At 40.4% G+C, this 117831-nt stretch overlaps 22 protein-coding genes across 22 annotated transcripts; 8 read left to right on the top strand and 14 right to left on the bottom strand.

Moving 5' to 3' along the window:
- Nucleotides 1–6113: 6113 nt before the first annotated feature.
- MELLADRAFT_87788 (uncharacterized protein) lies at nt 6114–7575 on the top strand (the record flags this gene model as incomplete). Its single annotated transcript, XM_007411149.1, has 7 exons — nt 6114–6183; nt 6248–6391; nt 6483–6596; nt 6664–6804; nt 6871–7188; nt 7246–7350; nt 7415–7575. The coding sequence occupies 7 exons, from the start codon at nt 6114–6116 to the stop codon at nt 7573–7575; spliced, it is 1053 nt and encodes a 350-aa protein (XP_007411211.1).
- Nucleotides 7576–9020: 1445 nt separating this feature from the next.
- Nucleotides 9021–10823, top strand: MELLADRAFT_87787 (uncharacterized protein; the record flags this gene model as incomplete). Its single annotated transcript, XM_007411150.1, has 3 exons — nt 9021–9104; nt 9234–9663; nt 9733–10823. 3 exons carry the CDS (start codon nt 9021–9023, stop codon nt 10821–10823), a joined length of 1605 nt encoding a protein of 534 aa, XP_007411212.1.
- A 1000-nt stretch (nt 10824–11823) lies between these two features.
- On the bottom strand, nt 11824–12976 carry MELLADRAFT_87786 (uncharacterized protein; the record flags this gene model as incomplete). Its single annotated transcript, XM_007410953.1, has 2 exons — nt 11824–12770; nt 12829–12976. 2 exons carry the CDS (start codon nt 12974–12976, stop codon nt 11824–11826), a joined length of 1095 nt encoding a protein of 364 aa, XP_007411015.1.
- Nucleotides 12977–13792: 816 nt separating this feature from the next.
- MELLADRAFT_87785 (uncharacterized protein) lies at nt 13793–15268 on the top strand (the record flags this gene model as incomplete). The annotated part of the gene is made up of 5 exons (XM_007411151.1): nt 13793–13969; nt 14050–14451; nt 14496–14951; nt 15024–15134; nt 15197–15268. The coding sequence occupies 5 exons, from the start codon at nt 13793–13795 to the stop codon at nt 15266–15268; spliced, it is 1218 nt and encodes a 405-aa protein (XP_007411213.1).
- A 1463-nt stretch (nt 15269–16731) lies between these two features.
- On the bottom strand, nt 16732–18496 carry MELLADRAFT_107341 (uncharacterized protein; the record flags this gene model as incomplete). The annotated part of the gene is made up of 7 exons (XM_007410952.1): nt 16732–16914; nt 16976–17383; nt 17470–17539; nt 17708–17956; nt 18049–18092; nt 18137–18187; nt 18425–18496. The coding sequence occupies 7 exons, from the start codon at nt 18494–18496 to the stop codon at nt 16732–16734; spliced, it is 1077 nt and encodes a 358-aa protein (XP_007411014.1).
- A 2432-nt stretch (nt 18497–20928) lies between these two features.
- Nucleotides 20929–21892, bottom strand: MELLADRAFT_87784 (uncharacterized protein; the record flags this gene model as incomplete). The annotated part of the gene is made up of 2 exons (XM_007410951.1): nt 20929–21076; nt 21138–21892. The coding sequence occupies 2 exons, from the start codon at nt 21890–21892 to the stop codon at nt 20929–20931; spliced, it is 903 nt and encodes a 300-aa protein (XP_007411013.1).
- A 749-nt stretch (nt 21893–22641) lies between these two features.
- On the bottom strand, nt 22642–23316 carry MELLADRAFT_63919 (uncharacterized protein; the record flags this gene model as incomplete). Its single annotated transcript, XM_007410950.1, has 1 exon — nt 22642–23316. The coding sequence occupies one exon, from the start codon at nt 23314–23316 to the stop codon at nt 22642–22644; it is 675 nt and encodes a 224-aa protein (XP_007411012.1).
- A 1633-nt stretch (nt 23317–24949) lies between these two features.
- Nucleotides 24950–26226, top strand: MELLADRAFT_87783 (uncharacterized protein; the record flags this gene model as incomplete). Its single annotated transcript, XM_007411152.1, has 2 exons — nt 24950–25418; nt 25490–26226. 2 exons carry the CDS (start codon nt 24950–24952, stop codon nt 26224–26226), a joined length of 1206 nt encoding a protein of 401 aa, XP_007411214.1.
- A 4262-nt stretch (nt 26227–30488) lies between these two features.
- On the top strand, nt 30489–33651 carry MELLADRAFT_87782 (uncharacterized protein; the record flags this gene model as incomplete). The annotated part of the gene is made up of 10 exons (XM_007411153.1): nt 30489–30542; nt 30603–30674; nt 30738–30857; nt 30916–31137; nt 31239–31622; nt 31716–31880; nt 31953–32129; nt 32202–32945; nt 33025–33549; nt 33631–33651. 10 exons carry the CDS (start codon nt 30489–30491, stop codon nt 33649–33651), a joined length of 2484 nt encoding a protein of 827 aa, XP_007411215.1.
- A 3757-nt stretch (nt 33652–37408) lies between these two features.
- On the bottom strand, nt 37409–38172 carry MELLADRAFT_107338 (uncharacterized protein; the record flags this gene model as incomplete). Its single annotated transcript, XM_007410949.1, has 2 exons — nt 37409–37766; nt 38084–38172. The coding sequence occupies 2 exons, from the start codon at nt 38170–38172 to the stop codon at nt 37409–37411; spliced, it is 447 nt and encodes a 148-aa protein (XP_007411011.1).
- A 6965-nt stretch (nt 38173–45137) lies between these two features.
- On the bottom strand, nt 45138–46791 carry MELLADRAFT_87781 (uncharacterized protein; the record flags this gene model as incomplete). Its single annotated transcript, XM_007410948.1, has 2 exons — nt 45138–46267; nt 46359–46791. The coding sequence occupies 2 exons, from the start codon at nt 46789–46791 to the stop codon at nt 45138–45140; spliced, it is 1563 nt and encodes a 520-aa protein (XP_007411010.1).
- A 2737-nt stretch (nt 46792–49528) lies between these two features.
- Nucleotides 49529–52327, bottom strand: MELLADRAFT_107337 (uncharacterized protein; the record flags this gene model as incomplete). The annotated part of the gene is made up of 4 exons (XM_007410947.1): nt 49529–49663; nt 50385–50930; nt 51810–52141; nt 52219–52327. The coding sequence occupies 4 exons, from the start codon at nt 52325–52327 to the stop codon at nt 49529–49531; spliced, it is 1122 nt and encodes a 373-aa protein (XP_007411009.1).
- An 11916-nt stretch (nt 52328–64243) lies between these two features.
- MELLADRAFT_36688 (family 48 glycosyltransferase) lies at nt 64244–64867 on the bottom strand (the record flags this gene model as incomplete). The annotated part of the gene is made up of 3 exons (XM_007410946.1): nt 64244–64413; nt 64483–64588; nt 64652–64867. 3 exons carry the CDS (start codon nt 64865–64867, stop codon nt 64244–64246), a joined length of 492 nt encoding a protein of 163 aa, XP_007411008.1.
- A 567-nt stretch (nt 64868–65434) lies between these two features.
- Nucleotides 65435–67203, bottom strand: MELLADRAFT_87779 (family 48 glycosyltransferase; the record flags this gene model as incomplete). Its single annotated transcript, XM_007410945.1, has 8 exons — nt 65435–65464; nt 65527–65712; nt 65781–65861; nt 65911–65920; nt 66009–66271; nt 66312–66834; nt 66999–67075; nt 67153–67203. The coding sequence occupies 8 exons, from the start codon at nt 67201–67203 to the stop codon at nt 65435–65437; spliced, it is 1221 nt and encodes a 406-aa protein (XP_007411007.1).
- Nucleotides 67204–75942: 8739 nt separating this feature from the next.
- On the bottom strand, nt 75943–80622 carry MELLADRAFT_116742 (uncharacterized protein; the record flags this gene model as incomplete). The annotated part of the gene is made up of 15 exons (XM_007410944.1): nt 75943–76562; nt 76644–76733; nt 76803–76870; nt 76988–77331; nt 77396–77540; nt 77607–77685; nt 77754–77859; nt 77944–78024; nt 78091–78168; nt 78243–78416; nt 78498–78694; nt 78806–79044; nt 79796–79899; nt 79980–80006; nt 80078–80622. 15 exons carry the CDS (start codon nt 80309–80311, stop codon nt 76105–76107), a joined length of 2424 nt encoding a protein of 807 aa, XP_007411006.1.
- A 200-nt stretch (nt 80623–80822) lies between these two features.
- Nucleotides 80823–83320, top strand: MELLADRAFT_87777 (uncharacterized protein; the record flags this gene model as incomplete). The annotated part of the gene is made up of 8 exons (XM_007411154.1): nt 80823–81056; nt 81131–81204; nt 81269–81435; nt 81515–81679; nt 81756–82232; nt 82332–82479; nt 82628–82927; nt 83047–83320. 8 exons carry the CDS (start codon nt 80823–80825, stop codon nt 83318–83320), a joined length of 1839 nt encoding a protein of 612 aa, XP_007411216.1.
- A 1184-nt stretch (nt 83321–84504) lies between these two features.
- Nucleotides 84505–85277, bottom strand: MELLADRAFT_107333 (uncharacterized protein; the record flags this gene model as incomplete). The annotated part of the gene is made up of 3 exons (XM_007410943.1): nt 84505–84726; nt 84819–84926; nt 85065–85277. The coding sequence occupies 3 exons, from the start codon at nt 85275–85277 to the stop codon at nt 84505–84507; spliced, it is 543 nt and encodes a 180-aa protein (XP_007411005.1).
- A 4656-nt stretch (nt 85278–89933) lies between these two features.
- MELLADRAFT_63912 (uncharacterized protein) lies at nt 89934–91640 on the bottom strand (the record flags this gene model as incomplete). The annotated part of the gene is made up of 3 exons (XM_007410942.1): nt 89934–91207; nt 91284–91434; nt 91590–91640. The coding sequence occupies 3 exons, from the start codon at nt 91638–91640 to the stop codon at nt 89934–89936; spliced, it is 1476 nt and encodes a 491-aa protein (XP_007411004.1).
- Nucleotides 91641–93110: 1470 nt separating this feature from the next.
- On the bottom strand, nt 93111–101800 carry MELLADRAFT_48710 (uncharacterized protein; the record flags this gene model as incomplete). The annotated part of the gene is made up of 15 exons (XM_007410941.1): nt 93111–93392; nt 93466–94114; nt 94194–94328; nt 94400–94674; nt 94748–96232; nt 96313–96529; nt 96610–98439; nt 98510–98665; nt 98742–99149; nt 99232–99350; nt 99422–99781; nt 99851–100553; nt 101028–101293; nt 101380–101462; nt 101553–101800. The coding sequence occupies 15 exons, from the start codon at nt 101644–101646 to the stop codon at nt 93366–93368; spliced, it is 6807 nt and encodes a 2268-aa protein (XP_007411003.1).
- A 4355-nt stretch (nt 101801–106155) lies between these two features.
- MELLADRAFT_107330 (uncharacterized protein) lies at nt 106156–106695 on the top strand (the record flags this gene model as incomplete). Its single annotated transcript, XM_007411155.1, has 3 exons — nt 106156–106198; nt 106347–106481; nt 106553–106695. 3 exons carry the CDS (start codon nt 106156–106158, stop codon nt 106693–106695), a joined length of 321 nt encoding a protein of 106 aa, XP_007411217.1.
- Nucleotides 106696–107829: 1134 nt separating this feature from the next.
- MELLADRAFT_48705 (uncharacterized protein) lies at nt 107830–109735 on the bottom strand (the record flags this gene model as incomplete). Its single annotated transcript, XM_007410940.1, has 6 exons — nt 107830–108126; nt 108205–108446; nt 108516–108635; nt 108723–109158; nt 109244–109381; nt 109461–109735. 6 exons carry the CDS (start codon nt 109701–109703, stop codon nt 108094–108096), a joined length of 1212 nt encoding a protein of 403 aa, XP_007411002.1.
- Nucleotides 109736–110930: 1195 nt separating this feature from the next.
- On the top strand, nt 110931–112531 carry MELLADRAFT_107328 (uncharacterized protein; the record flags this gene model as incomplete). Its single annotated transcript, XM_007411156.1, has 5 exons — nt 110931–110967; nt 111033–111577; nt 111639–111695; nt 111988–112041; nt 112241–112531. 5 exons carry the CDS (start codon nt 110931–110933, stop codon nt 112529–112531), a joined length of 984 nt encoding a protein of 327 aa, XP_007411218.1.
- Nucleotides 112532–117831: the final 5300 nt, after the last annotated feature.

The following is a 117831-nucleotide window of genomic DNA, read 5'->3' as shown; positions in this document are numbered from 1 at the left end:
TTTTTTTTTTTAATTTTCCTTCTCTCTATCGAATATTTCAATCTTTCCTCTTGAAAACTCCACAACATGTCCGCGAGAAGCTCCCAACCCCCAAGCAGAGCAAGCTCCACCAGCACACGTGGGTCAGGTAAATCCAAACGATCCGCAGAACCGAGCTCAAGGTCAACACGGAGGTCCACAGTGGAACTATGGGAACCACTACCCGCATCAGGTAAGCCTGATCCATTAATATTAGAAACTTTAGCCAGAGAAAAAGAAACTAACAATAAACGGACGGACTCATTTATTGTAGACTCAACAACAACAGGCCAGGTATTACTACCAACCCAATTACCCCCCTCATCTAGCAGCCCCGGTAGCTCAATACCCGCCAGCGCCAGCTCCAGCCTACAACCACCAACCCCAATACCCTCCACACCCCTCGCCTGTGCACCGACAACACCAACCGACCCCCGGGGCGAGCAACAACCCCAACCAACCTCCACCTCCTCCAGCTCAACCATCGTACCAGCATACCCGAGAGCTAGAGGAAGTCCGCTTGCGTCAAGCCATAGTCGATCTCAAGCGCAACTTGGACGAAGCCAAAGTCGCGAACAACAACTCGAACTACCGACAAGTCCTAGGTGCAGCCAAGGAAGCCCACCAAGAACTCGAGGAGTTCTTCGGCGGCCGTCGTCACCGATCGAGAGTGGAGGAAGTGGCGGGCTACAACCCGTACCACTTGAACCCTCGGACCATGGAACCGTTCGATTCTCCGAGACCAGGACCTTCCAGCCAACGTCGCAAGCGAGCTCACGACGAGGACATCGAGGAGATGGCAGAGAATGCCTCCAACCTTCTGGACATGATTCTGGTAGTCAAAAAGATGAAGAAGGACGACCGCGATCCAGACTCGAAAGGGAAGGGAAAGGAGAGGGAACAGTAAGTATCCTGCCCCCTCCTAGTTCTTCTTTTCATCATCACCCTTCAGTGTTATTTACTGAGACTCCTTTCACTGGACCACCTTTAGATAATGATCCCTCCAACTACTTGTCTCCTTCTATCAATTCATTAAAGATAGAAGAAGATGAACTAGAACAGGTAAACAATCAAGGACTGTTCAACCAGTCGAATTTAGTTTCAAATCCCTCTTCAAAAATCTCTTCTTCCTCTATTGCCCTTTCACATCATGATTTAGATTTAGATGACCTGATACAAAGAAAATCTTATGCAATTTATCAATGTGTTGAACGTTTACAACCCAACTTGACACTATTAAAGAATCAATGTGAGCATAGTGAGCAAATGAGATTGAGAGAATTCCAAGTAAACTGCCAATTACACAAGTCATCCTATGATGATACAATGAATAAATTTACTGAGTTGAGAGAAGAAGTTATAGAAGTCAAAAAGATCCTTGATAAAGTCAACAAACAAGATTATTATCAACAACTCTATAGTGATTTTGTGAGTAAGTTATCAGAAATAAAAGAAGAACTAGTTGAGTCTGGAAAACAAAAAGAAAAAATTCAAATAGAGAGTCAATCTAAAGACAAGGGCAAAGGAAAGGAACAAACACCTTCTAGTAACAATAAAGAAAATAGTGCATCAACATCAAATACAAGTGACAACGCTAAACAAGGAGAAACAGAAATACAAACTGAGAATGTTACACCAATGTATAGTCTAAACAAAACTCAAGCTCTTGTATTACAGATTAGAGGTACATTGAACAAAATAATTGATGAACCAACACTTAAACCTTCTGAACAAAATATGGTGAAACAAATGACAAATTTAGCTAGTCAAATTGCTACACGTATATCAGAAAATGAAAAGAAATTGACATCCAAACTCAACAGTTATGATAAAAATTTCCACGAAACATTAAATAAATTGTCGCAGGAAAGAAATCAGGATAAAGCAAGTATCAGAGAGACAAGTGACACAATAGTAAGTGATTTAGCAGAAATAAGGAGTACATTAAGAAATTTAGAGGTAAAAGTAGACAAACAAATAAAATTACCAATTAAGGATCCGTATAATAAAATTGAAGAGCTACTTGACAAATTTGGAAAGCATGAGCACCATGTGAGCTCTACAATTGGCGAAATAAGAGAAGAAACAAACATAAACAAAATCCGTGAAAATCTAAATCAACAACAACAACAATTTGAAAGTGGAATGATGAGATCATACCATGCCCTGCAAGAAAAAATACAAGATAATCATCAACAATTACAAAAAGAATTATTGCTCCAACAAGAAAACCACTTTAAAACTTTTACAGAACAAATATTTAAAAACCAAGAGATCTCAAACAACAAGTTATTAGACAAGCATAACGAGATACAAAGAAAATTGTCAGAGATGGATGACAATGCAAAAACTGCAAGGGTGTCAATTATACAAGAACTTAAGCCTAGTACAAGTCACAATAATAGTATTCCAATAACAGTACACCACACAAATTCAAATGCCAACAATAGACCTTTTAATTTGAATCTTGAGGAAAATCCAAGAGTTGATCCGTCACTTAGAGGAGAAGCCAGATTTAGACAAAGCACAACAGATCCGCAAGAAAGGACTGTCAGCTACGTGGAACCCTTACCATGGAATAGAGATTCTCAGAGCCCAACAACTCGTGAAAGGACAATTGTAAGAGATGAGACACTTCCACCTCGTGAAAGAACAATGGTGGGAGACGAGACATTTCCACCTCGTGAAAGATCATTTATGAGAGAAGGTACTGCTCAAACAGGTGTAACAGAATTTGCTAGAGAAGATAACTTAACTAAAGCATTGACAAAACTTTGGCCAACAGGGAAAGATTGGAAAAAATTCAGTGGAGACGGAGAATATAATCATAATGATTACATTGATTGGTGTGATGATTTAATCATCACCTTGAAAATGGACCCTTTGGTTGTAGTCAGCCACTTAGCAACAGCATTCACAGGTACAGCAGGTCAATGGTACATGGACAAAAGAAAAACTAAAGGCTCAATGACATGGGATGAATGGAAAGAAGAAATTCATAAAAGATTTGGTAACAATGTTTGGAAAAATAACATGGAAGACTTATTTATAAGAGACAAATTTGATGCACCGCCAAGAAATTCACGTCGGAATGCCCTTTCCGATGTCACATCGGGGACGGTGTTCCGAAGCAGAGTCGGGGCCAAGGCGTCCGATAGAATCGATGTGCGATGTCTAATCAGATCCAGGTTGTTCGATGGGATCCTCAGTCCGACTGAGGAATGGTTTGCCAGATCCGATGAAACTAAGTTCCGATCCCAAACTGCATTGGTGACGAGCGACTGAACCTCAGCCTGATGAGGTCCGATAGCTACTCGTATAGCGCTCATCCGACTCAAACAAATGTGCGATAAAATCATCGCATCGCATCCCCTCTGAGCAACTGAACATCGGGCCTTTTGTCCCGATTCAATCATTCTTGCGAGTTCATGTCGGTGTTTAACTCGTGATTCAATCCCCTAAATGCCCGATTCAATCTCACTTGCGAGGCAACTTCGGTGCCATCTTCGCGACACAATCCAAACGCAGCCGATGCAATTTGCGTAGGACCTATTTGGTCTCGAATCCACCCCAAAAATTGCCGACAAATAATCCATAATCTTGATATTGCAATTCATTTTTTTGTTGTCTAGTTTTTTTTTCTGTCTTGCTTATTTCTTCGACTCAAAAAAACAGCAAGGGTTTTTCTGTACAAGCACCAAGTTTTGAGCTCTTCGAACATCGAATCTCAAGTTCGAATATGAGAGGTCTGGGCTTCGAGCCTCAAACTTTTACATGCTGAGTCTCATTGAGGTTCAAGTCACTGGCAATTGAGCCTAACGCAGTGACATCATTGTACACGACGCATAGTGCTATATGCACAGGTTTCTTTTCGAACGTGTTACAATACTACTGTGTATGCATTGAGTCACTTATATAGATCAACTTTGTTACTTCTTCCCATCCAAGACAACGAAAATTTTCGTCTTCAACGGGGGAAGATAGAATGATGCCCAACCAATAACTAGCACAACATACATCAGTAGAATAGAATGATACATGATCTTTATCTTATATAATCAATAGTAGCTTATTCTCTGTAGGGATGCGCTCGAAGCTCGAAGCTCGAAGCTCGAAGCTCGAAGCTCGAAGCTCGAAGCTCGAAGCTCGAAGCTCGAAGCTCGAAGCTCGAAGCTCGAAGCTCGAAGCTCGAAGCTCAAAGCGGAACTTGATGTTTTAAGTTCTTCTCAAAGCGGCACAAACCGGATCTTACGCTTAAACCTGGATATGGCTGCGTGAACAATACATATTATCGGTATCATTTTCTTCTCGGTGGTAATTCTTTGTCTGTACAGCATAGACTTAAGGTGGTACATCTTCCAGAAAAATCCCTATCCAGCCTCAGATAACCACATGATACAATGGAAAGGGCAACTCCCAGCGTCACCCAGAGATACACAAGGAATAACAGGCATAGATACATACAATCAATTGGAAAGTTTTCATATCTTGACATAAAAAAGGAATAAAAGAATAGGTACGAGTGTTTCAAAATTTCGTGAAGGATAGGTGAGACGGCGTCAAAACCTCGAAGAAAGCATAGGCATGACCACTTTGAACCTTCCACTACATAGTATTGATCTGCACAAGATATGCACAAGGAAAAAAAGAACCGTTTTGAACCTTTACGCATTTCTAAACCAATGAAGCCCAGGGAATTGTAAACATGAGGTATTTGGTTAGCTTTATGGACATTTTGTTTTTACAAGCTGGTCTGAATTACTGACATTGAATATCTTCTGATGCTCCCAAAGACCATGAAATGGGCCGTATTTACGTAGCACTTGTGTTCTGAATACACGGATCAACTTGGCTTTGAGAATATTGCGGGGTACGCGGTGACTCGGTATGAAGTGGTGGATAAGTTCTCGAAGGGCACCCTTTGTCACTGATCGGGCTTGAAGTTTAACGTTCGGTGAGAGGATTTTGATCAATTCCGTCGGTACGCTAAAGATTTTCTTCCAAAATAGAGGGTCTTTGTGAGGCGTGGATGCACGGACTGCTCGGCGATTTGGATGGATATGAGATGGTGCAGGCATTCTACATGCTCGGATAGGAGCTGAGCGTCTACGTATAGGTCTTGAAGGTGAAGTAAGATTCCCTGTGATCGATATGTTTCCAGAAATGATCATGGCTAATAAGATGAAGATACGATAGTTAGATTGAGGATGAATGTGGCTATTTAGAGATATTCTTCAAAGCGATGACTAGGAGTGAATATGGATGAGTTACCTGTTAAAGATAACCGGTATATATTTGAGGTGAGTAAATAATTTGGATAATTTGTTTTGATAAGTGAGATCGACTATTGTGAATGAATGAGTGCCAGCTCCTAAGTTGAGATCATAGCAGTTTATAACCCGTCGTTGTATCACCCATCTGTTTTTTGAATCTCTTTGTTTTGCAAAGTTAGCAAAAGAAGACTGACCATGAGCCCTTTGTCCCATAAGATATTCGTAAGATGCTCTCTGCTTAACGCCGCATGCTAGTATCGCCATTGATAACGTACCGAGCGGGACCAAAACATGCGTAGTATGCCATTCATTCAAGCTACGTGCTCCGGATGGCCTGCTAACACCTCAGAGTAAGCCCCATTGACAACTACACCCCGCTCAGCACTCAGTCACAGAACACAGGAGTCCCAATAAGTATGGATGGAAGCTCATTACGTTCGTGTTCAGGTCAGCTTCCTTTGAATACTCAACAATCACTTCCTAGAAGCCTCGCGTCCTGGGTTTTGAATCAAACGCTTCTGACTGAGGAAGTGATCAGATCGACATTACGATCTCCATACTCGTAAAACAGATATCTATATAACCCTGACCTCTAAGACACTTCCATTTCCACTCCATACGATCTTCGTATTCGTAAAACAGACCCTGACCTTTAGGACACTTTCATTTCCAACCCATCTCTTCACGACTATCTTGGTAAAATATATTCACTTGCATCTGGTATTTCACTTTGTTCCTTTTTCTACGTACCCTCACTTCTGAAGCATAGGCCTTTCTTCTTGGTTTAGACCTTTCTTCTTGGTTTAGAGGAAGCTACACGGTATGCCAAGGCTTGTTCACGGAATCAGAAAGTTTGGTGACAAGTTGTTTCAGAGACTTCGTCGACTTGATTGTAAGTTCATCTACACCTCAAATAGATATGTCTCGATCACTCACGTTTGGGTTTACTCCTCTAGTTATCAAAGATTCCAGTAGAACATCAAGACCAGGTGTTCCAATGGCAAGCGACTTGCCAATCTCAATGGACAATCACAACGATCATGATGGCATCCCTGAAGCAAATTCTGGAAGTAACGAAGAAATCGGAACCCATATCGAGAGTAAGTCAAATGATTCTTCTCTATCACCACTCTCTGAAGGCATGGCTCACACTTATACTTATTCATTGAATTTATACTAACAAACAACTAGATACTCCAGATTTGATCATTACAAAGGGAGCTGGGATTCAAAGGGATTCGTATAGATTCAGCACGGTATTGGAGCTCAAAGATCTACATAGGCTTGTGGGACACATGTTGAATGGTCAGTCATTCATTACTATTGATGATATTGAATGTGATGATTGCTGACTGGAAAATACCTGGCAAAGTGCCTGGAGTCCGTAAAGGTATACCAATGGGGATTAAACGCTTGTGTGTGCGTAATGTGAAGCGACACCGTACGCCAAGACTTGTTCATAGGATCCGAAAAATTGGCAACAAATTGTTCAAGAGACTTCGTCGACCTGATTGTGGGTCCATCTATACCTCAAATAGTTATGTCTTGATCACTCATGCTTTTGGGTTTACTTCTGTAGTTATCAAAGATTCAAGAAGAACATCAGGACCAGGTGTTCCAATGGCAAGCGACTTGCCAATCTTGATGGACAATCAGCCTTTCGTCAACGATCATGATGGCACTCTTCAAGCAAATTCTGAAAGTGACGAAGAACACTTGTTTATGGAGCATAACTTACTTGACAATCATACGTCGACTTCTAGCAATTGTAGCACTTCAAACACAGTTCCCGCTTCACTATCCACTGGGACCCATATCGAGAGAGAGTCAAATGATTCTCCTTTATCACCACTCAGACCACGCAAGCGCTCTCGTGACAGGATGGATGACTCTGAAGGTAAGGCTCACACTTATTCATCGAATTTCTGCTAACAAAAAACTATCAATACTCCAGATTTGACCATTACCAAGCGAGCAAGGATTCACACCGATTCATATAGATTCAAGACGGTCTTGGAGCTCAAAGATCTACATAGGCATGTGAGAGACATGCTGTATGGTTAGTCATTCACTCCTATGACAAATGATATTGAATATGAAAATTGCTGACTGGAAAACACCAGGCAAAGTGCCTGGAATCGATGAAGATATATCAGTGGGGCTCAAACGTTTCCATGTGTGTAATGCGATGCAGAGAACGTTTGAACACATCAATAATATCTTTAGAGAGCTGTTGAAAGACGATGATGTTATCATGGATGATGTACATGATGTTTCATCATAAGTATGAGGTATATATCAATTTGAGGCTTTTTCCACTTTCAATCTTATGTTCCCTGCCTGTGGGTTCAAACGCCTCTTTTGTATATATGAGTAATTATTTCAGAATTGGATATCATGGAAAATTTTATATCGAAGCTCCTGGTTGTAAAATCAAGGCTGAAGTTTGGACAATGAGCTTTCAAAAGTTCACATATTCATCATGCCACGCTGCCATAGGGCTGAACTTGATTTCCCAGTCCGATAATTCAAAGATGGAAGAATTCCAATCAGTGAAGCTCTTCGAATATAGCTAGAACAACGGTGACAAAGACGCTTCCATCTGTGTTTGCAGATGATCGTGGAATGGGGATGAACTACTGTCCATCTTCCTCTTCTTGCTGCATCGACACTAGCAAACGAAATTGGGATTTTGAGGACTTTGGGGTCTACAACCACCGCACCTCCATCAACTTGACTGACTATTGAATGTGTTGACTGCTGTGGATCGTAGAACATCAAGACAGGTGCTATATCTCAGATTGAATGGGTAAACTTTTGGCTAGAGATAACCAAAAGTTTACAAATCAGTCATATTGAGTATAAAAGGGATCGCCGTTTTTTAAGCTCAACGTCTTACGAGCTGTCATGCACGTCAAAGTTGGTCTTTGACTGATTGTGATGTGTACACTTCACTCTTGCTTACCACCCATCACTTACATACATCTGGTCAGCCTTCTGACTACAGTGTTTGAAGCAATATTGATTTGTCGAAGTGATGAGGTTTTGTTTACAGATTGATACTTTTTCGTGGTCTCCATGACTGGCCCGATTGCCACTTCCAATGTTGCGAAAGCTTGTCATCGTCATGTATTGCATGGTTGGGACCTCTTTAATTATTTGTTAAGAACAACGTACACTTCAAATTCGAATCATATACGACAATTCGAAGGCTTGCCATTTGTAGTTCCATGGTCATCCTTTTGATCTTGAACCAATCACGCGTTTGTTAACTCTGACGTGTAGCTTGACGTAGACATCAAATTACCTTGTAGAACGCTGAGCGTGATTACGTACTGAGTGATTTGAAAGCTTACTATTGCATATTTTGCATTACTCAGGGAGGATGCGCAAAGTCGACTTTGGAAAATCGTAGAATACATACCTGAGTTTAAGATTTAAATATCAGCAAGATTCGAACCGCTTGGGTGTTAAAGCTTACTTTCGACACCTTTGCCTGACGAATAAACCAGCCGAGTCCCGGACTTTGTTCCCCTCATCAATCGCTCAATCCAAACTTCATAATCCCCTCTCCCTATCTTCCTTTCAAAATTCCACATACACATCAAACAGTCCTCACATCCTTCGCCTTTCTAAATTCCTTGTTCGAACTTCGAACTCCTAACTTTATCACCCTTTTTTCGTTTCTAAATCCCTAGTCCAATCATCTGTCTCAGTTCATCATTTCAGATGGAACACTCAAAAGGCCTTACTCCAGACGAGGAATCCCGCCTCCCGGGTACTCTCATAGAAAAATCTGGATCCCCTCGACCGGTTCGTTCAAACAGTCTTCACATTTCTTTCCTTTCCAAATTCCTCGTTCGAACTTCGAATTTCGGAATTCATCACACTTTTTATGTTTCTAAACCCCTTGTCCGACCATTTCTCTCACTTTTCACTTAGAAACATTCGCAAGTCCGTACTCCCGATGAGGAATCTCTCATACCGGGTACTATTATAGAAATCAAATTTAAATTCCCTCGATCGATTCGTTGCGAGACCGAGCCGGACGAGGCTTTAATCGGGAAACACAAGTACTCGAAGGTGTACGAGTTTGCCAATCCTTGTTCAAGATGCGCCAATACTGGTCGTACCTGTGTAACTAGTGGCACGAAATCCGTCAAGTGCGAGTGGTGCAGGGTTTCGAAGATACCTTGTGACGTCAATGGAGTGGAAACTGTCCAATTCCACTGGCTGCGAAATGGAGCCCTCTTTCCTGATTCGAGATTCGACACCAAGACCAAAGCATCGAGCACTGATCTCCCTGACGAAATCTCCCTGTTGGATCCAGAAGACGAAGCTAGGGTTGATGATTGGTCATCAAGGACAAAAGGTAGGTGATGCTTGCTCCATTGCGTCTGCTTGGAGATGCGTGTTCGAACTGACAAGTGTTTCTTCATAGATGTCAATCCTCTCGATCCCAGTCCACTGCAAAATTTCGGTGTGGAGATACCTTTGGCTAGGAAATCGGGGTCAAGAATCATACAGGATGATATAAGGGCCGACCGATATCTTCAACGTGTAATGGGATGGCGACGAAGCTCTGAGGCACCACCCTTCCGCCCCTTGGGCTTCAATACGATGCCTGTTGAGGAGAGACCCAGTCGATTGAACAAGAGAACTACCCCGGATCCCGCTAGATCTGAAGAAGAAGAGGATCGACCCAAACGAAAAATCAGAGTCAAGATTCGAAAGCCCCCAGGTTTGGAGGTCGACCACTCTTCCTCCCCTACTGCTCATTCGATGCCTCGAACTTCCCATCCACAGCCCTCTCAACTCTCCTCCTTGGCTCCTGCTCGATCCCTACCCCCACCTTCCATCGGACGTGCTATTTCACCAGTCGCTGCGCCCCCTCTTTCGAACCTGGCAGCTCCTCGCTCTTCACATGCTACTCCTAAACCCCCGAACCTACCATCGAATAAGCCTCCGCACTCCCGTCAAAGCCCTGCGATTCTTGAAAGTTTTCCACCCCCGGTTTTGGAAGACACTTCGAAAGTTCCTTTATTTCGACTTTCTTCACCATTGGAAAGCGAGGAACGAACCAACGAACAAGTCCAATATCCAGATGACGAAGACAGAGCCACTGGAAAACATGGACAAGTGGTAGATGATCATACGAGATTGAACAAGGCAGTAGGAGCTGCTGGAACTGAATTAGAGCACCAGTTTTCTCTTGCACAACATGGTGGAAACCAGCGGTCCGAAAACACTCAGAAAGATCGGGGCGATGATATTGATTCAGATGATAGCTCTGTAGACTGGGGTGTAGTCGAGCCCAACAATTTTGATGGTAACGTGGTGGCGGAGCAGATGAAGAAGGCAGCAAAAGATATGGAGAGATTCATGGCAAGCAAAATGTTGGAAATTGCTGCTTTGATCCCAGCCGGTCATAACTTTAATAATTTCATTGCTATGCGTAAAGCGATACAAGATAAGTGGAAAGGATATAAGGAAAAAGTGAATGAGGCTGTCAAGCCTTTACAAAAATTATAAACTAATGTTGTTATTTCTGTTTACTTGCTTTGATAAAAAAATGGTGGCCCGTATATTTCTATCTTTGTTCCTTTCGAAGTCTCAAAATCAAGTTCCTGAATGTAAAGTGTCCCAATTTTAATGATGGACGTAAGATATAAAAATTTGATAATTTCAACGTGTCTGTACAGTCTGCCCTTCTTTGAGAATTCAAACTTTGAACGCCAACATCGATTTCCAGTTCCAGTTCCAGTTCGACTTCAACGAGCTTTGAGCTTCAAGCTTCAAGTTCAGATGTTTCGACATTCGAAAGTTCGATTTACAAGATCAGTTCGATTTTTTGCTTGTCGGAAGATTGAAACTCAAGTCATTTGGAGAGGATCGAAAATAGCTTTTGAGACTCACACCTCCATCACCGCACCGGGAAAGGAATCTGAATGATACCCTGCGTTTGACCGTAGTTGTACAGCGCTAAATCCAATCTTTTCAAGGATGGGCGTTCGAAGTGACTATGTACCATAAAGCATGAAGGCTCATTTAGAGCCCAAATTAAGTATGCCTATCTCCTCGACTCACAGTCTTCACAATTCCCTCTGATATCCATATCTGAATGACAATGATGAGAAAATCTTGAGATACTTACATAAATGTATAATTATATAATGACTTTCTCAGCATGTAAAATTGATAGCATACATGTATTACCCAATTGAGAGGATGTGTTTAGTGGACCAAGAGAAAAGCTGAGCAAATCAGTTTAGAAAACTATAGGATTAACTTGAGTAGCACTATATCTGAGTTGATCAACTCGTGAATGAACACTGGGAGTGGGAACTTGTGACTAAGATAGGCAGAAATAGACCAAGTGAAACTCGTCTGGTACGAGTGGACCTTTTAATTATCATACAAAAATATACGTGTTCTAGAAGTCTCAGCCGACATCAACATTCAGAAAGGAGTACGAGAGAAATAAAACATAAATGTGAAAATCAATCAAGTTTGTACAAGGAAGACTTATATCTTATATATCCTTTCCAGCAATTGGCTTCCCGTGTATCCTCACCCGATAAATGCACGTATATCCAGAGTGTCCATAGTTTGAGGTGATTTTGAAAAGTACTTTACTGTACACCAAAGGATGTGTTCTTGGTATTTCGAAATTCTGTAAGGGTGAGCTGGGGCTAGAGATACTGTATACTCCTTTGAACAAAAGAGTCCCGTTCGCTGATTGATTGTGATTGTCATCGAGGCCCCAAAGTTCGAATTCTCTAGGTGCCGCGGTGATGTCATTTTGCGCTAATTGCGCTCCAATGTGTTCAATTGACAAGGAGGTGATGTCAATGGTTCGACTGAGGCCTATCCCTAGCTGTCCAACTGGTCCTTCCAAAGGCCAACAGTTTCCGGCTGAACCATCACCTTTCAGTGCAATTTCTGGTAAACTCGCCTGTAAGTTGGATCCACGTAATGCTCTCCACCAAGAGAGACGCCGTCTCCAAGTTGTAGAGGGAACAAAGGAGGGTGAAGTCAAGGATTGAATCACATATCCTCCAGTTTTTAGAAAAGCGAAGTCTCTTTGGCCATCTCGATCCTTGATGCATTGCTTGAAAGCTTCGCGTGCCATGTAGCTCGTTTCCATTTCCAGATCGCCCGACGAAGAGCAATCCTCTGTAATTCTACCCAGCTGATTGTTGTCCCCGGTTCGTAATTTATTTTCCTGTGTGATGGTATGTATTCCTTCACTATCAACGTTCATGCTGATTTCAATGTCATCTATTTCTGTGTACACACGAACATGACCTGTTGCTACTGGCACCGCTCCTCGCACGTCGGGGTTAGGGGTTCGAAGTTCCACCATGGAAGCTGTGTCGCCACTCGAAGTTTGGGAGTTCAGGTGTACTCGCATGTACTGGAGGTCACCTTCGGCTTTTTTCAAACGTCGATCAAGAAGGTGAATCCGACCGCATGTAGCTATATGAGAGGTTGAATCAGCCTTCAAGACATAGACCGAGTTTAAACATGCACGAACTCATCGCAAGGAATATCAATAACCAAATATGCATTGCAGGGGCATGTCGTGAAAGTTCAGTGATAGCTTTCCTAGCTCGTAGTCCAGCGCTACGACCGAAGCTGAGTGGTACCCCCTCGCTTGACTGGCATACCTCAAGACTTGGCATTATGGGTTGGGTAATGTCTTGTATCGAATTTAATTATGGGCTTTGGATAAGGTCAAAGGCTTATAGCTTGCGAAGATTAACCACTGCTTCAATGAGGAGAGAAAATAGATATCAGAATGAATCGAGTGCAAGCCGCGAGTTGAGAGTAATTCATGTAACCATTGAGTTCATAGATATATATACTGACAACTGACATCACAGATGCACTATGTTCATGAGTTCCATGCGCCGGACTGAGCCCGGATGGCTGAGATGAAACGTCTTGGACTAAACGCAAAAACGTGGAATACGCAAGCAAACATAGGCGCCTTTGTGTGCACGTATCCCAGCCGAAAGTACTATTACATACATAGCGCAACTTGGGAGATGAGATTGATTCTCTGAGGAATCTTTTTCCGAAGTTCCTGCGGACCCAAGTACCTGAGCTAAGCTGCGTAGTGGAGTGTTGGACTCCAGAATTCAAGGATGAACATTCACATATCTGAACGGCGTCTGGCTCGTTGTTGAGCAGATGGACTCGATCATAGCTCAAGAAAGGAGGCCTGGGTTAAACTCAATTAAACTTACATAGAGCAAGGAAGTTCAAACTCAAATCTGAACCGAGTCTGAATTGTTGAGTCTGACTTGTTGTTGAGCTGATGGACTCGATACCTCCATAAAGGTGGTGTGGGCTGAACTCAATCAAGCGCACTTAGAGCAACGAAGTTCGAACTATCCCCATCCGTCGTAAGATTAGCCAGCCATCAACCTCGCAGACACTGACACTTGGACTGTTTTGGTTGTTAACAATTTGTACCGCACCCAATTACTTTCGAAATGAGTGTTTCTTCCGGTGGCGGGACATCCTACAATCATGTACTACGAATTGAATCAAGTGAGGCACCAGCTTCATCCCGCCACAAGAGATCATATGGGGGCGTACTAGAAGCCGAATCAAGTGACGCGTCAGCGCAGGATTTTCACTCAATCAAATGCCGCAAAGTGGGGAGTATGGTGGGTTCATCATATACTTGAAATCTGGACTTCCTTGAGATGACTAAGTCTCCTATCTCTTCAACACTTCTACTAACAAGTCTCATCGAACACCGCCTGATTCAAGGTTGGATGATCAACAATTCATCAATCACCTCATGAATAACGCTGCATTTGCCGACTCAACAGGAAGATACACAGACGCTGTAGCAATATATCTGCAACTCCTGGATTTGTATACCGCCAACATGTTAAAATGTGAAAGAAAAAACGGTGTGACCAACAGAGGTCCCCATTCAGGGTGGATTCTGTCTTGTTTCAATCTAACACGGTGTTACTTGAAGCTAAATCATCCGCAAGCGGCCTCCGATATCCTTCAACAAGCCTGGAACCCAGATTCAAGTCTAGCCATACCTGCGACACATCCAAAGTATCTGGAACTATCCCATTTGTACTTCGAGATTGAGGATAGGTTACAAAATTCTTCTAATACTAAGAAATACGTGCGTCAATACCTGCTATGAACAACTCTCACTCACTGAAACAGATGACTGAAAAAAATAATGCTCTTCACCTTCACCAGGAGTTTACACCAGAAAGTTGTCAAGACGAATTCACCATCAATGATATTTTGGATCTGGTATATATGTATGGTCAAGATTTTCTGTCTCGAGAGCAATCACAAGATGCCATCTTGCTTTTGGAGGGGGAGATAAGTCGCATCACAGCAGAAAACAAACTATATGAATCAAAATTGAAAGAAAGGATCGTCAAAATCCACCTACTTCTTGCCGAGGTGTATTTGCATGTTGGCCAACCACTCCAGGGAGAAGAGATTTTGAAGCGAGTATGGGATGCTGAAAGCCGTTTCTATATCAATCATCTTGATAAAAATTATCTTTGGATGGCACAGCTTTATAGGCAAACCAGTAACAAAGAGCAGTGCGACACCACGTCTTGCAGACATCGAGCCCAAAAAGGAAGGGAACCCACACTATACAAAGTGAGTTTGGCCAGCGCGAATATCCTTATATGCCAAAAGAGAGCTAATTAAAATCTCGACTCCCTTAACCAGCGGCTTGCTCTGACCCCAATGGCTATTCCGGCCAAGATCAAGAGTCATTGGAAGTCTTGCATGTTGTATTTTCATCCAGATAAGGGTGGACACACTGGCGTAGCACAACAGGTAAGCTAGAATACAACCTATGTGCATCATATCTTGAATCTCATAATATTCCTTTGTTTCAGATTACGGCGGCTGCTACAGTGTTACTTGATCCAGAGAGTCGTCGCCGATACGATTTAAAGATTAATGCTTGACGAGTCTTCCAATGAGAACAGATGAGGACTGTACCCAGAGTTTCATATGCTTGTGTCGCTGGACTTCTTATTGATTGTGTGTGTTGGTCTATGTGCGTAGAGAGTTGATTGATTGTGGGTTGGTCTATGCGCGTAGAGAGTTGAATGATGTGGGGCACGGGCTAGCGTTTTTCATCTGCTACGTGATAATGTATGATAGGCCAGTCCGGTGTTGATTGTTTTGCTGGATAAAATTTTGAAGGGATCCACTTCTATCTTACTTTTGTATGAATATGAAGAAAACATGGGAGTGGGATGTTCGAGTCTATCGATTTTGATTTTCTAACTGAATCATTGACATCGACGCTGGCACACCTATACTGCCCATAGCATGCACCGTAGCACAGCGGCTCCATGCTACGTGATAGGAGTGGGATATCTGACACTTTTCATCTCAACATGTGGCTACTGCCTTAGCTTAGAATCCGTAGAAGAATAGGGCCCTTTATAACATGGCTTATTGAAAAACATTTGAAAATGAAGAATGAAAAACCTCATACACTACACAAAATGTCATCTTTACCGGGCGGTAAAGAAAACTACTGACATAGAAAAGTCCTGAGGCAACAGGAAGAGAGCTAAAAATCTGAAACAATATGCACCTTGTTCCTAGATGTTGGGGCGTCATGACAAGTATTTTTTTGTATTTTACACACAGATATTGGTTAATGTACTAACAATAAAGGCTGAGAATCATCAAAAACCCACCTGTAACAATACCTGAAATTTGGCCCTTGACTTTGAAGACAGGATTTTTGAATCTTCAAACATCAATAACTTTTGCAGTTCTGAATCAAATCACTCGATTTACAGTGCATTAAGAAGGTGAGCCTTCCCTCTACATTTTTCATTGTGACATCACATATGTAGCTGGTCTAAAAAAGATCCTACAGAGCTATTCATGCAGAACTGTTTGAACATATGTAGAGTGTTTAAATGACTAGATAGCACCTTACTAACATTATGAAGTGTGAAGGAAAATAGTTCAGCTTTTGAATGAACCAAAAATTGAGTTATTTGGAGCAGAATTGCAAAAGTTATTGAAGTTTTTAGACCACAAAATATTGTCTTCATACTCATGACCCATAGTTCAGGTATTGTTACATGTGAGTTTTTGATGATTTTCAGCGTTTATTGTTAGTACATAAACCAATATCTGCCTGTAAAATACAAAAAAATACTCATCATGACGCCCCAACATCTAGGAACAAGGTGCATATTTTTTCAGATTTTTAGCTCTCTTCCTGTTGCCTCAGGACTTTTCTATGTCAGTAGTTTTCTTTACCGCCCGGTAAAGATTACATTTGGTGTAGTGATATATACAAAGAGATGTCAATTTAGACAACAGGTATAAGAGGAAGTTAAATGAGCTGTGAACTGGAATTCGGTGTATTCCGAGAGTGATAAGTTATGGATTTTCTGAACTAAGTAGTAAATCGGTGAACACCTTCAAGGGTTGGGGTAGGCAAAATCAGGCGAGTTGTTTTAGACTTGATAGCAGCTGCCTCGGAAAGCTGGTTGAAGCGAGCAATGACCTGGCTCATTGCGCGAAACTCGTCTTCGATTGCTAGCTCACGACACGCCACGTGATTGCCAATAATTTCAGCCTGAAAATTGAATATCATCAGCAATTTATCTAGCCTTTAGTCAATCTATAGATACACTTACTCGAAAATGTTTCGCATTGCCCTCAAAGGTCACAAGAGTTGCACGGAGGTCTTCGAGCTTCGTCGCAATAGACCTTAATGTCGATGCGCTTGCTGAAGTCATTGCGATATTCCTATTGAGCGATTGACTACCCCAGCTTCCGAAGTTCATTAAACGTTTCCAAATTGGGATGCCAGCCTTGAACTTTCGTAGCTGCATGTTTTCCTCTGCAAATTGAGCACCGACACTCGCAGCGAAATCCGAGCCTCTCCTGGCCAGGGGAATGGCATCATCTATCTGCGCTTGCAGGCCAGAAAAACCTTCCGATATGGTTTGGACCAGATCACCAAATCGGTCATATGCTGATGTAGTCAAGTATTTATCTTCCCCATCGGCGATGGAAGTCAGTACGAGTCGGATCACTTCGAGCTTGGGTTTCACAATTTGAATGTCAGTTCAGGGCTGGACCGCCGTTAAATCGTGATCAATTGTTCAAGAAGAACCGATGCTCTCACCTTCTGAAAAACCTTTCGCAAAAATGAGATACTCGCACTGTTCAACAGATTCACCTTGTCCCTCACATCTCTGGTCGTCTCACCAAGGTTTTGAATACATTCGGCAAGGTGGTCTTTCTTCTCTAGTATGTCTGATGCAGCGATGGCCTGAGAAAGCTCTAGTATTTCATCTTGGTAAAGGCAAACATGATTAGGATTTCCAAGGTCAAGAATCGACTCGAAGATATCACCAGCGGACCGTGCAGTCGACGTGACAGTGTTTGATAGTGAAGCCACCTTTCTCGAGTGACTATGGCCTTTGGGTCCACAGAAATAAGGCCCACCAATATAGGTACAGTACCAGTACGAGGCTGTCGGAACGCGAATACTGAAACTCCCGATGAGGTACTGGTGAAGACTTTTGGGGATAGCTGGAATCGTTACCACTAACAAAGCCAATGCAACCCATCCAAGAAGGTGTCTTGACATGGCTAATGGATTCATTGACCTGAAGGCGTAGAGGGAAATTTGGAGTATACGAGTAATCTGTCAGTCACAAGCTCAATATCAGAACGAGTCTTGGCCTCACAAAACACGTACGCGAATAAGAGATTGTATGTTTCCAAAGGGTTCGAAGGCTTGATCTGAGCCACGAGTCGAAAAGTTGAGATGAAAAGGCTGAACTGACCAAGATTCTGAGTCTTCCTACCTCAGATAGTCGAGTATTACTCCGCGTATCCTTTGTCGATCAAAATTTTTCTACATTAAAGGGGGGTATACGTTGAAGCGAAGCATTAAAGATCAAAGGGGTCTATCATGAAAGTTTGAGAATTTTCGGGAACTCAGGTTTACGTTCGTACCTTGACGTAATCAAGTAGACACAATACGCGTCGAAGCAGTTTAAGTTGACGTCTAAACGAGTGGGTCTGAGTGAGAAGTAAATAGAATGTGAGTTTCGCGACCTCAACAAACCTACACAGCTGAGTTTCAGTTGAGGCTCAGTCATTTCTGGAGTTGCAGCTGGTTGATCCTCTTCGAGATGTGACATCCGCTCATCATGTTTGATTTGTGCAAACGGCTCATGACACAATAGCCACGAGTACGAGGCTCAGTGGCTATTGCTTGAAGACTGCGTATGATGGCGGACTTCCTTGAGCAAAGACATAGCCTGATGATGTAGCCTAACCCACCGTATTTATTAGAGGGCTCCCCCAGCTTCTGCAATTTCAAAGTGTATAGAACTCCTACATAGAAAGATCCATCTACTTCTTCACAAAAACCCTTTGCTTTATTGTAAATTGAACTGCCATGGCTATGATATCTAGTTATGATACATCTTCACCGAATATGAACCCCAACTGGCTGGCATCCAGCATGGAAATATCCCCCGATGGAAAAATGAACGATGCAAAACTGAATGATACCAAACTGAACACGCCCGAATCGAATTCTCTACCGGACCACAAGGCCGAGCGTAATCAGCGTCACAGTTTTCAGATACGGTATATAGCACTATCTTCTATGGTACTGATCCTGGCTTGGTATTTATTTCAGGGGTAAATTGTCCCATACTTATTTTTGTTATCATTGAATCTTGCTCACTCTCACAAATATGATATCTCGTGGTTTCCTAGAAGCTCATCAGCTATAAACGTTGACCAGCTAAAAGAGGCGACAAATCAAATAAAGTCAGGTCGTGCATTGGGAGAACTTCGCAAGATTCAACACACCCCGATCACATTCATCCAATCAATGAAGTCTCTCAGTGATGATGTTACATTGAAACACATCGACGTACTTTCTCTAAGAGAGTTATTGGGTGTCTTGAAGACTTCCATGGACTATTCAGAGTCTTCAGCTGCCGTGAAGCTACTGGTAAAAGTTTCCGATAATATAGATCTAGTATCCGATATGATGCGCCAACTCAATGGGAAAGGTCAAATGGAGCTTGATATCTTCATGCGAGAGGTGAGTAAGGTGACAAACCATTGATACAGCAGACTGCCAATCACTGAAATAACGCTATACAGTTCGTCTTATGGTTCAATCGAGAGGAAGCTGCTCGGGACATGCACACCGCAAAAAGGGTCCTTGACCGTCATCGCGATTTGTTAACGCTCCTTACAAGGTCAATTGCGACTATACTTGATACCATCCAGCTCACAAACAAAGCCAATGAGGACGCAAGATACCAACTTCACATGTTGGAAAGGAGAATGATAGAGAGCTCTAAATTCAGCCATATCACTAAGGTGTTTGGGTCAACCGGCAGTCGGCCCTCAAACGAACTTCTACAATCAATCACGGGAATTCTGAATCACACACATGAGATTTCAACGTTTTTGGATGACAAAAGGCCTGTTTTAAAGCTCTATCAAGACAACATCAATTCGTGGCTTGTGAGTACCCAGTGGTATCATTTTACACTTCCGACACTGATCATAAATCATTGGGGGTAATTACTATCCAGGGTTCGATAGTCGATCGCATGAAAAGCTCCAAAAACTCCCATGAAGTTGACATGCAGTGTCTGATACTGCTGGATGCCATACGCAGTCACGTCACGAGCATCTCACCAGGTTCATCATCTGAGCAGATCTCACTAGGTAGGGTCCTTACTGACCAGTGAGGCGTACATATGGTTCGATTTTGTGGCTGAAAACAAACTGAGAGTACTGTTGTTACCTCTGCTTGAGAATTCTCTTTTTGAGCACTAGATATATGTAGCATATGGCCTGGTTTAACTATCTTGTATCTTTGAGAGATTTTATTTGTCAGAAGGCATCCTTCATTAGATAGCACGAATATACAAGCTGCAGTATTTAACCTGAAATTTTGCCTCCATAGAGCTCCGTCCTCTTAGTTCAAAGTTCATTTGAAGTTCGAAAGTCAAGCTGAGTCGAATATTTGAAGTTCGAACTCACCATCTGAAGCGTGAAAGGTAAGCTGAGCGAGAAATGATTTGAAGTTCGAACTCGCCATGTGAAGTTCGAAAGTCAAGCTGAGTCTAATAGGATGAATCTGAGACTTTTAAAGCTCAAAGTGCTCGTGGCATGAGGCTCTCAGTCATCGTCACACGCCTCACACGCCAAGTCCTGATCCATTCAAATAAGGCAAATGAGAAAATGATAAGAAACGTGACAAAATGATATCAAAGAATATCTCAATAAGTAAGCTCATCCATCACACCCAATCCATCACAAAGGCAAGAACCATAAAAATCTGTTTTTCTGGGTACTCAAGCATTGTAAAGGAATAAGAACTACATGATATGCATTCATTAACGCCTACAGCAGAGAAGAGAAGATTTAGGAAACAATCGAGAGCTGTCAAGCACGTGTAAGACATGGGTGGCCGAATCTATGATGTGCCTACACAGATTTCATAGAAAGGACGGAGTCAGTTTGGTTGAAATGAATATCACGGTCAGATTGGCTTGATATGTAGTCGCAAGACTTACTTTGATCAATTCGAGTCATGTCAAGTATCTCGAGGGATGATTGAATGATGGCCTTTTTCGGTATCTTGCGCTTCAGAATTAGGGGTGGTTGAATGATGGTCTTTTTCGGTGTCTTGCGTTTCAGAATTGCTTGAAGAATCGCTGAGTTGATTTTGGGCGAGCAAGTCCCTAAAAGATGGTAGTCAGAATCAGCATATGTATGGAATTTTATTATCAATGTATAACTTACTTATGATGTTCGGCCAAAGCTGAAATCAATCCGAGATCTTGTAAGCTCGTATTAAATAAGATCCGACGATTTCGCAAGGTAGTGAGATCGATCTGGAGGCAATCATAGAACACTTTGTCTTGGTTTGAGTAGGAGGGCACGCCAAATGTACCGTCGCGCAATTGAAGGTGGAGCCTCTCGACCTTCTTATGAATTTCGGTAAGATAGCTAAGATGATCGTCAAGGCTCTCTTGAGCTTCTTCTTGAGCAGAGTGGACTGAATCGAGCTCATGTTGAGTTAAGAACTTGTAAGTTTTGATAAATTTGTCTAAACCTTTGACTGCCTGACGATATTGGCCGTTCTTGAGGTGAGGAAGACAATAAATATCGAACAGACGTTTCCTCTCGTGGTCGAGGTCGAGGTCAGCTGCCGAGTCCACGCATCTGGGATCTTGGCGAGGCCCAAACTTTTCTCTGATGAGTGGAGCTTCGATGTACTTGGTGTCGGTTTGAGAAGGGAGTTGTAGGTTTCTAAGGCGTGGGGCGACCATTTCGACAAAGATCATACGTAGAAGCTCGTGATCTTCTTGAGCGTTTTGAGTGAATTTGAAATGAGGGAAAAATGCGAGGATGACTTCTAAGAGTTTTTTAGGCGTAGCTTTACTTAAGAAGCTTTCGGGATCAATCCTGGGAGTATTACTATGCCCATCAATAACACTTTCAAGGATATACTCGGGTAAGAAGATACTGGAGTGGACGTAGGATCCGTAAGACATGATGAAGATGGCAAGATATTTCTAGCAAGAAGGAAAAATACGGCGAATGGCTTGTCTTTATACCCATCTGAAGGTCATTCGACCCAAGTTTTTGAAACTTTGGACATCATTTGATCATTTGGTGGGTTGATCATCCTAACCATTCTTTTATCTTCATCTGTCTACTTCGAATTTACTATCCATATATCTGGCGGAGATCTACACTAAAGGGTCTTATAGGTGACTACATAAGAAGGATTGTGCGTTGAACACGTTATAGAGAAAGAGACATAGATTACTTGCCGTCCCTCCCGCTGTACCTCCTCCTACCCACTCGCGTATTGAAGAGTGAAATCAAAGGACTCTTGGAAATACATAAGATAAGTTCGCAAAACTTCACATTAGATATAAGAAACTTCAGAAGCATGAATATGAGATATATCCAGGTAATTGCGGAATAATTAAGAGATCTACAAGTTCTTTCCAATTGAGTCTGATGGCATTACAAGGTGAGACAAGTTAGGTACAGACGAAAAGGTTAGCTTTATCAAATCCCAAAGCGTTGAGAGACCTTTTGACACACCTTTCTAATTTAAAGATCAATGGCGGAGTAGGTCAATGTGCCATCCTGAGAATTGAATGATATGATGTTGCGAAGATAGGGCAAGACCATCAAGTTGAAAGGGCCAACCATATTATTTGCGTCGTTTTGCCAAAAATCGCTCAGTTGTGGGTGGAAGAGCTTGAATATTTGGAGGATTTCCTGATCGCTAGGGCCAGCGAAGACCTTTCGGATTCGCGAATGCTAGGAATCTATGCAGGTTGACCGGAAGTGTAACAACTTGAGTTGGGATAACTTTTGGTTGAATTTGACGAATAACTTCGACTTGGAGATAACGTATATAGCCACTATGTTCGTCCAATTCCTCAAGAGGACGAAAAAATGGGAGCACGATGATTTCAAAGAGGCTGATAAGAGTTTCTCGATCGAAGGACTGAGGAAGTTGAAGATCCGGAAAGAAGAGACTGATGATCCTGAGATATTCTTCGGAGCTGGCTTCAACTATCAAGTCTGGGTCATCATGTATACAGATAAACTTGATGAGGTCTTGAGGGATTACTAGACTTCCAGTAGGATAAGGCTTCTCGTGTTCAGGATGCGCATTCGTCGAAATGTACGAGTATACGCAAGTATCCTCATCAAAACCTTTTGGATGGCGTAAGAATGGAAGGACAGTGACTTGAAAAATTCTAATAATGATATCTTTTGCAAAGCTCAGTGGGAGAGCAAGCTTTGGATGAAAAACTTCAATAATATGATGATATTCTCTAGTAGATGCTTCTGAAAGGGGATGCGCAATGTTATACGCAAGGAAACCATGGTGCCGTTTTGGCAAGACAACAGATTTAACGGGGTATACGTATTGTGGAGTATGTTCGGCCATGATGAGCAAGTTCAGGATGATGTTCACAAAATGAGAAGGCTCTTTTGACCTCTATATTAGATTTTTTTTTGAAAGATATATTCTGACAACAGTAAACTCGTTGGGAAACTGTGAAGACCATATTGTATTCCCGGGTCCCGCAACTCTAGCCCTCCCTTCTTCGTGAATCACAGATCTGGACGATCGCGCGACTGACTTCCAACCAGATTCCCATCAGAAGGCCAAATTTTTTGACTCAGGTTTGAATTATCTACATAATGTAGACCGAGAAAACCTTTGAGGAACACAGGACAATATCGGGTGATTTTTCACTTTAGATATGTTTGTGTATATACATAGAAAACGGTTGTATTTTGACTAGCTAGGAGGCACTTTCACGAACAGAAGTGCCTCCGAGCTATCATTCCACCATTCTAATTTCTTGAAAAATCATAAGCTTTGAAGTTCGAACTCATCATTTGAACTTCAAAAGGTAAAGTTGAATATGATTGGCTTTGAAGTTCGAACTCACCATCTGAAAAACAAGCTGGGTCGAGTAGGATGAACTTGAGACTTATCTTCGAGAATCATAGCTAGCCTTTTGAGGATCCTTGGAGAAGGACATAAATGGAGAAAACTTTTCCTACTTGGCAACTCGCACGAGTAATATGAAGCTCCCTCCAACTCCACTTCAGCTTCACTGTCGACAGTTGCACTACGAATTGCGAGTTCCCACTTCGAAGCTCAACACGTGTCTGGGCTGTAAGCAGGGACACATGTATGTACATACATTACACAAGCTCACTGAGTGCGTAACGCTCAACGCGGTCGTGATGTGACGCTTCAACTTCAACACTTTTTCTCTTGATGGAAGATGCCTTACACACTGAGTGCGTAGAGCTCAACGGAGTCGTGACGCGACGCTTGAACTTCTAAAAGCAGTGACACATGTATGTACATTACACAAGCTCACTGAGTGCGTAAAGCTCAACGCGGTCGTGACGTGACGCTTCAACTTCTAAAACATCGTAACACGCCTCACAGCGCCTTTAAAGTCCTACAAATTCATCACTTACATTACAAGCTCACTCAGTGCGTAAAGCTCAACGCGGTCGTGACGTGACGCTTCACCTTCTAAAACATCGTAACACGCCTCACAGCGCCTTTGCACGCCAATACATACAAATTCATCACTGTATGTCAAATGATGGATACGCAAACACATACATACATATCATGTGCACAGATCTCACAGAGTACATAGTTGAATCATATGTGGTTGGATGTGGGATGGGTTTGATGTGACGGACACGGGCGTATGTATGGCTGTGGCTGACACGTGGGCTCAAAATCACGTACATCATTCCTGATGCTTCTTTATCGCCAATTTTTTTTGGATAACTTACACTTCGTAACTCAATCCCTTGATCACGATTTCAATATTGTTTCTCTTTTTTTCAAGAAAGATTCTTCGCTACCTTGATACGTTCATCTGGATCTCTGTACTCTTGGTGTTGTCTCATCCTAAAACCTCCCTTGTCTGCTTCGGACCCTAAGATCATTGCGACGCAGAACTCAGAAGCTAGAAGGGAGGATTTTAACTTTGTGCATTATCATCAGTCTTATCAGTTAATCGTTTGCAAAGGTTGTGGCCATGCCCAAGCATAAGCACAAATCTCCTGCCACTCTCAAATCCCGCCTTCTCCGTTCAATCAAGAGGCATCTTGAAAGGCCTAAGCCTGCCTTACCAAATGCTCGTGTTGCGAAGAAAGCAGAACTCACGAAACACTATGGACTACCCGAAGACTCGAAATTCCTCTTCTTGAAAAAAGGACGTCATTTTGGGAAGCCTCGTCTGAGTCTATCTTACGGTACGGTGGTCTGTCTTGATGCGGATACCTTGGAGCTTTTACTGGTGGTACGATTCGTGGAGCCAACCGAAATGGAAGATTCTGTTTTCGAATCTTACAATCGTTCCATAAGCACAATCTATCAGCATGCCAAAGCTCGGAATGAAGTGAAAGGGAATGCTGCTACTTATCGAGGGAGGAGAAAAGGTCGAAAGTTTGGCCGAATGTACGCTGCAGGCTTCCGTCCAGGGTATGATCACGAGGTCAAAGGAGGTTCGTGAAATTGTTTTCATCTCTTTGTGACTTCGAGACCCTCGAAATTTACGATATGTTCAATAATATAGGTCAATATACATGGAATGAAGAGACGGCGAGTGATCTGCAGAAAATGGAAGCAGACTTGAAACGACAAGGGAACCTTCCCGCCATCGAATCATTCTTTGCAGAAAGATTCAGCTCCCTATCTTTGTTTGCTTTCGAATCTAATGCGACTCTCGCGGCTCAGTCGAATGCCCCATCTTGGGCGAATGAATCGTTTTATGTATCGCCAAACTCCAAAGTATTCGGATCCAATATCATCGTGACCTGTGATGAATTTGTCAACAAGAAACATAAGGATAGAGACTCTTCGAAATATGCATTTGGTTTGTTTAGCTTAGTTGACCGAGCAACAGGCAAACTTTACCAACGGGGTCTCACAGCACCCAGAGGTGATACTCTTGGAGCCAGATTCATTCTTGATGACTACAACGTCGACGTGAATTTAGATGCATCTGATGGAGTCATTGAAATGCTATGGAATTCTCAAATTCACCATCGAACTAGCGCCTCCAAGACTTACGATGTTGACCATAAGCAAATCTCTGTGGAAACCGCCGAAATTACTCGATTCGGTTGCTCTTGTCAAATTTCTCAGGCCTTGGTGAATCAACTTGATAAAGTCAAAGCCTTGCGATCCACGATGTCTGAAGAAGACTGGGATACTTATCAGGCTTCTGTTTTGACTGGCTATAAAGAACAAGCTCACAAAAAGATGAAAGCACTTGCAATCAAGTACGGGATATGGCAAAATGATTTTTAGCCTCTGGATTCTCTGAAATTTCATTGTTTTTCTCTTTGAGAAGTCATTTCAATTCTGTTTTGCCAATTAGAATTTTCGAATCCTTGTCTTTTCAATAGCGTTCACCTCTGGGGTTATGACCATATTCTCAATTCATTTCTTTGACCTAATGTGAATACACCGCTTGTTTGTCAACTACCCTCTGAACCCAATACTCTCAATGACAGTTTTGCATGAAAGAGGTGAAGATGCTTCGTCAAATCTTTCTGGTCTGAGCTGATTCTTCCAAGTCGATTTCCCTAAGTTGATTTTTTCATTTAGATTTTGTGAATCCTTGTCTTTTCAATAGTGTGCGCCTTTGGGGTTATGACCATATTCTAAATTCATTTCTTTGGCCTCATGTGAATACACCGCTTGTTTCGTATACCTTCTGAACCAAATACTCTCAATTACCAGTTTTGCATGAAAGAGGTGAAGATGCTTCGTCAAATCTTTCTGATCTGAGCTTCTCTGGTGAAACTACGTACTGGTGAAACTATGGTGAAACTACGTATTTTGCCATATACCAAGTCATCAAAATGCTATCCTGATCTAGCTGATGATATATAACAAATCCGCAATCCACTCTCCTTCATGAGGGCCAGCAGAAGCCGGAGAAGTATAACGTAGGGTTTGGATTATGTATCAATACCCCGAAATGAGTCATACAGAACTACAAGTCCAACCAAATTACGATGATCAACAACAAAGGGGGTTGTTGTCTATAGCCCGCACAAAACCAAAAACCTCCAGTCCCCTTTAGGTTTTTTCAAGTAACAAAAGGTAGGTGATGTCGCTCTAACTCGTACAACCACCATCTCAGACAACTGATAATCCTCAACCTCGCAGTTCAATCAATCCAACGATACTTCAATCTTCACCCGACTTACTGGCCTACTACTCTCAAACCATATCAATATCAATTTACGTCTCATGTCAACTCGTAAAGGGGGAAACAACGTGGCTTACGAGTGTCCTCATCTCCCTACGTGTTATGATCCCAGTAGCAAAGGGAAACCATGCCAAGATTGCAATGGTTTGAACCTGACCGGTGTTCGCAACCATACTCTCACCACCAGGCAACATGCGTTTTGTGCCCCTGGGTGCCCGGTCTACAAATGTAAGTTCTTGTAAAAATTCACTTCGCATCATCATCAAGCCTGATGGTTCGGATTGCTTGAAGTGACAGATCTGAGTCAAATTGAATTCAAGAGAAAGAAATGTTCGACACCAAGCGATTTGCCCGGTTCATCCAATGTCATTCGAAATCGAACTTCTAAGAAATGTTCCACACCAATCGATGTGCCCGGTTCATCCAATATCACTCCAATTCATAGTTCTAAAAAATGTTCCACACCCACCAACGATTTGCCCGGTTCATCAAATGTCACTCGAAGTCGTACTTCTTCAACCGAGCGGTCTCCTTCGCCCTCTGTTCGTGCAGGAAACACTTTGCGAATACGACAAAGAGAACGCACATATGAGGGAGCAGTATCTACCAACCAGGGAGGTAGGGATGAGCCAAGTTTTTGACGAAGTGGTGTTCGGAACACCTCTGCATGCAATCCTGTGCAAGATAACTTCTCTGGAATCAGCATCAATCCGGAAAAGTTTACTCTTCTACAATCTCATCATTCCTCTCCGAAAGGCTCTTCCTTCACTCGAGAAACAAATCGAAATTCCAGCAATGTGCCCAGAAATTCTAGATCGAACAACTCAATCGGTGACATGTCAACTGCCTTTGGGGGTCCGCATCATACCCAATTGGAAAGCAGCTCGGCTCCAAACCCAGGTATGGCCAACCAGCTCCACATGTTAATTGATCCTCAAAGCTCGAAAGAGGTAGAACCATTGATGTGTGACTCTCTTATCTTAGATCCTACTGCCCCGGCCACGAATATCTCTTATGAGAAAGCTTTCCGCTTTGATTGGAAGTTTCGGGCACTTTTGGTAGTATCCTTGATACATTTCTTCTGGTTCATCTGGGCATGGTTGGATGAATATGCTCATGCAGATTAAGCCTCATCTAGAGTCCTTATGAAATGTCTTGAATCTCTCGAATTCGATATGCACTCATGTTTACCCTGAAATGCTAATGCTACGTATTCTTTTATGATACATGTAGTTATGGAGGATGTCCCATCTTAGGTCTGATGATCCAAACTCTCGTCGTTTGTATTACCTCTGATCTGTTCCCTCATAAAAAGTATCATGTGATCTGCTCCTCATTTCTTGTTGTGTTTTTCAGAATTCTGATATGAGGTCTTTCAGTCAATTTCGATTTTTGTGTTCATCACCTTGAAACCCTGCACAAATTATCATACTAAAAAGTACAGCCTGGTATCTCGATGAAAACATCAAACAAGTCTTAATTAGGGAGTAACAGATATGTACTTTTTGATTTCAACATGCTGCACATGTCTGAAGATGAACCCCTAATCACGTATCACAGCCCTTTACAGGCGTACTTCCTTGTGACAGTCAACCTTGGAGCTTATAACTGTTTTCATGCTCAAATTTGTAATGTCACACTATGAAGATTATTATACTCTTCTGAAATCTCACTACGTCAATTGGTGTAATCTAAAAGCATCCCAGCCGAACACAAGCAACAACGTAGGAAATCTGAGACATCTGTCCTATATTTATTCAAAGATAACAAAGACTACCATCAGAAACTTATGCAATACCTCCAAACAAAATGACTCGGGTGCCGAAAGCTTGAGCCACGTTGTCAGACTTCCTCGACACGTAAAACACATATTGCTCCATACACTCGGTAGAAAGTCGGGAGCCCAGTCCGTCAAAAAGTCCACAAAGCGTCCAGTCGGATGTCGAGCAGCAAGCCATATTCCTATTATCGCCACGAGGTTTAGATAGGTTAATATGGAGAGAAAAAAGCGCCAGCATAGAATTCCTGATGTCATGGTTTGTACTTGAGTCAGAGGGACATTTTTCATAAGTTAAAGGTAGTCAACTCGTACCCTTCATATTCGCTGATCGCCTTTCAGATATTCTAAGTCTAGGATTCTGGTTGGTATGGGGCTCTTCGACATGTGCTGGTCTCCCTGAGACACCTCCCTTGCTTCTTCTATTCTTTTTGGTAGAGCCATCGCATCCATCGCATTTGAAGTGATGAGAAATTCCATGTTGATCGGTCATTTTTCTATGGTATCAAGCGGTATAAGAGTTCTGCTAATTTGGAGTTGTATAAAATGCCTTCCGGACTAAGTGAAGCGGAATTATCTATGTAGATTGTAGGGAACACGTATGGTCTATTCAGGTGAAGTTCCATTTGACGAGCATCTCAACAGCCTTTAATTACTCATGATTTAGATACTCAGTCCTTCCAAGAGTCGTTCAATTAGGGACTGCATGTTTTAATCAGCTCCACGTCATGAGTTTGACAGAGCTCCTTTTATTGGAACGCTATGGAAGCTGAGTGCTAAACACGAATCAGCGAATCTTCATCAATACTCAACCTGTTGATCAGAACACGCCACCGGGAGCCTAGCATGTCAGTATCTTTTTACGCATCTCTGCTATACGTCACGGGCATTTGTTTGAATTCATCGTGGGTTTTTCCAGTTGCTTCCGCTACGCCGCCTTTTTTCAGATTTGGGTTAAGCGCTCAGCTGCAAAAAGCGAGCCAAACCCGCAAACTCGATTTTCCTTCCTACGTCCAAACTCGAACCTACGTAGCGCTAAATGAGGCGTGTCTGCTGCGCTATGAGCCACTGCTCAATACGGACCACGTGGCTATGGCAGTGTTGATGTCAGTGAGTCAGCAACTGCGCTTCGATAGACTCGAACCTCTCACTTTCATGTTCCCTTTTTTCTCGAATTTCTTTCTTGGTAGAACCCTTTCACTCAATAATGGCTGTTGTCCATCACTCAGGAGACAGTGCTACGTATTCCGGAAACAGCGCCTCAGCTACGATTTGAGCAATGAGTTCGAACCTCGTAATGTCACGATGATACAATGAGCTCACTCTATATAAAGATCGTGTCATGCATTGGTGCATGTTGCTACAATCTACAACCATAGAGTAAAACCAATTGCGACCCTTCAAGCCGCCATCTCATAAGCTACCACCTTTACTCACAGTGTTCGAACCAAATAATTTACCCATCCTCAAACTTGGCCCAGAAAACGCGGTTCTCGTCTCACAGCTTTACGTTCAAGTGGCTCGATCTACACCCCCTCATAATCATTTTCATACCCTTCGAACCTTCGAACTTCCATGGATCAAAACACGCATGTCTCGGTCCTAGGACAAAAAGTCCATGATAACGAGGTAAGTCTCAAAATAATTTTCTCGACTAGGATTTTTTGACTAATCAGTCACTCTTTCAAGATGATGATGGGGATGATACTCACACAAATGGAATATATAAGGAATAAACTGAAAAAGTCCTCAGGTACCATGGTCAGTCTTACATTCTTTAAGTCAAACGATGCAACATATAAATGACTGACGAGAAAGTCTCAGATGGCGCCGAAAGAGGGAGGTGACATCATCGCTGGACAACATGATTCGTGGTACAATGATATTGAAAGCTGTAAAGAAGCAATTGAAGCCATAAAACAGGTTCGAGGCATGCATACAATCGTATATTGTCAACAATTATTCTGACCAATTTCCTTCATGTAACTTTCAACACAAGTAGAGAATTGATTATGGAGAGCAGGACTGTACCAGAATACAAACTCTCACTTCCGCAATCAAGGGCATAGAAGAAAGATTGAAAGGGGTTGATGCTAAGCTTGATCACCTGGAAGAAGAAGAAGTCAAGTCAAACCTTTTGGGCCTGGTTCAAGTGCCTGTATGCAATGAGCTTTCCACCGTAGACAACAGCACAAAATCAGTTGATTTACACATGTTCAACGAGGTTATTATACTTCATATTTCTCTCTTGCTGCTAACTTTTTATCCACCGATATTTCCCAGAACTTCCATCACTGAAATCCTTGCTTGTTTCTAATCTTACAGAAATTGGCTACTCAGGAAAAGGCGATCATCAAGCAAATATTCAAACATGTCGAAAATTTGTTGGCAGCTCAGGCAAATCTGATGGCAGGCGCAAGAGATGAAGATCAAAAGCATATGGCTGGACTTGTTCGCAAAGAAATCAACAATCTACATCAAGAACTATTAATCCAAAATGCATCACACGATGTGACTATGATGAAAAATCAGGTCGACCCACTGGCTTCGGAAATTCAAGAATTGAAAACAATCGTGCAGACACTTCGAAGTACAGTGGAAACACAGAGGAATACGATTGAACTATGCTCCCAAAAGGTTGAACTTTTGGAAGAGGCTCCGCAGTTATCACTACTCAAGGATACAGGTGATGATATGGATATTGAAAAAGTGAGGCCTACTTTCTTGTCAAATGTTTTGCCGATATCTTCCGGCCTTCTATGAGCTAGCCCCCTGACTATGTCACGTTTGATCATCTTCAAGCCGGAGGATCTTCTGGAACGCAGAGTGTCCGCTGTCGAATCATCCCTTTTCTCGGTAGAAGCCGAGGCCCAGCGTGAAGCCGTGGATGCTGAGAAGTTCGTAAGATTTCAAGAGAACATGCTAACATTGATTAAGGCAATGATAGAAGAAAGCAGCCAAATCAAAGTATGTGTATGATCTCCCCTTCACTTCTGGATGAAATGTTATTGATCCAAAGTGAAAATTCACCATCAAAAGTCGGCGGAAGGGGTGGGTGATCAAAGCATGATAACAGAGTCTGAAGAACCCAAGTTAGACCTTGAAGAAGAATTCAATAGCAGATTTTCGGCCTTGAGGAAAACAATAGATGATCATGTCGAGAAACAGATAGCCATCACAATTGAAAGAAATGCAGTACAAGAGAAAAAATCTGATGTACGTGATTCATAGCCTTCATTATGTTCCTTGCACGCTTGACCATGTCTAATGTCATGACCACGCCGACAGGTTTCCGAAGATCTGCGACTTCAAATCGTGGACCTGAAACTTCGCGATGAGGAGAATCGGAGGCAGATCTCCGATCAAGCCAAAGCTATAAACAATATCTCTGCCGGGCTGTCACATCCCGACCATGCATATTCTTACACTTCTCAGAAGCCTTCAGAGATCGAAATTCGAGAACGAGAATCGCCCCATAGTGAACCCTCGATCGATGGCCGCAATGACCGCCAAAGTGTGGATATTTTGCAAGGCGTATCGCAATCTCATTTGCAAGTCTCAGGCCTGATAGACCAACACACATCGAATTTACAAACTGCTTCGCACCTCGAGGGTACCACTACCAGTAGCTCGACAAATCCGATTGATCAACATTCGCAATCCTCCTTCCAAGGCTCGGTGCCTGTGCACAACCCGGCAAATCATCCATCATTTTCACAAACTTCCTCGAATTGTGATGGTGCCACTAGAAGTAGCTTGGCCAATCCAACTTTTCAAGATTCGCAGTCTTCGTTTCCAGCGTCAGTGACCATGCACAACTCAGAAAATTATCCATTGACTCCACGAACAAATTCACACCTCGAGGGCGAAACTAGTCACACCAGGAACAACCAACCCCGGAAAGCATCTGTCCCAAGGCGATCACAGAAGTGGAGGAAATCTAGCATAACACCACAGAAGCCCAAGGACCCGACTCTTCGGAAGGAAAGACTTTTGATGTCTTCGCAAGCAAAAGAGGCTGATGAACAAATAGTAAGTTTTTTAATGACTCCATGGCTGATGTCGAGAATATGAAACCGCCCATATGAGACTGATGTTTTGTTTGGTGCAGGCAAGTCAGGTGCAGAAGCATTTTCGACTTATGGCTGGGGTGGATCGGCGTAAAGCAGACTTTCCAAGATCGCCAACAAGAGAAGAACTCGATAAACTACCAAAACTGACTGTGGATTACGAGACGGCACCGCTTGGCGAGGCAGCCCGAAACCTCATCAGACCTGACCACCTTCAACCAACTTGGAAAGACGAAGAAATGGAACTTACCGCAAAGGGTATGGTTACATATTGCCGGCGTAGACTTCAGCAGTATGGCCTTCCTTACGTTGGCTTGAGCACTGCTCAGGGAGATGCACAAGGAGAAGACTGGAATAGGCGTGTTCTTGCATTCTGCACGGATACATTTAACAAGGCGTATGTGGGTCAAGAGTATCACATTGTGGATCATGACCCGCAACGCATCATGAAATTGATGCAAGCACATATTCAATACCGTGTGAAGCATATGAGAAAGTACAATAACCAAATAGATGCACTTCAGATGGTCCAAAAACGAGACCGTCAGCAACAAAGATGTTTACGGGTGCGTTCTGACAGATTGTCTATATAAGTTATAGTTCCAGACTGATATTTCTTACGTTCGTTTTCAGCTTGCGAACCGAAGGCGGGAGGTTTGCGAGCTTGATGATAGCTCACCATTTTCAAGATTTAGTGGCCTCTTTGAGGACGAGCGACTGTGTTCATCAGACGAATCTGACGATGATGTGTTGAATGAAGACCGAGTGAGGCATACTCCTGTATGGCGGAGCTCTCTCGCTACATCACTCGTGGAAAACATCGATCAAGCATACCAAAAGATGAGGCAAGACGAATGCCCAAGGCGACCTGGACGCAAACCGGCGAAGCGTATGCTTTCAAACCATCGACCTGAAGGTGGCAAGTCACGATGGCCGGCCGGCCTACCCAAAGATTGCTACAATGATGTGTGGCTGCGCGCCCTTGACAAGAAAGATTTGGAGAGTCTTGAAATGAAGGAATGTATCTTAGGGAATTTGTTTGTGTCCCTTTCATGATGACCATCCTGACAGCCTGAAAGGTCTGTTCATATTCCCCGGTCAAACTTGAGCTCTGATTCATCATGTGAATAGTTTACTCCATGTCTCTGCAATGAAAATTTCTCATTCTTGTTCCTCTCTGTTAGCTGTGAAAAGCAGCTCTCATAAAAGATAATTGAAGTTGCACAAACCATGGTTGTGAAGTTCGCCAAAATACCAACCAAGATCTTGGTTGCAAAAGAGTAGTATCATATTCCATATCACTTCGAAACGATGTAATTTCTCTCTATCTTATTCATCCCATCTATTTATATCATATCCAAACTGAAATTGATATAAATAGAGCCAAGATAATGCTCCATTGAAATTGAGAGGATATGTGGAGCTGGAGCTGAATGTCAAATGAACGAAGAACCTAAGGATGTTCATGTTGTGACCAAAAGCGCCTTGTGATATCCCCCCCAAACATCTGATCACACCAGAATGTCTGACTAGGCAGACTCTTTGATTTGATTGGGATACCCTGAAAGTACTTCTCAAAGAAACTATCAAGACAAATACACATCTACAAAGCGTAAGTTAAGACTAGTAAATAACAGGTAGACGCACGTAGACCCTCTGATTCTTCACTTGTAACTTCAACAGCAAGATAACGTTGTTCTTCTCACCAGAAACTAGATATCACTGGGTGTATCTATCTATAATTCATTTCGATTCAATAATTATAGTTTAATTTGGTTGTAGTTCGAATAGCTTGTGTCTACATCAACCTCCACCAAATAAGCCTGAAAGGATGAACCTTTTGATGTTTGAAACACATCCTGCAACTTCGGAAAAAAATCCGGGGCGCCCAGAAAGATTTCAACTCAGTGTCAATTTACTCGAATTCGAATCTATTCTGTAGGTCAGAGAATTCCCACTTCGACGACATCAGCAGTAGTTAAAATGAAGGCCTTCAAAAATTGATCCCCGAGGATATAAGAGTTTGAGTATGTGTGTTAACTGCACTGTTTGTACATTCTGTGTGAGGTAGTAGATAACAAATGTTTTCGATATGGTTTGTTGGTTTTCATCTTAAGTATAAAGAGGTGAATGACTTTGCGAACGGAGAATTTGTTGGACAACATCATCTTGACGCCAAGTGGAAAGCGCGGGAAACAAAACCCCGCCTGTCCAGGGCTGCAAGATATCCGCTTAAGACATGCCTTTGTTCTTCCGGTTCCCGTACTACGTACATAGTGTTTGAGTTGAGTTAGGCGTGACCTCGTGCCCGAAATCGGGAGCCAGAGCACACGCGTGCAGTATGACCCTTTGTGTTTGATGCAGAACAGCGATCATCAAGCTTCTGTTTCCTCTTGAAAAACCTTAGGGCCTCAACATGGATGTGGTGAGCGATTATCAACTTTTTGCTCCCTTTCGCATACTTTTAGCACCACGCCATGGAACGTAGCACTTCGTATCATACACGCGACTATGGGAATGCTGATGAGTTCGATTAGCTATACAGTGACTCCGAGTGTTTGAATGAAGAGAAAAGATATGACTCTCACCTCAATTGCCTATCCGACAAGCACCACGAAAGTAGAACACACCCCGACATGGACGTGGAGGGTGATCATCAGCGTTGTGCTCTTTTTCGCAGACCCTTAGCCCCACGATACGGGCGTGGTGAGCGAAGCGTATCAAGTTCAGCACACGACCACCAGGATTTTGAGGAGTCCCATCGACTTCACATACATCTCAAGTGTTTACAGGTCGAAGGGAAAGAACGTGATACTCGTGTCAATCGCTTGTTCCACGAGCTTCACGACCATAGAACATGGCTAACAGAACAGCTTCAAGATTTTGCTACAAAAAACGAAGACCTGGATGTACGCCATCGGCAAACTCAGAGACTACTGACGAGGGTGATAAAAAATTTCGATGAACTTAAAAGTGAGCTCGAGGAAAAATGTGAGCACTTGTGGGAAAAAAACATGCAACTCGCAAAGGCATCAGCAAGAGCACAAGGTCAGTATCTTACAAATATATCCCTGTGCCTATGTATGCTTATCTTTTCCCTCTCTCTTCCGCTCTCAGAGAAGCATCGGATTGAGATCAGTGCCTATCGCACATCTTTAGAGGAATCTAGAAATCTTGGAGAACAGTTACAGGAAGCAGTTCGACAGCAGTGTTGGTCTACCAAAGAGCAGCTCAATAAACTGTCACAGAAAACCAAAGGTATGCCTAGATTACATTACTTGACTAAAGCATCGAACAAGCTCACAGAATAATGGCTGCTTAGAATTCCATCAACGCCAAATTCAATCGGAAAATGCCACTGACCTGCGGCTACTGGAGTTCAAGGCGAAAGTGGAGGAGGTATTACAAGCTGCAAGAGGCAAGTCTATTCAGAATGATATCAGCTGGAGACGTAAATGACATATTTTTAATCTCATGGTATATTGGGTAGAGGCTCAGGAACAAGTTTACATCAAGTATGAAGAGGTCTTGCAAGAGCAACACAAGACTGAAATGATACTTTCAAATCTCACCATGAATGTCGAATGTCAGAATAAAAACGAAAAAGGTGATTGATTTGTCATCCGCTGATTAGTGATGGTCAGAACTGATGACAATGATCATTTTGAAGACCGTCTTTTACACAAGGAAATGAAATATGAAAAACCAACGAGATTAGCTGAAGGTGCAATGACAGATGAAAAATCAATGAGATTAGCTGAAGGTGAGATATTTGTACATAAGACTACATCATTTGTGACTTTATATTGACGGAAAATGAGCGGATTTGTCAGGAAAACATGCTTGTCCATCCCACCAATTCTGTATCTCACTGCGTATGGGTTCAATATTGGCTTTTGTGGCTCTATTAATGTACTTATTGACAACAGAAGATGATTATCGCCAACCCAATGTGCTTTGATGTATCAAATTCAACTTATACATGCGGGCGGGATACTGAGTTTAGTCACCTTGGCTTGGTTCTTTCACTTGACATCCGTCAGGCCGGATATCTTCATCTTGTGCTTTTTACCCTTCGTTTTTCAGTCAATTTTGTTATTCATTATCAACTTCATCCAAAATTCGAGACTCCTATCATCCACAAAAAGACTATCAACGTTTTTTATTTTATTTTCCCTAGAAGCTTGTTTATGTCAGGGGTTTTCTACAAATTGTTTCACTTCTTTATGCTTCGTAGTATACATGTTTCCATTCTGCGAGGTATCCTTTGGTGATAGTTGAAAAGTCCAAACCCCAAAACAATACGGAACGTGAGTGGATACGCAAGCAAGATGTAACATGCGATCAAATGAGCCGAGGTGGGAGAACTTGAATGCGCAATCAGCAAGGATGAAATCTTACAAAATATGCAGGTGAAAGCCAGTCTCACCTTCCAAAGATACTTCTGCAAGACAATAAACATGCTAATCCTTGAAGGCTTGCCTGAAAGCTCGAGCTTCCGATGACAACATTCTCAAAGTCGGCAGGAACCAAAAATGCGTCAAAAGTGCAAACAAGATGGTGAAGGTTGTCCAAGTGGCGATCAAGGATAGGGTATCGCAGAAACCTTCCATGGCTGTCAAGCCATGATGTTCCAGAAAATGATGTTGTGTTGCCGCACATAGCTGATGTTTCGCGGTAGTTGGTAGTGGCGCCAGCTGTTGTTCCCAAAACGCCCGTGCCTGTGCGCGTGAATACCGAAGTGCATGGATTATCATTTGGCAACTCTTCATGAGCACGGCGTCTAGTGAAATGATTACGCGAATAGCGCAGAGTATCAAGAGTCTGGTGAGGTTGGACTTCATCTCGGCTGCCTATTAGGAGTTGTTCAAACCAAAAGTATTTGGGGTCAAACTCCGTACATCTAAGAAGCTTGACAGTGGTAGACAAATATTTACTTGGGCACCTGGTATCGATTATATACTATACGTTGGTTTGAATGTATTTGAAGAGTCGATAGGATGCAGTGATCTGTTTTGTTTTGATGTCCACGTATGGAATCACATATATGGATTTGAGGATATATACAATCTGTTACCTCGTCTTGTTGAGCGCATTTACTTTCTGCTCAGTCGTATACTACTCGGTACCCCCATTGTATTGCCTTTGTTCACGCTTTTCAGAAATAATGTCCTCTTACAAGTCTTCATTGATGAGGATGAACTCAGGGCCTCATCAAACTGAGGTACAGCAGTCGTTCAGTTTCTTAGTACAGCAGTCGTTCAGTTTCTTACGGAACCTGCTGAAAGTTCCAAGGGTGACTAAGGGTGGCTACGCGCGAATTTTCATTAGTCATGAGGGTCGATCACTGTGTAGCCCTTTGGGCACTTGAGCGTAACGCAGTGACATCGTATTGTACATGACGCGTAGTGCTCTATATGCACAGGTTTCTTGTCGAAATACTATTGTGTATGTTGAGTTGCTACCTGCTATTCTTCTTGCCATCGAACTAAATAAGTGAGTGGGATGATTGCAGAAAACAAGATGAGGAAAATTTCCTTCTTCAACAGGGGCAGATAGAATGACGGGTAACTGATAACTAGCACTGCATACATACATCAGTGCAATAGGGTGGTATAGCTCGAAGCTCAAAGCTCGAAGCTCAAAGCTCGAACTTGAACTTGAACTTAATGTTCAAAGTTCGAATTCTCGAAGTGTCGCAAACTGTATGTACATACATGTAAATATGACTTCTGATGTCCAGACTGATGATTCGAACGTAATCATACTTCATGCGCCTGAGGAATGAGTTCGAGGTGAAAAGTTGTCCCAACCAATTCCAAAGGTTAATAGATCAGGCTCATGCTCTACGCAGAATTCACCGGTAGCTCATCTGACAAAATCTCACAAAGGCGCATAATGTGATAATTTGATTAAACATCATATCGATCTTACGCTTAAACCTGGATATGGCTGCGTGAACGATACATATTATCGGTATCATTTTCTTCTCGGTGCTAATTCTTTGTCTGTACAGCATAGACTTAAGGTGGTACATCTTCCAGAAAAATCCCTAATGGAAAGGGCAACTCCCAGCGTCACCCAGAGATACACAAGGAATAACAGGCATAGATACATACAATCAATTGGAAAGTTTTACATCATAGTATCTCCGGAAACCCATCAATAAAGAAACCTTTTCATATCTTGACATAAAAAAGGAATAAAAGAATAGGTACGAGTGTTTCAAAACTTCGTGAAGGATAGGTGAGACGGCGTCAAAACCTCGAAGAAAGCATAGGCATGACCACTTCAAACCTTCCACTACAGTATCTATCTGCACAAGATATGCACAAGGAAAAAAAGAACCGTTTCTAACCTTTACGCATCAACTCGGACAATCGGCATACTTTCTAAACCGATGAAGCCCAGGGAATTATAAACATGAGGTATTTGGTTAGCTTTATGGACATTTCGTTTTTACAAGCTGGTCTGAATTACTGACATTGAATATCTTCTGATGCTCTCAAAGACCATGAAATGGGCCGTATTTACGTAGCACTTGTGTTCTGAATACACGGATCAACTTGGCTTTGAGAATATTGCGGGGTACGCGGTGACTCGGTATGAAGTGGTGGATAAGTTCTCGAAGGGCACCCTTCGTCACTGATCGAGCTTGAAGTTTAACGTTCGGTGAGAGGATTTTGATCAATTCCGTCGGTACGCTAAAGATTTTCTTCCAAAATAGAGGGTCTTCGTGAGGCGTGGATGCACGGACTGCTCGGCGATTTGGATGGATATGAGATGGTGCAGGCATTCTACATGCTCGGATAGGAGCTGAGCGTCTACGTATAGGTCTTGAAGGTGAAGTAAGATTCCCTGTGATCGATATGTTTCCAGAAATGATCATGGCTAATAAGATGAAGATACGATAGTTAGATTGAGGATGAATGTGGCTATTTAGAGATATTCTTCAAAGCGATGACTAGGAGTGAATATGGATGAGTTACCTGTTAAAGATAACCGGTATATATTTGAGGTGAGTAAATAATTTGGATAATTTGTTTTGATAAGTGAGATCGACTGTCGTGAATGAATGAGTGCCAGCTCCTAAGTTGAGATCATAGCAGTTTATAACCCTTCGTTGTATCACCCATCTGTTTTTTGAATCTCTTTGTTTTGCGAAATTAGCAAAAGAAGACTGACCATGAGCCCTTTGTCCCATAAGATATTCGTAAGATGCTCTCTGCTTAACGCCGCATGCTAGTATTGCCATTGATAACGCACCGAGCGGGACCAAAACATGCGTAGTATGCCATTCATTCAAGCTACGTGCTGAATCCGGCCTGCTAACACCTCAGAGTAAGCCCCATTGACAACTACACCCCGCTCAGCACTCAGTCACAGAACACAGGAGTCCCGATAAGTATGGATGGAAGCTCATTACGTTCGTGTTCAGGTCAGCTTCCTTTGAATACTCAACAATCACTTCCTAGAAGCCTTGCGTCCTGGGTTTTGAATCAAACGCTTCCGACTGAGGAAGTGATCAGATTAACATTAAGATCCTCATATTCGTAAAACATGTGTAATGTTTTCATCCAATTACATGGCTGAATATTTCAACAAGTGCGATGTAGAGTAGTATAAACAAGAGAATCTGAAGGCAGCATGATGATCGTGCAGGGCAGCAAGTTGATGAACACAAAAAGTGACTGAAAGACCCCAAAGCAGAATTCAGAAACAGAAAAGGAAATGAGGAGCAGATCCCATGATACTTGTGTATGAGGGAACAGATCAGAGGTAACACAAACAACGAGAGTTCTTTAGAAAAAGCAGTTCACCCCCTGAGTCCATAGACACATTCAAAGGCTTACCATACCTACAACTCGACATCCTCCACAACTACATATATCACAATGCGATTCTTCAGCTCTAAAAAATCCTACAAGGCTTACAAGGGTTGCTCTCAAGAATATCATCAAAGAGTATGTAGCATGAGCCTTTCAGGGTAAACATGAGTGCATATCGAATCAAGAGATTCAATACATTTCATAAGGACTCTAGATCAGGCTTAATCTGCGTGAGCATATTCATCCAACCATGCCCGGATGAACCAGAAGAAATGTATCGACGATACTACCAAAAGTGCCCCAAACTTCCAATCAAAGCGGAAAGCTTTCTCATAAGAGACATTCGTGGCCGGGGTAGCAGGAGTAAGCTGTTCCAGATTGATGGTCATTCCAGAAAAGTTATCTTGGGCAGGATTGCATGTAGAGGTGCTCCGAATACAACTTCGTCGAAAACTTGGCTCGCCACTGCCTCCCTGGTTGGTAGATACTGCTCCCTCATATGTGCCTTCTCTTTGTCGAATTCGCGAAGTTGTTCCTGTGCGAAGAGAGGGTGAAGGAGACCGCTCGGTTGAAGAAGTAGGTCTTCGAATGACATTGGATAAACTGGGCAAATCGCTTGGTGTCGAACATTTCTTTCTCTTGAATTCGATTTGACTCAGATCTTTCACTGCAAGCAATCCAAACCATCAGTCTTGATGATGATGCGAAGCGAATTTTTACAAGAACTTACATTTGTAGACTGGGCACCCAGGGGCACAAAACGCATGTTGTCTGGTGGTGAGAGTATGGTTGCGAACACCGGTTAGGTTCAAACCGTTGCATTCTTGGCAAGGTTTCCCTTTGCTACTGGGATCATAACACGTAGAGAGATGGGGACACTCGTAGTCTGGTGCAAATGATGTTGAAATGATTTGATTGAAGTATTGTTGGATTGATCGAACTTCGAGGTTGAGGATGATCACTTGGTTGGATTGAATGGTCCTTTTACGAGTTAAAGCGAAATCACCCAACTTTTGTTGCTTGACAAAACCTAAAAGGGACTTGAGCTTTTGGGTTTTGTGCGGGCTATGGATAACAACCCCCTTTGTTGTGGATCAACTACATTTGCTTAGACTTGTAGTTCGGTATGATTCATTTCGGGATATTGATACATAATCCAAACCTTACCTTATCCTTCTCCAACTTCCGCTGGACCTCAAGAAGGAGAATGGATTGTAGATATGTTGTTTATCATCAGCTAGATCAGGAATGAGGTCCTTTTTTTAAAAGAAGGAATTTCGAGTCTTCGGGTAGTCCATAGTGTTTCGTGAGTTCTGCTTTCTTCGCAACACGAGCATTCGGTAAGGCAGGCATAGGCCTTTCAAGATACCTCTTGATTGAACGGAGAAGGCGGGATTTGAGAGTTGCAGGAGATTTGTGCTTATGCTTGGGCATGGCCACAACCTTTGCAAACGATTAACTGATAAGACTGATAATATTGCACAAAGTTAAAATCCTCCCTTCTAGCTTCTGAGTTCTGCGTCGCGATGATCTTAGGGTCCGAAGCAGACAAGGGAGGTTTTAGGATGAGACAACACCAAGAGTACAGATATCCAGATGAACGTATCAAGGTAGTGAAGAATCTTTCTTGAAAAAAAGAGAAACAATATTGAAATCGTGACCAAGGGATTGAGTTACGAAGTGTAAGTTATCCAAAAAAAAATTGGCGATAAAGAAGCATCAGGAATGATGTACGTGATTTTGAGCCCACGTGTCAGCCACAGCCATACATACGCCCGTGTCCGTCACATCAAACCCATCTCACATCCAACCACATATGATTCAACTATGTACTCTGTGAGATCTGTGCACATGATATGTATGTATGTGTTTGTGTATCCATCATTTGACATACAGTGATGAATTTGTATGTATTGGCGTGCAAAGGCGCTGCGAGGCGTGTTACGACGTTTTAGAAGGTGAAGCGTCACGTCACGACCGCGTTGAGCTTTACGCACTGAGTGAGCTTGTAATGTAAGTGATGAATTTGTAGGACTTTAAAGGCGCTGTGAGGCGTGTTACGATGTTTTAGAAATTGAAGCGTCACGTCACGACCGCGTTGAGCTTTACACTACAAGAAAGATAATATTTTCTGGGCAGAAAATTAAATTATTGATACACAAAAATATTGAGAGGCCAGGAGGAGAGCAAAAAATGAATGAAAATATGCATCTTGTTCCCTGCATTGAGAACTTCACTCTGCATATTTTTCCAAATTTTTACAGTCCATATTGATAAGTGTACTAACAATAAACCTTCACAATCATCCAATTACAACCTGTAACAAGCACTGAAATTTGGGTCATTAGTGTTTAGAGAAACTTTTGATTTCTGAAAATACTCATAACTTTTTCAATTCCTGTCCAAAACGCTCGATTTTGGGTGCATTGGTAAGCTGGAATTGTCCTCCAAATAGCTCGTAATAGGACCACACAGCATGCTGGTCTGCTAAAAAAGATATGATCATTTTTATACATTTGTACATACAGATCCATAGAATGATTGGCATACTAGCTACATAGTTCTTGATCTTATGAAAGTTTGAGAGGAAGAGTTCAGCTTTCTAATGCACTTAAAATCGAGTGTTTTGATGCAGATTTGACAAAGTTATAGGTGTTTTCAGAAATCAAAAGTTTCTCTAAACACTAATGAGCCAAATTTCACTGCTTGTTACAGGTTGTAATTGGATGATTATGAAGGTATATTGTTAGTACACTTATCAATACGGACTGTAAAAATATGGAAAAATATGGAGAGTGAAGCTCTCACCGCAGGAAACAAGATGCATATTTTTATTTATTTTTTGCCCTTCTCCTGGCCTCTCAATATTTTTGTGTATCAATAATTTAATTTTCTGCCCAGAAAATATTATATTTTGTGTAGTGTTACGCACTCAGTGAGCTTGTGTAATGTACATACATGTGTCACTGCTTACAGGCCACACGCGTGTTGAGCTTCGAAGTGGGAACTCGCAATTCATAGTGTAACTGGCGACAGTGAAGCTGAAGTGGAGTTGGAGGGAACTTCATATTCCTCATGCGAGTAGCCAAGTAGGAAAAGTGTCTTCCATTTATGTCCTTCTCCAAGGATCCTAAAAAGGCTTTCAACCTACTCGACCCAGCTTGACTTTCAAAATTCAAAGCTTATCATATCCAACTGAGCTCACCTTTCGAACTTCAGATGTCAAGTTCGAACTTCCAAGCTTATCCTAATCAACTCAGCTTAACTTTCGAACTTCAAACGGCGAGTTTGAACTTCGAACTAACAAGTCAGAGCTCATCCTTTAAAAAATCTCAAAGTGCAAAGCTGGATTTGGAGGCCAAATTTAAGATTAAATATTGTAGCTTGTTTATTCGTGCCATCTTAATGAAGGATTTCTTCCAACAAAAAAACCCCTCATAAATACAAAACAGTTGAACAAGGCCATATGATGATACATACGTTGTACTCAAAACGCAAAATTCGACCAGAAGTAGACAAAGTACTCTCATTACTCTTCGGTTCCCCCCAAAAATTTGAACCTTATCTTACTGATCAGTAAGAAATGATAAAATTGAGTGACTTCAAGATTTGTTCATACTTGAGGTTTGGGATAATGATTTTGTTTTCGGGGGACCTCCAGTTGATACCGAAAGTAAGATAGTACCTACAGAGCAAAAAAGGTCTCATTCAGATCCCGGTGCGATGGGGCAGTGAAGCATTTGAAATCGAAGCTTGAAGCTTGAAGCTCAAAGCTCATCGAACTCGAACTTGATGTCGATGTTCAAAGTTCGAATTCTCAAAGAAGCGCAAGTAGATACAAGTTGAAATTCAACATCAAACTTATATATCTTACATCCATCATCCCGTGGATGGAATGCTCTCCTGTCATTCATTTGGGCAGATCTGCACCAATCCGTGTCATCGCTCAAGGGCATAAAATTATATCCTTTGGACACATTACATCCAGGAACTTGATTTCGAGACTTCGAAAGGAACAAAGATAGAAGTATACGGGCCGCCAAAGTTTTTTGTCAAAGCAAGTAAATAGAAGGAAAGATACAATTTGTAATTTTTGTAAGCAACATTTTTCGTCAAAGCAAGTAAATAGAAAGAAAGATAGAATTTATTATTTTTGAAAGCAATATTTTTTGTCAAAGCAAGTAAATAGAAAGACAGATACAATTCGTAATTTTTGTAAGCAACATTTTTCGTCGAAGCAAGTAAATAGAAAGAAAAATAGAATTTATTATTTTTGTAAGCAATATTTTTTGTCAAAGCAAGTAAATAGAAAGAAAAACATTAATTTATAATTTTTGTAAAGGCTTGACAGCCTCATTTACCGTTTCCTTATATACTTTCCACTTATCTTGTATTGATTTACGCATAGCAATGAAATTATTAAAGTTATGACCGGCTGGTATCAAAGCAGCAATTTCCAACATTTTGCTCGCCATGAATTTCTCCATATCTTTTGCTACCTTCTTCATCTGCTCCGCCACCATGTTACCATCAAAATTGTTGGGCTCGACTACACCCCAGTCTACAGAGCTATCATCTGAATCCATCTCATCGCCCCGATCTTTCTGAGCATTTTCGGGCTGCTGGTTTCCGCCGTGTGAAAATTCGGGTGCAAGAGAAAATTGGCGCTCTAATTCATTTCCAGGAGCTCCTACTGCCTTGTTCAATCTCGTATGATGATTTCCGGCTTGTCCATGTTTTCCACTGGATCTCACAGCTTCATCTGGATTGACTTGTCCATCGCCTCTTCTCTGATCATCACCTGGATATTGGAGTTGTTCGTTGGTTCGTCTCTCGCTTTCCAATGTTGAAGAAAGTTGAGATAAAGGATTTTTTGAGGTGTCTGGCGAAGTAGGGGGTGGAGAACTTTCAAGAATTACAGGGCTTTGACGGGAGTGCGGAGGCTGAGAAGAAGCATTTTTATTCGACCCTACGTTCGAGGGTGTAGGAGTAGCATGTGAAGCGCGGCGACTTGCGAGGTTCGAAAGAGGGGGCGCAGCGACTGGTGAGATAGCACGTCCGATCAAAGGCGGAGGGAGGGATTGAGCCGGAGCCGAGGAGAGTTGAGAGGCCTGTGGATGGGAAGTTCGAGGCATCGAATGAGCAGTAGGGGATGAGGGCTCGTCGTCCTCCACCCTTGGGGGGTTTCGAAGCTTGACTCTGATTTTTCGTGTGGGTTGATCTTCTTCGTCGTCAGATCTAGCGGAATCCTGGTTAGGTCTCTTGTTCGATGGGTCCGGGCTCTCCTCAACAGGCATCGTATTGAAGCCCAAGGGGCGGAAGGGTGGTGCCTCAGAGCTTCGTCGCCATCCCATTACACGTTGAAGATATTGGTCGGCCCTTATATCATCCTGTATGATTCTTGACCCCGATTTCCTAGCCAAAGGTATCTCCACACCGAAATTTTTGCAGTGGACTGGGATCGAGAGGATTGACATCTATGAAGAAACACTTGTCAGTTCGAACACGCATCTCCAAGCAGACGCAATGGAGCAAGCATCACCTACCTTGTGTCCTTGTTGACCAATCATCAACCCTAGCTTCGTCTTCCGGATCCAACAGGGAGATTTCGTCAGGGAGATCAGTGCTTGATGCTTTAGTCTTGGTGTCGAATCTCGAATCAGGAAAGAGGGCTCCATTTCGCAGCCAGTGGAATTGGAAAGTTTCCACTCCATGGGCGTCACAAGGTATCTTCGAAACCCTGCACCACTCGCACTTGACGGATTTCGTGCCACTAGTTACACAGGTACGACCAGTATTGGCGCATCTTGAACAAGGATTGGCAAACTCGTACACCTTCGAGTACTTGTGTTTCCCGATTAAAGCCTCGTCCGGCTCGGTCTCGCAACGAACCGATCGAGGGGATTTAGATTTGATTTCTATAATAGTACCCGGGATGTGAGATTCCTCGTCTGGAGTAAGGGATTTTGAATGTTCCATCTAAGTGAAAAGTGAGAGAGTCGGACTAGGGATTTAGGAACGAAACGAAAAAAGTATGATGAATGTTGAAGTTCGAAGTTCGAACAAGGGATTTGGGAACGAAAAAGATGCGAGGAAGTACTCTTTGATTTGGAAGAGGATTTTTGGAAAGAAAAATCGAGAGAGGGGATTATGAATTGGATTGGATTGAGGAATTGGTGAGGGGAACAAAGACGACGAAGACACGGCTAGTTTATACGTGTGGCAAAGGTGTCGACAGTCAAAAGCTAAGATTTAACACATAAGCATTTTGAACCTTGCTCATCCTAAATTAAATATGTATTCTACGAAATTCCAAAGTCGACTCTGCGCATCCTCCCTGAGTAATCGAAAATATGCAATAGTAAGCTTTCAAATGACTCAGTGCGTATTCACGCTCAGCGTTCTACAGGGTTTTTTTGATGTCTACGTCAAGCTACACGTGTCAGAGTTAGCAAACGCGTGATTGGTTCAAGACCATCAATAACAAGGGCAACTATACGCACTTCGCAATGTTGGTCGTAAAATGTTAGAGATGTGACTACTTCTGATGCATGGAAGCCAGACTGTTCTAATTCGAACTTGTACCTTTGCAAGTAAAGATGTAGTATGTTATAAAATTTAACAGAGATATCTTGGATTGCATAATTCATCCATCTACGCTTGAGACCTCCCTCATTTCACAAGAAAAGTCATTGTATAAAGAATCCACATTATCCTGTGGTCCTCCCTGCAATCATGTCAAGCAAAAACGCGTGACACGAGAGAGTTCACACCGTATGAAGGTATGTTATGTTTACTGTGTTTCCGGTTTGAAGGGGAGTTTTATTCTTCACCAGAATTATTCACCTGCTGCATACGCTAGTACCTTTCGACTATCATTGTCTTGTCCATAATTTATGATGAGTTCCCGTCGAAACCTGATCTTCATCCCACTTCGAATCTACGATGTCTACAATGCTTGAGGATCTGTCTGAGTGTTTGATACAAGGCACTTATGAGCTGTCACAAGTTGGGGCAGGGTTTCTAACCAATCATTACAGGAGCCTTTGAACTTTTACATAGCTATAGCTTCATCATTTTCGGTTGTATGTACAAACAAATCGAGTATACCTTAGATGACTCCTGAAGATGTAAAACACATTTTGACTACATAATAGTAACAAGCCCTTACAATTTTTTTATGCCTCGTCGCCTTTCTCGTCAGGGTTTCTTTTTGATTTTAATGTTTTTCTTATCTCATCGCGGCTTTAGAATTTCTGTATAATGGAGGCACAGGCGCGGTTACTCAATATTGGACGTGCATTTTCCCGGCTACGTCCGGATGTTTGCTGCTTACATGGTTTGAAGTTGGTCTTTACCCTTTACCTTTTGCATACTACCTTTGCTAAACGGGCCTCCTATCACCTACTTTGCTTTTATTACTAATGTGTTATCCCTGTGAGGTTATGACTTCTTCTTGAAGCTCTCGGAAAACTCTCGATCCACGTTCCACCATGGATGAGGCGAATTTTACTCGGCGTATCATCTGGAGTTGAAGACTTTGCACTCTGGTATGGAGTCTAAGTCGATTACAGATGATTCGACAATTTTGTTTACTTTACGTACCGAATTGAAGGCCCTTATTGATGAAGTGAATACTGCTTGCGAAGTTGAGATCGGCAAGACTGACACAGTCCAGAACCTGCTCCATTGCCTGATCTGTCTCAATCCGGCTTGATCCGGTCACTAAGGACTGTTGAATGTTTTCATCAATGCGGCTCGAGATTATCTCTCTGTCATCAGTTTGCCTAGAGATTATCTTCAACAGTTTGCCTATTGCACGAGTCTCTTCAGAATCGGCGTTTTGCTCATCTCTTGGCCCAAATGATCTTCCCGCCCATGAAGAGCTTCAAATTCACTTGATGCTCTAGCTTGAGATATCTCGATTCGTATTATTTCGATCGATATTTTAAAACTCCTGAAGCTCTGAGTAGGATTATCATACCCAGAACCTTACATCCTGCGGTGTCTAGTATTACCTTCGAAGTAGGATCATCCTAGTTCAAACATTCGAACTTACATGTCTAATACGTAAGTTCGAAGTAAGATCATCCTATCTCCAAATTGTAGTGTCTACTAGACAATTTCAAAGCAGAATGATCCTGCTTCGAATCTGCGTTGTCTATGAGAGTCAAGCATCGGAGCGTAAGCACTCATGAGGTGTTGCAAGTAGGAACAGGGTGTCTTACCTAGCAAAACTTGAGGCTTTGAACCTTTACGTAGTTCTTCATTGCTTGCATATATAAACGAATCAAGCATCACTTTCAGATGTCTTGTAAAGATAATAAAATACATTTCAACTAACAAAAGATCAGAAAAGAAAGTCTATCAAGTGGCCCATAGATTATGAAGATCAGGAAGTTTGCTCAAATTTATAATCAGTGTGGTTGGCTGCTTAATTCCGAAGCATCCTTCTGGGGTATCCCAAGCTGCCCCTTGAGCAACAAGCTCATCTACCCGCACCAGATCCTTTTTTTTTGCGGAGGTGTACACAACAGTCATTCTCGCATTTGGCCAATTATCAAGACCATGCTTGGCTTTCTCAGCAGTTCTCAAATTGGAGAATCGGAGGACTTCGAACCATAGCTGCGCCTTTAGATTGCCTTGCGACCCCGGATTCGTGATAAATATCTCATTGATTCGGCCCCACCGATATGCCATTGGGCGGCGCCCATCTTTAGACTGATACATAACAATACTGTTCCCCTGGTGATGCTCCCAAGTTGAGTAGGATATGTCGCCATGCTTTACCATTTTTCTTTGGTTCACCATCCGTCCTAGCAATATGAGATGGGGTGGAGGAAGCGGTGTTCTAAAAATCCGGCTAGCCACAACAACATCCCCGCATCCCAACTCTTTCATACGGCGTGCCAGGTTCTCATGGGTGTCGTAATCCAGGGTCTCGGCTTTTTTTTCGTCGTAGTGATAGACAGGCTCCGCATGTTCAGGGATGCCTGTTCGAGCGTCGTATCCGGAGGTACTGCCTCGTGGTGTACCACTGGGCTCCAAGAACTTCAAAATCCTCGTAGCAATGTCTCTTGGAAGAGATTCACATAAGATTTTGACAACTGGGCGCAGGTTTTGCTCCAAGGTAAACTTCCTGAGTCTTGTCAATTCACGGGAATCTGCCATACTTTTGTCAGTGCAGACACAATCTTTTATTTAGTCGATATTATGAACTTACTAGGATGATTATTATTCGGTATTTTAGCCAATTTACCATTAAGTCTCTCAAACGACCATGCACTCCAGAAAGGCGCGGGCCCAAACCGTTGGATACATTCAGGAAGATGAAGCGCCATGTGATGATTAGGCAGGACGGGAAGTGAACTATAAAGTTTGGAATACCCATTTCGATAGCTTCGCAGATGGTATCGGAGGGATCCAATGTCGCGCTCATTCAGTTCCAATCTCCTAACAATGTTCAATACACTTACACTACAAGAAACATAACATTTTCTGGGCTGTTCCGTGAAGTCTGTAGCACCCTGGTCTTTGTCCAAGACAGAAATTATCGCAGGAATCATCATGACCTGGAAGAGAACGACCCATTCATCTGCCTTCAATTTCCCGCCCTTCCGTGTCCCTACAGTGCTAGGCACGCGTCCAACCCAGGAAGGAAGGTTTATATTTCTTGTGATATCTTGCAATGTAGCTAGGTTCTGAGGATCATCAAAAAATTTCCAACCGAGTTCATCTTCATAAGCATCTTCCAAGTCAGAGAGATCTTCATCAAATGCGTCGTCTTCTAAAAAGCTTTCTGTCTGCTCTTGCGTTGATTGATAATCCTGGGGCGCTGTCGCAGAGCAAGTATCACTTTCTAAGTTCATCTCTTCAAATGCAAACAACAATTTGTCATTGCTCTCTGCTGATAGATACCCTGGAGTTGGAGGGGGAGATGATGATCGTAGTTCCGTATCTGGGTTTTCTGATGCTGCGTCAACAGAGCAATCCTTCCAATACACATCTGGTGCTACAGTCTCCGTCTCCGAGTCTTCAACATCGCTAGCATCCCCGTTCCTTGGATCTTCAGCAGATTGTGGGTCGGACTTCATTCCAAAAGCCCTCGTGCCGTGGTTCTTGATGATACCAAGAAAGATGTTGTGCATCGGTTCTACAATTGTGTGGCTAAGAGGATCAAAATACGGAAGCTCCCATAGGACGGAGTACCGCACACCATATTCAGCAAAGATTTCCTTCCGGTGTGTTTTTGTTTTTGCATCTCTCCACGCCAAAGCCTGTTCGCGAAGTGTATGCGTGCATCGTCTTCGTTCTTTAGGAATTCGTAATAGATGTATGTCGTCTGTTCCGAGCAGACACAGTGAGCAAACATGTCGATTTGATGAATGGCCTGCCATTCCCAAAACCTTTCGTATTGCGGGAAGGTCACAGATAATGGGACCTAGCATAGCACGGATTACTCTACCATGCGTGGGATACTTGGCGGTAGAAGAAAACTTGACACCCTTCCATAGGACCTTGAGTTCTTGGACTAAGGGTGCCAGAACATGGTTCATTTGCTCTACGTCCGGTTCGGAAGGACCAGGGGTCAGCCCTACTAAAAATATGTTCTCTTGAGATGAACGGATCTCTGGTGGCAGATTCAAACAAACTAAAGCAATAGTTCCAAGAGAAATTTGTTTTGATGCAGCCTTGTTTCCATTTGCATTGAACCAATCCACATTCAAAGCAAACACCAGATTTCCGGAGGAGGACGTAAACCGCTGTCCATCTTCCCCACGAAGCGAGTGCCACATTGAAGCGTCCCGCACATCCTTCATGATCGGACCTTGCGTTTCGAAATAGTCGTCTCTCCATTCCAGCAAATCCTCGATCCCAGGTCGATTCAAAAAACGAGCTAACCAATCAGTAAAGGATACAGTCGAAAACAGCCGGCATGCTTTTGGGGTTGTCCCATCATGAATACCTGCTTCGTGTAAAAGCTGCTCTGAACATACACGGCTCCTGGGAGTAACTTGAGACGTGCAAAATGTAGGAATCTTATCACCATAGTACATCCTGAAGCATTTGGGGCAGCACACTGTTCTGCGAATCTTTGGCTCAATCCTTAGTCCATCAAGAAATGTACTCATAGCCTTTGGTAAAATGGCTGGCGAAGACTTTTTATCGGTGTTGAAGGCGGAGACTGCACCTATGACATGCAAGCAAAGCGTGGCAGCTTCCACACTGATGTTTTTGATAAGGTGTAAACATGTGATCATAAGGAAGTAAGCCAGGTCAGAAGGCTTCCAACGGCGAAACGTGTCGTAGTGTGTTGTACTATATATGCCTGCTTGTCAAAAATTTCAAAACTTCAACAAAAATTCACATAAAGATAGAATGCTATTGGAGACAAGAAGAACCCACTTGAATCTATGATTGGCCCATCCCATAACGGTTGGAAGTGGCTTTCTGTGGCTTTACGATTGAAAGGTGTTGTTTCTAAGTTCGAAGAAGCACGAGGCAAACTTGCCATGGAGGCATTTTGGGCATCGTGTGATGGCGATCGTGTATCTATCAACTGATTGCTCTCAGACTCTCAAGTATTATTAAAACTTAACAAGAGAGAATGTCTACCTACCCGAAAAATCCGAGGATAAAGAGGTTTTGTGTGCTGTGCATGTCGCGCGTGCTCCGAAGCTCTTGACATGTTTTTTGTGATTTGCAGGTCTCCAGAGCGTTCCATATACTTTAGCATTGGTCTGGGGATGTTGGTAGGTGTTTTTTTCACAGTCGGTACAGTGACAAGGTATCAGAGCCAACGTTTTCATACTTCAATCAAGGCTTTGCTTTCTTCGGTGATTGGCCTGGATGAATTAATAAATGGTATCAAAGTGAGATGAAGCGAGAAACTGTTGAATGTGAAGATGATCGCGTGGAATTTTGTATAAGAAAGTACTTGAAACCTATCTTATACAAAATGAGACGCGCATGTGGACTATTCATCCTCAGATCTGAGGATGCATACATGCTGAACATCAAAGGATATGGGATCTCAGCAGTATTCGAGCTGGCGCTCCAATGCCAGTAGATAAAGGCGCCCTCATGAGTATAAGTTTAGCGCTCATTGGAACATGCTGAGTGATGCGAAAAACTCTCCATAACACCGAAGCTAAGAACTCAAACTCCCAAGAGTGGCTACGTGCTGAGTCTCCAAGGGCAAGTTCGAACTTCAAAGCTCATTGTGATGAGGTCTTTTGAGGCTCGAAGCCCAGACCTCTCATATTCGAACTTGAGATTCGACGTTCGAAGAGCTCAAAACTTGGTGCTTGTACAGAAAAACCCTTGCTGTTTTTTTGAGTCGAAGAAATAAGCAAGACAGAAAAAAAAACTAGACAACAAAAAAATGAATTGCAATATCAAGATTATGGATTATTTTTCGGCAATTTTTGGGGTGGATTCGAGACCAAATAGGTCCTACGCAAATTGCATCGGCTGCGTTTGGATTGTGTCGCGAAGATGGCACCGAAGTTGCCTTGCAAGTGAGATTGAATCGGGCATTTAGGGGATTGAATCACGAGTTAAACACCGACATGAACTCGCAAGAATGATTGAATCGGGACAAAAGGCCCGATGTTCAGTTGCTCAGAGGGGATGCGATGCGATGATTTTATCGCACATTTGTTTGGGTCGGATGAGCGCTATACGAGTAGCTATCGGACCTCATCAGGCTGAGGTTCAGTCGCTCGTCACCAATGCAGTTTGGGATCGGAACTTAGTTTCATCGGATCTGGCAAACCACTCCTCAGTCGGACTGAGGATCCCATCGAACAACCTGGATCTGATTAGACATCGCACATCGATTCTATCGGACGCCTTGGCCCCGACTCTGCTTCGGAACACCGTCCCCGATGTGACATCGGAAAGGGCATTCCGACGTGAATTTCTTGGCGGTGATGCGAACATACACACAGACCCCACAGTGTGGTCCTTAAAACAGAAAAAAAGGATTTCCGCCTTTGACCCAGACTCTTCTGAAGACAGGATTGTAAATAAAATCCTAAATAAGGTTGATGGTGATGTTAGAAATGCAATTAAAAGCCAACTTTCTACACCATATGAATGGGATATGTTTTTAATGGTGTTCAAAGACATTTTTGAAAATACCACCATTATCTCTAAGAAAAGATATTTGAGTAAGCCAAGAAGACCTTTTATTGAAAATAGAAGCGCCTTTAGAGATGATAAAATTCAAGGTCCCTCTAGTACAAGAGTCCAGCCAAGCACATCAGAAAAGAAACCTGCTAGAGCATGCCCAAATTGCGGAAGTAAAGACCCAAAACATCAATGGAGAGGATGTAAGGATAAGAAAATAAATATGATTGAGGAAAACAGTGAAGAGAGTGATAATATGAATGATGAATTTGACTTTCAAGGAGACCAATTTTCAGGAGAGTCAAGCTCAGAAAGTGAGGAAGAAAATCATCCAAACCAACAGCAACAAAATGTATGTATGATTGATACCCACAAGAATACTGAAAAAGACATCAATATATTACAAGCAGAAGCAGATGTACCTCATTCATGGCAAGAGGACATGCATATGGGTAACATAATAGATGCAAGACTACTGAAATCAAAACCAGCAGAAGGAATGGCACATACACTAGGACATCACGCGATGGCCAGAGCTTTAGTAAACAACTGTAAAGTTCCTATACTGCTAGACAGCGGAGCATCATGCTCCATTGTAGGAAAACATTTCTTATCTGAAATTGTTCCAGACTGGCAAGAAAAAATTATGCCCAGTAGCCATGTGAAGTTCTCAGGCGTTGGTAGTAAACTCCACGCCCTAGGACTAATAAGCTTACCTATCATATTCCCACATGTTAAACAATCAATCAGATTGAATGCTGAATTTGTAGTAATGGAGAATGCAAACAATAAATATTTCATTTTAGGTGCAGAGAACTTGAGCCAATACGGATTTGACATCTTCCATAGTAAAGAAAGATATTTTACCATTGGTAATAATAACAAAAGTATTAAATTTGCCCTGATGCAACATAAAGAGATTTTGTCAATTAAACCGGACATTTCAAAAGAAACTTCAATAGCTGAAGATACAAGAAAACTTAGAGAGAAAATATTGGAAGCGGAGTTTGGACCCAATCTTACTCATAGTCAGAAAGAGGATATAATTCAAATGGTAATCAAATACAAAGATCAATTTGGTTTGGGAGAGCAACCTCTAGGAGTTATTAAGAACCATCCGGTGAAAATAGAACTCACAATAGACAAACCTTACCCTCCCATCCCAAGGAAAGGTGCATATCCAGCTAGCCCAAGAAGTAGAAAAGAAATAGAAAAACATATTGAAGAACTACTTAGTATGGGTGTAATACGAAAAGTTGGTAGTGATGAAGAAGTAGATATAACTTCACCTGTTTTGATAGCATGGCACAATGATAAATCTAGGCTTTGTGGAGATTTTCGTGCTCTAAACCAGTACACCAAGCCTGATAGATATCCTTGACTAACCTTTTTAATGCAAAACATATTACTCTAATGGATATAATGAAAGGATTCCACCAGAACATCGTGGAAATATGTAGCAGAAAGTTCCTCAGAATCATTTGTCATTTAGGAATTTTTGAATATATAAGAATGCCTTTTGGAATAAAAAATGCTCCAGCTTTCTTTCAAAGAATGATGGATACAGAATTTTCAAAAGAATTGAGGGAAGGATGGCTCAAAGTATATATTGATGATATCATAGTTTTTCACACTACATGGAAAGAACATCTAGAAGCAATGGAGAAAGTATTACTACGAGCCAAAGCCATGGGTATGACAATATCTTTAAAGAAATGCCATTTTGGTTTTGAGGAGTGTAAAGCCCTAGGCCATCGTGTATCAGGACTATGGGTAGCAGTAGACCAAAACTCTGTAGCAGCAATACTACACAAACCTTGTCCAAAAGATAAACAAGAGTTGAGTTCATTTTTAGGATTTACAAGCTACTACAGAGCTCACATTCCAAACTTTGGAATCATTACTCGTAGCCTCTACAAACTTTATGCTAAGGGCGTAGTTTTTGAAATGACAAAGGAAAGAATTGACGCAGTGAATAAGATAAAACAAATACTTACAACAGCACCAATATTGTTTCACCCTGACTTTGAGAAACCTTTTAAACTTTATGTTGACGCATCAATTGAAGGACTAGGAGCAGCACTCCACCAAACACAAATAATTGACGGAAAACCAAAGGAAGGACCAATTGTCTTTATATCTAGAAAATTAACAGACACTGAAAGTAGATACTCTTCACCCCAACTAGAAGCCTTAGCACTAGTTTGGGCATTAGAAAAATTACACTACTACCTTGATGGTAGCTACTTTGAAGTACTTACAGATTGTACCGGAGTGAGATCTCTAACAAATCTCAAATCCCCAAGTAGACACATGTTGAGATGGATGATGGCAATACAAGAGTATAAACCATTTATGACAATTACACATAGACCAAGGAAATTCCATAACAATGCTGATGGACTGAGTAGAATGGCATTGCCAAATGATTCCAGTAATCCAGCATGGGAACCGGAAGAGATGGAAAGAGACATTCCAGTGATGGGAATTAGTTTATGTGAATTATCTGAAGAATTTTTTGATGAAGTAAAAGCCAGTTATGAAAAAAATAGTAACACAGCTAAACTTACCAGGATATTGTCTGCACGTAATACTGATTTGAAGCTGTCAAGCACACTTGAGCAACCTTGGAAAGATGGATTAGCTCAAGGAAAAATTTCACTCGAATCTGACCTGATATACTTTAGAGAAAAGCATACAGCGGTTTTGGTAATAATAGCTACTGAACACATTCAACAAACATTGCACGTATGCCATGATGAATTTATGTCAGGACACCTATCAGAAGACAGGACAGTAGACAGAATCAAAAACACAGCTTGGTGGCCAAACTGGAGACAAGATGTTGAGGAATATGTAAAGACTTGTGAAAGATGTCAAAAAGCAAATAAAGCTACAGGGAAAAGATTTGGGTTACTTCAAAGAATAGAAGAACCAACTTACGCGTGGGAAGTCATTAACATGGATTTTGTTACTGGTCTTCCGCCATCATTAATCAATAATTACAACTGTGTACTGGTTATTGTGGACAGATTTTCAAAAAGAGCGAGGTTCTTGCCATGCTACAAAGAAGCAACAGCAATGGAAATTGCACTACTTTTCTGGGAAAGAATAATAAGTGATGTAGGATTGCCACGAATTATCATCAGTGACAGAGACCCAAAATTTACTTCTGAATTTTGGAAAAGTCTACACACACTTATTGGAACAACTTTAGCTCTTTCCACTGCGTACCATCCACAGACTGATGGTCTCAGTGAAAGGAATATTAGTACCTTAACTGAAATCATCAGAAGGTATTGTACTGAGGGACTCTGTTACACAGATAAAGATGGACATACACATGACTGGCATACATTACTACCAGCTTTGGAATTAGCATATAACAGCAGCATACATAGCACAACAGGAAAGAAACCTTTTGAAGTGGAAAGAGGGTATTGTCCTAGATTACCAAAAGACCAAATTAAGAATAAGAATGTTGAATTTCATCCAACTTCTCTAAGTTTCTTTGATATGCTGGGTAAAGCAAGAGCTCGAGCAGCTCAGTGTATTGAAGATTCTGTGACTTATAATCAAGAGAGGTGGAATAAAACTCACAAAGAACCTAAATTTGTAGTAGGAGAACAAGTTCTACTATCCACCACAAACTTTACCAATCTGCAAGGACCCAAGAAACTTCAAGACCAATTTGTTGGACCATTTGTAATATTAAAATTCCATGGAAGCAATGCTGTAGAAGTAGCATTGACAGAGGAATTTGGTAGAAAACATCCGGTATTTCCAATATCATTAATAAAGAAGTTTCACGCTTCTGACAAAAGCAAATTCCCCGACAGAGAAATACCCAAGAAAACTCCTATCAGGTTTGATACTGAAGGAGAAAAGATTTTTTCACATATAATAAAACAAAGAGATACGCAAGTTAACGGTAAATCTACTACACTCTACCTTGTGAGATATAAGAATAGGAGTGCAGACAAGGATGAATGGCTACCAGCAGATAAAGTACCCAATAACAAAACTACCTTGCGAGAATTCAGAGCCCAAAAAAGAGCTCATAAACCTTCTGAAAAGAAGTAATGACCTCCTTTGAGGGTGGGGAATGTCAGCCCTGGGTACATATGTATGTACCCAAAGACTAACTTGTAACATAGATAACCACTTTCAGACAACTAATTACATGTACATACAGCTTCTAAAACACATGTAACATGTAATAAAATACATATAAACATTAATTACATATACACGTACATGTAAAATCATATGTAATATGTAATCAAACATTATTTACAACTCATAACTCAGTATCAAGAGTGAAAATGCTTATACTACATAATATACATAACAGGTATATGTAATTATGTAGCATTAGTGATAACCATATTAAACCCTAAAACCACAGTAGTGATATAAGCAAATATCACCACAGCTAGGTTTGGAGAGAAGAGTATATAAACCTCTTCTCTCTCAGCCTTCAGAGATTTCCTCCCCAAGCAATTATTACACACCACTTTTAAGAACCATTAAAGTTCTACTGAAGTAAAATCAAGAGTCTTATAAATATAAGACTAGTGATATCTTCATTACTTTAATCTGTTCCTTGATTAAAAGTAAGTAATACCTTCACTCCTTCTGGATCCTCTACTTCCCCCAAGTAGGAACTATTTTAGGTTGGTGACCTTCCAACAACCCAAGGCTAGTGACCTACATACAAGTACTTTCAGGCTGGTGACCTTAAGAACAACCATACACAGGGGGAAAAATAAAAGCTCACATAGATGTGAGCAGAGGGTAACTTCCTGATAACTCCAAAAATGTTTCAATTTCCTTCAGATTCTTTCAATTCACCATTTTGGTGGTGCCAACGTGCTCAGCCTGTAATACTTAGGTATTGCTTGAGTTTGCTAAAGCATGCTCATCTTAATCTTGGGTGAGCCTTTCTTGAGCATGGATGAGTGCTCAGGACCCAGCTGACACATCACTGTATACTCAGAATCACCTTCAGAAGGGTCCAAAGGATGTCACTGAGTATTGGCTGAGGGGCCACTCAGCTAGTCCTAAGTGGCATTCCTGGGATTGGAAGTATCCAAAGGATTTCACTCAGTATTGGCTGAGGGGATGTCCAGTTCAGCACAGCTGCTCAGCTAATCCTCAGTGGTATTCCTGGGAGCAGGAGGATCCAAAGGATGTCACTGAGTATTGGCTGCGGGGCTGCTCAGCTAGTCCTCAGTGACATTCCTGGGATTGGTATCAGAAGTATCCAAAGGATGTCACTCAGTATTGGCTGAGGGGATGCTCAGTTCAGTGCAGCTGCTCAGCTAGTCCTCAGTGGTATTCCTGGGATCAAGAGGATCCAAAGGATGTCACTGAGTATTGGCTGAGGGGCTGCTCAGCTAGTCCTCAGTGGCATTCCTGGGATCAGAAGTATCCAAATGATGTCACTGAGTATTGGCTGAGGGGCTGCTCAGTTCAGCACAGCTGCTCACCTAGTCCTCAGTGGCATTCCTGGGATCAGAAGTATTCAAAGGATGTCACCGAGTATTAGCTGAGGGGCTGCTCAGTTCAGCACAGCTGCTCACCTAGTCCTCAGTGGCATTCCTGGGATCAGAAGTATTCAAAGGATGTCACCGAGTATTAGCTGAGGGGCTGCTCAGTTCAGCACAGCTGCTCACCTAGTCCTCAGTAGCATTCCTGGGATCAGAAGCATCCAAAGGGATGGTTCCCATTGTGTTTTTCACGTTTGGTTGGGTCTCTCACCGCTCAATCACATTTGGTCACTTGACTGTGCAGGCTGAGCATTGGAGGGCCCGACATGACCTGAGCAGATGAGCTAGCCCTCCCTCAGGCTTCTTGGCTAAGGGATAAAGCCTGAGGAAGGCCTAACCCATCTGCTCAGGCCATGCTGACCATTTGATCAGATGATGAGCTGAAAGAAAACTGGAGGAAAATTGGAAGAAAATTGGAAACAAACTGGAAACAATCTTGGAGAAACCTCCAAACTTTATCTGCTCACATCTATGAGAGCTTCTATTTTTCCCCCTGTGATAAGTTGGTGACTTTAAGAACAACCAGTGTAGTGACCTTATTTCACTCTTTAATCAGTTACTTAAAGATTAAAGGAAGGACTGTGGGATCCATCCTTCATTAATTATAACATTTATATATTATAATGACAAACCTCATTTTCAGGAGTCTCTTAACTGTAGTCTGTCTGGATTTATCCAAACAGACCAGCCTTTCCCCTTTCCTCTTTTCATTCTAGTCTTATTTTATTGTAATTACATTATAATTGAAATATAAACTTTATACATAAAAGTAATACTACCCCTCCTGACCCATTTAGTGAGCCTAGAGTTCTCAAATAAGTCCTCTACCCTCACAGATATAGTCAATATATTCAACCGGTCTTCTACAGGAGGTTACGAGAGTAATCCTTCCTCAGGGTGAGTCTGTAAGGTCTACTTCAAATCTATAAGATTAGTATCGTCTTATAGATTATCAGATCTGAGAACTATCTTCGACTAGTTGATTGGATGGTAAGAAAGGAGTTTTAACTAAATCGTAGCTTGCTAGTGAACTCTTTTATAAGATGTGTAACAATAAAAGATAACACGGAAGATAACAACAATAAGAGGACTTTGTAACAGTTGAGTTAAGAAGTTCTGATATAGATGAAATCGGCTGGTGTTTTGAATTGTTATAGAAGTCTTTTAAAAAGGTTTTCTAGAAAGTAAATTTAGTTGGTGTTATTCGGGATGGGGATTATTATCAAACCGAGAAAGAACCTGGTTTTTATATCCTGTGTTCTTGTTCGGTTTGACGCGTATTCGTCTTTCTTAGTTGCTTGGTCAGGATTTGAATAGGTAGGGGAAGGGTCCTGACTGGTTGCTTCGTTTCGTTTTAAACGAAGGCCTGGTCAGGGTTTTTCCCTTTATCGTAGTTCTGGCCAAGCCCTGAGTTGGTCTTCTTTAGTCAACTCAGTCTTGGTTACGACTGGGTTTGCGCCTGGCCATGATGCTTGTCATGGTCAGGGTTTTTATTCTATTCACTCTTGAAACTGGAGTGTGAGATGTGATCGCTTCGAGGTATCTTATGATCCTTGAAGTTTTAATGTTTTTTACATGGTTTTTAATTTTGTTATGTGCGTATGGGCTTTTTGTCCTCCTAGGGGTATGTGTTCTTACCTCTAGGTTGACATTACTTCCAATTTTCCAATTTGGTGTTTTGTGGACTTTCTTGTCATGTTTTTCCTTCATCGCTTCTTGAGACACTTGCATTGAATCCTTCAATTATTTCTGAACTCCATTCAACTGTGCTAATCTAAGCTCAACTGAAGGTAGGCACTGGTCGCCAGTAGGTACGTCGGTGAAACTAACATTGAATCCGTAATTTGCTTTGAAAGGTGACATTCCAATGGCTACATGATCATTATTATTGTACGAAAACTCGGCCATTGGCAGCAGTGAGCACCAGTCGTCTTGTTTATAAGAAGTGAAATGACAAATATATTGCTCAACTGCTTTGTTAGTGATTTCGGACTGTCCATCCTTTTGTGGGTGGTACGCGGTTGACAATTGAGTGATTATGCCTAGCCTTCGATTCATATCTTTTGTCAGTTTTGAGATGAAAACATTACCTCTGTCTGATGTAATTGACTGCGGTGTTCCATGTAATTTCCAGATGTTCTTAATCATCAATTTAGCAAGTTCGTCCGAAGTGATGGTTTCCCTACAAGGTACAAAGTGTGCCATCTTTGTTAGACGGTCAACCACCGTTAGGATACTATCATTACCATCAGATTTGGGAAGATCTGTTATTAAATCGTAACAGATGTCTGTCCACGGTCCACTGGGAATAATTGAGATTCATAATCATTGGCTTATAAATTCATCTAGACTTCTTTGCTTCATCATATTACACTTGTTACTGTAAGATGTATGACGTCAATGTTTAACTTCGTTATAAAAGACTCTTGTGTGCTGTTTACCTAGATTCTTTTTCTTCATCGAACTTAAACATTTCTATTCGTACAATCTTCATTTCATCTCAGATTGTTCTCATTCAGTTTGGTCAAGTGCTCAGCTTCAATAAGCTGATTACCTGACTCTTACAGGTAAAATCCACTTTAAGTGGAATTGGGAGAGGATTGAGACTTCCAAATGGCTTGGTTGTTCTTGATTTGACACGTTGACATGACTGGCATCCATCAACATATTGATTGACAAATGACTTCATTGATTTCCAATAGTAGCCACGCTTGACTAATGCTAAGGTTCTCATCCTTCCCGGGTGTCCAGCCAGCCGACTATCATGTCGTGATTGTAAAATTTGAACTTTGAAATTGTTGTCATTTGGTATCACAATCTTGTCTTTCAAATAAAGGATGCCATTGGTGCTTGAGTAGTCCTTTAGGAATTTTGACGTCCATCCTTCCCGGGTTAGTTGCAGAATTTCACATAATTTCGGATCTGATTTTGATTTGAGTCTGATTTCATTTAGTATTTGTTCATCTTTCCATATAAGGTTGCCTTCATCTTCCATCTTCTGTTCCTCTAGATTGAATTCACTAATCTGCACACTGGGGTCAATATTTTCTTCCACCATCCAAGAACTCACAAGGTCTAACTTGTCAATGAAGGCATCAGCCGGTAAGTTCTGTGGCTTCAATAGTTGTCCAAAAGTGAACTTTTCGCCCTCATTCGGCATGAGATCCGGTCTTCGCAATAATGCATCAGGTTTTGTGGATTGCTTACCCGCTCTAAATCTAATTTCAAAGTCGAAACTACCCAAGACCTCTGCCCATCTCGCTTGTCTCCTAGTTAATTCTTTAGTAGTCATTAAGGACTGCAAGTTCTTATGATCTGAATAAACTATCACATTGAGTCTATTAGGATTGCCCTCGAGATATTGTCTCCATTCCTTCAAGGAAGCTACCACTGCCAATAATTCCTTATCAAAAACTTCGTAGTTTTGTTCAGCTTGAATTAAGGAACGTGAAAGAAATGCCACAGGGTGTAATTCCCCATCACCATCTGAGATCTGAGATAAAACTGCTCCAAGTGCGTAATCAGAACAATCACATTTGAGTACAAAAAGTTTATAAGGGTCTGCTATTTTAAGAATTGGGGCGGTAGTAAATGCTTCCTTCAGGTCCTGAAACGCTTTCTGTCTTGCTTCGGTCCAACTGAAAGGAGTGTCTTTTTGTGATAATTTGTGTAATGGCCATGCAATTTTTGAGAATTGACCTATAAAGTGTTGGTAGAAGTTTGCGAGCCCGATAAAAGTTTGTACTTCAGATACATTCCGAGGTACTGGCCATTCAGTGACTGCTTTAACCTTGGTTTTATCCATCTTAATTTGATTTTCAGATATGATCAATCCCAGGTAAGATATTTCTTTCTGTGAAAATTTGCATTTTTCCGGCTTTAACCATACACTAGCACCTTAGCGGCGGGCGCCGCTGTCAACATGCCAAGTTTTGTTGTTTGTCTTGGTTTGTAACATCAAGCTTATCATGGATTCCCCTCAAGTTCATTGCAACATAAACACATAAATTATATTAATACAACTAAAAATACTCATCTTTTTTGTCTCTGACATTGTCATCATATCAACCAAAACACACAAAGGGATTTGAAATGATGAATAAAGAACCCAGGCCAAAACCAAATTAAAAAGGTATTCAATGAAACACTATCTGAGTTATGATTACAGACTCAGTTTAGATACTTGATGTTGACTTTTGTTGTTTCTGTACGGATATCACATTCATGATTCAAGGTAGATTTTTCCAAAAGGTATGAGTTCATCAGGGTGTGCTGTTGTGTTTGAAGATAATTTGATTGATTCATGAAGTCCAAGATATCCATGAGTTGGATCAATTGTATCGGTGATGTGGAATCCAAATGCAATGAATTAATGCTTCTTTGATTCTATCCAGCTCAAAAGATGAAGTTGGGGGTTATACAGATAAGATTAAATTTTGTACCAAATTTGGGGCTACTGGCAAAGTTTATGAGCATCAGAAGTGATACATGAATGCGTATAAGAAAATATTCAAAGATGTTGTTAAAAAAGGATGTCTTGAAGAGATAGAGATGGGAAAAAAGATAGACAACATGTTAAGCTGAAGATTGATAAAGAAGTCGAAAAATGTAAAAATGTAAGAAAAATATGAAAAAAATGCTTCTACAAATCAAACAGTCTGCTTTAAATTCAAGATGATCTAAAAACAATCGGTAGGACCTAAATAGAAACATGATCGAGTGGGGAAATAAAGTCATTCATTAGTTCATGTTGACCAAGAAGCTCTCAAGAAAGAAAAACTTACAATAAAGGTGATTAAGCTACCGATGATGATTGCATAAAAGACACCATAGGTGGCCACAATCTTTCGTCTTTGAGCTATTTGCTTGAACAAAAAGATTGGAGGTCGGATCTGTTTACTTGGTCTCAACCAGACTGTTTGATGTCACATCATCAGCATCAGTGAAGACATAGAAAAAATTGTAAGAAAACGTAAGTACTCACATAACATTGTCAGATGTGATCGGTTCGAGAATGGAATCAAGAGTGGAACCGATAAGATGATCAACACAAAGTGACATGTTAACAGATCCGCACTAAACAATGACATCTGTAAAGAAGAGCATGTATATCAGTCTCATTCCCAATTAGATCACTCAAAAAAGATACAAACCTCGACGATCTTGAAAATGAATTCTTGCACAGGCTGTGACCAAGCGTGCGCTCCCAATTTCCGACCATACCATTTCCCAGTCCACCAAGCTCGATTAGTCTCATCGTGCTTAAATTCTGTAGACAAAAAGCAAGCAATCAAGAGCTTAAACAACGCTCTTTGAATCGCGATAGTGGCAATCATTCCAAGGACAGCGTGCGAGATGTTCCAAACCATAGGAGCCAAGATTTCTCATAACGAGATCACTTTCCAACCCGGTCTAGGAACGTCTGTCGAAAGCTTTTCAGAAGGTAAACCTAATCTTGTCTTCTTGAATCCAGTAATTTGAGTTCTAGATAATCGACAGCATCCAATCCAAGAATTTGCATGCGATCGACTGTTTGCTCTACACGTCCACCTCAAAAACTCTTGATAATCAATGATGAAGTCTGTAAAACTGAATTGATGTGGGTTAAAGATCAAAGGAGCCAAACAAGTGCCAGGACGGAGATCCAAAAGTATAGAATCGATGGAATCCAAAGACTCACGGTGACATATAACAAAAGGCACAACGTTCGCATCCCTATATAGATACTCAGTCCAGCAAAACGTGAGTAAAGAATTGCGAATGAGATTTGTGTGGTCGCAAATCCACGTCCAGTTGCAATGTATCGCGCTCCATTGAACGTCATGTCGGTCAATAAGGCATGTGGTTGAATCTGGGTACTAAAGACCTCAAAGACGGGTGACAAGGATCCCAGTTGTTTTCCAAGTCGGATTAAGCCGAGATTACCCCTCGTTCAGTCAACTCTTGCAAGAACAGTGGCAGGAAATCTATAAAATCAATACACATAAGTATCGAATTGAGAGTGGTTCGTGCGCATGAATAACTTAACCATCAAGAAAACGATAAAGATAGACACGATACATCGCTTGATCCAATCGTATGTGGGAACGAAGTTGTAAAAATCGGGCAAAACAATGAATTGACCTTCTGAATTGTGTTTACAAATTGTCAGTGAGGAATTCAATGTACCTAGGAATACCATCGTGAACATGAAACCTTGAACAGCAAAGATGATCTGGTCGGGTAAAGATTACGTGTCAACTCGCCGCATATGAGGATATCAAATGGAGAGATGGGACTTACGAGAATCTTATTCATGTGAAATCCAGGATGAGCATAATAAAATGTAAGAAGTCGATCAAGGGGCAGTTGGGTTCCGAAGTACTACCAAACGGATCCATACCTGCGTAAATATCTTCAGAGAGATATAAACCTTTTTGAGCCTTTGCACCGCCTCTTCGAGTCGTCATAAAGATGGCATTAAGGAAATTGGGATGCACTTAATGTAGCTTTCCCCCAATGAATGATAACGATCTGTCAGCGAGTGTGCCAAAGATTTGTTCTTTTCCAGTTGCAACACCACCGAGAACACCAATGTTTTCTGAGAAAATGTATTCTCTTGCTCCGACAATCGCAACAGGAAACTTGGTGAATTCTTTTGCACCAGTCGATAAGTACGGTGATCGGTTGGAAACATAAAAATCTTCAAATTCTCCAAGCATGTTACAAATCTCGAGATACTCTTTAAGATAATTATCCTGATGACCATCGATGAACGCAGAGTAAATTTGAGTCTCCTCCTTCTTTACGTTGGTTGTCTTTGTATAGACACACAATGTTGATATCAGGATAAGCTCTCAGTAAAAACTCGGTGTTTTTGACTTCCTCCTTGCTGAATTCAAAGTATCGTTGCATAGAGACCACAAATTGAAACGTTTGCCTGGCCATCCGCTCCAACGTGCGTTCTAACTTGTCCGGATTGTCACCGTAAAGCTGTAAAATGTTGGGGTTTTCGACTCGATAGAGGAGCTTGATGGCTTTGGAGTAGTTCATGAACCCGGTTACCGTTTGATACGATGTCTGAGCGCGAAGAGATGCCCAAATTCGAGTTCGAAGAGTGTATTCGGGTGTAGCAGACTTGAAACCGATGGTATAAAACGGAATATCATTCGACTTCTTCTTCTCGACCTTTTCATTGCTTGAACTCGTGATATCTTGTCCATTGGCAGATGCATAAGACGGGAATCTCCTCGGCCAAGATTTTTGTCTCCTGTACAAAATTGTCCCATTCGACTGGGTGAAGTTGCTTAGATACTCCAAAAGGGTGACCCGAGCATTTTGGTCTTCTTCAATCTTTCTAAGCGAAAGCAAAATCTTTTTGGAATAATGCAGTGTTGGAACGGTAAAGGTAGGCATAACATCAATAGGAAATGGTCAAGGGATGGAGGTAATTGAATGATATTGAGGATGACATTAGGTCAGTTAAATGTGATCAGAGCAACAAGGAGAAGAAAGACATACAAAGATTGAGCAACAAATGAAATTTGTCTTTTGGCCTCACTCCCAGGAGGAGAGAATTCGGCCTTTAGCCCTATATCCTTGTGAGATCAAGAACATCAGTCAATAGATCAGTATTCCAGAAACATGGACCAAAAGAAAAAAGACAAGAACATACATAAAGAAGATGTTGGACATAGTCAATGCTCAGTAAATGCTCACAATACATCAGAATGATATCGCATCAGATTGATGATGGTGTTCCAAATCTGATATACAAGACCATAAGCTTAGTAAGCAACCCCAGTTTATGAATTTAGCAAGGAGAGGGTTATGGAAAATGGCTGGGACAGGGAAATTAAGTGCCTGCAAATAAGACTTATCAAGGGCCTAGGGGTTTAATCCAGTTTTGCCGAGAAACATGGTCGTGCCTTTAGTTTTATGATTTTGCTTCCTCAATATCTCTAAGACTTCTTTCACAACAGCTTCATGATCAACTCCCGGTTGGGTATAAATGAGTATGTCGTCCTGATAAGCTGTGACGTCTCTTCCAATGTGAGCTTTAAATATATCTTGAATAAAATATTGAAAGAATCTGGGGGCTCCAGTTGGTCCGAATGGCATTGTTAACGGCTCGAATTGACCTCTTTTGCATATGAAAGCAAGTTTTGCCTCATCACCTTCTCTGACTCATAAATTGTTGTAGCCGTTTCTCATGTCAAGACTGGTGAATTGGTCCGCGTTCAATAGACTGTCTATTAACTCCATTGTCAGCGGTAAGGGATATTTGTTCTTGACTGTTACCGCATTGAGTTTACGGCAATCAAAACATGGCCATAGACTCCCATCCTTGTTTCCCGTGAACAATACCAGAGCGGCCCACGGAGAAGTCGTCCTTTGTATGGTTCCGTTTGCAAGTCCTTTATCTAGCATTTCGTCCAGTACCGCACTTTCTTTGGGAGATAACGGGATGACTCTTCCCACCTGAGGTGTTGCGTTTGGGACCAGATCAACCCTAAAGTGGTACGGTCGATGCGGAGGTAAGATGTTGGACTTGCTTTTCTCAAACATATCAAGGTAGTCGTGATAGGATTTCGGGACTAAGTCGGTGGCTGACTGTTCAGGCTTGCCTTTGTTTTGATTAGCAGTCAGTCTAGCCAATACATTCCATGAGGCCTTCATTGTATTCAATTGCGGTTGGAGTTTTCCTGATGATTTCAGCATTTGAGAGTAAAGTTTTGTCCTTAGCGGTCGAATTGTGGGTCTCGTAATTGTTCCTGCTGGTTTCTGTAGAAGGTATGTCTGCTTTTTCAGTTTTTCTTGGGGTGTTTTTACAATTTTGTTAACAGACTCACTCTGAGGGGGTATTAACGAGTCATTACTGATCTCTACCCCCATGTCACTTTTCCTAGCTTTCCTCTCCAGTTCCTCGTCGAGGTCTATCGAGGTGTTTTTCGGATTGGACAAAGACGCACATGTGGGATCTGCAGGTGATCGGGCTTCTTCCTTGTTCTTTTCATTTGTCGGTGTCTGGTTTTCAAGTTCTAGAGGGTGTTTAAGCTTGCAAAGAGCTTCTTTGATGCATAACTCAGGATTTGAGAAATACTCACATTGTGGGGGTTTTGACGAGTCATTACTGAGCTCAACCCCCGTGTCACTGTGCCTAGCATGCCTATCAGGCTCCACGTCCGGGTCCATCAAGGCTATTTGCGGCTTTGACATTTCAATGTGATTGATGTTCTTCCTGATTTCACTTCCTTTCCAGTTAATTGAATGATAATTTCTTTTAATGCATGGCATTCCAAGAATTACATTGTATTTGTCGCGTAGTTGAGTGATAATAAAAGTGGTTAGTTGATTTTCTTCATTTACAATATAATCACCTGTGTGAGTAATTTTTGATTTGTGTCCGCTGAATCCAGTGACACTGTGATAATTGGGCAAGGGATCAGTGTGGAGTTTGTGTCTTTCCACAAAATTGAGACTCATGGCCTCATGGGTCGCACCACTGTCTATTAAAGCTCCAGCGGTCAGGGTTGTGTCAGAATTAGGGTCGTGGAGTTGGATGCTTTCAATGATACAAGTATCTTTCATTTCAAGACTATCAATAACTCCAACTTCAGCTCCTAAACCAGATTTGCTTGGGGGAGGTACAACTATCACTCCCAAGCATCTCCATTTTTTGACACTTCCGACCTCCCTTCCTCCTTTTCCTTTCCTTTTACTTCAGACAATTGGCTATCTAATTCTGCTACTCTTGCTCATAATCTACTCATTTCACTTCCTCTGCCGCCTCCCCCTCTAAATCCTCCATTTCCTCTACGTCTCTTTGCCTTTGGACAGTTTCCTATGAAGTGTTCTAAACTTTCACAGCTGTAGCATGCTCCTGTTGAGCCACGTCGACTGTACTTGTTGGATGAAGCATTGAGACGGTACGCTGAGCAGTCCATAGCATTGGGGTCTGTGGTCGTGGTGTGTGGAGTAGTAGGCGGTATGGATGTATGAGTCAACTCGTTGTGGCGCTTATGAAGTTTGTTGTTGATTTTAATAGCCATATGCGCCATTTTTCAACCTCTTCAAACTGCTCATTAATCATGTAGATTGCAATTTCCGGTTTAAGGCCTTGTTTGAATTGAGATATAAGAATGCTTTCAAACCATTTAACCACAAGTGATAATTCAGAGAAGCATATCCAGTAATCTGATACCAATCGAGTTTGCTTCAGAGCTCGGATTTCCCTTTCAGCTTTAGATACTTGCTCAGTGTCGAAAAAGGTTGCCCGGAATGATTGAGTGAACTTAGACCAATTGACCAAATGAGTTCGTTCTGGGTCGAGCAGTTGGTCAGTTAAGGCTTGACTCCAGATGCTCACTTTCCCAGTCATGTAGGATAACGCGAACGTCACTTGCGATTGCTTGTCAGCAAAATTAGACGCATTCATTTTCATGTACAGTCCAAGCTGGTTCATGAACACTTTGGCTTTGGGTCCTTTAGATCCGTCAAACTTATCCGGCGTTGTGATCTTAGGAGGCTTGGGCACAGAGGCTTGGACTGGGACCTGAGGATGGGTTACAGGAGGTGCTGAACTTGTTGCATGAGATTGACCCATGTTTTGGTTTAACTTGAGTTGTGCTAGTTTTTGAGCCAACTTGTGGCTCCGGGCATTAGCTTCTTGACGTTCAGTCTCAGCTTTCGTCCGGAGTTCTGTTTCTTCATTTAATCTTGTATTCATTAAACTTAACTCCTTCATGACATCCTCCAGAGTGATATTAGACATCCTTGCTTCAGATGGAGATTCTACAATATCCTCGAATATGTCTGAAGTATGACTAGTAGAATCAAGACTTGTAGAAGTCGGGCTCTGAGGTAGCGTGAAGTCCGGCGTTGTGAACTGAATGTGATCTCACACAGTAATGATTACTTGAACTATTGGCGATAGAGTGATTTACGCTTTTGATTTAATAATGTTCTCTTGAATCTTGCTTTTGAAACTTTGAAGATCAATCTTCCTATAACTACTTGATTTCTAATCAATTAACTTTAACTTTATTTATGAATCTTCTTGGTCTTCTATGTTTCGAAATTTACTCAATCTTCTTCCTTATTCTCTAGCTTCCTTGGATTCCAAAAGGATAGACGTTACAATATGTAAGGACTCAAACAGGCGTGTAGGAATGCAAGGCGCTAAAGATAACTCTGTAATGGTATTTGGATTGTAACGTGAGGATGCACAGGCGATCCTTGAGCCAGAATCTAAGTGAGCATACAACACAGTACAAGCATACGTAAATAGTCTTGTAGATGGCTCATAACAGTGTGAGGTTGGGACTCAGAGCTACTCAGAGTTAGCTAACACATTGGTAGGCTGGGATAACTTTGTCTCAGCGTACTGATTTTTTGTCGCAAAGTTAACTAAAGAGTTGTTAAAATTGGAGCGTTGTGGAAATTTTGCTATTGGTAAGTTAAATACTTAGCTATTCCCGCGAGTTAACCCGACAATTGTGGATGCTCTAATGGTGTGAATTTTAACATTTGCGCTTACATACACACATGTAGCAACATTTACATGTCAAAAAGCTTATTTTATCAATCTCTACAGCTCAATAGCTTATTTATCATGCATCAGAAGTAGGTCATAATGGGTCCATCAATAATAATTATCAACAGGGCTATAAAATGAGCTCTAGTAATTAATCTAAAATTGAACAACTTTACAAAAAAGTTGTAATTCTAAAAATGGTTTTCAGCTATGGATATTAGGAAAAATCACCTGTATTCATCATAAGAAGATCTATTCATCATCTATAAACATCAATTGGTCAAGTTCACAGCTTAAATCATGTCATTCATTATTCATAATTACATCATAAGATTATATCAGAGGTTTTTTTAGGTTTTGTGAAGTTTGTGTTGGTTTTTGAAGGTTGTTTACCATTGTTGAAAGAATACAGGGATGATATATGGTATTGGTTGATGTTTTACGTGCCTTGTTACCCTTCTTTCATATCTTATACCTTTGTGATTTTAATCATTATTAAATTACTATATTTGGAGGTCACTTAAATCCACCCCTTCAAGTCAGGAGAATTTTTTTAGGTGTGTTCAAGACTATAAATCTCTTTGGGACTCATACTTACAACAGTATTTCTAGTAATTGATACTATTTTGTGGACTTTTTGTGCTTAAAACTGGAATAATACTTTTATAAGTTCTGAGATCATTTCTCTGGTGCCTTTATCTTTTTCTCTGTTATCACAAAGTGGTTGAAAGTGCCCTTGTGCTAGTTTCTTTGAGGAAGGCAGTCTTTAGGCAACTTCTACTATTCATACATTAGTAAATCATCCCTTCTGAGGTGTTGTAAAGCTCTTGTTGAGCTGTAATACTACACTGTTGGTTTGAATATGAAGTAATGGAAGCTACCACCTCAGGCAATTTGAATCTCACCCTGGGCTGTTGTGATATTAGTCTGACCACAATGTTTGCATTGATATCTCATTTGATTTGATATTTCCAAGTACTTCCAGTCAGTGTAAACTGATGTATAGTGGGAACCATCAAGAGCCACTTAACCGGATAATTTTTCAAAAAAGATTGCCAAAGTCACAAATATCACTCAATTTAAAAATCAAGATATTTTTGGGGTCCTCTCGTTGAGGACTATTCAAAAATATCATCAGAAGACCAATTTTCAAAGTTCTTGTTTTTTTTATTCCTGACGGTCAAGAGTGTACCAGAGGAAAATCAGATGTTTGTTGTATGTAATTACAAACTACCCGGTCCGTGGCTTCTTGTGTCTTGATGGCTCCCACTATATAATGAATGCTCATCATATTGAACACTACATTATGAAGATTATTACAAATCAAGATAAGAAAGGTGAAGGGGTGATAATAAAAGGATTTATTATAGATATTTGTTGGTTGCTTTGGGAATAAGTTGCTTGTGACTTGAGATTTTTCTTCTTCTTTCTTTTTATAATGATATGTATATCCAATGTTTCTCTTTTTGCTAGTACATATATATATATAGCATTGTTTGTTCATCACTCAGATTCTTTTCCCCTATCAAAAAGAATCGGTAAGTGAATTTGACTTCTTTTAAAAACTCATCCAACATACTTAAATCTTACGCTATCTCTTTATTACGTCTATCAGCATTTTTAGTTTACTCATCTTTTCACATTTGTTCATCTTTGTGATCCTGTTGCATTCAGATGCTTCCAAATTGTAGGAATTTTAGTTGTCATATTGCAAAATAAAAATTATATCCAAGCAAGGGTGTAACACATACCATATTGATAAGAATCTTTGTTAACCAAGTGGATCAAACTGTACCCCTGACCTCTCCAAAATTGTTTCTGTCTAACCCTTTCACTATGATTTGTGTAGAGGATTGCGTATAGTTAGGCAGCCTTGAAGCCATGTCAACAAGGCCTTTGAACTCTGATACACATAGTTTGGCATAGCAGCCGGTAAAAGCTCATCATTGGAGATTGTGACATATGGTGTTAGAATTGAGAAAGCTTGTGATTGGATATTTCAGCAACATTTGAGGTAACAATTGGAAAACCTCAGGATTGAAGATTGTAAGGAAAAGGAACAAAAGCGTAAGAGGTCAGAAGGATGAAAGGTTTTCAATTGTATAATAAATCCAATTGTAGGACAGTGGGTTGGAAGGTAATACAGAAAAGACGGTGCCTGCTTTCCACAAAGTTCTAAAAGCACAGTTGTGGACTAACAAAGGCAGTGTGATTGTCACTGCAAACATTATTCAACTTGCCCAAGTGGGCAGGAAAAAATGATTGGGAGTATGATTTGTCATAAAATGATCTATCACTCCACACCTGAGCCATAACACCCACACTACATATGTGTAGCAGGATCAGTGAATATATGGTTATCATGTACATACAGTTCTGCTCAGTTATCTGCTCATCAGGATAAGTTATTCATATGTAATACATGCTGTAACTTTTTTGAGATTGAAAAAAGCATTCAAAAGATTTACTACATACACTGACTCAATGTTTTGGTGTAATCTCATCAACTCAACTGCATGTAACACCCTTTCTGTTACTAAGAAATAGCTTCAACAATGTTGCCTGAGCAGCTACAGAATTACATGTAGTGAATTTTTGGTACAATTTTTCAAAGTCAAAAAAGTTACAAGTGGTATAACATGTGATTTATTTATTCTGATGGGCAAAAGACTGAGCAGACCTTTAATAGACAACTATTGACTTAGCTTGCTGCACATATGTAGTGTGGGTGAAATGGCTCAGGTGTGATGACAAACTGTACTATTTATCATTCTCCTCTTCCAAATTGGGGAAGTTAAATGATGTTTAAAATTACAGTGTGTAGACATTAATACCTCCTATTGACAAAAGTCAGTGCTTGCTTTCCACAAAATTGCAAAAGGACAGGCTAACAAAAGAAGTGTGATTGTACACAGATAATTTCTGTTGACGTGTTGCAAAAGCCCAGGGGAGAAAGGTACACTTGTGTACTAACAAAGAAAATATAATGATATGTTATTTACTAACAAGAAGAGTGTGATGGCACATGCTAGTGCTTGCTAACCACCAGGTGAGAAAATCACAAGGAAGGACTAACAAAGACAGCATCACACTATGACCATCAAACAATCAAAGTGAAACATTTAAAAGGCATGAAAAGTGATATGGGGCAAACTTAAAGTAAACCAGAGCAAAGAGGATTGAACAGTACTTCATGCAAGTGTCTTTTACATGTTTATATTTTAGATACCACAACCAAACCTGGCTCGCTGCGCAGAAGGTAGCGCGGCATGGCGTAGTGCCGGGTGCTGCCACTGCGTTACCCAAGACTCACACAACTGAAGTGTTGCGCTTTGCACTACGATTTCGGGACCGGGATTTTTACCAGTACGCTTGGCTCTACTGTATCATCCATGTTCACACTAAATACTATGACCCAATCTATCATGAAGTTAAACTCCATCTCATTCAGATCCAATAGGATACAATCATTTGGCCAAAGATTCACTTTGATCTACAACACTTAGTGGTACTTCTAATCTACAAAGAGGTATCCATGGATGCAAATTGGTGGTTAAATTTGTTTATCAAATCAGAAGGCATCCTGATTGAAACAATTCTGATAAAATTTGACAAGCTATTCTCGAGAATATTTTGAGTTGTTTAATTGGTCTGTTTATGATTCTTTTCAATCTTTAATCTTTACATCTCATAAGAAATATCAACTCATCTTACTTTGGTTTTTCAAATCAATCAATCCACTCAGCCTCATTCTACCGTAGAACCCCCAACTCCGATAATGGTTCCTGTTTCATCTACCTTTTCCATGACCATCTACAGGTAATCAAAACCGTAACTCAACCACAGTATCACATAAACTGTAATAATAGAGTATTGAAAAAGAGAAGCATTGACCCAAAAACAAACAGCTGAAACGTTTGTCTAATAAAAAGTCAATTAAGCAGATGGTCAAAAGAAGAGCAAGAATTACAAGAATATGTGATGGATCAAGGCTTGTCAATTAAACAACAAAGAACTAGAGATTTTCACATTGAAGACTTACCTCGATATGTTATATAAGCCAAATCACAACATCAAACCATCCAATAATATTTTCAAAGAGTGAATTAAAGTGTCTATGAGATTTTATGGAATTCCAGATTATTTATTCATATCTTCAAGTGGTTGCTTACTTAGATTGCTGCTTGCTAAGGCTTGCTCATGAGGCAGAGGGACCTTAGTTAAGTTAGACTTAGATTCAAAATAACATATAAAGTCATCACAGACCTACTCTTCCACTTCTTAGTTTGCCAAGAAAGCAATCTCAAAGAAACCTTGCAAAACTCATGTGTGAGTGGTTCTTGTTCTTTTATTGATATCTTACTTTCAATTGTTTTCCTTTTATTCTTTACACAGAATTTATCTAACTTGCCTTTACACTCTCTGACTTTTTTTTTCCCTTCTTTGAATTTTTTTTTGGTTGTAACGCTGGGAAGCGCTGCAGAAATAAATAACACTTTTTGCTATGGATTTTGCCCAAATTTGTTCCCCCACCAACGCTAAAGCTACCAAGCTTGGTGGTTTTGCTGGCACACTACGCTAATGTTTTCCTGGCTAGTAGCGCTATGTGGTGCTGCAAGCCAGGCTTGCCACAACAGATTTCATGCCAAAATCTGGACATTGCACATACAGTCTTTTGTTTGAGCTGGCCAGTACTATTACAGGTCAGCAAGGGATTTTGTCAAGTTTGCACCATGACACAACTTTCTAGAATAGCTGTAAACAAGATTGGATGATTTAACAAACAGTTTTCCATCTAGCACTATGATGTGAAAGTGAATTAGGCTCCAACTCACATCAGAAAATTTCCTCACTCCAACAAATTGTAAGGGTGCATTCACTTGAGGAATTCCTGACCAGAAATCACATTCTGTAATTTTTGTTAATGCAAAAATGAAATATGCACCACCAAATAGACACTTCAAATTTTGCAGAATGTGATTTGTCACCAGAAATTGCTTAAGTGAACATGCCCTTAGAAAGTCTAAACCACCAAAAAAAGATATGTAATTCATGACACACAAGTCTTCATACTAATGATTCATTCATCCATCAATCCATCAATCCATCATCCATTTGTAAAATAACTTCCTTTAAATGTTTCATCACCTCATCCTGATCTTCAGTACCTATCCTCTCATCCTCTAGATTCTCTTTCTCAAAATCAGTCATCAAAAACCTACGAACAACTCCTTCAAGTCTATCAAGTTCTTGAGCCTGATCATCACTCATCCCATCATCCATCAATTCCAACATCTCATGTTTACTCAATGCTTCACTTACGCCTTGTGCTCTTAATCTAACATGTATCGGTGCTCCAAACAAAGCTGCACAACCAAGTGCATGTGATAAAGTGACGAGTCCTGGACTTAATTTGTATAAATAGGTAGGCTCTAAATCGGTACTTGATCGATTTGAATTACTTTGATGAGCGTTGGTAGAGAGAATGATACTCATATGACAATAATGTATCGGTAGTCCTACTGGCATTGAACCACTAGAAAACACGGCTGAAGTTCATCCCTCACTGTCAATTGACTCATACCACAGGAATGTCGAGATGGAAAAAGGTTTGTTAAAGAAATGCTCACCGTGAAAGTGGGTGCTAAGAATCGTCTTCGGGCATTCTATTCCCCTTCTGATCAAGTGCTCTACCACGCTACAAAATATAGCTTGTCCATCTTATTAAACAAAATCAGTCTTCAAGAAATACAATTTCTTTTCACTCTTCTTCAGTTTATCTCACTAACCTATTGGATCAGTCCCTTTTCCAAACTCATCTAACAGTAAAAGCGAACGTCGTGAGCAATTTCTCAACCTAAACATTCCAAACAGTCGTCATTTTGTTTCAAATGTGATCAGAAGGAAAGAAAACCACAGTTGACCATGATGAGTATAGAACGATCCAATTGATCAAAAAAAACAGAAGACCTACATAAATGAAACTTGTTGAAGATCCATCATAAAAGCAGAAGAATTACGTGAAGAACTTTCAGTACTAGTAACTCTAGTAAAGATCGCATCATGAATCCCAATCTTGGCTTTTTTAGCCGGTATATAAGATCCGATCTGACTTAAGATCACAATCATAGCTACTTGTTTCAAATAAACACTTTTACCTGAGAAATTCGCTCCTGTTAATACAATCATTGAATGAGCTTTACTTATTTCTTGAGTTTCTTCTTCTTCTTCTTCTATACTCATATTTATGTCTTCTTCTGGTGTTAGATCTTTTTGATTTTTTGTATCTTCTTTAGAACTTAATCCTTTACCTCCAACCTACAAAGAAACATATCAATTTTACTACAGGATAGTGAGTGAATCCCAACTCCGTGGTCCTTACCATATACGTATCATTCTCTATAAAACTTTCCACACAGGCTTCGACCAATGGATGTCGACCGCCCTCAATCTCTATCACATTTTCCTCCACCATCACTGGTCGGACCCATTCTCTCAGATGTGCAATCTTCGCCAGTGATAACAGACTTCAAGATAATGTTGCCATATCAGCGATGAAGATAGGAGCCTTTAAGTATGACTGGATTACTCACCAATCAAGCTCTGCCATGTCACTCGCCAAATTCAACAGAATCGGAGAGATGACGGCTAGAGCAGCTTCGAGTGCAGTTACTAAAAGTAAGTGATCATATCAATCAACCAACCTCAATCTCAACACTATATTATGGAATCGATTTTACCAATTTCGATTTCCCTTACAGTGATTGAAGTTGTCAGATCTCCAATGTAATGATCCAAGTCACGCATATGTTCATTCTTGTAATGTAAATGTGTATCAGTTGCGAACTTATCAAATACGAAAGAAATTCATATATTCTCAATGAGATGTGTTCCAATGCCACTTGATCTTCTTTTAGAAAGATTACATACTTGGAATTCCCATCCATCATGAAACGGTTCTTCAGCTTCTTGATGATCAGAATTTCGAGGTACACGACAAAGATATCCAATCTATGCGATTCAAAAACAAATTCAAAAATCTACCGGAACATGAAATGAGTGATGTTTGATAAATACCTGTGGGAAATAGACAATGGAGAAATCAGGTGCAGAAAGAAATGGAGTTTCTGCACTAAGCTTTCGAGCTAGATGATCCTAATGATTATGACGAAATTGTTAAATTAATCAATTTATATGCAAATGATAGTTAGGAGTGAATTTTGACAAACTAATTGACTTTCCAGACCAGCATAACTTTCTCTTAACTCATCAAGCTCATCATCAATACCACTTTTCACTATAACTCTACCACCATTAATCTTACTTTCTTCCCAATCAATCACAAGATCAATCTTTTTAGCTTGTTCATTTAATTCTGAAGTATGTTGATCCGAATTTGAGATCTGAAATCATCAAAAAAAGATCAAACCGTTTTCAATTTGTAAACCGATAAGATTCCAAGTCTAAAGGAATATAGAACATACCCTTGAGATTAATCCGATCTTGAGATCTGAATCTATAAATGATTTTGACTCTTCACAAATATTTACAGCGGCTCTCATGAAATTCAAGACTGATCTCCATTCTCCTACTCTTCCTTTTCCACTAGAAACAATCATGGTCGTTCGAGCCAGATTTCCAGTTGATTTTAGGTATTGACGCATTCGACCTGCACAATGTTCTTTACAGAAAAAAAGAACAGTATCAAACATAAATAATTTTGATTTTGATGAAATAAGAAGAGAATTTAAAGATGTATCCAGACGCGTTCATGATCACGAATCTAATTTACCATTTTCTGAGTCTAGAAAACATTGAACAGCATTTGCTCTAGCAGAAATGATATCAAGTTGAGTACTAGGTCTAATCAACCAATTCTTAAGTAACATCCTACCACTATAAGTTACACATTCATTTAAGATTCCATATAAAGATAAACCTTCTTTTGTTTTGTTAGAATGTAAATTAGCATGTGCTTCTTGATCAAAGATTTGTAATGATCTTAAAGCATCACTACCGATATGAAGGAATCTGAAAAAACCAATTTGAAAGTTAGATCTTGATACATAATAGATTTGAAAAAGATCATCGTACTTTTCTACTCGGATCATCTCTACGCTTGTGAACTTGATACCATCCTCAGAAGTTTCAACATCGTCGTGTTGATGCATGGTACGTTTATTGAGATAAGTCACAAGAGCAGCCAAGGCTGATAACTATTGAAGGTTTAACACACAAAGAAGATCAAAAATGAGTAATCTGACAAACCAATATCACTTACGCTTAGTTGTGAAGCTTCGGTATTGATCAAAGTTCTTGCTGTAAGCGTTGGATTTCCTGACCAATTTTCATCAGGATTTATCCAAGAATGAGATTTGACTCTCCCAGAATCGAAAAGTAATGGGACATGTTTCTTTCCAATCTGAGTGAGAGCATTTGCACCAGAAGTCGAGCTGAAATCACGAGATGGTCTAATGACCAATTGAGAGGCCTTTTGGTCTCCACTACCTTCTCCTGCAGTGGTACTCGGAGTTAGTTCCAAGACTAAAGTAATGCCATAGACACCAAAGCCATCCCTTCATCAATATGAGTGACAAAGATATGGATATCGAAGAGTAAAGGTACTAACGAGATCTCTCAAGACAACTTAAAAGACTTTCTTCTGCCTTTGAGCTTACCAAGACGACTTGAGGGGAAACCTGCTCAATAACTACACTTTTGTAAATTTCATTAAAATGATTTTTGCTGAGCACTGAGCAAGATGATAGGATGTCTAAACTACATACTCATTGAGAGAAAGTCTTCTTGACCACTCATACTTTGAGCGTCTTCCATCAAATAAAGAGATCCATTCAAAGTATCATAATAAGCACATCCAACAGAGTTCTAAAATCCCCCCAAAAAAGAATCAACGGTCAAGAAGGATTCCAAGATGACAGGATAGTGTATGTAGAGGGTAAACTGACCTTCCAACTTACTGCCGCAAAGATGATCTGATAGATACATAAGAAATAGTTTGATTTTAGTTTGTTTATATAAAAGAAGAGAGAAGTAGATTATTAACCTGAATGGAATCAACGTTTTCTTCTTCAATTGAAGTTTGAGTATCTGCTGTAAAGTCTCTCTGATCAGTTGCTTTACCCATGATGATGATTTGACTGGCAAGAACAGAATTAACCCAGTTAGAGTGATGGGTGGTCCTGATTGATAAGATTGGATTTCTGGAATTTGAAGCATTAGTTTCTTGTGAGCGCATATATCGAACGATGGTTTTCAAGTGGATTGAATTACTCATCATGTTGTTTACCAGAAAAGACTACATATGAGCATTTATCCCTTGGATGAAAAGTTAATCCACTTGACGAACGAGAAATTCAAAAATGGATATCTTCTTGACTCATGACCATCCAAGACTTTCTATCCTAATCAACCTCTTGAAGCTCGATCAACAAATCATACGGCTAGGCCAAATCGATGATGGCTGAGGCTCATGGTAAGCAACCAGTGACTTCCATCAAATTGACATCAACTTGCAAGAATGTAGATTTTGGGTAGACCTTTTCCAAGATATCATCAGCGAGCTTTAGGTTTTTGCTTATGAGAATCTTGTGTTGTTGTAGTTTGCGATTTTCAAGATTTGATCTGAAGTTGAGCTTTAGAAGATTCTAAGATGGAGATGCAGTGGCAGTGCTGACGAGAGGAGACGAATACCCGAAAACTTAAAACTTAGACGATCATGACTACATTAGTTCCAACTTCCAGACTCACTTTCGATTGCAGTTTGGATCATCACCATCACCATCAATATCATGCCAGCCGATCGAACACATTCCAATCAAATTCTTCAAAACTACTTATCACCACAATCAACTTCAATCAGACAAGAATCGATCGAATCATATCATCATCAAACTAGACTACCACCAGCTCAATTCGATCATCATCCGATCATATCATCATCCAATTTAAAATCGAAACCCAAAAGATTAGTCAGTAGACCATTACAACGTAATCAAGCTTGTTCAACTTGTCGTAGTAGAAAGGTAAACCATTCATCTTCCTATTCAACACTATCACTTGGATCATTGAACATCATAACATTGTGTGATCTTCATAGGTTAGATGTGACGCTGCACGTCCAGCTTGTGGTGCATGTTGTAGAAGTGCAGCTGCTCATGGAGAAGATCCAAGGTAAGTGTATTCTATCACTTCTTTATCTTTAACTTGGACTGACCCTTATGCTTGTATTTTTTAGTATTGTTTTGTGTCAATATGAAACCGAAAATCAAGCTTCTCAAGAAGGAATATCTGATCAAGATCCACTTTTTCAAAAAACTGAAGTAGATCAACTTAAATCACAAACCAATCATCATCAACAACAACAATTAACAATCAAAATTAATACTTTAGAAGAACAAATCGGTATGAAATCTATCGTTTCTTTCACACAACTTTCAAAAACATAAATTCTTTTATTGATTGATTGGGTTTTTTTGTTTAGCTGAAGTTGAAAGACAGATATCTGAATTTGATATAACTCCAACTCGACCAAATCCGAATCCGAGCTCAAATCCGAATCCGAACCCAAATCCGAATCCAATTTCTTGTAATACATTACCATCTACACTTTTTCCTGAAATTCCTTTAAATCAAATCACACCAGATCGTAAGTTACTCAACATCATTTTATACTAATTTCCAAAGAATAAACAGACTAACTCATCTAAATTTAAAAAATCTAGAAACTACAATCACTTATGAAACCACCACCACTTCAAATACCACCCTACTTTCAACAGATTGGCCCAAAAGCTTACCACCTCGACCGATCGTATCTAAACTGATTGAAATTTATTTAACAAAACAAAACAGAAACAGAAATGGAAATGGACAAATGATGTTTTTAGATGGAATCAGTTTACAAGCTTCATTACATTTACCACCTTTAGATTCGAATTTTCCATTTGTTGGTTTATTACATTCGATCATGGCTATCACTTTATTAGAAGAACCAAAAGAGAATGGAATCGATTGGAAAGAAATCGGATTTGAAGGTTATAGGTATTGGAATCTACATCAAACTGGTTCTGAATATCATGCTGAGTTTGCAAAGATTAAAATTGATGAAGCTATTGAACTTAATTGTTTTTTGTTTCAAGCGGTTCAATCTATGATAATTTATTCAGTTTATAATTATAAGATTGCAAGTCTTGTGGAAGGTAAACCGATCACCTTTTTCTCTATGGGTTCATTTCTTGAGAAGATTTGATTTGACTTACTCAATTGGTTTGTTTTTTTCTTTGGATTTGGTTCTTTAGCTTGGGTTTATTGTGGTCTTGCTGTTAGGTTTGCTACTATACTTGGTTTAAATCATCTAGAAGATTGTCTGGCATATAGAACAGGAGAGAAATCAAGACCTAGAGTATTATTACCACCACCTAGATCATTAACTGAAAAACACCAAAGGTACGTCTAACCAAGCTTTATGTTTTTCTTTCTGTCTCTTCGTAGAATAGTAACTTATGGATCCGAATTGGATTTTTTCTTCTCATAGATCGTTAACATTTTGGTATATCTTTCAAATGGATCGAATCTTATCTGTTAGTTCAGGAAGAGCACATTCGATAGAAGAATCTGATATATCGACTTTCTTACCATCAAATCAATTGACTTCTTCTACGACTTTAACATTCAATGAATTTCAAACTCATTCACTTTCGATTTCGAATCCGAATTTGTTTAATGTCTTGATTCATTCTGGTCTTGAAATTGATGAAGTTCAAATCGAAATTAAAGGGTTTGTTTTGTTAGGTAGGATAACTGATTGGTTAAGACATTCACCTGATCCGATTGGATTTAATTTGAAAAAGAAATCTAAATTACCTTTGGGTGATATACCTGATTTAAGATTTCAGTAAGTTCATTTTAAACTATCTTATTTATCTTATTCATTTCTTAAGATATAATGAAAGAAAGAAGGAATATTCAAGGAAAAGTTGATGGGTTTTAATTTATCTTTGTGTGTTTGTATAGAAAATCATTTATTAAATTAGAAGAAGAAATTCAAGACTTTCAAACTTCGATCAATCGATTCTTACCCAACATGAAAAACCTTCAAAGCAAAGTTTTAATTCAATTAATGATTTGTTTAAGTAAAATCTTATTACATGAATGTTTTATGATCAATGGGATTCCAGAAGAAGATCGATCGTTTGAGATTTGTTGGAATTCATCAAACTCAATCGTTCAAATTGGAGATTGGTTGATGAGTTTAAATGGATTTGATTTTAATTCACTTCATCCGTAAATCAAACCAGATTTTATAATTTGATTCAAATTCATGATTTTGATTCTTTTCTAACATTTTTTTTATTTTTTTCATAGGTTTACTAATTATTGTTGGGCAATCTCAGCAAGAATTTTAATTAAATCGATTAACCTTTTAAATCCTTTAGAAACCATTAAATCAAACCCATCAAACTCAATGGAAAAAGTTTATCTTTTAATGAACTTGATTCATCATCAATCTAGTCGAACTCAAACGAATTCGAATTCATTAGCTAAAACTTATTTAAATTATGTTAAAGATTTGATTCATTCTAAAGATTTGATTTCGAAAAAACCTTTAATTAAATTAGTTCAAGTTGAAAAAGATGTAAAGTAAGGTAAAATAACGTAAAAACAACAAAAAGTTTTTTTGGGGGAGGGGAGTTCTTGAGAAAGTATCAGATGGATTCTTTTTGGTTTGGACTTTGATATATCAGTATGTAGTATGGATCATACAAGAAGAAAATGATTTGATGTATTACCACTTATGTCTGTCTGTCTGTGTGTTTTAGGTTTTGTTGAATAAAGTTGATGATTTGATTAATAGTATTAGAAGAGGTTGTATGTAATGCTTTGTTTAAGAAAAACATGCTTGATTTTTTAATGATTTGAGTTCCCACGTAGGGTTTTGGGTCTGGTTTCGGGGAGTTTGGATGGTGGTTTCATCTTCTTTAAAGTTAAGGGTGTTAAAATAATTCCTTCAAATTGTATGAATCAACTTCAATATACTCCATGAATGTTTTTTGTACCTCAGGTTCAATGATCACTTCATGAGAAATCCTGCGGTGTTTTTCATGCAAACGTTGGGATCACTTGTATACAACTAGAACCCAGTTTAGATTTCATTCAATAACCATCAAAAATAATGAAAACTGATCTTTTGTTTTTTGTTTGGAATGAGATTCACTTTGCCTTTACTTAGTACTAAACAGAACAATTTATTAATTCTATAATTACAAAAAAAAACATTTTCTGAAATCCAAAAGAAAAGAAAAAGAAGTTTTAGGGTCAAATCAATTTAAGTGAGTAGTCTTTTTTGAAAACAGAAAATAAAAAGCAATCATACCAAAGAAGATCATCAAATCCAAAACAAAAAAATCTTACAATCTCTACATTTAATACAAAGTCAAACAGAAAAAAAAACAAATCCAGAAAAGCTTCAAGTCATTTTTTTTGATTTTGAGTTTGAGATTTTGATTTTAATTTCCATTTCCAAATCTTTAAAGTTAAAAGTTCAATCGATTTTGAAACTTGATGATTCGTACCAGAGCTAATGAATTCTAAAAATTCAATATCTTGATGATTGGTTTTTAATTTTAATTGACAAGTTGAACCCGATAAGAAAATGATTTGTCTTACTACTAAATATTCTTGTCGTTTTAAATACTAAATCAAAAGACAGAGAGAGAACGGTAAAAAAAATTATCATAAGAACTGTTTATAGGTTATTGTGGAATTTCCTTTGTTTGGGTTCATACCTTTAGAGTTTCCATTGGAAGAGTGAATGTGATGCTGATTTTGTCGGGATCCGGTGCTGGTTCTTCAGAGATTGGTTCGGTTTGGTTAGACTCAGAAGAAAGGTCTGACTATAAATTATTCAATTAAATAATGAAAAATAAGAAAAGTTTAATGAAAGAAAAGAAAAACCATTAAAGTTAGAATCAAAAAAAGACTTCCCAAAACAAAAGAAAAAAGAAAAAAGTCAAGAATTCAAAAAACTCAACAGATTCTTCAAATTCCGGTTTCCTTTTAGTTGGAGTAGCCATTGGAATAATATCATGTGTTAAAGAACTAGAACTTAATTGAAATAGATTAGGAGGTAATTGGTTTAAGAAATCATTGGGTAATTCAAATGGTTCGAGGTTAAAGGAATCAAGATCAATCGATAATAGTTCAGGTGTATCAGCTTGTGAAGTTAAATCTGAAGTTGTACTCATGATGTAAAATCAAACTTGAAAAATTGATGGTCTTCCTGGTTGAAATGAGGCGAGAGAAGTCTGATAGATATGGGATTTTATATCTTGCACTGTTTCACTTGTTTCTTCGAGCTCAAATGAGAATCATATCAGTAACTTTATGTAAAACCTTTGATGACTTATTTACACGGCAAATCATACATATCAAGATATCATATCCACGATCTCCATATCCCTAGGGTGATGATGTTGTACATACCTGATGTGGTGATTGCTTTGTTGATCAGGGATATGACTTGAGATGCTGAGGAATTGATTGGCTAACTTTATCTTGTATTTCATGAACTTTTTGAATACTGATGACTCGTGAGGCGTGAAATTAATTCTAAGTTTAAGTCACCATCCAATTTCATAAAGTATGTCTTGGGACTTAACAATGGCCTACAGTGACGCGACTATTCGCATTTCTTCCTGTGTAAATAAATGCCACGCGTATCATACTCTCTCATGTGATGGCACGAGTTCAGCTTCTGGGTAATAACCATGAACAAGGATATGGAAGAAGTACTAGAGACCTGGAGCTGAGGCAACAGATACATAGTCAGATCTTGAGCGCCGCGCGTTTGATGCTCCAGCATGAGCGCGACAGACATACACAAGAATCAGTTGTTTGGCTTTGATTGGGATGACTGATATGATCTTCAACAAAGGATCACTAAAATGAAACTGCTCTGATACACAAAGTTGAGTAAGAGGGTCAAGATAAAGATTTGAGGGTTTCTTGAGCAATAAACAATCTAGTATCAGCTCAATTTTGTTCATTGTTACCAAACGGGCCATTATCCAGAGATCACAGGGAAAGAAATGATAAAAATATTGATAAAGAAGATGAGAGACAGGAAATAAAGGAGTATATGTACCTCTAGGATTCAAATTCCCTTGGTCCAAGCATCTGTCGTATCAGGAATCTGTGGATAGCCTCAATAGGCATTTTTTGAGAGGCTTTTTGAGAATTTGTCATTTGTTTGCATAAGAGGCTGCGCTTCAGTTAAACAAGTTTATCCGCAAGCATGCTATTTATACCTTTCCAAAATTACGCCTACCCCTGGAACAGATGTGGGCTGGGGCTAGTCTGTCATAGTTGTGACATATGCTAGGCCTCTAGCCATGTTGTTGATTACTTCAAAAAAATTCCCATTTTGTGGTTTGATTACTGCACCAACACAAAGCTTGTAAGCATCTTTTATGCTTCTGTGTGTGTCTTTGCTTCAGTGTATATTTTGGCATCTGAACCCAATTTGCACCTGTCTTGAGAATTTAGATATTTCAATTTCTGCCTGCAAAGAGGCCTTTTGAGCACAGGAATCATCTGACCCTAAATCCCAAAAGAAATCTGGGGGAAAGAACCATCCATTGTATTGGTTTTTTGGATGAACACATGTGGAATGAAAGATTGTATACTGTTATGCTGTTCAAAGTTTCTAGTGAGGGTGGGGTGAGAAGTAAAATTGGTGAATATGAAGATGTTCTCAAAGTAAAAATAAAAGACAACAGCCAGCTTTGAAAATATCAAGGCTTTGTTTGATTGTCAGCTGGGAAGTGGACTGGAGAAGTGTACAATGAAAATCACATCTTGTTTCCATCTGGAGTGGAAGCTCAGCTGAGTGTTGAGATATAATGACCTGTGCCCAACACCAACTCAGTGCACCTAAACTGTAATTAACACACAGGTATTGGGTCAGCCAAGTGGCTCTGCCACATACATCATCAAGTTGACCTCCTTTATTTCCGTTCAAGATTAGATGACATGTGTCATGGAGAAAAAATCCAATTTAGAACTACACTTTATCAATAATCTTAAAGACAACAATAAAAAGGTATGGTTGTAGGAACTGCAAGTATTTTAGATTATATCTTTTGTTTCACCCTACATTTTGTTCAACAGACCATGCCTGTAGTACTACTTATGAAAAAAACATACAAGTCCAAAATTTTACTGTGTCATGTTGCACTTATGTGGATTTCTATGCAATTTGTATAGAATACATGAGGTCAGGCCTTCAATCAACTGAATTAATGGATTTTGGAAATTCAGGTTGTCAGAAATCATGTGAAACAGTCTATACAAGTATATGGACAAAAAACCCTCACTTTTTGGTTAGATACACAAGGTCAATTTGGTTTGTTGACCTGTTGTATTCCATGTGTAAATTATATCCATCACTTGTCCAACTGACCAAAAGGTTACTTTCTCCAATGTTTCTTGAATCTATGTCAAAATAAATGATATCAAATTCCTCTTGAAGATTTTGATCTATCCTAAGTATTATTTTTTGGCTTACCTTTTGTCAATTCATCCACATATGTGGGTTTGTAATGGCCTTGGGATGCATGTTCAATAAAACCTAATCATTGTGTATTGATGGTCCAAAAATTAAATATGTATGTTATTAGCTGTCACAAGTCCACCATGGAAAGTGGAACTTCAAAGCTTATCGGTTGTCTTGAAATTGGAAAAACATACCTGCAGTATCAATTGAGTCATTGTTGTACACAATATTTGCCTGTGGAGCAATCATACCCCTCATATTTTCAAGATAATTTTGTTGACCATCTATGACAACTGCCTGAAAAATGGCAACTGCACCCTGGGTTTCTAGTGTTGATATTGCTGAATTACACAGTAAGCCTGAAACACATGCGATTTCTAAGTTCATCTCAGAACTCACCTTCATTCAAAGTATCAGGGAGGTTGATCAATCTTGTATCCATATTGGCAAGAACCATTGACAGGTGGATCAAAATCCAGAATGATCTCTTCATCATATTGAGTAAATCCCAAGCTAAGCTATGTACCAAATTATTTATGAGATATCAAATGGAAAACAAGTCAAGCAAAATGGTTTTTGTCATTTTTTGGCAGAAGGCTCCTTTACATTATTACCCTTCACCAAGCTTCCTCTTCAAACCTTTCTTCTCAAATTTCTCCTTTGACACTTTAATTGTTTCTTGGTGTGCTGTTTCAACAAATTCAATGAGATGTCATTTTCCACATGTCATATAATATATCAAAAGAAAAAAAGTGATACATAGCAAGCTAAACAAGTTAGAACACCCTGCCAAGATATGTGGCAAATTTTTTGATACTGGCAAATGTTTGATACATTAATCCCCAAAGCTGTATAGATCATGATTGCTCAATTACACACAAAAGATGGTGATTTAAGGTGCCCCTGTGTGAGATCTTGACAGAATAACAGGGTACTGTTCCAACAGCTGATATTAGATAAGGATTATCACATGAAATACAATCTGTTCAAAGCAGCAAAGTGATACACAAGCTTGTCATGTAAGGCCGTGCTGTCATGGTTTCATTACACCTATCTTTAAAGTTATTTGGATCAAGATATCTCAATGGTACACAAAACAGGGCTGTGTAAGGGTTCCTCATTTGGTGATACCAGCATTTTAGTGATGGGAACCGCTGTCCATGGCAAACCAAATTTGGCATATTTGGTTGATAGCAGACAAAAGCATGGATTAATCACTTGGGATGATATGATCTCCCACTCAATCATTATAGCATGCATGTAAGAAAAAATTAAACTTGCCAACACCCAATCCAAAAAGTCAAAAAGACAGCTCACCAATCAATTTTGAGCCACAGATCAATCCACCTTATCAAATGGATCATTGCATTAAGTTCAATTAAGCAACATAGTCATTAGATTAAAAAATTGTGTGGCAAAAATTGCAAAGTAATCCATACATCCCGCAGATCATTGCAAACCAAAAATGCCTGAACAGTGGGTATAAAAACCGTCAAGAAGAGAATGCACCTGTGGCATATTGGTTTATCTATTGAGGAAAGATGCTGGGTCATAGCAAATTGTGTTCAATAAGAAGCATATTTGATATTGATATGGGATTTGGCCTCACTATCACTGCGCTAAAAAAAAATATCACTGTATCAATTTTTTGAAAATTTCAGCATAAATGGCCCTAATCACCAGAGGGAGATGGCTGTGAGCAGTGACCTGCTGTCATTGATCATGAATTCTCTTGGAATGCATATCCCCAGAAATTAGCACAGGGTTTTTTCGGCTTGCAAACAGCTTTGAATCAATGACTCAGAGGCTATGCCTAAGCAAATTGCCAAAGTAAACCTTGGACTTGACAATCCAGAGAATTCTTTGGCTGTGACATTTACTGGCTACTCAAAGCAACAAGTACTTAACATATGAGTTACCATTTAAAAGATTGTCTTATGTAGTGCTGTTTACATACTAGCTACCATATATATTCATCTGTAATCATCACTTCCAAACTTTCCCATTGATGGTTGTGTATTTTTGCAACAAAATACAGGGTCATAGACACATAATTTGGTCAAATACAGTGTATATATCTCAAGAGAGTGATCATACAGGGAACATAATCAGACCACTCCATCAAAATTCTATTTCTTCAACTTAAAATTCTCAAGTCCAAGACCAAGTGCTAAGAGCTGTGGATGGCTATCAAGCAGATATTGCAACAGGATGAGGGAGATGAAAAATGGTGAACAAACAAGACACAAAAGTTCAACAAATGTTACAGGAAGAAGTGTTTGGTTCTTTTTACCTATGATACTTATTCAGAGATCCTTATATTTAGCTTAAAGCAATTGTACATCTTTCATTTTTGTTTATCCCTTACAACTTTTTGGTAATGATGTTTTGCATTTTTACGGACAACTTTCTTACTTTTTTCATATCCTTCCATGTGTTTCCAGAACACATTCACATCTATACTTGGTCTCTTAGATCCAAGAAAATCAAAGACAGCTGTTACACAAAATGGATCAGAAAACCCTATTTCTTGCCTTTCATGCATTTCCATCCATACCTTCAGACCTTGTAAGATGTTAGATTCTTTTATTTTGACCAAATCTGTCCTAAGATTTTCTTGATTTAGTTTGATCTCAGATAAATCATTATTGAAGTCCTTTGGTCCTTTAATATTCTTTAATGGTAACATCATAGCATCTTCACCTATCATTGGCTCATCAGAATTCAATTCTTTCAGAGCTGAAAAGAAATCTGATCTGTTGTTTAATTGACAGGATTCAAGAATGGATTTGGATATTCTGTTCCACTCTTGTTCAACTGATATCTTTGGAATGTCTGATTTTTCTGATCCCGGATAATGATTTTGATAGTCCCTATACCAAAAGTTCTGAAGATAAGAAGCTGCCAGATTATATTGGTGCCTTAATGCTTGTTTGAAGAGCCTCTTAAAAGATGCTTGATTTGATAGTACAGATAATATAATAGAAAGGGGAAATCTTCCTCTGTTCATTCCAGTATTTGAACTTTGTTTGCACATAATTTCCTGCTCATTGACATAATCCAGTAACTTGGGGTTGGTGAGATGATACATCATTTCTGTATGCCATAGCATAAATTGTTGGAGCTTTTTGGTGCTGAAAATTTCTCCTGAAATAGATTCTCGTTGATGAAATCCCACCATGATGAGAGAGGTGATGGCTACCAGACGATCCCATACAGCCTTTTTTGGGTCCCTCAACAGAATAAAGTACACAAATGGTGCAAAGAGCAAATTATCATATTGTTTCAATGAAGTTGATTGAGGCTGTAAACCTGTTGCACCACACAATCTAACTATCATTAAAGATGTAAACTCTTCAACTAGATACCTAGCATACACCATACAGATTCTGTTCATCTTGTGACTAGCAAAGTCTCTGATGTTAATTGTTTTGCCAGGGTTAACCTTGATTCTTTTCCCAAATAATACAATCTCTTGATCATTTGAATGGCTTCCTGGACCTTTTTTGAATATCTCCTGATATCTCATATCCATGGTGTTCCATTTATCTTGCTGTATTTCTTTTCCTTTCTGTCTGAATGATTGATCCATGGGGACCTGGGTTTCCTTGCTGTTTCTACCTGTGGGTTGTGTGGTGAGATAGTTAGTCTTTTTCCAGGTCCATAGGCAGTATTGGAATCAGGTTTGGGAATTTACTTCCAGTCAATCCCTCAGATATCTTGAGACTATGGGTCTCTGGGGTTCCAATGGATTTGAGATTGATGGGAGCTTCTGTTCTGAAGTACTCCAGAGTTGTTGTAGCAGATTGTGCAATGTCATCACCTGAAATTGGTGAGTGGGATGAAACCTCAAGGGGTCCAGAGATAACCAAAGTTCTGTGATGACAGATATAAATTTGTAAAATTATCAGATAAAGATTCTTCATGGTGTTTTTTGATTTTATACTGGAGATCATCAGTATCTTGGGTTGAAGATCAATGTTGGTGCTCAAAATCCTCATACCTTGAGATCTACTGCCATGATCTTGTGTAAACTCAATCCAACACATTCCATGACATGTTTCAAACAATACCTTGGGGATCAGAATCTAGATCTCATATCTTAACCCTATATACCACCTGTGACTAATCTCAGGAGAATACTTCAGGAAACAGAACAACTATTCAATTACAGAAGGCACCACACTGCACCTTGCCAAGAAATAAAATTCATCTTCACATACATTCAGTGATGTCAATGGTGTACAATACTGAAGATAGGCAAAGGCTCAATAACTTTACAAGTAGAGCTTTAGATCACATGTGGAGTTCAATTTTAATCAAATAGAAAAAACAAGAAAGTTGTCCAATCATCCAAAAGATTTGCTTGATGCTCTTGATGAGGGCATCTCAAAAGTAGCCTTAGCTCCTCAATGTTGATGATTGAGGAGTGAGAGCTTCTATATTGGAGTTCATAGCTTGATTAGGATTCTCTTTATCTTGGGTGTCTCACACCATAATTTCAACCAAAGCCTGATCTAACATGACCCGGGCCCTGGCCCAAGATGTTGACCAGCAGTAACAATACCATTTTCAAAATTCTATTTGCCAGTCAAGATAAACCCATATATTCTCCAGATCAGTACTGAATAAACTGATCCTTCAGACCTGTGGCTGTGGCCTCTATCCCTGGATAATACTGTATAAACCCATAGGTCTCTTTCAAGGGGTTGAAAAAACACAAAATTGAACTGCTGTTCAGATCAACTGAGCAATCCCTTTTAGGGCACAGGTGAACTTTCATTGTAAACAATGCCCTGATGATTACTGAAGGTATGTGGTTTAGGGATTCAGTCTGACCCCAACCAGCCAAGTATGCCTAAAGGTTTTCTGGGCAAAGTCATGGCTGGGTTGTGGCCAAAGCCCTGACCTGTGTTGCCCCAAGGCCAAGCAGAGCTGCAACAACCACCCCTTCCCTTGATGAAGTGTAAAAACATGTTGAGCTACCTATTACATATCATTGATATGGATACAATAATATACACAAATGATGAGATGAGTATTATCTACAATAAAAATCGCTTGCAAGCTCTTGACCAGGCTCTCAACTAGTCAAGCCAGTACCAGAGCTTGCCTGACTTATCCCTGCTGGAATCCTGACCTCTCCCCAGTTGATCTTAGCTCTAGACCAGATCATAGCCCTAATATGGGTTACATTGCAAACTTAACCCAAGCAATTGATCTTTCATTCCACTTTCCTGATCTTTGGTATCCTCAAAGAACGTTATGAACACATTTTCTTGAACAAAATAATTTGATGGATCATATAGTTTCTAATTCACTATTTTTCTTGGTAGCTGCATTGTACTTTGTTTTCTGTATTAAATCAATGCTGCAAAAGAATCAACAAGCTGATACTTTCACTCATGATGATATACTCACATATAGCAAACTGAGCATGCTCACTTCCTTACTCCAACACTTACCTCACAGACCATAAAGTCAACCTTCATCCTAATGATCTCTCAACTCAAACAGAACAGATAAAGAAATCTCAAACACGTTTCAAGGAATATAAAAAAATTGATATATATATTTAAGATTGTATTTAATAATTTGCAAAAATCTTTCAAAAAAAAAAACTCTTCACATTGTACTACAATTGCGTAATTTCTTTTAATTTTTTAAAAAAAAAGTAGAAAAATAAATAAAAAAAATAGGAAAAAACCCTTTACTCAAAAAAGAATTATATATATATATATATCGCGTCTTGACTTCTGTTTATAAATCTTTTTCAACTTTACTTTTTCAAAACACGTTCCAAAACCTACAAAAAAATCAAATCTGAATGAGTAAACCACAAAAAAACTTGAATCAACGCACTAGAAAAAAAAACTTACAGCTAATTCTTCTGCATTCAATCTTTCACCTAATCCATTCTTTAATCCATTAATCAAACTAGAAATAGAAGCCTTCCCACAAATCTCACTCAAGCTTTTCACACATGCTTCATCCTTCAAACTTTCTAATCCTTTCATCTTTTCCCATCCATTTTGAGATTTCAAATCTTCTAATTTATGTACTACTTCACGATCCGTTACACTTTCAAGATCAATCTCAAGTCGTTCATTCAAGAATGCCATTCGACCTTCTCGATCTAAACCTTCACCTGCCATCTTTTCAATCACCTTCATGGCTTCTTCTTCTAATAATCTTCTTCTCAATCTCCAATAAAAGTATCGCCTAGATTCACTCCAATCTAGTGCTTCTCTAATCGTTCCCTTAGCTTTCATCCTTTCGGCTCGATCATGTAAATCTGCAAATTGTAATGCAATTGAATTGAAGGTAGGTGCCAATAACTTCTCTCTGGCTGCTAGTTCATTCTTCTTTTCACTTGCTTGATCTCCAGGTGCTCCAGCGCCAGTAGTTAATTCAGCATATCGACTGTCTAATCGATTCATCATGCTTAAGACCTTGGCCTTCCTGAATTTGATCTCTACAATACCTTCTGGCTCCAAGACTCCTGCTCTTGATGTTTTATCAGCGTACCTAAATGTGTTTGATTAAAATGTAGATCAGCATCAGATTATAAAAGATAAAAAATATTTTTACACAAATCCTGACTTACATCTCCATCATTCCATTCTCATTGATGGCTGGATCCAACACTACCCAAGCTCCACCTCTCAATTCTCCATTCGGAATGATATAAACAAAAGCAGGTTGCTTGTAGTTTGAAAGCCCATCAACAATCAAAGAACCCCTATAATATACGAAACATAAAATCAACATCTAAAGCTGAAAAGCTGAAACTAAAAACGTGTAAACACCAACCGTTTAAGAACTTCATCAAACATATCTTGCTGACCACCCGAGAAACCTCTCCAATTAGCAAAGATAATCAATGGCAATTGTTCTCGATTGAAATCATCAATAGCTTGTGCAGTTTTATGCGCTGAATTAGGATACCAAACTTGCCCTGCTTCCATAATCTTTTGTTCTCCTGATGATGGATTGGCTGGATCAGCTGGGATGACTCTTTCAATCGTACGAGTTTCTACTGCAATACAACCCATTGGAATTCCTCCTAATCTGGCTCTTCCAACCACCTACAGAAAAAAAGGGAAAGAGTGAGATTAAGAATTAGTTGAGAGGGGAAAGTCGACATGAGCTAATACTTACCACAGTCTGCGCCCAACCAGATAAAGTTTCTTGGAATGATCCTCGATCAAAGAATCCACTCAAGAACCTAGAAGTGCCATTTCCATTCAATTGAATCTGTGGTTGACGTCCAGGCCCACTCGTGGCACTTCCAGCACCACTATCACAATCTTCTTCATACTCTTCTTTACCAGCCAAGAACCAACGAGGATCATAAGCACCTTTAATAGGTAGATATTCAATCGGTCGATCCCAACTATCAATTGAAGGTGTCATTGGAATTGATCCACCTCGACATTCAGGTAAATAAGACAACCAATCCATAATTTCAGAAACTCCATCTAAATCGTTTTGTGCAGTCAAGTGGGATACTCCATTCTTGTACATGATTTGTGTGCCACCGAGTTGCAAGTTTGAAGAATACACTTCACGTCCCAAGACCTTGTTCAAGGCACTTGCACCAGTCAAGATGATAGGTTGTCCTTCGACTTGTACAGCACGTTGACCGAGTCGTACTAAGTAAGCTCCAATTCCGACTGATCGGGCAGTGACGAGAGTAATAGTGAAAATATCGTTATAGGCCCTTGAAGTTCCACCAGCGATCAATCCTGAACCACGTAAAGATTCCACACCGAGACCATCTTGAAGTCCAATAATAGCTTGAATCTTATGAACCATTTGTCCTTCATGTTCAACTTCTTCAGTCATCACACTTTCACCGCCTTTCTCCTTCAATCGAGACATAGCTTCAGAAGTCAAATACAAGAACTTGAAGCCTTTCTCAGGATGATCAGCCTCGTTCCAAGCTGCACTGAATAGATCAGTCACTTCATCTGCAATACCCAATCGAGCTCCAGAGTTAGCAGATAGATAGATTCGAGGGATTCCAAGCTTTCGAGCCAATTCAGTCACTCGGAAAAAGAAATCATCTTCCTCAGGTCCGAAACTTCCAATCTTGTATGTGATATCATTTGCAATCACAATCATTCGACGTCCATTAGGAAACTGAGGTGTCTTGATCACAAACATCCAAGCTACCATTCCAATCGTATTCCTTCCAGCTGGTCTACTAATCTCTTGAGGATGACCATATTCATCCAAGACAAGTTCAGTAGCAGTAAGTGGATCGGTAGGAGGACGTAAGAACGGAATCTCTGCTGATTTTCGTTTCCATTCTCTTCTAGCAGCTTGTCGGAAGAGATCAGGGAAATCATAACAATACGTTGTTCCAACCACATGAGCTTTGTAACGTTTAGGTTGGAGCCATTCCTTGGTTGGATAAGGAAAGTTGACAGGTTGTAGATGGTAAGCTCCAATGGTAGGACCAATCGACTTCAAGACTACCTTTCCGTTCTCCAATGTTACTTCGGAATAAGCTTCTAGTTTGACAATGAATCCAGACAAGTTGTCGATTATCACCCGGATGGCTTGTGGTCCTCCATTCTCATCTTCAATCACTAATCTAACTTCAGCTGCGGTAACTCTCAATCGCCACAGCCTCTTGCCCTACGGATCATGATAAAATGTTCATCAGGTTGTGATCAAAAACGAAAAGATCAAACCATTCGTAAATTAGCGATACTCACATGTCGATCCAAGAATCCAGCAAGGGCGGTTTGTAGCTCCTCAAAGCCAATTGGGATCCCATAGACAAAGTTCAAAGAAACATGGTTGACGTCTACTCCACGATGAGAAGCAGAAACAACCTCCAATGCGTTCAAGGCGTCATTCAACAAACGTTCTGCCTCAGTCACCAAGTAATCGGCAACCTTAATGCTGCCTTTGATTCGACCTGGACGAACACTAATGAGAGGAACCCAAAAAAGTCCGGATCAGCTTTACCAAACAGAAACACCATTGAAGATGAAAGACAAATTACGTACATAGTCCTGACAAAGAATCTAGAGTCCGCAGAATTTTCTTTGCCCTCAGCATAATAAATATGAATTTGTCGATTTTCAGTTGGACAAGGAGTAAGATTGAAGTTAGAAAGTCTTTGAAGTTCAAGTTGGAAAGCCAAAGCTGGTTCGATATCTCGAATAGCTACCACTTCTTCCCAAACTTTTGTTTCATAATTTTTCCTCATAGTGAAATATGAAGGGTATTGTCCCTTTCTACAAATCTTGAACGTCACCCTCACAATTCCTCTTCTACTTAATCCTGTATCAAATTTAGTGCAAACGTTTTGAAATTTCTCATGCCATTCTGAATCTGATTGATCAGCTTGCAAGTCATCTAGTCGGTAAGCAATCTTCATCACGTTGTGTTGAGCAGCACTGCTGGGTTCAGAGGATAGCATTGATGGTTTGACATCTGGGTACTTGAGTAATACGTTAGGCATATAACGATCAAGATCCTCTAGGTTCTTGATCATAAACATTGCTCCATGTCGCATTGGTTCGTCTTGCACACGATTGACAACGTAAGTTAGATCCGAGAATGAGGCCACTCGTCCAGTCGGACCTCGACGAGGTGTAGCTGGAGGCGAGTCTCCTTTGCCAATCCTGAACAACCAAGATACCAAAGTAGGTTCATCTTCACTAGCGTCACCCTCTTCGTAATCGAAATTGATGATCGAGTAAGATCGATAAGCTCTTCGAATGTAAGTTTCCAATGCCGCGAGAGCCACCCAAGGATCCGAGTTGTCATAAAAGTCAGGAAGAACGTCAAAAACAGTGTACTTGGAATCGACAAGTTCTCTGATACTCTCATACGAAGGTTGTCGTTGACCATGATTTGCTTCTCCGTAATGAGTTTGTTGAACAGCAGCCTTGAGAATGGCTTCCATTTGTCCATGTCGTTCTTCTAATGATGGTAATTGACAATGGATCAAGACTTCTTTAGCTTTCAGAGCAACCTTAGTAGCAGCCTTTGAGTCCAACGCTGCCAATTTGCTCAAGCTTTCATGGAACGTGGTCTCAACTGCAGCTTGAGAAGCCGTTCGGCTGACTAAGTCCAACACCGCTAGGATTAATTGATTCTTGGAATTGGCTTTAGAGTGAGATAAAACGATGCGAACGACCTCATCTAACGAATCCCGGTTCTGGTCTCGTAATTGTAAAATGACGTCGTCCTCTTGGCCCGAGTTGAAAATTGATTCGACGGCCGAATATGCTTCCATGAGTTCGGATAAACAGAGATAAGCATGCGATTTGAGACCGCCCTTGAATCGATGAATGACATCTTCGAGGGGAGCAAGAGTTAAATTGATGGCTTGACGCTCTTGAGGTCTGAGTCCATTGTCGAGGAAGGCATCAATCGCTTTGCGTAATCGACTGGAAGGAAACTCGAATCCCTTGGCATGAGCACCTTCAAGGGTGGTACGGATAGATGCTTCGAGTTTGGCTGGCATACGACCCGAAAGAGTTGAAAGGATCGCCAAAGCTTTACCATATGGCAACTCAGGATCTGACAAGACCACACTAAGATCTTTCAGAGTACTTTGCATCACCGAAGAATTATCGTATCCATCAAGTATATCATAGAGGATCTTAGAGAGACTGATGAATTGCTGATGGGGTTTGGAACCGATGATACTAGGCACTCCCATGGCGGGCAATTGACCAGCAAAGGGCTGGGCATGTTTCACTCGACTTGGGTCGTCTAGCGTTAGAACTCCGAGAATGTCTCCGGGTTCGAGAGTCACTCCAGGTTGCTTGACGAATTGCGGTACTCCATCTTCAGAAGCTACAAGTGGCATATACATCTTCATCCTATCGACATGAACGATAAGATGCATCAGCCTTCATGCATAAGATGATAAAGTGAATCAATAGAACTAACACTTCAATTTCGGCGTATGCTTGACCAGCCTTAACATGCTCTCCACTCTCTACTAAGAACCGGACCAGCTTTCCAGGACTGGGACTCCTAAGTTGAGTGGGATCATTCTCTTGTTCAATGAGGCATGTTTTTGAATTGACCATGAGTCGAAGCGCGCTATCAGTGTAGGAGTGTGGAATTCAATCAATGAGCGTTGTGGGATGGAGTAATAAGATCCAAACGGAATACTTACCCTACTTCTTCTCTCCAATACACAGTATGAGATCTTCCATCCAACAAAACCAAAAGCCCACCATCGGCCAAAGTTCTAAGTCCAACACTAACTTTTCCACCATTACAGAAGAGCGTGTAGAGTCCAACAGCCGATCGAGTGGCGAGGACGAGATACTTGACGTTTTCATAGATGAATTCCAAACTGAAAGCGGTCTTCAATAAATTTTTGTCAGGTACTTGACCTTTTTCAAGAACACGCTTGTATTCTTCTGAGGCAGCTACAGCCTGTAAGTGTGCCTTTGTGACAGCACCGCAGATTACAGCTAAAGTACTGTCGGGCCTTTCGGCTGTCATGTTGGATGAGATCAAGCTGTCTAGCCAAGCTGTTGTGATGGTATTCGATTCAAAGGCTTCAGTCTCTAGAAGCCTAGTGAAGTTAATCCATTCGAAAAGCAAAGTGAGAATCAGTTGAGGGCATCGAACTGGAGGATAACGAAGACGAGACTGACTTGATGAGGTATTCGACTGTGGTACGGAAATCACCACGAATGGAAAGCTCTTTGAGAGCTACAACCATTGCTTTTCGACTCTCACTTCGATCAGCACCATATGCAAAGATGTGACCAAACTTTTCGAATAAACAAGTTCAAAAAATTAGTTATCATTTTTCGAGGCAGAGGTATTCCAAACCGACTCAACTTGAGAATCAGCGAACTCGTGAAGTCCACCAGCAGTTCCGACCGAGAAATATCCCCAAACATTCGTATTGGACCTAAAGTTAAGTTCTTGAAGAGTTCCAGAGGAAGGTTTGAAACCTTGATCGGGGTTTTCGGCGGTAATTCGGACAGCTACAACATGTCCCTTGGGCATCGGTTTACGTTGAGTTTCTGAAGAGTGTGGTAAGTTGAACTCAAAGTCGATGGAAGAGGTTCCGTGTGGGTTTTTCCCGTATAAGGTACGGATATCCCTGATCTGGTGTAATGGGATACCCATAGCGATTTGGAGTTGGGCGGCCGGTAGATTCACGCCTGAGACCATCTCGGTGGTGGGATGCTCGACCTATCATTTTGTGGAAAAGTCGTAAATTCTCTGAAAGGCATGATATGGTCGAAAACAAAAGAAACTGACTTGTAAACGGGGATTAAGTTCAAGAAAGTAGAAGTTATCGGTGGAGGCCTCGTAAAGGAACTCTGTAGTTCCAGCAGAGACATATCCAACCAACTTGGCCAGTCGAACTGCTGCCTTCTCCATTTGTTCAAAAGTATCACTAGGAGCGATAGTTACCGGAGCCTCCTCGATAATTTTCTGATGACGACGTTGAACTGAACAATCTCTACCGAACAAACTAATCGCATTTCCATATTGATCTGCCAAGACTTGGACTTCCAAATGACGAGCAGCACCAGCCAATTTCATAATAAAGACAGGTGAACCAGGTACTTCTCCAATGACTGCATTAAAGGCTTGACCGAAATCTTTAGCAGATTCGACTTTTCGAATACCTTTACCTCCACCTCCTTCTGATGCTTTGATCATCACCGGATAACCAATCTCTTCAGCTTTGACCAAACCACCTTCAACATCGGTTACACAAGCTTGATGATAGATCTCATCAGCTACTGATAAGAAACCTTGTGGTGAAAGTTCGGTTTGGGATAGAGAAGAACCGGACCATGGCATCGTAGGGACTTGGGCGGATTGGGCCACAATCGTGGAAGAGATTTTATCACCCAAAGATCTCATGGCTGATCCTGGTGGACCGATGAAGATGATTTTTTGCTTGGAGGCAGCCAAGGAATCTGGGAGACGTGGGTTTTCGGATGCATGACCCCTGTAGATCAGCAAAATAAGAGAAATGGGTCAGTATACTGAAAAGTCGCATTTTGAGAGCAACAAGTTGAAACTGAGAGGAGAAGCTCAAGGGTTAATAAGCCAGAACAAAATATGATAAGGAATGTTCTGGTGGAGACCCAGGGAAATTGAAATAAACACAGGAAATTGATACTTGTGACATAGGGATAAAAAACAGGTCAATTTGAAGGATTCATGAACCAAATGGTCCGCAAAAAATCAGAGCACGCTGTGAAATATGATACACAGCCAAGATGAAGAGCGACCCAAAAAGCAAGTCTCATGGAAGATATTCAAACCTCATCGAATCTACATACTGCAGATCATTTCCCCATTCTTATCGAATTGTGACTCCGGAGGAAACACAGTTTAGAGGAAAGATGAAAAATATCCTCACTCTGACAAAGAAAAAAAAAGAAATCAAGAAAAGAGAAAGGTCAAAGAAACCACGAACCATCCAGCCCAAACGGCATGAACGCCAGCACGTTCAGCCACATCTACAATAACATCCACATTAGCATAATTATTATTATTCGAACCACCCGGTACTTCAACATAACGATCGGCCATTCGAATATAATCAGCGTTAACTTTTAAATCTTCAGGAGTGGCCATCACCACAAATTCAATGGCTCTTTCATGACCCAGAGTTTCGTATGCCCATTTTCTTACGGATCTGATTTCTTTGACTGCTGCTATACCATTGTTGGCAATCAAGATCTAAAAAAAATGAAAACGAAAATGTGAGACATCAGTGATTTTTGATTGAAAATGATGAGGTTAGTTTTGGGATCGAAAACACTTACTTTTGTGATCACACTGTGACCTCCTTTACGTCTCACAAAATCCGAAACTGGACCAGGAGCAGCAAGTTCGAGTGGATTGCCACCTATTCAAACCAAATACCAACAAGTCAATGTAAGTCAATCTGAAAGAAAGATGAAGGGAAAGAAAAAGGTTTGAAACGAAATTGAAATACCAATAAAGTCTTTAACTTTTGAATGATCAGGAATGAAATCACCCAAATCGAGAGATGAGGAAGAAGGTAATGGAGGAGGTGGAGGAGGTGACATGATGAGACTTGTATCAGTCTTAGTGCGTGAGTATAAATTTCTTAGTGGTAAGAGTTGAATAAGAATATTTAGAAGACAGATTAGAAAGGTTGAGAAATGATTTAAGAATCGAATTGAAGAAATCTTGAAGAGACTGGTAAAGAGAACAGAACGAATTAGGGTAACAAGACTGAAGTTTGGAATCAAGTGATCGAAATCAAAATCAAAATCAAAATCAAAATCATCAGAATAGTTATCATCCACAAGTTAAAAGTGTTATGTAACTTCGACTTACCAATTCAATTCACAATTCAATTCAATTCAATTTAAAAATTTGAGGATATCTTCGCTAGAATTTGTGTTTTGTAGAGGTAAAGTTGTAATCAGTTTATCTTACGGTAAATCCTTCCAGAACATTTCACTTCAAAAACAAATCAAAAAATGGTAATGGTAATAAAATCAGATTGACTGACCGACCGATCGATCGTTGGATGAACCCCAACCAATTCTTGGGGAAAAGTTGGATTGATTGGGGGTAGTATACAACACAATTTCTATTAACAACTCTAGCAGCTTGACTATATGTACCATTTCAAGTTTAAACCATCATCGTCTCCTTATCTCATTCTCAATACCAAATCTACAGAGGAGTCTCTCAAACTGCCGTAGACCAGATCATCTTGACCTCTGACGTTGTACATGACTTGTACCTGATCTGAGATCGATCGATCAATCTGTAGTATGTTTACCCCATTCGGTTTTCTAAGTCTGTATGTATGTGTACATATTTATATCCTCCTCCTACCCAGGCCTTTTGCCATCTGGTTCATTGCATTGATTTTTTGTAAAAGACTTTGATCTCAACCGTCGGAACCAGTGTGGAGGTTTTTATAGGGGAACGAGCAATGTGAGCCATACATACCGAATCAAAAATGTCCCAAGGGGGTTTTGTCAAACAAAAACAATATTGTAAACCGGGCATTTCTCCGTCGATCAGCTCAGCCCCTGCTTGATCAGAAGCTCTGACTCTCGGAGTCTTCATAGCATACATGATCTTTTCTTGATACCAAAAACCTATATGTCAATTCTTTGAACCGAGTATGCTGCCGATCCGACTTTTATGTACAAATCAATTGTAACCCCAATGCTTTTTGATAAGAAATTTGAATCAAACCGCGGGAATGAAAACTTTAAAGAACAACACATCCATATGTACTTCACATCGGAATTCTCTCTTCATCACTTTCACATACGTCATCTATCAAAAACAGATTAAAATGTTCATTGATAAATATGCAAACCTGTGATGGATTGTTTCATTTGAAGTAATAATGAAATTCTGATAAGCATAAGTCACACGAAGTTTGTTAAAGATGTTCCATATCTTGGTTAAAGCATCATCAACTATGATTAACCTTATGGAGACAGACGAATCGGTTATAAAATTTGATTTTGAAAGTAACTGATACATAGACTTTGATTACTCCTATATTATCCTTTTATTCATGAAAGTAGCACAGTAATAGATTACTACTAAACTCTTAGGCTCTAAAGATAACCTTTCATAAATATCATGATCATCAAATCGTGATGATTGTCTTCGCCGTGATCGAAAAATCAAATGAGTCGGATTATGTGATCCGAGCTTTGTTGGAATTCGAAGAATCGGGGAGAATTACCCCGAGATATGACTCTGGCTGAACCTGATGCCGAGTATGACCCCTTTATGTATGCCACAAAGAAGCTTGGAAAGATTTGTTCCAAGATATGGAAAATCATTGAAGCCAAGAATAATTATGTACAGTCAGCTGTTTAACTGTGACAGATACTTTTGCTGGGTTGTGTGCAAGGATTGGTCTTTAGTAGTAAACCTCTAAATTCACTCAACATCTAAGCAAAATATATCCTTGATGGTCTTGCATAGAGATTGGATTCCATTGTACCGTGTAATCAAATAATATCAGGTTTCACAACCTTTTACGACACCTCAATTTATTCAGTTTCACGCTGACCAAACTGAACTGAAGATATCTAACTTGACACAAGTCCCAATTCTTGCAGGGGCTTTCTTACCTTTGAAAGCTTGGTGCCCTGGAGAGGTGAAAATATGGTGGTCTACACCGCCAAAACTGCTGCAGTTCAAATCGGAGTGCATCACACTGAGACTTGGGTTGATCAGATTCACTGTATGGGCCATGTGAGCCATTCAAACAAAGAGTAGACATATCCAAAAAAGGAAGTGACTGAAGGTAGGCGTGCGGGATGAATTTGCCGGCAGAAATACACATTGTTAGTATATGAATGATGTAAATCAGCATGGATGACTAAACAAAATGGTTGGGCGAGTTGACCCTAGTTTGGGTTGACATTGATGAGATGTGCAACAGATGTTGATATGTTGCAAGGTGGAAAAGATGAGGTGCTTGTGGGAGAAAAGAACTACAAGGACAAAGTATCTAGGAAACAGTTCACAGACGGAATATGTGTTGCATATGTTCAATTTGGGACTCTCATCAAAAACAATCTGATTATTCTGCATTCAGCATAACTGAAACACAAGGACTTGGACAAGAAAAGCAGATAATTTCAAAAGGAAAGATAAAACATGCCTGAATGCTGAGCAGGTTGTCTGCACACTGTGAAAAACAGGTGGTGAAAAAGGATTTTGAGAATGAAAACATGTTTGATGAAATCCTGGATGTATCAGATGGATTGATTCAATTACGGGGGGTAGAACAAAGTACTATAATTTTGGAACAACGTAAGATGGTTGTAGGGTCATATCACATCTGTGAATGTGCTGGCTGAAGAAAACCTTCTCACTTAGTATAGAGGCAAAGGTTAAAGTAAATGGATGTAGCGCTAATTAGTGTCTCCTCGGCGTTCTTTTGGAAGCATTTTCTTTGCTGATGAACTGAATCTTCAAGATGTTTTGAATTTTTGAAGACAGTTTTTTTGCTCTGGGTTTTCATTGTTGTGTATGCAGGTAGGCGAGAATTCTGAATCACAGAATCATCCTACTTGCTCACGCCGGGTCAAAAGCTTACAGTTTGATGTAGTTGGTGACCCTGGAATACGCCTACACTCAGAAGTGCCTGACGTAGACCGAATTTGAGCTTATGGGCTCTACACTACGCATCAGTACTTGGGTCTTGAGCACATCCAAAGATGCGTATGGATTAGGGCTATCGGATGAGCCCAGAGAGAGCCCGGCAGATTGCCTCACTGCGGCACCATTTTCAAAAGCGCAACAAGCTACGTCTTCCCAAAGGTTTACCTTCTACTTCTCTCACTGTGGATTCATAGCCCGAAGGTGTGGTGCCTATCTTGCCAGTTAGGGTTTGTACATACCTCAGAATTTTATGCAGGTATGTGCTTTTATTTGAATAACTCTAGCATAACCTACACCCGCTGCCAACACAGTCCTGTTTGGGGATTACTGACATCTGCTGACAATGAAAGATTGCAAGGTCAACGGTGACAGATGGCCTAAGACAATAACTTGGCAATGTCTATCTTCAGAATGCATTCTCAATGGTAATTATTTCAGCTACTGATCTTCATACCCCAATCATAACATGAACCTGTAAATTGATCCGCGAGCATCTGATATATGCCTTTGAATTTTAGGTTGCAGGTGGGGTCCGATGAAGATTTGTCAATTGCGCGGAAATGATAAAGGTATTGGCAATCAACAGCGTGTCAGATATGATTGGAATCCCGACCAAAAACAGGTCACTAGCCTGAGGCTCCTTGAACCATCCGTTCCTCATAAAGTGACTGATTCAAGATTTTTTCTCCACATATCAATGGAAAATCTCCAGTTTGTCACAACTCCGGCGAAAAAGCTTACAACTGCCTGTACACTCCTTCAACTGTGCCCGCCATGTGTCAGTAAACTAACATCATCTTATCAATGGATCAAAAGTATGCTTAGCTGAAAACAATTGTTTATGTTTAGTTTGCCCCAATAATTATTAATGATACATGCTCCCAGCCCAATTGGTAAGAAGCTTCACTGTTTTTTTGATTGATCACTTTTGTTTCTTCTTGTGTGTATGATCATCAATACTTTGCACGTATATATAATTCAAAAAAATCCTATTTCAGTTTCCAATGTAATTTCACCTGAAATTGCAAAACAAACTATCACAAGACAAACTTTAGCACCAAGATTGTATGCAAAGATTGATATCTATCCAATTTCTTATATTCACATTGTATCTTTCATGAATATGTGATGTTAGGAATTGGGACTGCATAGAGGTCTTCCTCACTGCAGTCCCCACGTACATCATATGTCATTACAAGATGATCAAGAACCAAAGTACAATCTCTCTCAACTTGAAATGCAGCCAAAGATATGCCCCGTGTTTTTAACTCGGTGATCCGTCACCCGTGCGTGGAGGTGGCCCCGGAGGTATGCATCATCATCGGTCTGACGTGTACAAAACCAATTCTCGTCATCCTGATTCCTGATACGGCAAAGGAAAAATACCAAAAAGCTTTTTGAGAAAAACGAAGAAAAATATGACAGGTTCAGCGCACCCTGCTTATTCATTAGCAGCTTTATGTGAGTCTCCTTGAAATTATTCGTACTATAATTATGAATATATGTATTATTTTTCGTAAACCTATGAATTGATTTCTTCCCTTACCATCAAGATATTTTATCAAATCGGTTTCACTGATTTTTACAATTCTTGATACTTTATATATAGGTGCAGTAGGAGGTACGATGGGGTTTATTAAAACAAGATCTATACCATCTTTGATCGGAGGAATTTTGATCGGTTCGATTTATGGAATAAGTGGTCATAGAATCCAATCTGGTCAACGTTATGGTCATGAAATTGGTAAACCTCTCTTAAAATGTTTTACTTTTGTTGTCTTTCTCACATCTTGTTATTACATTCTTCTTTGGTAGCTACGGCTGCTTCTGTGATCCTTTTGGCTTCTAGTGTGGGTAGGTTTAGAAAAGCTACGGTTCCTAAGATTCTTACTGGTACTGGTTTACTTGGCACTGGTTATTATGGTAAACAAGTTAATGATTATGGATTCGGTTCATGATTTCAAACTTCTCATCTCGATTCTCGATCTTGTATACCTCCTTTTGATCTTGATCTCTTGAATACCTCATCCCTTTTCTTATTCCAATGTAAACACTCAGAAAGTATATATCACCGTGATCATTGTCAATATTCTACGAGAAACTTTTGATCGATCGGTCATTTAATCAAGCTTTGAGCGTGTAGATAAAACAGATTTTGTTAGTTGATCGGTAAACCTTGCATACCTCTCAGGAGGATTCAACAGGCCTACTCAGTAGCAACGAGATCCTAAGCCTTGAGTTCCTAATCAAGTAAAACTAATCCTCGAGTAGGATCGGAAAATTCAAAATTATTTTCAGAAGAGAACATTCACTTCAAACTCGACATCAAACATACTTCAATTTTTCAAAAAATCGCCGCTCACAAAACAAGTAAAGATGAAAAACTGCAAAGGTGTATAGGTGTGCAATATTGAATAAAACAGACATTATTGAATGGGTTCTTAGGTTCCATGAATCACTGTAAACGTCATCTCATCTCTTCACATCATGATCTTCTTCTTTTGTTCCAATCTCTTTGATTTTCTATGTCTTAAGAAAATTTATCAACGTTGTTGATACCTAGGTGGGCATGTTTATTTCGAGAACAAAAAGAGAGTGATGTGATTTACGCACGGATACCGCCCATCAAAACAGCATGTCCTCCATAAAGGTCGGAATAACCCCTTTTTTGAAGAGTGGAGTCATACCAGAACTTTAAAGGTACTGGGCAAAGTACACCGTAGCTTGGCATATAGAGACAAAGGTTCAAGGAGATCGGTGTAGAAATGAATGTCTCCTCGGCTTTTTTTAAGGAGACGTAACTGTGTTTGTTGTATTGGGATTGGATTTTTAAGATGTGTTCAATATCTGAAGACAATTTTGTCGTTCTGTGCTGTTTGTGGTTCTGATAGGCGAGAGTTCTGAACTGTGAACCCTCGACGGTCTTGTATAGACACAGAGAATGTGTTAGATGGTAATTAATGCAATTGGGACAAACATACGCTTGAAGAGAATTTCAGCTGAGCCTGCACTGTCTATACAAGCACTGGTTCTCGAGAATGTAGGATCTGGCATTTCAAAGTCGATTTCGTATAAACATTCACTCTGATTTCGTCATCAAATTTTCAATACTTCAATTTCTGCAAATCACCACTCATAAAAACATAGATGAAAAAAACTACAAAGAGATATATGTAGTGTTCAATGCAAGCAAAAAAACGGACGTTGTATCAATTTTGAGGGCACATATCACAAATCACTTTGAACGCAATCTTATTTTCATCACAATTATGATTTTGTTCTTTTTTGCTTCATCTCTTGGAAAGATTCTTGCAACAGAAGCAATGCGATCAAGTTTCGGTATATGATTTAATGATTTATGCTTTGGTCTTACTGTCAGGTCGTAATTTCTGTAGAAACAAGTAAAAATGAGTTCAATAAAAGCTATTTAACAAACCATAACACTTCGCTCAGAAAAAGAAACTCACTCGGACAGTGTGACCAGCTCTCCAGATTTCTTGAGCATCAATCTCAGCAAGTTCTTTAGCTAAATCTTCATTGTAAGTCTTACGTCCATTAAAATCTAATGATCGACGAGTTTCATCACCATTTCGAACTGATCGGTATAATTCTTCAAACACAGGTTTGTTGGCTGCTTCAAACTTAGGTGCCCAATCAAGTGCACCTCTTCGTGCAGTGGTCGAACATGCTGCATACATGTAATCCATACCTATTGAAACATAACAGATGGTTTAGTGGTTTTGAAGAAGGTTGTAGAGATTGGGTTGGTGTGACTCACCGTGAGCTCCGATCAAGGGGAAGAGGGATTGGGTGGCTTCTTCGACAGTCTCGTTAAAGGCTTCTGAAGGAGAGTGTCCATTCTCTCTGAGAACCTTGTATTGAGCCAAAAACATACCCTCTGTAAAAACCCATCAGTTATTTGTTTTCAAGACTAAAGTGTAAGTAAAATGATTTTGAGTATAGAAAGAGAAAGAAGTCTACTCACGGATACCACCCATCAAAACACCACGTTCTCCATAAAGGTCAGAGTAAACTTCCTTTTCAAAAGTAGTCTCATAAAGATAACCAGTTCCAACACCAACACCTAAAGCAATAGCTTTTTCCTTTGCCTTTCCAGTCACATCTTGGAAGACAGCGATACTACCGTTGATACCACGTCCTTCTTTGAAAAGTGTTCGCACAGTTACACCACTTCCTTTTGGAGCACAAAGGATTACATCGATATCTTTTGGTGGGACAACACCGGTATCATCTTTGTAAACAACAGAGAAACCGTGGGAGAAGTATAAAGTTTTGCCTTTGGTAAGGTATGGTTTGATTTCGTCCCATGTTTGTGATTGAGCAGCATCGGAGAGCAAGTTCATGATGATGGTACCCTTTTGAAGAGCCTCTTTGATGGGGAAGAGGGTCTTACCGGGAACCTGATTTCAAATTCGAATAAAATCAGAATATATAACGAATTATGATTGGAAATGCAAGACAAAGTGGTAGGGAAAATTGACTTACCCAACCGTCTTCCATGGCCATCTTCCAGCTCTTACCGCCTTCTCGAACACCAACGATGACGTTAAGACCATTATCACGGGCATTCAAACCTTGACCGTGACCTTGTGATCCATAACCAATCATAGCCAAAGTATCATCCTATAAAAAAGAAAATATTAATCAACTTGATTTTGGCCAAAAGAAATGTAAAAGACGAATGACATGAAAGAATACAAACTTTGAAATATTCTTGTAGTTTAGAAGCAGGCCAATCTGCACGTTCATAAACCACTTCTTTGGTACCAGCAAAATCAAGAGTTCTTATCCCACGAGATTGAACTTGATTCAAACCAGCCTTAAGGATAGATGGAGCTGCCCTTGAAGTTCGATTAGTTAAGATAGAATAAGATCTTTTGGCAGATTGTTGTGAACATGCTCGTGAGACAGATTTGAGAGTAGGAGTTAGATTGCGGTATGACATGATGTAGATTTTGTGGTTTGAAAACTTAAATGAGAAAATGTTGGTGAAGGTTGAGGTGATGAAGCGGAGGTTCGACAAGGTTTTTTTTCCTTTGGGCTCTTTCAAGTTTTTTTTTTCGCTCTACATACATAGGTGGTCAAAGCGAATCACGTGATTTGATTTGTATGTCGCGTTTACATATGAGAATATGATAAATGTCAGAGAAATCTCTGGCCGGCCCGCGGGATGCTGGCCTATGCTGGCCATTTCACAATAATTCAAATATCTTACATGCATTTGAATATCAATTGTGTGTCACAGGCCTTAATCCGCTCAACCGCGTGATACTGAGTACAGCCGTTTCATGAAAGGTTGCAATTTTTTTGTGAGAAAAGTGATCCCCGCAGCAGAAAAATTTGATAAAAGTGGCACAACCCAGCTTAAAGACTTTACGCACTTAAGCTTAACTAAGCATATCTTGCGCGTTCGCCGCGCCTGTTACAATCTTAACGGGCACTAGTGGATTAGTAAATTTTCTGTACGTAGGTGTTCGGTACAGTATCAATCGGTACAGAACTGTCGAAATCCACTATCGTTGGAAAGAAAGTGCCTCGGTACAGTACCAAATGGTGAGAACAATGGTTTCCCCGCAGATACCGAATCGGTAGAGGTCCAGTAAATTTGCTGGACCTCTACAGAATTTTGACCGATTCGGTGGATACCGAATCGTGTTTTAGACACGATTGGGGAATTTAAGGGTCGGTACAGTAAAATTTACCGTACCGAAGCCCTTTACCGAGACGATAGGAGATGCTCTTACAATCTTAACGGGCACTAGTGGATTTGCAGCCATTTGCAGGCCTTCTTCCGGTCGTTCGACTGTCACACCACACCCACTATCTGCCATAAGACAAGCTCTCGTCAAGCTCATGCATGGAGGAGAACCCCAAAACAACCCTTGGGGATGGAATGTCTGATTCCATCCCCCTTTTCACTCTTTCTCGAAGTGTCTGGGAGGACGTACCTGCCTCAAGTTCTGGTGATCAATATCCCTCTTCGAGAGACATCAAATCACCTTTCCCATCCGCCTCTGGACGTGATTTCTCTCTCCGCACCTTCCAAGCAATCACTGTTTGTTGAATCTTTTCTCACAAGACCTCTCAAAAACATTTCAATCATCATCCTTCGTGTCTGACTCAACTCCTCTATTTGTAGCTATTTGGAATACTTTCCATCAACGTAACCATTATGTCTTTGAATCAAGAACAGGGTTGGATGAATTCACGTGAGCATATTTCTATCTTTCAGCCACTTTCTCCCTTGCCTTCCACTAACATACCTCTTCACTAGTCTTTGAGGACCCTCCACTTATTCACGATGGACCAGATGCCCCAGCTCGCCAAGCTGGAGATAATTTGCTTCCCAAACCCGGTTCTCCAGCACGAGTGAAATTTGATAAAACCCATGAGGTCAAAATCAATGTTGAGTTCAAGATCGCTTTTGAGGACGAGCCGGACGAGCCACAAGTCCGCATCGGAGGATTGACGAAGTCTAAACCAAAGAAGACTTTTACTCTTATCAATTCTAACAACCTTCCTAACGGAAAAGGCAAATTTGTACGTGCCTGTCTCATAGGTAAGAGTCTGAATGACTTCAAGGTTTTGTGCGGCAACGTCATTGGCGATATGCGAGAGGGGATGAATAAGGTCATCCTGACTGGGGAGATGGCCAAGGAGTTGATATGGAAAGTCAAGGTTGGCAAGGTCTCGTTCACCCTCAGTTCGTATACAGAGTGGCAGGATTTTGTGGGGACTATCGATAGGTCCAAAAACAAAATCGGAGACCTCACAATCAGTACCCCTAGTGATGCTCAAAAGAAGCGTGAATTGGCGGCGGTTTGTTTTGATTTTCTACCTTGATTAACAAGTCCCGAATTGATTGTTTGGAATTCCACAGGTTTCAGCGACTGATCGACTTTTGAACAAGAAGTCGTTAACGCCTTTGGAGATTAAGGTGTGGCTGGCTTCCAAGTCTTCTCTTGGCAGAGCTGATCGAAGGATCTTGTTTGTATTTCTAGGAACATCAAGATGAAAGGACGTCCTGGGAGCTTGTAGACAAGCTCATCCACCGCCATAGCCAGATTGGTCCTGGTGGCGATGGTGGCAAAATTTTAAGAGCACCCTGGGACCCAACCTTCCGTTATCACTTTTCATTGCAAGGCGCTCATATCTGGGCGAAAGCAGTAGTAAGCATTACCCTAGTTACCATCTGGATCAACTGGAGTTAATTTATCTAAATTTGCTAGATTGATGGAACCGCGACTTTGGAGATGCCTCCTGACTCTCGAGCTTACCGCGAGGTAATGAAAAAAACCAAGTGTCGTGGCGACTCGTCAAGTTCCAAAAATGTGCACAGTTCCAATTTGAAGCGAAACCGCCATGATGGCTCTGAAGTCGCATTACCGAGTGACCCATCGAACCAAAAAAATTCTGGTCCTTCTGCTTCTGCGGCCCACAAAAAGTCAAAGGTGATATGCGCTGGACAACCGACTCTTCCAGCCAAACCAGTTATTACACAAACGACTTCAACCTCAAGTCAAGGTGATTTCTGCATACTTTCAACTCAAGAAACCACCACGTACCACAACTCACACATTGTTTGATTTCATTTGCTTTCTAGCCGGTTCAGGAGTACATGCTCACATCGATCCATTGCTTCAAAACTCAAACATCATTGATATGACTGGCTTAGGTTGTGAAGGAGATTTTGAAGAAGACCTTGAAGGGGATTTTCAAGATGATTTTGAAGACAGAACGTTTACCTCAGACGACATAGAAATCATGTCTTGAGCTTAACAACCGTTACTGGTCTCTGCTAGCGTTTAGTGTTATTTACAAAAAGAGCGTTGTTATTTCTGGGTTCACCCTCAAGTGACAACCAATTGCTCACAGTTTTCATGTTGTCTTTCCACCCAAGCGAAGTCTAGTTTGATTATCTATCTGGTTAATTTTTCAAAAGAGATGGTATCTTTTCCTATTCAATAAAACCTGGTGTCTTTCGATCGCTCAATGTTTTTGACTGCCTCTCGCTTGTTAATTGAGCCACTTCTGTGATGTTTGTAAAACGTCTTCGGTGTCTGAGTGTGATGAGTTTATCTTGAGTGCCTTTGTTGATTAGGTGATCGTTGGTCTATTGTGATCGAACCGGCTATAGATTCAATAATTATCTATAGCTGGTTCGTTGATGACACTAAGAACCTCATGAATGATTGGTTTCTTTTTGAAACGTCTTTTTCATCCCGTCACAACCAGGGAAGGTCATCATCGATATGGTCTGGAGGATGAAGATGACCCGGTCTTTCTTCTGTTAGTTTGAACAAGTAGTCAAGCCAACCAACTCCCTTGAATGGCCAATATGCATCAAGTGATATCGTTTTGAACGATCTTGGTCTACCCAACACTGGTTTTGATACGATGAGGTTGACCAAAGCCACACAATCACTACTCTCACAATGTTCAAAAAAATGTTCATTACTCATGTTTTCCTTTTCGGAATTCATAGAGATTAGGAAAGAATCATTTCAATCGATTCTTTCCTAATCTCACTTGTGCAATTTGCTTGATGTCATTAAACAAATGATGAATCAATCATTTGTTTTATGACCAGACAGATTCACTCCACTCTTTTTCAATACACATTTACTTTAGTAGCGGTGCATGTTAAAAAGAACATTGTTTGAGGTATTCATACCCGGAAACAAAAAAAGATTTGAAATCAAGTCAAATGAGAAAATTTTATGAAAGTTTACAACCCATCTATATCCATCTATCGGTCACAGCCAGACAATGGGTGGTCTTAAGATTTAAAAGTCATTTTCAAACTAAAAATAACCAGACCCTCTAAAGAGAGCCGTGGTAAGCTCCTCACTGAATATGTCCATACAAGCGACCCAAATTGCTTCTTTCTCCTCATCCTTAGTCAGATCCCGATGTAAAATCCCTGATCGGCGAAGATTGGCCTTCAATGGCGAGAAGCCTTTTTCAATTGGATTGAAGTCGGGGCTATACGCTGGCAGGTAGATGAGTCGAATCCCCCGGGCGGCACAGAGGTCAGGAATTCGACCACCGTGATGGATTCTGGCATTATCCATCACGAGAACCGAGTTCCTAGCCGGCCATGGTTGCATGAATGGCAACTACAGTTGTAGGAAGTTAATCAGCTGACCAATCAACTGATTCAAACAGACAAAAGCTTACCAGATGGAATTCTAGATACTCCTCAAATCTCACTCGGTTGTAACCTCCCTCAATCACTTGAAGACCAACAATTCCACTCATTGAGATCGCTGGTAGGATGGTCCATCGATTTGCAGTAGTTGCACGTTGCAGGCGACGGGTTCTCTGTCCGCGGCGAGACCTGGCGTAATCTCGATACAAGCGCCGCTTGGTTAGGCTGCTTTCATCTGAATACAATCATAAGCAAATCATATCATCACAAGAATGAAAAACATGGGAAGACCTACCAGCGAAAACCAGACAGCGCACATCAATTCCAAAAATTCTTGCGACGTATTGGCCTCGAGCGAGTGGACTTTGGTTTGGATGGACCGTTCGCGCTTTTTTTCAGGTAAGGTTCAGTCGAGACTTGATTTCATTGAATAGAGCTCCAGTTGATATGTTGATATTGAACGTTTCAAGAAGTTTTAATTTCAGCTCGTCCAAATAAAGGGTTGGATCGCCGTCAAGGGAATCCAGGAGGAAACGACGCTGTTCATCGTCGAGCCGAGTGGGCGCTCCTTGATCCATCCAAAGATTAGGATTGGTAACCACCGAGCGTGTAGTGCGGTAGAGGTTGTACCAACGTCGAACCGAAGCGATCGAAACTTGGAGTCCTAAAGTACGGACAATATCCGGGTAGTTCATCCCTCGCAAGACCATTCGGACAATTGCAACCTTGAGGTCTGGGCTGTAAGTATTGAAAGGCATTTTTGACGGAACTCAGCATATGATGGGAGATGGTGAGAGGGGCAGAGAGGTGGGAAAAACGAGGTTAGAGATAAGTGCGAGTGATGTACCAGATCAGAAAAGGGGCCCTTCGCCAAGGATGCACCCCATCGAGTGAGTGAGCATTGAGTATCAAATATGATCTGCATTGAAATAGGGGTGACGGATGATTGGAGGGGATATTTGGAATCCTCTCGCGAGGATTCTTCTAGTGAACAAATCTGTACAAAACTGGGCAATAAGCCGAAACTGGGTTTTGGCACCGCGACGACTTTTTGAAAAAAAAATCAGTCTTTCATGAAACGGCTGTACAATCCCAAATCCTTTCGGGACCCACCTCTTTGCCTCGATTGATGTTCACCTCTTGGTAGTATCACATATCTATCCGCCTTGGGACACCTTAAAATGACAGACAATAAATGCAAGACCACATTTCCAATCTTACAATTTAACACATAGGCTCACATAGGCACAACCTTAATACCCTGGTCCCGGACCATGATGGCACCAGGAAGGCAAATGCACCTTTATTGATTTCCTTGTGTTGAAAACCTTATGAACACGAGAGCCATACTGCAATAAACACAAAAGATTTAATGTTGGTAACTTGTTATTAACGGAATGGAATGAGAGAAATCAGAACTGAATTACATACGACATGTCACTGACGGGTCGGACTTTATTTCATCTATTTTACCACTCATCTTTAGATGATGTCATAGGTCTCTTTTTGTCTTTACTGATTTTCTCCCATTGCGTTTTACCATTGTCAACTTATTGCATTGAGCTATTAGTTCATCTGTCACGTATGCTTTTCGCGTGCCACCCTCCCAATTTCCCTTATTTGCTGCGTATTTGGCACTTTTTCATTTTTTTTCATTTTCTCATCTTTTTATCTTTTTCATATTTTCATTTTTTATCTTTTTCATTTTTCTTTTGTCGTGTTTGTGCGTTAAATTTTTTATGTTATTTTTTAGTTTGTTATCAGTTATGGTCTGGCAGTTGTTTGGTTGTTGGTTACGGTGCTTATCAAGCCATGTGGCGCACATTTCTTATTTTTTTCATTATCAAGTTTCAAGTTTCATTATTTTTACATTTTTTATCATTGTTGGCCGCTAGCCACCCCGTAGGGTGTTGTTGTTGTTTTATGGTCAAGAAATCATCTACCCTAGGCACTCAGCCTAGGATTTCATCCCAAACATTGCATCTTACCGCTCCAGTATTTCTTACTAAGTATTTTAGTAAGTTTTCTATGAATCTCATTTCTTTTAATTACTTACTTGTGCGCTCTTGATTCATGCACATTGCCAGGCTCCCAAAACAAAAGCCATCCAATTTACTCAATCGTGCGCTCTGGCCTCATGCACATTGCATGCAACAGGGTAGGCAAATACCCTCTTGTTCTTGAACTCAGTGGATGTCACATGAATAAGAGCATCACCAACGCGCCACAAACTGAAAACCTCATACAGAGCAGTACATTTGTCAGTAGGTCACTGTACTGCTCTATGTATTTTGATCCAGTAACACTTCTCTGCAGCGCGCAAACTGGAGCCGTCTGGAAACCAGATTTGGACTTCAACGGACGTCTATCCTTGTGAGTTTAGCAATCATCCATCTTGATTGCTGTTCATGAAGTTTGAAGTTTGGACCAATCTTTGACAAGAGCTGGTCTACATGTGTCCTAAATATGTCTAAAACATGGGAAAACAGGTTTCCAGAGGTACCCAAAAAGAATCTGGTTGAACCCTGCAAAACCTAATTGTTTGGAAAACAATGCTCACACACCAGGCCAACTGTAACCATGCAACCTAGGTCACACGGTGGAGGGTGAATTTTGAAAAAAATTGGAAAACATATTTTTTGACTTACGTTTCTGTCAGAAATCATACATTTCCAGGCGCCCATTGGTGATGCTCTAAGGATATATATATATTCCAAATCACTGTTCTATACATTCATAATAACCCACATTAACAATGTGACTTGCTATTTACTACCTTTTTTCACCAGAATATCTCATTGTTATAATTCTGCCTGGTCATTATTGCTACTCAAAGAATGAATGTCCCCACTTGCCATGCTCTACCCTGATACTCATCAGAGTCTAACTTTGAGCTAGCTTAATTCTTTTGCAAGACTTTTGGCTGATTTTCTGAAAAGAAATAATCAGGTTCATGTTATGAGAGCTGTGGACAGACCTCTCAAACTGTTAATGCACTGCCTCAACCCAACTCAGCCAACTGAGACATAGAGTAGACATTGGATTTTAACTCACAAGTACCTCCCCTCTTGTCTTGTTGACTCCAAAATAATACAGAACCATGGCCTAGCTGCCCCAAATTGACCACACAATAACACCTTCTGACCACCCATCAGTGACTGTCTGACATACACACATCCAGTCACTGGCAAGGCCATGCCTCTTGAGCCAAGGACCAAGCTATACAGATATTTATTTGACATGAAAGGCATTGAAACTGTGCAATATTTTGGTAGGTATTGTTGTTGTGAGTCATTGTCACACAGAACTCCAGGAACTGTTTTGTGAATGGATATATCTTATATTGAGTCTTTGCAGATTGTGACTTGATTTACACACCATCTTACATTTGCTAGGGGGAGTCTGGAGAGTATTAGACTGCTGAAAAAGGTCAGTCAATCAATTACTCACAAGTCATACAGTGTTACTTCATGACACACTGGCTTGCCAACCACTTCAACCAACTCCAAATGCAAGGTGTGTAAGTATCTGATATGTCAAATTTTTTCTTTTAATGAATCCACTGAAGATTTTCCACTGTTTCTTACATTAAAGTCAGCATTCAGAACATATTCTGCATATACAATCAAGCACATGCCACTGTCACCACCAGATATCCAAACGATTTCCCTACAGGTAGACATGATAAAGCTCAGGGGCATTTCTCATGTCTCAATCCTAGTTTTTACCCAAGTCCACTAACCAAGTCCACTGATATCAACATTGCTCCCATGCATTGTTACCAAAGCGGTCACTATTAGACATTGGTGCTGCAGCATCTTGGAAGAACAACTCAGTCATATCAAACCAGAATCCAGATTAAATTGCTGCAAGAAGCCTCTCAACAATGGGAATGATTGATATTGTACAACACGCCTTGAAG

Source organism: Melampsora larici-populina, assembly GCF_000204055.1.
Source record: "Melampsora larici-populina 98AG31 unplaced genomic scaffold MELLAscaffold_23, whole genome shotgun sequence".
Taxonomy (NCBI): Eukaryota; Fungi; Basidiomycota; class Pucciniomycetes; order Pucciniales; family Melampsoraceae; genus Melampsora; species Melampsora laricis-populina.
The sequence above is the reverse complement of the archived record's forward strand: the minus strand, read 5'-3'. Positions and strand labels throughout refer to the sequence as shown.